The following is a 144,179-nucleotide window of genomic DNA, read 5'->3' as shown; positions in this document are numbered from 1 at the left end:
TGGGTTGTCATATACATTTTAGACCATTGTTGCTTATGTTTTGGACATATTTGATGTGTATGGAATCGTTCCATAACTTAAAAGGCAATGTAGGAACCAAGCCAAGGCCAATATATGGCCTAAGAATCATTTTTAAGGCCAGAGCTCGAGCACAAATGTTTGTGCTCGAGCAAAGGGCCCTAGGCCGAGAACTAGTTTCTGTAGGGTGGCTTGTGCTCAAGCACAAGGGGCCTGTGCTTAAGCACTTGGGTCCTAAGCTCAAGCACAAACTTTTGTGTTTCAGCATTGGGGTAGTTTTAGGTGGGCAGCTCTCGGAACTTTTCATTGTAGGTCCTAGAGCTTGAGCTTAGTGTTGAGCTCGAGCACAAATGGTTGTGCTCAAGCACAAAGTAACCCTACACTTATATTAGTTCAAACATCAAACGTGTGTTACCCCTAGATTCCAGAACACGGGTCGATCAAGTCCGTACACAACACTGAGGGAGTATCAAACAATTAAGTAATAAATGAACACGGAATACAAAAGATAATAAGAATATATGATAAAGCTGAAAAGAAAACTAACTAATAAATCCTATATTTATAATAATCCAATAAAATAATCCTCCATTAAAAATTCGAATACTCTGATACCAGTAACCATCTAGATTACAACTCGAGAATCCATTATTTGGACCCCTAAATAAAATCCCAACTAAATAAATAACTGAAATAGACAAATCCAAAGTCTGAAAGCATAAAGAAGCATCCTACGTAATAGAGTGATGAAGACTGGTCTTTTCTTAGCACGAATAATCTCTACACCTGACGAACACCTGAAAATTAATAGTGGGTCACCCATGAACAAGTTCTACTCTACCACATCTCAAACAGAGACCCGATACACATATATATCCTAGTCAACTTAAACAATAACTACATAGTCTGTATATATATAGATACATACTAAAGGATTCTCACTAGACTATAAGGCGGCCTCAACTTGAATAGTGGGCAACATACAAAATGTGCATGAGTACCATGATCTACCAGGGCACACAACTATCCACTATATCAAATTATGCATTCCAGGCGATATACGCTCCCTAATCACCAATCCTGAGAAATAAACTATCCGCTATAGTCTTTCAATGGCATGTCATTCACATAATTTCGTGACCTGACACGAATAGATGTAACTTAACTTATTAGCTAGTCCATCTAAATAATAAGCCCCCATATCTTAACAATGGTACATTAATCCATATTATAACCAAATAAAGGTTTCCATTTCCATACAAAGATGCAAGCATGTATTCACATTAATTAATACAGAGATAATCATGATATAAATCATATAATATCCATTGCATTTATTTAAGCAATATTAACAATTTAAATGGCACGTAGTTAATTTACAGCACAAGTAGTTAACCTATATCTCCATTAAATTATATAGTCCTCCATGCACATGATTAAAATCATTTAAGCATTAATTCAATTGTTAAAACAAATTAAATTCATGAAATCATTTATTAAACAACATAGAAGATACTTAAAATTTCATACCATCCAATTCCTTAACATATTAAAATATATAATATGCATAGCAGTCCGTATCGGGACTATTACAGCCTTTTAAAAATCATGAAACAGACCCGAACAACTTTCAGTATGAAAAAATCCCCAAAACTCCCTTTATAATACCAAAATGGTCGATCGGCTATCTAATTCGGTCGATCGTTAGGCCAATTCGGTCGAACGATACTCTAAATCGGTCGACCAGTTACTGTAACAGATCTTTTTCTCCATCTCTGGCAACCTGTTCTTCCTCCAAACTCCATTGTTAAAGTTCCTATGCTTCAATACTATGTCCCAGAGTGTCCCAACATTGATTTTTGAGTATATAAACATCATTACATCAATTTAAAACACAAACCATGCATCAAATCATCAAATCATGCAAGAATTATACAAACCCATAAACATATAATCATACACTGTAAATATGATTTTAGCATGCATAGAGGTTTATTAATTCCCATCACTCATCCTAGACTTATCCTAAACATGTATAGAACACTTGATCAAAGGAGAAGAGTTAGAAAAAGAACTTGCCTTAAGGTTTTCAGATTAAAAACCTAAATCTCCTTTTTTGTTTTCTTCTCAGATTCTGATGACTCTTAGGTTGGCTTTGCGACCTTCTATTGCTCCTGGTTTAACCCACGAACAACCTCCTTTGATCTCCCTTGGTTTAGCCTTTACTCTTTGCCAAAACCCTATCTATGTTTCTTTCTTTCTCTGGCTCCTCTAGTAAGCACAAAGCCTACTGAAAACTCTTCCAAAATCCTGAAACAAAGCTCTAATCCCTATCCGATATAATGGATAATGGTATGCCTTGTAACTTCACAATCTCTGTAATGTAAAGTCTCACCAACTGTTACGAAGTGAAATCAGTCCGAATAGGCAAGAAATGAGCTAATTTAGTCAACCTATCAACGATGACCCAAATGGAATTGTGATCCTTAATTGAATTAGGCAATCCCTTCACAAAATTGATAGAAATGCTCTCCCATTTACACTCTGGTATAGGTAGTGGCTGTAAAGAACCTGACGGTTTCTGATTATTAATCTTGACCATCTGGCAAATACTACACTTAGAGACAAAAATAGCAATGTCTTTCTTCATTTTTGCCCACCAAAATTTTCACTTTATATCTTAATACATCTTATCTCCACCTAGATGGATAGAAAACTCAGATTTATAAGTCTCGGTCATCACATCCTTCCTGAAATCATTAGCAGAAGGTATTACTAAATGCCCTTTGTACCTCAAGCATCCATCTATCCCAATATTGTACAATGGAACATCTCCAGAAGCTAACTCTACAACTTTATCAATGCACTGCTGATCTGTGAGTTGTGCCTCAAGTACCTTGTGAATAATAGAGGGTGTAACTACCATGCAAGCCATAAAATCATCGGACAACTCATCAACTTTCTTTAAAGCTATCCCACTCAGTGGCGAATAGTGCAGAAAGACTAGCATAGGGTCGGTGACTGAGTGCATCTGCCACCATATTCGCTTTCCTTATATGGTACCATATAGAGAAATGATAGTCTTTCATAAACTCTAACCATTTGTGCTGTCTCATATTTAACTCCTTCTGAGTGAACAAATACTACAAGCTCTTGTGATCACTAAATAGTCTGAAAGACTCTCCTAACAGATAATGCCTCCATATGCGTAAGGCAAAGACCACAGCTGCTAACTCCAAATCGTGTGTCGGATAGTTACTCTCATAAGGCTTAAGCTTATGAGATCCGTACAAAATTGGTTGTTCTTTCTGCATCAAAACACACCCAATACCTTGCAAAGAAGCATCGTTATAAATAATATACTTTATCCCGCTCTGTAGAGTAGATAAAACAGGTGCATAAATCAACTTGCTCTTTAGCTCATCAAAAGCTTTCTAATAGTGTTCATCCCATACGAATGGTACACCCTTCTTAGTCAAATGAGTGAGTGGTACGGCTATCTTCGATAACCCTTTAATGAACCTACAATAACATCCTGCCAATCCCAAAAACTCCAAATCTTTGAAGGTGAAGTAGGTTGTCCACAGTCTAAGACCGCTAAGACTTTGGCTAAATCTACAGCTACCCCTTCTCTGACACCACGTGACCCAGAAACTTCACTTCTCGCTGCCAAAAGTCACACTTCTCGAATTTGGCATACAACTAGTGTTCACGAAGCGTATGCAACATTGTACGAAGATGTCTAGCATGATCAACCTTTGACTTAGAATAGACCAAAATATCAATAATGAATACGATGACAAACTAATCTAAGTAAGCCCTGAAAACCCTGTTCATCAAATCCATAAAGACTGTTGGTGCGTTAGTCAATCCGAAAAGGATGACACAAAACTCATATTAACCTTGAAATTTACTCTTCTCTTAGGGAATTTAGACATTATGATTGGTGGAAACCTCTTCTTTAGCAATCACTCTCTAATTCTAATGGCAGACAATGATGACACGTATCATCCTCCTCATGAACCACATATTTAATTTTCCTACTCCTCCACCTAGGGCTCTCAAGCTTCATTATACTCTTAAAGCCATGGTAAGGAAGAAGGTAGTCGAGTTATTGGTCCGGGCTAAAAAGTAGCATCCCATCTTGCTAGATACGTTAAACTTAGCACCCGTAAGACACATTGTGCCTCTTTTGTGACTTAGATTTTGTAGGTTTTCATTCACATTCTTTTTATTTTGTAGCTTTTAGTTTATTTTCATTTTATTTTTGATGAGTGCTCAAATGTGACGCATTTTAGCACCTAAGTTAAGGTATTTTAGTCCATTCATCTATCTTACTTTCATGTCTTAGATACTTATTTGTGTTATTGCCAATTTCAGGTTAATAAAGTTAAAACAGGCTAACAAGAGCCATTTAGCCCAATTTTAGAGCTAAGGAGCAAGTTGGAAAGAAGCCAAGAAAATGCACCAGAGGAGCTTCGATCGATCGAAGAATTCTGCAATCGATCAAAATAAGGCAGTGCCAGCTCATCAAAGTGGATAAGGCCTAGAAGATATTTTTGATGGCACGTCAGCTTCGATCGATCGAAGCTAAGTGTTTGATCGATCGAAGATAAATGCCTGCTGGCAGTAAGTTGTCTAATTCCCGAGCGTGCCGATTTCTACCTAACTCAAGTAGCTGCGAATTTCCTCCAATCATAGGTTGTATTTCTGACTTGGTGCCTACTCAAAGGGCAATGTAATGAATTAATTGAACATCTTTCAATTTTATCTTATAATATTGATAGAGTAGATAGTTTTTCTCTTTAAAACTAGGGTTTTGAGAAGAAAGCAAGGATGAAGATGATGATGCCAACCTCCAAGCTAGCCCGTGACGGTTCCATGACCACTACAATGAGTGGCAAAATCCTTCACTTGGGGCTAGAGATAACCCCCAGGCTTGCTTCCTAAACCTAACTTTTGTAAATTTTTGGGGATTTTAGTTGTAATGGATGTTTTGATCATAAATAAATATAGATCTTGTGATTTTTACTTGATTTGTATGGATTAATGCTTTCAATTGATCATTTATTTCTATCCATATGTCTATGTATGCTAGAATGGATGTTCATGTGCTTTTCTCTAGATTTAATGAAATTAATGCATGTATGTGTATTGATGTTGTTAATCTAGTAATGGTTAAAACATGGTGCTTAATTGAATACTCTTGTGATTTATTTGATGGTTTACGCTTGTTTCTTGGTGGATTATACCACACCTTTAGTTTAATTAGTTTAATTTGCATGTCTCTAGCCGAGATGTAGTGTAATTGCTTTAATTTCTTAGATAGGTGGACAATCCATTCTTGTTTCTTGATGTTCCATACTTATGAATGCAAATAGTACATTTCTGTATACTATTGTGTCTGTTCTAATTGTGGTTTAATTGAATGGGTTATGGTTTCATTAGATAGGTTGTGCTATTCACTAGATTGACTAGACAATCTATGCTTATTTACCTTCCATGCTTAGTTTTCAATTAGTGACACACACACACATATTTTACAACTTAAATGTCCCCATTAATTTACAATTGCTAGTGTTTGGTGAAGTGAAGTTTAGTGGTGAACTCTAAGCCCCAAGTCCTCTCTCTTATTTATTTTCTCTTTAATTTCTAGATTGATAATTGTATTGTTTTTAATTGGACTTAGTTTAATTAAATCCAACCCCTCTTTTAATCATTCGACCTACTAATCCAACAATTGATTCTAAAGCACGATTCCATTCCCTTGGGACGATCCTTACTCACTCTTACTATATTTTAGTTAGTAGTGGTAGTGGCATTCTATAAATTCAAACTTGGCCACACTACACACTTTTTTGCTTTGGTTTACGGGAAGACACACCAAGTTTTGGCGCCATTGCTAGGGATACGCAACGCCGTATTTTGGAAACAATTAGGAATTAGTACTCTTTTGATCGTGTCTTTATTTTATTTTATTTTGGTTACTTATTGTGTTTGTTCTTGATTGGCTAGGTGCATTGAGCCAAAAGAAGTGAAGCAAAAGGATTCTAGAGCAAAGAAGCAAATAAGCCGAGCAAAGCTAAGCAAAAATTGAAAAAGCTAAAAATTTAAAAATTACAAAACAAAGCAAGGCAAAGCAAAAATTAAAAAATCATTTGAAGTTGCTTAAGGACCCTTTGTAAGCTTTTCTAAGTCTCTTTCTCTAGTTAAATCGTGAGCCCGCGTGGAGGCAAGTTTTTAATTTCCTAGATAGATCGTGAGCCCGCGTAAAGGCAATTTATTTTTCTTGCATATTGTTGAAAGCATGGGAGTATAGGAACAATATATATGGAAGTTTGTTAATTGATTTGTTATGGAGGAGAAGTGATTGCTACTTGCTTGTTGCTAGTTTTGTTTTGTTTGTGCATGCATGGTCGTAGGTCATTAAATCTTACTCTTGTCCCACTTAATTTTCATCTTGAATCCATTGTTCACAATCCTTATGGAAGGGGTAGCTCTCATCACTCTATTTCATCAATGGAAGACATTAATGAGGACCATGTGGAGGACCTTGGTCACATTGACCAACAAGGTATCCTCCACCCTAATGTGCATCATGACAATATTCAAGTACTGTTGGGCATGCCAAGACCTTTCATTCCACAACAACAAGGCCAAGTTCCATTGGGAATGCCTCGGCCAATTTTTGTTCCACCCCCACCTCCCGTTGCTCACGTTAATCGTAGGGCTTATGTTGAGCCTCCAATTGTGAATCCTCCTCTTGCTTTAAGAGATCATTATGTGCCAAATGAGTATAATGCACCAACATGCATTCAACATCCTCCTTTTAGAGCACATCATTATGAGATTAAACCGTAAATAATCCAAATGCTTCCTAATTATCATGGACTTCTAAGTGAAGAATCTTACAAGCATTTGGATAAGTTTTTTGAAGTATGTTCCACCGTGAAATACACGGACATGCCGGAAGAGGTTTTGCAATTAAAACTCTTCCCTTTCACCCTTAAAGATAAGGCAAAATATTGGTTCAACAATCTTAGACCTTTTTCGATAACTTCTTGGGCGGAAATACAACAAGAGGTCTTAAAAAAATACTATCCAGTGTCAAAGACCAATGCTATGAGAACTTCTATTCGTGAATTTTCTCAAGGGGATGGGGAGATGTTTCATGAGGCATGAGAAATATTTAATGACTTGCTTAGGAAGTGTCCACACCATAACATTCCTGAGTGGCAATTAGTTCAACACTTCTTTGAAAGTTTAACAGATAATCAAAAGGGTATGGTTGATGCAACCATGGGTGGTTCATATCTTAATAAGCATGAAAATGATGTTTTGCAACTATATGAGAGCATGAGTGAGAATTCAATGCATCGATCTTTGTCATCTAAAAATGGTAAAAATTTAGGCGGAAGGAAGAGTGTCTGCTTGTACCAAGTTGACAATTCTAATGCTATAGCCACTGAAGTGAAGTCTTTATCTCAAAGGTTTGATCAATTTTTTATCAACCAAAATTCGGTGAATCAAGTGTCTTCCTCCCCTAATCATGTTCATCATCCATCTAATGAATCATGCATGACTTGTTTTAGTGTTTTACATTTTTCTTCCAATTGTCCTCATGGACATGTGCAAAAGTGAACACCATGAACAAGTAAATGCCACTTTTGTTAACCAAGGGAATAATCCCTATGTCACTCATTATAATGCTGGGTGGAGGAACTATCCAAACTTCTCTTGGAAAAGCCAAGGTGAAGGCTTGAACCCTCCCCAAAGTGGTTTTCAAGGCAAGTATGTTCCGCCCCCAATGCAAGGCCAAGGTTCCCAAGGTTACCGTTTATCGTATCAAGCATCACATGGTAACCAATTCTCAAACACTCACTTTCCAAATTAATCTTCCTATTCTCAAGGGAATTCAAGGAGTCCCACATTTGAGGAAAAAGTTTTAACCGCTTTGGGTACCTTGGAGGCAAATACCCAATTGCTTCATTCTCATTCTTAATCGATTGCAAAGCAAGAAACCCAAGTCAAGCAAATAGCTAGCACCTTGAATGCTAGAGAGAAAGAATGCCTTTAAATCCACCGCCAAAGCAACAATTTATAATGGAGACCAACTCCTCTTCAGAAGGTCCCACCCTTGAATATGTAAATGGGGTGACCACTTTGAGAAATGGAAAAGTGGTTAACAATCAAATTGGTGTTCACAATGAAGAGAATGAACCGGTACAACCAAAAGTTGACACCTATCCCGTCTCATATCGTATTCCTCCTTCATTGCATGTGCATGACCCCTTTGTTCAGAAAGATTTGAGAAATGATTTGAAAAATTCTTGTGTTGACAATGTTTTGAAAAATGATTTTGAAAAAGTTTTTGAGCCAAAAGCTCCATTTTCGGATGCCTTAAAAGGATCCAATTCTCTTGAAAAGCAAAAAATCAAAGCAAATGAAATAATTGATGTGTTTAAGCAAGTGAAAATCAATCTTCCTCTTTTGGATGCAATTAGACAAACTCCGGCTTATGCCAAATTTTTAAAGGATCTTTGTACCCTAAAAAGGAAGAACAAAATCTAAGCGCCAAAGAAAGTTATATTGACCGAGCAAGTGAGCTCAATATTGCAACATAACACCCTCCCAAAATTCAAAGACCCCGGTTTACCCACTACTTCTTTCATCATTGGTGATCATGTGATTAACCGGGCTCTTCTTGATTTAGGAGCAAGTGTGAACCTTCTTCCATATTCGGTTTATGTTAAATTGGGCTTAGGTGATTTAAAATCGACGTCGGTGTTTTTGTAACTAGCCGACAGATCCATCAAAAAGCCCTGGGGTATCATAGAGGATGTTTTGATTAAAATGGACAAGTTCTTCTTCCCGGTTGATTTCGTTGTTATTGACACTGAACCAATTCCAAATCCCAAGAGTCAAATTCCTATTATCCTTGGCCGTCGTTTCTTGGCTACTGCTAATGCCAACATTAATTGTAGGACGGGGATAATGAAAGTGAAGTTGAACATTTTTAATCCAACCTCGAGTTCAATGGATAAGCATAAAGATGTTTGTGTTGTTGATAAATGCATTGAAAATGAATTTGAGAAAAATGAGACTTTGCTTGGCAATGGAATTTCAAATAATTTGTTTTCAAAAGAGATTTTAAAGAGAAGTGTTTCAAAATCAAGTGTTGAAAGGGTATAGAAGCCTAAGAGTTGCATTAACAAAGGACCATCAATCTCCTTTGAATCAAATCCAACAAGTTCCTTAGGGAATAATTTGTTGGGTGGGATTCAAAGTTTCATTCACCCCACCAAGGAGGGGATGCACAACAAGATTTTTAATCCGAGCTAAAAGAGCCCAACGTCTTGCTAGAGATGTTAAAGACTAGTACATTTTGTAGGGTTTGACAACCCTATTCCTCCCTCATTTTTGGTTTTTATGTTTTCTGCGTCATCTAGATATGAATTGAATTGAAAAATCCGGCTTATGGGCCATTTCCTGCATTTTGTGCACTACCAGGGAGGTTTCCATCGATCGAAAGTTCGATCAATCGAAATCCCACTTCAATCAATCAAACCACCTGGGTTGAGAACCTTTTAAATTCCATTTTGATCGATTGAAGTCCATCTTGATCGATCGAAATCCCTCGATCGATCGAAAATGCGTCATTTGAATTTTTCAGAAACTCCTTTGGCCGTTCAGTTCCTAAATTTTTTATTTTTATTTTTTCTTTATTTTTCTTTTTCTCTTCCCTTCTTTTATTTTTCTTTTTCTTTTTCTTTTCTTTTTCTCTTCCTCCCTCTCATCTTCTCTCTCACTCTAAACCCTAACCTCTCTCTCTCTCCCGATTCCATCTCTCTCTCATCCTATCTCTCAATATCTCAATATCTCTCCCTTACATCACAAAACACCACTCACCCACCTTCTTCTCAAGCACAGGCGACCCAAACCTCAAGCAGCCAAGTCGCCGCCGACCTCCATTGAAGTCGGCGAAGCTTTTGGCCATTCGGCCGAGCTTTATTCCCTCTTTCTCTCTCTAATCTCTCTATTCTCCCTCGGTTTCCATCCTTTGCATCGTCTCCGGCTAATTTAGGCCAAGAAGACCTCGAAACAAGCTCCGACGAGCTTCTGCACTTTTTGACGAGTTTCCGGTCGTCTTCTCCGACTCCGGTAAGATCGAAAAACCTCCATTTTTGCTCGAATACCTCTGTTTCAATCTCCTCTACTCTCTTGTAGGTCGGGTATGTTCCGAATTTTTATATTTTCATTTTATTTTATTTTATTTTTTTATTATTTTGTTTTTGTTTATTTTTATTTTTATTTTTATTTTTGTTTTCATTTTATCTTGCATTTTATTTATGCATTTTAATTGTCCTTTTGTACATATCCTTGTGTATAAAAAAAAAACAAATAAAACAAATAATAAAATAATAATAAAAATGCAAAAAGTATTTAAAAATATTGGGAACAATTGATTTAGATTGGCTTTTGTTGTTAGTTGAATATTGATGGGAATAAAACAAAATGGATGATGGATTATGGTGATTGTAGCTATTAAAAGGAGAATGGGCAAATTGAATTGAATTTGTGAATTATTTGTGGGTGGTGTTCCTTGTTGTTGATTGAATGAGATTGTTTTGAATGCCGTATGCTATTTAATTGATGATTGCGAATGAAGTACATAATGCTTGTTGTGTTTTGAAAATTTTTGCGTAATCCGTTTTTAAGGGGAAACCATGCCGAATTTTCAAAAAATTAAATTTAAACTTTGATTTCAAAAAGGCATGTGGTTTGATTTTGGAACATGAATTGGAATTTGAAAAGGATTTTAAATTGTTTTAAGTTGAGTTGTTGATGTTGATTTGAACTTGAATGGCATTGAAAAATTTAAATTGTTGTAAGCATAGTCCCGACTTGTCTCATTTGTTTGTCTTGAATATGAAATGCATAGATGTGTTCTAAATTATCTGACTTGAGTACAAGCATGACTTGACTTGAATTTGTGCTTTTGAAATTGAAAATGCTAAGTCTTGTCTTCAATGCATTAAAAAGTTTCAAATGGACCTCTTTGAAAAGTTTTGATTGATTTGAGTGCATTGTTTTGTTAAAATAATCTTTTGAATCTTAAAATGCTTTGTGATCACACTTATTGGGTTTCAATTGATTAAAAAGGAAATTTTTGAACTTTGTTTGAAAAATGTGAAGTCGAGTTGCATGATTCCTTCTTTTGTTATTCATTCATTGCATGATTTTTATCATGATGTTTTTCTACAATGCAATTGAATGTCTTGACCCCAAAGTTTTCAAAAATTCCAAATTTGCCCCAAAAGTGTTGAGAAATTCCAAAGAAGACCAAAATGCCCTTGTCTAAGTTGAAGCTTGTTCCATTTTATTCATTTCCATCCATTTGCACATTCTAAGTGCCTTTGAACTTGTTGTGATACTATTCTTGATTTTTGCCATGCTAGGGCACAAGGTTGATGTCTTTTGACATTCTTTATCATGATTTTGATCTTCTCTTACAAAAATGATGATTTTTATGCATGATTTGGATGTTATATCTATTCTTTGGCCTTAATCTCTCTTGTTGATTTTCAATTAAATTCTGAAATGCAATTTGAAACAAGTTTGGGAATCTGTTTGCTTGCTAATCATATTTGTCTGTTGAATGTCATTTGCTTGATATCTTATACACTTGTGATCCATTCTTGATGACCGAGGTTCTTTCCGGTCCAGATTTTGTCTTCTAAATGGTAAGCTTCTTATACTCTTAGTATTTGACCATTATCTGCTTCATTTAAGCTATAAAGGAGGTCACGAGTCATCAGTGATAATAGGACTTTGATTTTGTTGCATTGTAGTTCTGGATATTTCTTTGTCTGAAGTTTGTTGATATATGTGCATCATTCTGATATATGTCATCTAGTTGCATACCATGTCCAAGATTCTTTCTTGAACTTGCCTGTCATAACATATGTAGTGTTTTGCAACCGTGCATTCCACTTAGTCTTTATTACATGACATGCATGCTTCTTAAGTCCTAGGTTGACATTTTCCATGACTATATGCTCCATGTTATCTTGTTTGCTTTATTTGATCTTCACTGTTGCACTTGTAGACATTCTTGCTTAGGAATTGATACAATGTCATCCAAGGGTTTACTTGTCATGTCTTTGCAGCATCTACCTGAGTTTTAGTTTGTGAATGCACGTTACATCATTCATGCACATCACAGACTATACTTGTCCTGTTGATCATATTTTTGCTCCGAATGTTCCATATGTGACTTTTCTGCTCTCTATGCCATCTGATTTGTTCTGTCTAGTTGAACCATGTGGAATGATGATCTTGAAGCTTTCTTAATCACTTCTTGCACAAGCATTATCCTATTTGTCTATTCCATCAATTGTTTACCTTATCCTATACCTGTGCACTGATTTATACTTATATTTTTGCAAATGCTGCGTAGGCCAAAAACTCTTACTAGAAAGCGAGTATAGAGAGCTCCATAGCCTCCATCTCCAGTGGCAGAGTCTTCTTCTTCTTCATCTTCTGCATCAGTCCAGTTTGCGCCATCTTCCACGGACGCTGAGCATGTTATTATTCGAGAGGTTCCCGCTGAGTCTTACACCATTAAGATGCGGGAGACCGAGTACAGATTTAATAGATATCTATTCTCCACCTTGGACCAAACTAAATGGTCCTATGATGAGCTTGTGCGGCGGCGCAATGATGCCATTATGTCTCCAGCAGATACAGTTATCTATCCCCGATTGGTTGCTCTGTTCTACCAGCACCTCCGGATGGATGAGGATGATAGACTACTTCTCCATACCACAATTGACTGCCAAGAGATTGATATTTCTATTCTGGCCATAGCTGCTGCCAATCACTGCCTCTACACTTCTCCATTGGCTGATGATTCTCAAGAGCCTCTGTACCCTACACATCCATATTTTCCCACTGAGTTGACCATGAGAGTTACATTATCTCCACATATTGCATTTGAGGGGCACACCTTTGCAGATCGGGTCGAGATTGATCCCGATATTGGTTTTTTGATTCTGTACTGCACCTCAATGCATTCCCGACATGCCATGGCACTTAGCGGCGAGAGCGGATATTTCAGGGCCTGTATTGTCTAGATCATGGGTACTAGATTTCTATTCCTGCACTTATATGGGAGCTCATACATAAGTTCTAGAAGAACCTGCATCACACACATAGTACTAGAGCAGAGACTTAGCCCTTACCTTTTGGCCATTTGATTACTCAGCTGCTTCTAGACCAGGGGTATCAGTTTGACCCCGAGGAGATTCCAAAGCCTAATGCAGAGAGAGCGAGGAGAGCATATGATCAGGCGAGGTGGACAATGACTTTCAATTCATGCAGTAAGAATAAGGAAAACAGGGATATGAAGAGACTACAGGCGCAACAGCAAAGAACAGCAGCACAGACAGCCACAGCAGACAGATCTCCTCCCAGGTGAAGGCATCGCATTACCACTGCAGCCTCTAACACTCAGCCAGATGTACCTTCTTCATCTCAGCAGACCGATCCATCTCATGTCCCTCCTACAAAGCCGATAGAGCAGACCGCCACTTGTTCCCGATATGCCAGCACGGATTCTAGCTACAAATCAGAGGTCACTCAGCTACACACAGACTTCGTTTCTTTTAAAGCTGATATGACCAGGCGGCATGAGGATGTCACGAGGCGGCACGACGATCTAGTGAGGCGCCATGATGAGTTACTGAGGAGGCATGATGAGTTGCGAGCAGATTTAGTTACAGTAAGAAGTGAGCTTGGCGCACTACAGACTAACCTTACAGATTCTCTCACTCGTCACAGCACAGAGATGTCTGCCATGCTGCAGCACATTACTGACATGATGACCCCTGATCCTACCACCTGATTCCACCACTCTCTCTCTCTTACTCATTATCTGATATCTGCACTCTTATAATTGAGATGTTTTCACACTATCTTGACACTTGCACTGGTTTTGGATATTATTGCTTACATTGCACTGATATATTGATTTATCAATATCTGATCTTGCATTATTATCTATATATGGATTTTTGAATCTTTGATATCAGTTTTGGATATTCTGAGCTTTACATTGTTAGATGCCATGCTTTTTGCCCAGTTCTCAGTTTCACATCTCATTTATATCATTGATGCATATGCTTTGATAGTTGTTAGTGTGACCATTTTCAGACAGGTTTTCAGAATCTAAGTTTGGGGGTACGCCTTCCATAGCTAAGCTTCCGTTACCGGGTCTTTTTTGCTTCACCCATTTGGTATACTCTTTCCATTATCTACTACTTCTTTGCACATTAAGGACAATACACAGATTAAGTTTGGGGGTACATGTCGCACTTACTTTCTATGCATGTAATATGATTTGAGAGTCCTGGGCTATGATTTTGATCTTTTGAGGACCATGGTACTTAGAATTTAAAAATTGATTGAGTTGAGAGTCTAATACTCCTTGTATGCTTTACGGATGCCATTTAAGAGTAAATTTTTTGAAAGATTGATATCTTGCTTGCATTTGTGGTCCACATCATCTTGATCTTGTGATTGTTTTGAGATTCACTCTAGGATTCTACACTAGCACATGTTGTAATGACCAGGTCATTTACCTTCCCTTCATTTTTCTTGAAATTTTACGAATGAATTTTTTTCGTTTAATTTTCCTTTCTGAGCTCTGTTTCGTGTCGCTTAATGTCATCTCAAGTGCTCAAAATTGGTTTTTGAGACTCTTTCATGTGAATTGACAACTTCCTTTGAGGACCGAGTCATTTTCACATTTTTCGTTTTTTGATACTATGCGCTATTTCGTCCTTTTCCCTATTTCGTCTTATCTCCGTTTGTCAGTTTTTGGCACAACCTCACTTTTCAAGCTCGGAGTTGGTTTTTGACTTCACGTATCCTTATCGTGAGTGGTTTCCATGAAATATGTATCTTTACTTTTGCAAGAAAGTACTCTGGTCCCGGTGCCCATAACGGCATGGATGCATAAATCTTTGGAATTAATTTCATTTCTTGGGGTGTTTTTCATAAATATCTTTTAAAGTTATTTTATTTCAAGGGCATCTAAGAAAATATCTTTTGGAAGATATTTTCATTCTGGGGCAGTTTCGCAGTTCACCCTTTTTGTAGGGGCCAGTGTGCAATTAACGAAAGTTATTGCAAAATGTCTTGTTTGAAGCCTGGATCCTCGTACGGGATTCATTTTCACTTTTTGTTGAATTGTAAATTCATAGAATTCTGTTCTGGTCGTTTTTCTCCAGTTTCAGAGTTTTTGGACCCGGTTGCCACTGAACTTGTTCGGGGCATAACTTTCAGCTCGGGACTCATTTTTTGACGTTGTTTCTTCCGTTGTTCATATTTTATAATTTTGAATCTTTTTCGTTCACAAAGTTTTGCCATTTGAGCGCGTTTGCTCAAATTTTACTTTTTCGGACCCTGCGGGGCCCGTTCGGGGCACTTTTTAAGATTTCTATAAAAGGGGGGTGAGATATTTCATTTTTCATCTTCTCCCCTCTTCATGCATGACCTGGAGCTCCCATGGTAGCCCAAGGGGTGTTGCCATCTTCTCTCTCCTCTTTTGGTTCACTTTTCCTTGATGGAAAGTCTTCGGCCTTAACGTTTGTTGTTCCCCTCGCCGTGCTCTACCTTTCCCCCTTATTAGAATTCAGTTTTGACCATTTCTTGAGTTTGGTTTTGAGGTCAAGTTATGATTTTGATGGGGCTTTCATGTGGGTTATGTTCACGGCGTTGTCCCCGACAAAACCTAATAGTTTCGTCAGATTCGGAGCGTTCCATTTTGATGGCATTTGAGATTTTCATCTCAAATTGAGGTAGGGGATGTTTTAGGTTTAAATTCTTATTATATAGCATGCTTCTGATGCTTATACTACTTGTTTGCATGATTAAATATAAAAATCTAGAGATTTTATTATTTATTTTTCTTGTACGGGATCTAATTTTCCCGGTTGCTCATGACTTGGTTTAAACATGTAGCATGATTTTATATTGCCCCTTGATATGCTCATTGTCGTGTATTAAAATTGGAACATTTGAATAAGTATTAAAGATTTTATTTAATATTTATCTTAGGTGAAAGATTAATTCACATGGCCTTAACTAGCTTAAAATCAATATGTGTTAGCATATTAAAGTAGGCCTTAGCATGCTCTCCAACATAATTGAATTTGAAAGTGATTTGAGGTGTTTTGAAAATTAGTAATTATTAATTAATTAAATTAATTAATTTTCCCCGAGTGCATTATTCATTCTATTTAAATTCCGACTTGATATTCTTGATTTACATGCCATATAGCTTCACATATATTTGATTTAGAAAATTCGGTTAGGTTTTGAAACCTTTTATTTAATTAAATTCCATGTTTAAGATTTAATCCTCATGGTGATATACAACTTGGAATTGTATTGTGGCATGCTAGACAATTAAGTTTTGGTATGGTTGTTCACATGTATTAAATTGGGATTTATTGCATGAGAATTGCAACTTTTGTTTTATATTTAACTTTAGTGAAAGTTTAATTCACATGGTCTTAAATTGAATGAAAGCTTGTAATGTGATATTACATTAGTCCTTGGCATATTCTCTAAGATATGTTAAATTAAGTGCATTTGGTTAAGTTTGAAAATCTAGAGATTTTAATTAAAAGAATTAATTAAAATCTATTTTGTGGTCCCATTAGCTTAATTAAGATTTTAACTTGATATTTGTATTGGCCATGACTTGTTTACTAGTATATATTAATTGTGGGCCATTTGAAGTTGCTTTAGAACCTTGGTAATTAAATTAGCATGATTTAATTAAAGTTCTATCTTGTTGTTCCAACAACCTAATTGAGTTTTAGAATGGATATAGGTGATGACCATGCCATGTCCTTTAACATGTATTAAATTGAGGTTATTTGAAATTGGATCGGAATCTAGAGAATTTAATTGTGTTTATCTATTTAAATTCTATCAATTTGCTCCATGATCTAGTTGTGTTTTAGAAGTTGTTTCTATATTCAAATCATGGACTTGGACTTGTTATATATTCATTTGGTTATGTTTTGAACATTGGATAACATAGTTGCTATGTTTGTATTCATGAGAATATGTTTTTCTTATTGAATGTATTGTTGCCTTGTGTAATGATTTGCACACTTCGTGTTTAACATCTTTCATGCATAGCGTGTAACGAATCGCACACTGAAGATTCGACATTCATCATATCATATTAGTTGTGGATTTAGAGCATATATTGTATAGGTTTCCAAATTTGGTTGTGCTTAGTAGATAGTTGATTATCTTGCATATACCTGTTAATATATGCGTTGTTGCACAACTTGTTGATTTTGGAAACTTGGGGATGTTGTTGTTTGACTATGGCTAGGATGTGGTTCTAGTACGGGGGATAGTCCCTCTATATAGTCTAGTGCGCACATAGGGAGGTTACCCATGGGCTAATAACCCTAAAGTAACTATGTTGTCGGTCTGATCCGGCGTGACGTCCGAGTATCCACTTTGTTTGATTTCGCATTTCAATTTCAAGTTGATAACTAGATGATGTTGTAACTTGCTATTTCTTATTTGTCGTTCCATTTTAAGTTACAGGATGTTAACTTTGCGAAATTGTGCTTTATGCGTTGTATTGGAAGTTCCAATGTTGGTTAAATTGCATCGATATTGAAAATCGTGTTTTGACGTTCTAATAAAGCTTAGGATTGATCCTATTGATTCATTTATAACATAGACGTTAGGTGGCATGAACCACTACTGTTATTTTGTGCTTTAGATTCTAAGTTGATGGCTTTGAGAACTTAAACCTTGTTGCATTGTATAGCATGTTCTTTTGTTGTTGAATTGCATGGATAATGTGATTTTTGTTAACTTGTATTCAAATATGTTTTTGTTATGTTGTATGAATTACTCTAGACCTAGTTCAATTGTATTGAAAATGCAATTCATGTTAATATATGCTCACGCATTCTTCTTGTCGTGTTCTTTAGATTATCCCAACCATGATTCGTTTCATACACGTATGTATATCATAATTCTTGTTGCTTAGACTCTAAGGTAGCTTAGGATGCTCCCTGAGTCTCACTTGGACATAGACGTTAGGTGGCATAAGCCCCTTTAACATGTTTCACCTTAAGGTGATAAATTTGTAAAATGCTAGGTTGATGCATGCTCATCTCCTACGAGTAGCTTTATGTTACTCACCCCTACGATACTGGGGCATATTTCAGGTATATTTCAGGTACGAAGACTTGGTTCGTGAAGCCTAGCATTCCTTGGATGTCGAGTAGCTTTCAAGTTTCCATTTCATACAAATGTTAGCATGAAATGTCATTTTGTGGACTTATATGTCAAAATATGTATGTTTGATTCCATGTATGTAATGTGTACTTAAGTACACTCCTTTCAATGTATTTGATATGTATGAGATGAGGCTGGAGGCCAATGACATGTATATTGTATTCTATGCAACTTTTTAACTCCATGAAATGTTACGAAAAACTTGAAAAATCGCAAGCCATTGCTTCACCACGGTTGCATCAGGTGTGGGAATTCCATTTTCATTCTTTCATAGGGTCTTATTAATCTTGTATGAAGTGTGACCAAGGGCCAAATGGTCATTTGACTCCATTTTACATTTTTGGATTCCATGTTTTCCATTCCAAGTCCATTTTTGCCTTTTTGCCCGTTGGGGGGTCGGATTTTGTATCGGCTATATTTTTAAGTCATGGACCATTGTAGTGCGTCTAAATAGGTAAGTTACGTTTGCGTGCATGGTCGTTTCCGGTCAAAACCTTATCGTTTGTGTTTTGAGCCTCTTGTGAATTCATTTCGCATTTTTTTTTGCATATTCTGATCTAGGGGCATTATGGACCTTTCACATCAGTTTTATTTTCTTCTTTTGACATGGTTGAATAGAAAACATGATTTTAGGGGGGGGTTTCTTCTTCGTGTTTTTTCAGAAAATGTCGTCTTGGTACCGGAAATCTCTCGTGAAGTTTTAGCTTCCAGTTTTCATTTAGCAGCTTTATGACCCTCTTGTTCAGTTCTGATCTAGGGGCATTTTGGGGATTTCACAGTGAGTTTTTTTCGATTCCGTCTGCGATGTCGGGTAGAAAACTCGATTTTAGGGGGGTTTCTTCTTCGTATTTTTTCAGAAAAACTCGTCTTGACCTCCGTTTCAAGCCTCAGTTCTGGGCAAATCAAAAAAAATGTAGCAGCAGCCAAGGGCTGCCACCAGCCATGTCTTTGGGCGCCGGCATGCACACCGGTGGGCTCGCGCATGGGCGCTGTGTGCGCCATGGCCCCTCGTCGGGCCGCCGCGATGTCAATTGTTCTTTTGGGTTTTCTCCTTCGTCCGGACTCCAATTCAAGTAAAAAAATTTTTTGAACTTGACTAATTTTTCGCTGTCTTTCCAACGGTGTGCTCGGTTGCACCCGGTTCTTCCTGGATAATTACCAGTTTACCCTTTTTGCTTTAAGTGCTCATTTTTCTTCGTCATGCCGTTTCTCCTTCGTTCGGACTCCGAATCACGCGATTCTTGAGTCCATCTTGATTAGTTTTTCGTTGTCCTTCCAGCGGTGTGCTCGGTGGCACCTGAATCTATAGTTTTCAGAAATGACTATTTTACCCCTGGGAGCTTATTTGTCATATTTTCAATCTTTTGCTTCCGCATCAGTTCTTGTTGAGTTCCACGACCTCATGGAAGGTCACTTTGACTTCTTAGAGTCTTGTTTTCTGTTTTCGCTTCTGCATTTGGATCCATTATCAGATCATCCTTACGGTTCATCACAAGACACGCTGGCCTAAAAACCAGGGTCGTCACACATGCGCACACTAGCATTCATTTGTGGGATACATGCTTTGTTGACTATTGATTTTGTTATATCCCAATTGAGCTAATAGTGCATTGAAGGTTTTCATCTTGACAAAAGTGGATAACAATCCCTTTTTATTGAGTAGCCGGGATTCTAGCCTCATCAAACATTGAATTTCTCGCGCCGAAAGGTGGAGGGCCCAAACTATAAGTTAAAATAATAATAATAATAATAAATAAATAAAGACGTTGTAAAGCAAATAAAAAAGTGAGGACTTCTCCCCAAAGGTGAAAAGTGGGAAATGATTAGATAGAGGTAGTTTTGATTTGTAGCCTAGTTGATTTGAGCTTGTAAGTCCTTAGGGGTGTTTAAATATCTAATGCCCTAAAGCCGTCCGGTTTAGGAGTCATTGACCTAACGTTCGACCTCATGGATCGCTATAAATTTTAATAGATCACTACATTGCACCATGCTTCCATCGTTGATCCTCTAGGTTAGTACAAAAAAAAAAAAAAAAAAAAAAAAAAAAAAAAAAAAAAAAAAAATTCGAGTGAAAAGAATAAACACACCTAGATGAATAAAGCTTTAATAAAAGATCCACTCTTTATCTTGATGATCGGTACTAGATTTGTGTGCTAGTTTGAGGGTAAAGATGTGATTATTTCTTTAGTTGGCTTAGATAGCAACATATTTGATGCTGGTTCACTTAAAAAGAATTCTAGAGTTGTTTTGATTTGCATGATCATTGTCTTGATGTGTGGAGGACCATATTTGCTTACTTGATGTTGAGATTTTGGGAGATTGCTTGGAAATGGTTGAAAAATTGTATAATTGAGGTAGTTATCTCCCAATGCTTGTTTTATATATTAGTTTCTCTTTAGTGAGAAAGAGTTCAATGTTTGTAGGTATCATTTATGGAAACCCTCACAAGACTTCACTCGTCCACTAGGGGTAACTTAGGGGTTTAAAAGGCTTGTTGAATATGCTAAATGCAATCGTGTTCCCTACGAAAGTGGTGTTTTCCTTTTATTGTTTTCTAGTTCATAGTTACTTAGTTGTTTATTTCTTTCCTTTCCTTATAATTCATTGCTAGGGACTAGCAATATCTAAGTTTGGGGGTGTGGTGAGTGCTCAAATGTGACGCATTTTAGCACCAAAGCTAGGGTATTTTAGTCCATTTATCTCTCTTACTTTCATGTCTTAGATACTTATTTTGTGTTATTGCCTATTTCAGGTTAATAAAGTTCAAATAGGCTAACAAGAGCCATTTAGCCCAATTTTGGAGCTAAGGAGCAAAGTTGGAAAAAAGCCAAGAAAATGCACCAGAGGAGATTCGATCTATCGAAAGGAATCCCGATTAATAAAAGAATTCTACAATCGATCGAAATAAGGCGGTGCCAGCTCAACAAAGTGGATAAGGCTCAGAAGATATTTTGATGCCACTTTAGCTTCGATCAATCAAAGCTAAGTGTTTGATCGATCGAATATCTTCAATCGATCGAAGTGCCTGCGGGCAGTGAGCTATCTAATTCCTGAGTGTGCCGATTTATACCTAACTCGAGTAGTTGCGAATTTCCTCCAATCATAGGCTGTATTTCTGACTTGGTGCCTACTCAAAGGGCAATGTAATGAATTAATCGAACAACTTTCAATTTTATCCTGTAATATTGATAGAGTAGATATTTTTCCTCTCTAGAACTAGGGTTTTGAGAAGAAAGCAAGGATGCAGATGATGATGCCAACCTCCAAGCTAACCTTTGAGAGTTCCATGACCACTACAATGAGTGGCTAAATCCTTCACTTAGGGCTAGAGATAGCCCCTAGGCTTGCTTCCTAAACTTAGCTTTTGTATATTTTTTGGGATTTTAGTTGTAATGGATGTTTTGATCATGAATAAATATAGATTTTGTGATTTCTACTTGATTGGTATGGATTAATGCTTTCAATTGATCATTTATTTCTATCCATATGTCTATGTATGCTAGAATGGATGTTCATGTGTTTTTCTCTAGATTTAATGAAATTAATGCATGTCTATGTGTATTGATGTTGTTCATCTGGTCAAAACATGGTGCTTAATTGAATACTCTTGTGATTTATTTAATGGTTCACACTTCTTTCTTGATGGATTGTACCACACCTTCAGTTTAATTAGTTTAATTTGCATGTCTCTAGCCTAGATATAATGTAATTGCTTTAATTTCTTCGATAGGTGGATAATCCATTCTTGTTTCTTGATGTTCCATACTTATGAATGCAAAGAGTACATTTCTCTAGACTATTATGTGTTTTCTAATTCTGGTGTAATTGAATGGGTTATGATTTCATTTGATAGGTTGTGCTATTCACTAGATTGACTAGACAATCTATGTTTATTTACCTTCCATACTTGTTTTCAATTAGTGACACACACACACACATATTTTACAACTTAAATGTCCCCATTAATTTACAATTGCTAGTGTTTGGTGAAGTGAAGCTTAGTGGTGAACTCTAAGCCCCAAGTCCTCTCTCTCATTTATTTTCTCTCTAATTTCTAGATTGATAATAGCATTGTTTTTAATTGGACTTAGTTTAATTAAATCAAATCCCTCTTTTGATCATTCGACCTACTAATCCAACAATTGATTCCAAAGCACGATTACTTTCCCTTAGGACGATTCCTATTCACTCTTGCTATATTTTAGTTAGTAGTGGTAATGGCATTCTATAAATTCAAACTTGGCCACACTACACACTTTTGTGCTTTGGTTTACAGGAAGACACACCAATTTTCATTCGTTCTTTATTCTTTTCATGCATTTACTTAGGTTTTCTTTTTATTTTCTTTCTCTTCTTTTCTTCAAAAATTTTCAAAAATCACCAAAATAATGTATTTGCATGTTAAGAGTAGCATTTTGAGCATTAAGGGTAATTTTGTGGATACTCGATCAATCGAGTTTTCCACTCGATCGATCGAGGATCCCAACACTTAGAAAAATTTTGGGACCCCAATTTTCAAGCTCTTGGCCCTACCGTTCGAGCACCTGCTCAATCGATCTCTGAATTTCTCGATCGATCTTAGGTTTCCACACTTTAAAAAAAAATTGGGGGACTTCAAATCATGCTCTCGGATGCATCGTTCAAGTTACACTCAATCAATCGAGTTTTAAAAAAAAAAAATTTAAAAAAAAAAAATTAAATAGGTTTAAATTGTTTTGCCCTTCTGTATAGTCATGTATTATCTTTTGTACTTTCATTCTTTATCTAGGGCTTGTTCCCATCTCTCTCTTTCATCTTATTCTATATTGCCTTAGAGTGTATTGTTTGCTTATCCTTATTCCATATTGATATTGATGAGAGTTGTGCCAGTGTGGTTCTTTTAGGCAGGTTTTTGAATCCAAGTTTGAGGGTGTCTTCTTTCAAATTGGATCATTCTGTTGCGGGACTTCATAGGCTTTTGCCACTTTGGTATATTCTTTCCATCTTTTCTCTGTCCTCATTGCATATTGAGAACAATGTGCGACTTAAGTTTGGGGGTATAAGGTAGCTTTGTGCATTTTATTTAAGTTTTGAGCTTTAATTGCATGATTGAGAATTGAGAACCATTTTGGCCATGATTTTGATCTTTTGAAGCATAGATGTTGCCTTAAAATGGCAAGTTTTGAGAGTCTAATACTTCTTGTATGCTTAATGATGCCATTTAGGGGTAAATTTTAAATTTTTGATATCATGGTTGCTTTTGTGGTCCACATCATCTTGCTTGTTAAAAATGCTTGGAGGATTGATTCTAGAGTACTACATTTGCACAGGTGCACACTAGCATTCAAATTGTGGGGTATATGCTTAGATGATCATTGTTTCGGTTATATCTCATTTGAGCTAGTAGGCTTTGAGGAGTCACCATTCTTGATATAATGACCTTGCATGATAAATAACAACCCCTTTTTCACCGAGTAACCAGGATTCTTGCCTTATCAAGCATTGAATTCTCACGTCAAAAAGTGAAAAATTAGGAAATGAGAAGTGGGAGTTATTTTGATTTGTAGCCTAATTTGCTTAAGCTTTTAAGTCTGAACATCTAATGTCCTAAAGCTGTTCGGTTTGGGAGCCATTGACCCAACGCTCGTTACACAAGTTTTCTAAAGAGCTTTAGAGATCCTTACATTACATCATACTTTTATCTTCGATACCATGATCCTCTAAAAAAATTAAAAATTAAAATTAAAATATATATATATATATATATATATATATTCCTTTTTTAATAAAAGGTTCATTCATAGTCTTGATGATTGTTGTTTGAGATGTGTGCTAGTTTGAGGACGGATTGTGATCTTTACATTGATTATGCTAAGATAGCAACATATTTAGATGTCGGTTCACTAAAAAAGGATGCTAGAATTAATTTGATGGTCACGATTGACTTGTTTGATATGTGGGGACCATATTTGCTTGCATGATATTGAAATAGTGAGAATAACTTAGAAATGGATGAAATTTACATACTTGAGGTAGTTTTCTCTTGATGATTGTGGAAATATGCTTTAATGCTTCTTCAGTGAAGATGAGCCTTTGATGTTTGTGGGTATCATTTCTGAAAACCCTCACGAGACTTCACTCGTCCTCTAGAGGTAACCTAGGGGTTTAAAAGGCTTGTTGCATATGCTAAATGCAATCGTGATCCCTGCGAAATAGCATTATCTTTTTATTGTTTTTAGTTATTTAGTTGTTGTTTTTGTTTTGTTTTCTTTGCCCATTGCTAAGGGACTAGAAATATTTAAGTTTGAGGGTGTGATAAGTGCTGAAATATGCACATTTCAGCCTTTAACCTTAGATATATTAGAACTTTGATCTATCTTTATTTTCTCATTTTAGTCTTAATTTGTTTTATTTTCGATTTTAGGTTCAAAAGGCTTAAACGAGCTAAATCCAATGCCTTACAGCCCTTAGGAAGGTCAAACGGAGTCTTAGCGAGGAATGGGAGCAATACAAGGATGAAGTGCAGAATTCACTATTTAGCCTGATCGATCAAGCATTATCCTTGAACGATCGACCCTTCTTAACAATCAAGCCTTAAGCCTGAACGATCGAGCCTTAAGCCTGAACGATCGAGTTCACCGTAAAAGCTATACAAAGTAGATCTAAAGCTCTTTTCAAACCAACTCTGGTTGTGTATAAAATATAAGATCCTTGAGCCGAGTTCTGAGCATCCTATAGCCAAACATCCAAGCATATGTAGAGGATGAAGCCTTCTTTGGAAGAGGATGCGGATTGGAGTTGATTAGAGGCCAATCTTTGAAGACTTTCTCTCTATAGAAACCTTCTTTTCCAACATTGAAGATAGAGCTTCAATGTTCATCTTCGTGGCTAGTTATTTCTTCTCTTATGGCTTGGATGAAGCCCTAAGCCGCCTTAAGCCAAGTATTGTATTATTTGTGTAGATTGTTTAACCTTGTGAATTATACTTGGTTGTACCAACATTAGTTATGTGTTTAATTCTTCCATTAGTCTTCTTATAATCTTTACATTGTCTTATGCATTGATTATGATTGATTGATCTCAACATCTTCACTTCTTGTAGTTGTGTGGGTGATGGTTAAATAATAATGCTTAATTGATGTATTTGCACTTGATTCTATAGTTCATGCTTAAATTTAATGGGTTGTGCTACAACATTAGTGTAAAAGTAGGTAGGTAGACAATCCATGCTTAACTTTGCTGAGTTATGCTTATTGATGCAATTTACATATTCTCTTGACTATGCTTATAGCCACAACTCTTAATTGCACAAGTATTTTCCCTAATTTGATTGCAATGGTACAATTACAAGGCCAAAGGTGGATTATATGACCTAAGTTCCTCAATATCTCCTTCCGTTATTCATTTATCTTTTCTTTTATTTGCACTTGTTATATTGTTTAGTTTAATTAGGATTTTAAACAAACTGTCTTTTCTATTGAATCAATTGTTCACTAATTATAAACTGAATCAAGCTACTGGTCCTTGTGGACGATCCCTACTAATTATACTATATAGTAGTAGTGGTTTTATAATTGTAAAATTGACTTTCAAAGCTTCCATAACCACATTCATATTGATCTTGTGAAGCAACCTCTCGCAAAGACCAATCAATGTTTCACCAAGAATGCTAAATTGAATGCTTCTAGAATGCAAAAACCCAAACCCCCTTTCTGCTTACTATGACACAAAAAATCCCACCGAGCCCAATGAATTTTGTTCTGCCTATCTTTGTTACTCCACCAGAAGATACACACCTACTTCATCAACATAAGACATAAATTCCAAGGTAACTTAAATGAGGACATAACATATGTTGGGGAATGCATTCAACACTGCCTTAATCAAAATTTCCTTTCCACCGACGGAAAGTGTGGTTTGCCTCCAAGACACCAAATGTTCTTTCATCCACTGAAGAAGAAACTGAAAAACATCATACTTTGATTGACTAATTATAGCCTGCGCTCCAAGATATTTAGCGTGAATCCCTTCCTCTGATAGACCCAACATTATACTTAGTTTTCTTCTTAAATTCCTTGAAGCATTTTTGGAAAAGAAAATTGAAGATTTAGCAAAATTAATTTGCTGTCCCGATGCCTTTTCATAGAGATGAAGAAGTTGGTTCAAATAATCTACTTCATTTTCCGAGGCTTGGTAAAAGACAATGGAATCATCCATAAAGAAAATAAGGGATATGACTGGAGCATCCCTACAAATCTTCACTCCCATTAACACTCTTGCCCATTAAGCCCACTGGAAAGCTATAGAAAATGCCTCAGCACACATGATAAATAAATACGGCGAAAGAAGTATTGGGATTTATATGCCCTGGTATAGCAAATTCCTATTTGGATTGTAGTGACATATGTTCCTGAGATATCTTTAAAATATTTATTATTTATATAATTTGTGAATTCAATGTATTATTTTTCGATTCATAGTGTCCACTTGATTACAATAGATATTTATATATGTATGTGATGGCGATCAATACATGAATATAAATAGTAACTATAAATTGTTCATAGTCGGTAATTATGGATGGACTCATTATTAACTAAGACTTGAACTGGATCCGCGTTAGGTTGAGATATATTGCGAGAGTCGTCGTATGCAATTGCTCCCTATCACTGTCATGGCATTTGACTTTCAAGCATGAGAGAAGTATAGACTATTTTATTAATTAATAATTACTTTGATTTGTTCGGCAGATACTTCGGGATCTATAGATTGGCACTTTGGATAGTTATGTAATTAATAGTTAGACGGTTATATTCTCAATATTTGCATCAATGCTACTTGTATTTATTTTATATTGATTATGGTTGATCACAAATTAAATTCGAAAGTCTTCGTATGTTTTAGATAAAATGTTTTCTATATATTTATTAGTAAATTATTATTTTTGTCAAACAAACTTTTATTGTGATCAAGCCGGAAATAATCAAAAGTAACAAAATAATTATATCAATTATGTTGTCGGATTGATGGCTTTATAATCCAATAAATAATTATGCATAGAGGGGTCAAAGTGAAACATTGACTTAGAAGTTATTTACTATTTAATTATAGTGCAATTAATTTATTTTAGTGAAGTAGAAATTAATTTATGAATTAATTGAATTGGGTCCATGGTTTAATAGACCAGACCAATTATTAATTTATAGTAACCAAGAAAATAGTAAGCCCAAAGGATTCTCACCCATAGTCCAAGTTGATATTGGAATCCTATTAGAATTGAGATATGTGAATTACAGATTGAGAAAGATATATTATTTTCTTTCCTTATCTTTATTTTGCTTATATACACAAGGGTCCATGTATATTTTTGGTGAGACTTTTGAAAGGAAAAGGAATATATATATTTACTCTCTCTATTTTTAGGGCTTATTTTCTCTTCTAAAGGAGGCTTCCACAAGCCTTGCCTCCAATGTCATTCATCAAGGTATATGGGTGATTTCTAAAGGAAAGATCACTATCAAGAAGAAGGAGAAAGGATCTTGCTTAGGGATCTACAAAAAGTGAGAACATTCACTTTAGAGGAAAGATTTAAAGGTTTACTCAAACCTTTTATGTAAGTAATCAATCTATTAACTGAATGATACATCATCTTTTATTTGATTTTTGCATAAAACTTGTCTCTATGTGATGAATTAAGATCTATGTATGAAAATCCTTCAAAAAGTTTTTAAAACTTATACGTTTCCCAACAAGAAGATCATCCTGTCGCAACCCACGTGAGGAATGAAAAAATCCGACAGAAGTGCCACTGATAATCAGGGAATAAGTGACAATAGAAATGCAAGCTAGGATGAGCTTTATCCAGTAAGCATTCAACCCCAACTTTGCTAACATTTTTAAGAGAAAGTCACATTCAATACGATCATAAGCTTTGCTTATGTCAATTTTTAGTGCCTAGAAGATCTTTCGTCCCTTCCGCTTGTTTTTTAAATAATAGAGGATCTCATAAGTACTAAGGACGTTGTATTCAAGAGATAACGAGAAAACTTTTTGGTTTGTAACACTAAGAATAGTTTTTTATTTTCAAAAAACTAAAAATAGAAAATTGTACATAATAACTCTGCTTGGTTCAGTTTTCTAAAAACTCAGTTATAAAAAGGCATATTTTCAAATAACTGACTTTTATTGTTCTCTGAAAACTGTTTTATGTTCTCTGAATTCTTGATAATTGTTTTCAGAGTTACAAACCAAGCAAGCCCTTAGCTACTGGGAATATTATGATTATTATTATTATTATTATTATTTTCTGATTTTCTTCCTTTTCTAAGGAATTTATTTCCAATATATAAGAAGGGCAAATTCGAAGCCAAGATAGGAAAAAGTCCAAGCCGGGGGTTTTTTTTAAGGGGGTGCAGAAGGCTAAACAACATAAATAACTTTTTCTTGTTCTCAAAATATATATATTTTTAACCAAGACCATTCTTCATCTTTTTTTTTTTTTTTTCCTCATGTCAAAAGAGATATTTTATTCAATTGAGTTGTTATTTTTGAGTCCAAACAAAATAAATAATTTATTCAAGAGATTTTTATTTTATTTTTTACCAAAGGCCTTGTGACCTAATGGTGTCTCTTATACATCTCAAAGTGAATGGTGAGGGTTCGAGTCCCCAAAGGGACAAAATAAATGTGCAACAGCTTATTTATCAGCCAAATTTTAGCATTGGGTTAGTTTTTTCTACTACATAATAAAAGTGGCATAACTAGCCCTGTCCTGCCCCGCAATTAAACGGAGTATGTGGGACAAAGTCGGTACCTTGTCTACCGAAGTAGGGGCGGGAATGGTATACCAATTACAAACCCGTCTCGGAATAGGGGCAAAATTGGTAGAACATATTTTGTAACAAGGTGGAGTAGGGTTTAATCAAAACCACCCCAACTCCACCACATTGTCATCCCTAAAAGAAAGGATTTCACATTGCTTAAAGAGAGAGAGAGAGAGAGTTTCTAAAATGAAGTGAAAAAAAAAAAAAAAAAAAGGTGCGGAATTATAGATACATTAAAAAATGATTTAATTTTAATGTTACGCCACACAACCAGAGGTTATGCCACGCAAACGCTGCACGTGAGCTTGAAAAAGGTCCAAGTCTGTGACAATAAGCTCCCTTCATATTTATTTATATTAATCTATTTGTTCTTTTAATTTGAAACTCATACACCCACTTTACTTGGGAAAAAAATCCTCTCCAATTACTCTCTCAATGAACGTCCAATGAGCATCTAACAATGGTGACTAAAGCCACCTCCCCAACATAATTTTGTCATCGCCAAGTCAACGCCAAGTCAGCAAGTCAAGAAAAAAATTTATTTTTGTTTTACCAAATGTACAAATACTACTCTATACGTTATACTTTACACAATATATTATATAGAGTATATTATTATACAATCTAACTTTACCTTTTGACTGTAATTAAAATAAAATTAAAATGCAAAATAACTTCACTTTAAATTTTAAAACAATTCAATAAAAATTAAAATATATATATAGAACATGCTACTCAAACAAAATTATAAGGAAGAACAAATCATATGATTTATTAAGGTTAGTATACACCTACCTCAAAAATAGATCCCATTCAACTTTAATTTTTGCACCACAAACTAAATCTTACCCCCTTAACCTTAAATTTTAAAGAAAATGATTGAACCCAAAAAAAAAAAAAAAAAAAAAAAAAGAAAGCATTTTTTTTTTTTTTTTTCCCACCTCCCTCCTTATATATACACAGATATATGCCAAGGAAATCAAGCAAAATTAGCAAATATAATATATATATATACATCGTTTTTTTCTGTAATTCTTCTTCTAAATTGGGTCGTTTTCTGGATTCTTATTCTTTTTTAGAATTTTCGTACTTTCTTTTGCGAATGTTCAAATTTCAACCAAATAGGACCCATGAAGTGAAAGTCAATTCATTAAATAATAGATATGTTATATACGGAAGATGTATGTATATATTAGAAGTTTGGTAAATATAAATTTAACCCAACCGCCAAGTCAGTTTTTTTACCCCTTACTGGACCAATCGAGTAGAGAGTAGAAAGTAACTAGTGAGGATTTTTTTTCCCTTTTACTTTTCCAGAAATTGTGATGCTCCACCTTTTAGCAAAGGTGAGGAAATCCCACAAGATTACACAGCAAATAACAAATCTAAGTTCCAAACTCATCTGCATGGTCCTTCCTGTTAGATATTTGGATTCAGCACCACAAAAGCTCAATAAAGTTAACCTTCTTTATCAACAAAGGTAAAGAACACAGGAACAGTTCAATTTAGTTGCCTTAATCAATGATCAAGTTCAGTTATAGGAATTTAACAATTCTAGATACCACCATGTTCAAAATACCTTCAAAACAACTAAAATGCAAAACGAAAAGGGAGCAAGGTCGAAAGTAACATCCGCGATTATAAATCTGGGAAAAAAATAATAATAATAATAAAAAACATTCATGATTCATGATCACTAATTTGTCAATGCTTCACTTCATTTTCATTTTCATTGTCACCTTCTAAAGGTTTTGTTTCATCAGATGCTTTTTGAGGAGGGCAGACAAAATTCTTGACAATGGAAAAGTGAAGGTCGAAATCCGCTTTCAATTTATTGCAGCTGGCTTTTATCCATTTCTCCGCTACACTGGTAGGCACACTGTCTTGGCTATCTCTCTCATGTTCTTCAATAGCAGGACGTATTTCGTCGTATAAGGAATCAAGTTTGAAAGTGGCACCATTTTTCACTTCCTGCATAATGAATAAAATTTCATCAGTAGGAAAAAGGAAAGAAAAAAAATATATGAATCAATTAAAAGATGATCATAAAGCCAGAAACCAAAACCGAAGGGCTTCTTGCCCAATGGTCTAACCCCTCCTCCCTAAATGGGGAGGTTGAAGGTTCAAGTTCCACTAGGGACATGAATATTTGTGTGTGTTAGATTTAACTTTCAAAAAACAAAAAAATTAAATAAATGATAGCCAGAAATTTGGAATTCTTAGTGATGTTGGATGACTTGTGTATTATTGTTGTGAGAATGTTGATATTAATGAGATGAAAGTCATTTGCTTAGAATTGTTCTAAATTATTAAAGGATCTGGTTACAACAATGTATTTGCTGACTTAAAAATTAGGTTCTATATTCCTGCATCTGCTCATATGGTACCAAATACTCCTACAATACTCATATAGAAAGCACAAAGCGACAATGATAAACCAGTATTTTATGACAGGTATTCTTTTTCATGGAATACACAATAAGAAAATAAAAATTATAGACCAGAATTATTCCAACACTTGATTACTGACCCAAAGAAAAATTCCAATAACGTTCAGAATGGGAAAATAAAAATTAATTACACAGCAAAATGCATCATCAACAGCTTGAAAACTCGGGAAAAGGGAAGGGAGTAAGAAAAAGACAAAAAAAAAAAAAGAAAGAGAGTACAGTGTGTACAACATCGAAATTACAAGGAATGAATCTTGTACCTCATATTTCAGGACTTCCTCTTGTGTTTCCTTTGATTTAAATAGTTTAGCAACATGTTTTGCATCAAATTGCTTTCGGCCAACATGTTTTGACTTTTGTTTAGGCATATGCTGTGCTCTTTTCTTTGGGATGGAGCCTGTTCCAGGGTGATAATTCTGACCTGCACTATTGCTTTGCGGAAAGGACTTTTGAGAATCTTGTGAATACAATTTAGTCTCCTCATTTACTTCAGTTTTCACTGTATTTGCTGTCGCGTTTTCCACTGGGAATGAATAAAGTGGCTCAACGAGAGCAATGGACTCCAACTGATTTATAGATCCCACACTAACATCCACTATCAAGGAGTGATCATTTTTCCCAAAGGCTAAGAATTCAGGCTTTAAGGGGCTTGTAGTTTTGGGAAGCTTTGATGAAGTCTCATCTTCTTCTGCAGAATCATAGAGTGGGATTTTCTCTACTGTATATCTGCATTCAAATCAGCAGGTTGATATCCATAAAGGTAACAGAAATACACAGCTTGGAATTTAAATATAAATAATAATAATAATATAATTATCATAGGTAGGAAATATGTCAACAAATAGTTGATTAAGGCATTAAGTGGACGTAATAAACATAGTTCGCCTGACATAATCTAGAAACATGAAAATAAAAGATGAACATATTATGTTAACAGAAGTACCTTCTCGCATTGGTCTTCTGAAAAATTCTAAAGAAAAACAGCTGAAATTATTTTCTACATTTTATGATGACAGCATAAATTTTCATCTCTGTGATTGTCTCCAAGACAAGAAACAACAACGACCATGCATCTCACATCCAAGAATCTAATGTATCTCTTTAATCCAAGACCCATAATGGAATGTACTCATTTTCGTTGGTGTACCACAATCCAAATGCTTATATAATAATTTTTTCTGCCAAGTGATTAATTCTATTAACATGGTAAATCTGAATTTATAATATAACATGGGAGGACCTTCTACCATTTCCAGAATTCTTACAATGTCTCTCCTCGACACGTGCAAACACTTGAGCATTTGCACTATACTCCCTCTATTTTGCTAAGCAAAGAAGGAAAACAAACATACATTGCTGCTATATCCAAAACAACTAGTACTGACATATTTAAGTTGTGCCCTCTCAAATAGCATATGTAATGTTACCGATTTTTCCCTATTTTCTATTTTCGGGAATTTATTTGATTTTTCTAGATTATTTTTATCCTTGCCTCGTCTTGTGTGCCACGTGGGCCCCGAGGGGCGATTTGGTCATTTTTTTTAGTCGAGAGTTTTAGAAGTGTATTTTTAATCATTTTAAGTCAATTAGGAGTGACGGTATTATTTTTATAATTCTTCAGAGGTCGGGACGATTTCCGAACTCGGGAACTTCTCCCGGTTTTGTTATTTTAAGAAAGGGATATAATGGACTTTTCTCACATATATGTATTCATCTATATCTATATATTAGGAAGATATTTTATGGGACAAGGATGGCATTATAGAGGAAGGGCAAGGGCAAGGGCAAGGGCATGATAGTAACTTGACAAAAAGTTAGTAACCATAGGATCATGACAAGTGGCACAAGGCCACACAAGCAATTGCAAGACCAAGCCTACACCCATATTTTTTTCTTCATTTCCGGCCAAGCCTTCTCTCTCTCTAACCTTTCTCATTCTCTCTCTATATTCCTCTCTCCCATATCTCTAGTATTTATTCATGCTAGAAGAAGTTTTGGTTAAGCCGGAGTTAGCAAATTATAGATCGTTGCAAGGGCTACATTTTGGTACCGGTATTGCAAGCTTTTGGTGGGATTTGAGTTTAGAGCTTGGAACTTGGGTTGCTATCTTGAGGTAAGGGAGGTTTAAATTATGAGTCCTATGGTTTTAGTGAGCTTCTATGTATATTCTTACATGAAATCTTCTTGTTGTGTAGCATGATATGTGGTTTGTGGTGTTCAAGTATGATATGTGGTTGATTTATGTGGTTTAAAATGTAGCTAATGTGTTTTATGCTAATTGTGTATAACATGCTATTTTCTATGTTGGAATGTGGAAGTATAGTTTGTATGGTTGTCTTATGTTTTGTATATCATGAGCGAAATTTTTGATTTAAATTCATGAATGGTATTTTGATGAATAATGGCATAAACTTCATGTATATTTTTCATGGGGAAATTGGGTTTGTGAGATTGAACTCATGATGGGGAAATGAAGGATGAGAAGTGAATTGATGTTGTGGTGTAAGTTAGGTTGAGAAGTGAAATGGTGGTTGCGAAAGGTCTGATGAGGTTTGGGTTGGAAGGAAAGAGGAGGGCAATTGCATCTCATGTGTTGAAATGAATTATGAATTCATTGAATTTAATGTTTGATGTTATGGATGACATCCCCATGATCCCTTCTTCTTATTCTCCTCTTTTATGGTTGTGGTTCACGGGATTTTTAAGAATGTAATTTAAGCATTTTTTATTGAGCTGTTGAGCTCATCCTATTATCATTGAACATTTTTTCAGGAATGTGGAGACAAGTCGGTATATGATAGGCATCCATGGATATTGACGTAGCTAGGATTGTAATTCATTTTTATTAAGCTATGTAGCGTTGGCCATGGAGGCCTCATTCCTTAAGAATGTATTTCTTTTGTAAAGCATGGCCATGCACTGTAATTACAACACTTGATAATATTTGATGTAAACTTGAGATTTTGTAAAGGTTTAATGTTGAATAGCAAAAATGCAGTTATATTTTAAGAAATTATAGATGCCATCTAACTGTATGTTTTGCCGTGAGATTCGGGATTTAATTGTGTATCAGGTTTGGTATAGACCGGCTCACAATGAGCCTACCTCATCTGATGTCTTAGCTGCAGATAACAGCATTCCAAGGCCTGTCAGCCGGTTGACAGTGAAAAATTTTGGTATTCCAGTAGGTCGATACATTATGGATGTTGTTTCGGCCGGCTGATAAGCTTTGTCAGCCGACCGAACCCCCCTTGTCAGTCGGCCGACGTTAGATGTTCGGCCGGCCAACAGTCATTTTTCTGAAGTCCTGAGAGCATGAATTATTGAGGATCGTTTCAGCCGACCGACCCTGTAGGTCAGCCGGCTAACGAAGGGCCATCAGCCGGTGACTTCTCCAGCAGCTGGCTGATCTTATCCATGACCGGTACTTTGACTTCTTCTAAACTGTGTCTTAGAAAGACCTTGGGACCCTTGAATGATCTGTGTATTCCCAGCAAGTATAGAAAAGGACGGGGATTGCCCTTAGTTGACCTCGGGTTCGGGTAAGGACCCGGTTAAACGGTTCGGGCCCACGGGTTCGGGTCGTTACAACATAACCTTTTAAAATAGTTGACAATTCACAGGGTAATAGAACTAGCTTGCAATACCAGTTAATGTGGTTATGTGGATCCATCAAAGCTGCTACCAGAAATCATTCTACAATTGATGTGCCAAGACAATTCCAGTGAAAATGTAAAATCAAGTGTCTCCAATTTGCGAGATGATGAAGTTTTGGAATTAATTCTCCTATCTCAATATGTATTTTGAATTTATAAGGATATATATATTGGATATCCTTTTATAGAAATCCCTCAATCACTTCATCATTTTGGGAATGGTGTGTCTTCATCCTTCTCATGATCTCCTTACATCTAAAGAATATCCTTAAAACAAATCCTTTATTCACTAACATTTATCATTTCAGGATACTGGTTTGTCTTCAATTTATGAATTCTTTACAATCAGAATAGTTAAAAGAGTCTCTCTAAAATACGCAATTTTGAAGATTTTGAATACCCTAGGGTTTACGTGAGGTAGAAGATAGGTTTCCATTCATGGATGAGGGTTTGACCTCCTCCATGCAACCACCGGGTCATTTACTTCGATCAACATCTTCCCCACGTTCTTCATGGAGGAACCTGTTCGCAGATTCCCCTAATGGATCCTTTGTTAATCTTTCGTTCACTGAACAAAGCAGAAGAGATGAATTGATCAAGATTGCAGATGATGATGTGTAGAAGATATTGCACATTGGCAGCACTCTCTTGTTTGTTATGTCATGGATAAGAAACCCTACTATCCTTTCTTTCAATCTTTTGTGCGACGTAGATGGGGGAAAGATCTGAAGGTTGTCTCGTCTCACTCAAAGACGGCTTCTTCATAGATCGATTTGATAATGCTTAATAAATGGAGGGGATCCTGCAATGATTTCACACGTTTGAAGGTAGACCAATTGTTCTTGAAAACAAAGGAATAAAACGGCTAATCTAGATCATGATGTGTTAGAATTGATTCCATTGTGATTGAAGATTTATGGTCTGCCCATTCACTACTGCAACAAATGTGTTGTTTCAAAGATTTTTCCAAAATTTGGTAGTCCATTGTATATGGATGAAAAATCAGTTCGTGAACGTAACCAATTTGTACGAGTGATGGTGGAAGTCAATCGGAAACAACCTCTACCTGAGTTTCTCGCTATCAAGATTCATGATGAGGATTGTGAGGTTACATTTTCGTATGATTAGAATCCTCAAATCTGTTCTCTTTTTAACTGGATTGATCATCTTCCTAGCCCCAATGTCCGAAGAAGGTGCTTGATAAGCCCAAAGTAAAACCTATTGGGCAGTGGGTGGTTCAGGTTCCCGTTGTTGTTCAGAACAAATTTGATGCTCTTGGTTCTACAGATACAGAAATTGAGGGGACTGTTGAGATTGATCCATCTGATGAGAGGGCTCCCTCTACGAATGATGTTAATGTTCTGGCCACTATGGGAGACTCTGTTTCTCGGGAGGAGGTGCCTCCTGATTTGGTTCATAAGGAAGTACCAAGTGCTGAATCAAATTGTCGGAGTATGGAGCAATCTGGTAATCTTAGAAGGGGTGATAATGGAGGAGAAGGAACTCCTCCTGCTAGTCCTAATCATGGTGTTGCTGCTGGGAATAAGGTTGGTAAGGCTGTTTCTCCTCCTCCTAAAGATGAGGCTGCAGATAAAGATAAGAAGCAGAAGAAGAAGCTGGTGGTGCAAGGGACTAATAGGATCACTAGAAGTAAAACTGGGGCTGTTTCTCCTGATTCAATTTTCCAATGATTGGCTCTTGGAGTGTAGGTTAATGAGCCCAGGAGACAAAGGGAGGTGAGGAATACTCTCTCTCTTTCTTTGGTGTGTCAGTTGGAAACAAGGGGTAAGCAGTAGAGATTTTCAAAATTTTCTTCTTTTATTAGAATAAATTGGTGTTTCACTAATAAGTACTCATCTACTTAACTTATCAAAAAAATAAGTACTCATCGACTTATTTGGGTAAAATTTGGATTGGTTGGGATACATTTGTTTTTTAGGTGGATAGGATCTCTGAAGGAGAACAATTTTTGCTGCTTAAGGTGATGCATCTCCAGTCTCAGTCTCGTTTTTATTACTCCAGGATATGCAGCTAATCTTATTAATGATAGGTTGAAACTTTTGGAGTCATTTATTGATATTGCTGCTGGTATTGAAAACCCCTCGGTCACCTTGGGTGACTAGAACCATGTGAGATTCCATGATGAGAAGAGCTGGGGGTCTTAGAATCCCTCAGAAGCTGTTAGATCAATTTAATAGTATGGTGTCTAAAACTGATCTTCTTGATCTGCTAGTTATTAATGGTTCATGGACTTGGTGTAATAGGAAAGATTTTAATTCTAGAATCCAGTGTTATTAAAAGCCCAAGGCACTAGAGATCATTTGGAGCCTAGGTGCGAGGCACACAGTGAGGCGCGTGCCTGAGTGAAGTGAGGTGCACAATTGAAAATTTAAACTACCATAAAAACATTCATATCTCATGAGTCCTATTAATATTCTAAAAATTAATATCAAATATAAAAAAGTAAATCCATCAACTAAACAAGCATCCAACAACAATAAAACAAAGCACAAATTTGTTTTCTTGAAAGGCAAAGCAGAATTTGCATTTTTAATGGCAAAATAGAGCACAAAAAGAAATAAATCTGTTAACCAAAAAAAAAAAAAACTGTTAACAAGAAAAGAAAAGAAAAAAACAAAGCAAAAAAAACAAGACGCAGAGATAGAAGAAGCAAATGATGATAGAGAAGTAGAGAGAAGAGAGAGAAAGTGTTAAAGAAAAAAGGGGAAAAAACAGACCCCCCCCCCCCCCCCCCCACAACAACAAAAAAAAAAGACAGAGGGAGAAGAGAACTAAACGAAGAGAGAGATGTAAACAAAGATAAGGAGAGGAGAGAGAAGTAAAGCAGAAGAGAGAGGAGAGAGAAGTAAAGCAGAAGAGAGAGGAGAGAGAAGAAGAAAGAACTGATGTGGCTTCATCGTTCATCTTTGTTACTAGGGCAGCGTCGTTCGTCTCACGGTCTCACTCTTTCTCTGTTCGGTTGACAATTTTACTCTTAGGCATTCTAATATGTTTATTCTTTTGAACAAAAGTTTCTTCTCCCTTACGCTTGGGCTTTCTTATTTGTTTATTAAGTTGCCAAAAGTACCCTTTTGTGGTTTAAGAAATAGAATAATCATAGTTTTTTAAAACAAATTAGTCAAGTGCACCTGACAAAAAGGACGAAGCGCAGCCGAGGCGCGCGCCTAATAAACATTAGTGAGCCTGGGATGACAACAGGCACTAGACCTGCTCCTCAAGCCTAGGCACGCCTTTAACAACATTACTAGAATCCATGCTAAGTTGGACAAGATGATGGTGAATAGGTTGTGGATTAATGTTACAAGTGAGACTTGTCCCACATCAGATCCGAATGACAAATTGAATAGGTATATATAGGTTAGGTGTTAGCCCCACCTAATAGCTTAAGCTTTTGGGTTGAATCGCGAAGCACCCGCCCGTTACAATTGATATTAGAGTCAAAGTCAGTCCTTGATCCGGTGCCACGTCAAGCGCCCAGCCCAGATGCGTCCGGGTGAGCCTTCCCGGGTAGGCAGAGTGGCCCGACCGCAACAAGGGCGTTGCGAGTTCAGGCGGGGGAGAATGTTACAAGTGAGACTTGTCTCACATCGGGTCCAGATGGGAAATTGAATGAGTATAAATGGGTTGGGTGTTAGCCCCACCCAATAGCTTAAGCTTTTGGGTGGTATTGCAAAGCATACAATTAACCACTTTACTGCTTCTAAAGTTTGGCTATTCCCTCCAAATATGTCTGATCAATGTGCCATGATTGTTACTTTGGATTCTCAATTGTCTTCCTCTCCTAATCCTGTCAAGATGTTGAAAGAGTGGTGTCAACAAGAGGAGATTGTTACCCTACTGTGCAAAAATTGGAACCAGCTTCTTGGAACCCTATTCATGTGTTGCAGAAGAAATTAAGAAATGTTAAGCAAGCTACAAGGGCTGGAACAAGAACTATTTTGGTGATATTGGTGCTAAGGTGGTTGATTCTAGAAAGGATCTTTAACACATTCAAACTCAAACTTATGGCAAGACCCTATGAATGCAAATTGGGTAGATAAGGAAAATTAAGCTGAAGCAAATATGAACATGCTCTCTCTAATCAAGAGGTTTCTATGACTCAAAAATCTAGAACTCTTCGGCTCAAGGATAATGATAGGTGTACTAGCTTCTTTCACTGCAGAGTTATGCAGAACAGAAACTTCAATTCTCTCTCTCAACTCCAAGATGATTTTATTTGATAAATTTCAACTCCAAGATGATCAAGGAGTTTGGTCTTCAGATCCTGATTTGATTAGCAAATGGAATGTGGATTTTTATAAAAAGTTGTATTCCCAGAGGCAGTCTAATGTCAATTTTGGTTCCTTGTTGCAGCCTAAAATAACTCTTTCCCCTCCTGATGCTGAATCTCTTCATAGCCATGTACCAACAAGGGCGGTTAAGAAGGTAGTGATGAGTTTTCATCCTGATAAGTGTACTGGCTCAGATGAGGTCCCTGTAAGAATTTTTCAGCGATTTTGGAGTCTTATTGGCTCTGAAGTGACTCTTGCTGCTCAATACTTCTTTAAATTTTCCAAACTTCCTATTGGTATTTCTAGTTCCTTCATCACCATAATTCCAAAGAAGAATGATGCCTCTAGAGTTTCTGAATTTAGACCTATTGATGCAGGAGGGGTAGGGGTGATTCAAAATCGAAATCCAAAGAGAACAAGAAAGATAATGAGATAGAAGAGAAGAAGAATGAGGGGAAAGAAATCACAATAATATCTGAATTTTTCAATAATTCAATCATAAAAGTGTTGACTTTAAGATATAATCAAATCAAGAGTAAGTGATAAAGAAGAAGAAAAAGAGAAGAAAGCGGATGAGAGAAAAAGAGAGAGATGGGGGAAGAGAGAAAGAATGAAAGAATACTTTCATCCTTCCACCACATTCTATTTATAATAAAAAGTTTCAGAAATTAGAAAAGCCCCAATATTATATAAAATAATAGCAAATAAGCCCCTGACAACACTCCCATTCAAGTTGGTGCAAGTATATCTATCATGCCCAACTTGACTAACATATTTTGCAAGCAAGTCTTGCTCACACCCTTAGTCAAAACATCAGCAACCTGATCATGTGTGTTGACGTATGGACTACAAATCAGCCCAAGACGAAGCTTTTCCTTGATGAAGTGTCGATCGACTTCAATGTGCTTTGTCTTGTCATGTTGAAATGGACTGTGGGCAATGCTAATAGCAGTCTTGCTACCACAATACAACTTCATTGACTCACGAACAGGATAACTCAACTCACCCAACATCGTACATAGCCATAACAACTCACAAACTCCATGTGCCATAAATCTGAACTCAGCCTCTGCACTAGATCTAACAGACTGTTTCTTGCTTCGCTATGGAACAAGATTACCTCCAACAAATGTGCAATATCCTGAAGTAGATCGGCGATCTATCACAGCCCTGCCCAATCAGCGTCAGTATAGGCTTCAACACGCAAGTGGTCATGACTACCAAACAATAGCCCCTTACCAGGTGCACCCTTGAGGTAGCGAAGAACATGATGAGCTGCCTCAAGGTGAGGTGCACCTAAATCATGCATAAACTAACTAATCACACTAACAGCGTAGGCAATATCCGAGCATGTGAGAGATAAGTAAGTGAGTCTCCCAACCAATCGCTGAAATCTTCTCACATCATCTAATGGGTCTCCATCTACATCATTAAGCCTATGGTTCTGCTCAATGGGAATATCAATAGGTCTAGCTCCAAGCCTGCCTGTTTCAGCCAACAAATCTAACACATACTTTCGTTGAGAAATGAACACCCCTCTCTTCGATCTACACACCTCAATACCCAAAAAGTATCTCAATGATCCAAGGTCTTTAACCTCGAACTATGTCCCCAAGAATGACTTCATTCGACGAATCTCTTCTGGATCATTTTGCAGTGATAACAATATCATCAACATATACAATAAGGGCAGTGCTGCAACCCTGGTGCTTCTTGATGAAGAGAGTATGACCTGTCTGACTATGTGTGTACCCTACTCTTTTCATAGCAATGATGAACCTCTCAAACCAAGCACATGGCGACTGCTTTAACTTATACAAGGCTTTATGTAGCTTACACACTAAATTCTGACCATTAGCAATCTTAAACTCTGGTGGCATAGTCATATACATCTCTTCCTCCAAGTCACCACGAAGGAAAGCATTCTTTACATCCAGCTGATGTAAGGGCCAATTCAAATTAGCTGCCAAAGAAAGAAGAACACGTATAAAGTTCTTCTTAGCAGTCTCACTCTCTGCAGTATGTGCCATAGATAACCCCCCAAATGGACAAGGCCTTGACCTAGCAGGAGCTAGAGTAGGGTAACCGTGTAGATTCTAACATGTTTCCCTAGTGTTGCATGTACGCCCACAATGATCACACCTCAACTTGCTTTTGTCATCCTGCTTCCCTCTTTTTAGAGGATTGGGCTTATTCCATTGTTGTGTGACAAGAGCATACCTCTCAAACAATGGTACTTCTGGCTCAGGCTTAGTGTATACAGGTGCAGACATAGCCTTCACTCTACTCTCCTCGGTCTGGATATACGAAAACACATCTCTGACAGAAGTAGAGGCTGGATACCTGCCTAACACTTGTACGCTGGCATGCTCGTATCTCGAATGCAGACCACCCAAGAACTAATAGATTCGATTCCTTTCTACCATAGCATGAAATGCTTTAACATCAGTTGCACACACAGGTATGTAGTCTTGGTAGTGATCTAACTCTTCCCATTTACCACGTAAAGTGTGGTAATATGTAACAAGAGTTTGGCCTTCCTGCTTGAATCTTGAAATCTGTTGTTGGAGTTGATATAGTTTTGCAAAATTGCCAACCGAGGAATATGTTTCTTCTACAGCCGTCCATAGCCCTTTAGTTGTTTTCACAAACAGAAACCCTTTGCTAATCTGTGGCTGCATTGACTGCAACAACCACGTCATAACTAGTGCATTATTTGCACTCCACTCTTTGAATTCAAGATCGCTCTTAGAGGGATACATGACAGTCCATTCGATATGGTCAATATCCTATGACCAGTGATATGCATACGAGCAAATTGAGCCCACTCCATATAGTTCGTCTCATCCAACCTAATAGTCGTAATACAAAGGCATGAATGGTGATCACTACTACCTCCCAATACTGGAGTCAGATTAGGAGAAGACCCAGCTTCTTTTGAAGTCACCTTTGAGCCAGACATTTTATCAAACAGTTTCTGGGTATACAATCCTCAGAAACAAAAGCAACAACAAAATACATAAAGAACCACCTCTCTAACACACAAACTTCAACTAGAAATATTACTGTCTTCTGAGATACATAAAAAGCGACCACACAGTCACCACACAAACCCTAAAAAGCAACAAAGTAGACCATACTAGAATCGCGAACGACGAAGAAAAAGCTGTTGTTGCAGAACCTCGTGAGCACAAGAAAAAACACCAATCGAGACTGCAATAGATAAAAAAACAAGTCCAACAACGACATCATAACTAATGCATTATTTGCACTCCACTCTTTGAATTCAGGATCACTCTTGGACGGATACGTGACAATCCCTTCGATATGGTCGATCATCCTACGAGCAGTGATATGCATACGAGCAGAATGAGCCCACTCCATATAGTTCGTCTCATCCAACCTAACAGTCATAATACAAAGGCCTGGATGGTGATCACTACAACTCCTAATATTGGAGTCTGACTAGGAGAAGACCCAACTTCTTTTGAAGTCACCTCTGAGCCAGACATTTTATCAAACAGTTTCTGGGTATACAATCCTCAGAAACAAAAGCAACAACAAAATACGTAGAGAACCACCTCTCTAACACACAAACTTCAACTAGAAAGATTATCGTCTTCTGAGATGCATAAAATAGCAACCACGCAGTCACCACACAAACCCTAGAAAGCAACAAAGTAGACGATACCAAAATCGCAAACGACGAAGAAAAAGCCGATGTTACAGAACCACGCGAACACGTAAAAAAACACCAATCGAGACTGCAATAGATCGAAAACAAGGAAGAAAAAGGATAAAAGAAAAACACCAATCTAGATCCGCGGTACGTGCGGATGTGATTAACACTACTTCCTTGCAAACAAATCCTATCTTAGAATATGTTCAAAACCATTCACACCCACTAGGGTTTACACAAACTTGACCTAGGGTTTCAACTACACACCTAGAGCTTTACAAACCATGCTCTGATACCATGTTGACTTTAACATATAATCAAATCAAGAGTAAGTGATAAAGAAGAAGAAGAAGAGAAGAAAGCGGATGAGAGAAAAAGAGAGATGGGGAAAGAGAGAAAGAATGAAAGAATACTTTCATCCTTCCACCACATTCTATTTATAATAACAAGTTTCAGAAATTACACATAAACTTCAACATTATATAAGTAATAACAAATAAGCCCCCTGACAACAAAAATGTCCCTTAACAATGTGCTCAAACCCACATATAAATAGGCATCAAGAATACACTACTCAAACCTATTACCATAAATAAAACCCTAAAATACAATATTATGAAAATATCCTAAATTAAAATATTACTAAAATAATAATAATAATAACAAATAGAAAAAAATTTCTAATTCTATCTCTCTTTTCCACATCTGCAATAGTAAAAGCGGAACATGTGCACTCCAAGCTTTCAGACCATGCCCCATTCTCCATCACCTATTGCTTTGTGCAACCTCGTTTACACGATTATTGCTAAAATATTGGCAAATAGATAAGAGTACGGTGTTGAGTGATTTGGTGGGTTATGGAAAGAAAAAAAAATGCTTTTGTTAAGGGTAGGAAACTTCATGATGCCGTTATTCTTGCCCACAAACTTATTAGAAACTTAACTATCTGAATCACTCTTCTATGGCAATGAAGATAGACCTTAGTAAGGTCTATGACTCAGTGTCTTGGAATTTTTTGATGGTTGTTATGAAGAACTATGGGTTTGGTGACATTTGAATAGCTTTGGTTAAGGAGTGTGTGTGCTCTGTGAGGTACTCCACTCTAATTAATGGGGCTCCTGCTGATTTCTTTCAGCCTCAGACGGGTTTGAGGCAAGGGTGTCCTCTTTCTCCCTTACTTTTAACCTTGATTACAGAATATTTCTCTACCATGGTGGCTGCAGCAGTGAGGATGGTTCTGTTTTGCCTTATAAGGCTGCAATTAAGGCTAATTCAGATTTGTGCCAGATTTTCTTTGCTGATGACCTTCTAATGGTCTGTCAAGCCTCTCCTGCTGCTATGACTATCAAAAACATTCTTCTGGAGTTTGAAGCTGTTTCTGGTCTTGTAATTAAATTGGAGAAGATTCAACTGTTCTTCTCTAAGTCTGTGATAATAAGAAGATTAATTTTCTCTATTTTTCAGTGTGCAATTCTTCTTTTCCTGTCAAATATTTGGGACATCCCCTTGATTGTCATGGTTTGAAGAGTTCTACTTGTTGAAGTCTTTGGGACAAAATTGAGGCAAAACTTTCCGCTTGGCGCTCTCAATCCTTATCCACTGTAGGGAGAATTGAGTTACTTAAATCTGTCATCTCCCCTTTGTTGATGTTCTGTTGTTCCACTCTCAAGATTCCTGCTGCTATTAGGAATTCAGTTCCAGAGAATGTGTACAGATTTTTTATGGGGCAGTTCAGCACATAAAATGAAGCTTGCTATTCTCAGTTGGAATCAAGTGACCAAAACCAAGTGTGAGGGTGGTTTTGGAATTAGAAGGTTGCTTGATTTGGAGTGCACTGCCAATAGTAAATTGGTTTGGGATTTCTAAAATTCCAAAGATAAGTTGTGGTGGCATGGTTCAAGACCAGATATACTGCCAATGTGTCCTATTGGCTATCTGTTCCCTCTTTGTCCCAATCCATTCATTTGGAGGAATATGTTGGCTGTGAGGGATATCATGCAAGCTAATACTAGTTGTAGAATTGGTAATGGCCAATTAATTAAGTGGTTTGGTGACCCTCTGTTTCAAGGTAAGCTTTTAACTCAAGAGTTTTCTAATTGAAGTCAAATTGCATCTTCGTAGAGATGCTCCTTTGAGCTTCTTATGGTGAATGGTTCTTGGAATCTGAACTTGTTGGAGTCTGCTGCTCTGTTTCCATTGAAGGACTTCTTGCAGGGGTGTCAATATCACTCCTAGGCTTGATAGATGGATTTGGAATAATGGTGAATTTTCTTTCAAAACATGTTGGAATAAATGTAGAACTTCTTATATTTTGATGCCTTGGTGTTCTCTTTCCTGGAGGGGTCGACCTAGGTGTTCAGTTACCTCTTGCTTGGTGATGTTGGATAAAGTTCTTAATTTCTGTAATTTGCAGAGAAGAGGTTTCCAGTTGGCAGGTGTGTGTGAACCATGGCAGCGCTTGTGACGATGGAAACCATCTATTTCCTTCATGCCCTTGTGCTGATGTTGTGTGGTCTTGGTTTTGTAATCTGTTATAGTGGACTTGGCCTTCTTTTTCTAATCTGGATCAATTGGTGCACTGGTTTGTTTCCAATGTGAGGTCGAAAGTTCCTTTGATGGTGTTCTCTGCAGCTGTTTGGGGAATTTGGAAAGAGAGGAATGCTAGGCTGCAAGAGGGCCACTGAAGGTCTCCCTCGGATCTTGCTAGATCAGTTTGGTTTAATATTCTTGATGCAGCTTCGATTCCAGTCCAACCAATCACTCCATCTTGAGGGTTTAGCTAGGCCTTTTCTGTTTTGTTCTATTCCAATTGGAAATGGATGTTTCCTATTTCTTGGATGTTCTTGTAGTTGGAGGGTATGCCCTCCTGTTTTGAGCTGTAATGCTTTATCCTTCTTTTAATACAAAACCCAATTATGAAAGAAAAAAAAAGGTTTGTCTGCAATTTCCTTCTGCTCGCTTGTGTTTTGAATTGTGGAAAGAATGATTGAATTCATCTCCAAACGAAGATGAACTTGTTCTATATGCAGTAGTAGTAGTAGTAGAATGATGAACTTGTTATAGTAGACTAGTACTAATATAAAATGTAGTAGAATGAATAATGAATTAATCTCCAAACTGAGATGAACGTAATATAGGTGAATACAAACATTGTTAAGCAAGAATGACCAAAAGCTGAAGTCGCATAAAATTTTATAGCAAAATAAATGTATAACGTTATAGCAATATAAGAACAAACAATTACCTGTCATCGCCGTCTTCCCATACATGGTTATGCTCCTGTTTAAAGTAGTAGCATAACATTAGGAGAGAGGAGAAAGAATGGGTTCATACTTAATAATAATATATAAAAAATTACCATATCTATAAGTAGGGAGAAGGATGAACCTAAAAAATAATGGAGAACATGAAAGCAATTTGCCTTTTAGACAAGAAAGGCACATCAATCTGATTAAAGCCAAAAAAACAAAAACAAAAAAAGTAGCAAATTTAAAGTTTCTAAAGATCAAATTGATTGCTCAGGGCCCGTGATCTAGAACTGGGAGGGATTCATGCACGCAACAAACACATAAAAGAAATAAATAAATAAAAATGGACATAGATTTTTTATGTGGAAATCCAAATGGAACCCATGGGACCTAGTACATATTGTGAGATAGAAGGATTACAAACTAGGTTACAGTTTCCCAAAACCCAAGAAACCCCTAGTTACGTCTTTGACACAGATCAATCCACTGAACTCTTCTTGACTCTCCAAGCACACAATCCGCTTATCAACAAACTTTGCTCCTAACGAATCTGCTTCTCCACCAGTAATCCCATCTCATCCACTAGTCATCCAGTTCAATCTCTGAGCTATGGATTGAATATTGTGTTGAACTTGTCAGATGTAATAGTCAACACACAATGAAGAACATTCACCAATTCTAAGAACGATAAAAATATGATGCAAATCTAAAACTCACAATTAAGCTCTTTGTATTTTAGATATAGAAGTTGTGTTGTATTTTGCCGTAGCATGGTATACTTATTGGAAAAATAGAAGTGCAGAAAGAATAGGGTTGGTATTTAATTCAAAAAGGAAACTGAATATCCTTAGGGTTAGATTGACCAAAGAGTTAGTCGATAGATCGATGCAACTCTAGTGGCTCTTGATTGATAGCTTGATCGATCGAAATCAACTGCAATGTTAAAACGGGGAAAACTTCAGAAAAGGAAATTTCCAAAGACACTTTTATGCATATTTCAGAAGATTTAGGGAACCACATCAAATCAAAATTCAAATTCCCTCTTCAATCATGAGTAAGAGAAGCAAGACATTGATAAGCTATGTCCAACGTAGGTTTTGGAAAAAACACATCCATAGCATAATTGCATACTAAGAAGCTTGGAAACAGTAGAAATATAAAAAGAAGACAAAGAAGAGAATTGCGTAAATGCTTGAATTATTTTAATTACTCATTCACAGCTCTAATATTTATAGATAAAATGAGCACATGCTCATATTATAAGAAAGGAAACTAAATCAAATCTAAATCAAATCACAACTTATTCTAAAGCATATTCTATGGCATATTCTATAGCATAGTCAAATCTCTCCTATTATGGTAAGTCATTCCATAAATAGTGGCTATCATATATGCTAACATATACATAGTCAAATCTCTGCTATTATGGTAAGTCATGCCATAAATCGTGGTATCATATATGCTAACACTCCCTCTCAAGTTGGTGCGTGGATATCTGAAACGTCCAACTTAGACAATACATTCTCAAACACAATCTTGCTGATGCCCTTTGTAAGAATGTCTGCAAGCTGTTGAAAGCTTGTGACAAATGGAGTGCAAATTTGGCCAGAGATGATCTTCTCTCGAATGAAGTGACAGTCCACCTCTATATGCTTAGTCCTGTCATGTTGAACGGGATTTGCTGCTATCCTAATGGTAGACTTGTTGTCGCAGTAAAGTGAGAATGGAAGCGACACTGGAAGGCACAAGTCTGTCATCAAGGTTTTCAGCCATAGCAACTCACCTACCCCAAGAGCCATAGCCCTATACTCTGCCTCTACACTAGATCGAGAGATAACATCCTACTTCTTACTGCGCCTAGTAACCAAGTTACCACCAATAGTAGTACAATAACCCAAAGTTGACCTCCTATCTGAAATTGATCTTGCATAATCAGCATCTGTCCATGCCTCAACATGTAAGTGACCATGATTGGCAAACAAAATACCACGGCCTGGACACCCTTTTAAGTAGCGAAGGATCCGAATAGCTGCATCATGGTGAGGGGTACGAGGAGAGTGCATGAATTGACTCACGACACTCACGGCATAAGCAATGTAAGGTCGATTCATGGATAAATAGATGAGCTTTCCCACAAGTCGTTGATACTGACCGATGATTCTGCTCAATCAGAGTATCAGCAGGACGAGCGCCAAGCTGACCAGAAGCAAAAATCAAGTCAAGAACATACTTGCATTGAGAGATGAAAATGTCAATCTTGGAGCGAGCCACCTCAATGCCCAAGAAGTACCGTAGGGGACCAAGATCCTTAATCTCAAACTAACGGCCAAGATAGCTCTGAACCTCATCAATTCCGGTAGTATCATCGCCTGTAAGAACAATATCATCGACATACACAATGAGAGTAACTGTCTTACCGCCTGAATGACGTAAAAACAAGATATGATCAGCTGCACTTTTATGGAAACCAAACTTGAGCATAGCAGTGCCAAAGCGATCAAACCAAGCTTGAGGAGACTACTTGAGGCCATACAGAGAACGACGAAGACGACATACCATACCAGAATGAGCAGGAGAACGAAAGCCCAGAGGAGGAACCATATACACCTCCTTCTGCAAATCACCACTGAGAAAGGCATTCTTGGCATCTAACTGAAATATAGGCCAAGATCGAATTGCAGCAACGAAAAATAATACACGGATGGTATTCATCTTGGCAATAGGGGCAAAAGTCTCTTGATAATCTATGCCATAAGTCTGACCATAACCCTTGGCAACCAATCAAGCCTTGTAACGAGCAACTGACCCATCTGGATTATACTTAATTGTAAACACCCAACGACAACCCACAACCTTTCGTCCAATAGGAAGCGGAACCATGTCCCAAGTCTGATTTTTCTCAAGTGCTTGTAGTTCTTCTGTCATAGCATCACGCCATTGAGGTTGTGCTAGTGCATCTACGACACTAGAAAGAAGAAGAACCGAGGCAACATAAACAAGAAAACTCCGATAGGAGGGTGAGATAGCATAATCAGAAACAAAATTAGAAATAGGGTATGCACAAGAATGTTTACCCTTCCGAAGAGCAATGGGGCGATCATCAAGCGAAACAATAACTCGAGAAGGCAGAGCTGCTGCCGAAGGAATAGGGCAGTCGATCATGGGAGTAAAAGCTTGTACCTGTTGTCTCCGACTATCAACCTGTGAAAAAGGAACATTCCCCCTACTGGAGGGGTATCACGAGGAGGAATCATAGAAGAAGAAACATGTAAAGGTAGAGGAGTTGAAGACGGAAGAAGGTGATCATCTATTATATTCAATGGGAACCATTCACTTTGAGAACCAACTGAACCACTATAGTATGGTGTATGCTCAAAGAAAGAAACATCCATGGATATAAATTGCCGACGATTGGGAGGATTGTAACACCTATAACCTTTTTGAGAGTGAGAATAGCCCAAAAACACACACTTCAAGGCCTTGGGGTCAAGCTTTGTACAAGTTTACCCCAATTGCTGAACAAAGCACACACACCCGAAGACTCGCGGAGGAATCAAAAAAGAGATGAATTGGGATGTAAGATTGAGAGTGGGGCTGCAAAGTTAAGAATCCTAGAAGGAGTCCTATTAATGATGTAAACAGATGTAAGAACTGCGTCTCCCCAAAATGACTGGGGAACATTCATGCCAATGCAGATTGCTTTGGCTAAGTCAAGGATGTGGAGATTCTTTCTCTCAGAACGACCATTCTATTGAGGAGTTTAAACATTAGCCATCTGATGCTCAATCCGAAATTATGTACATAACCATTGTACCTCCCCATAAGTGCACTCTGTACCCTAGTTAGATCTAAATTTTTTAATGGTACGACCATATTGAGTCTGAATCATTGCCATAAAATTTTTAAAAATGGTGTATACCTTATTTTTGGTTTTCATAAGATAAACCCAAGGAACACGAGTATGATCATCAATGAACAACACGAAATATCAAAATCCAAGGCTAGAAGTAAATGGGCAAGGACCCCACACATCTGAATGAACGAGATCAAAAGGTGTTAAAGCAGATTTATAACTACTAACAGGATAATTGGAACGAACATGTTTAGCCATATGACATGTCTTACAGGATAAATCTGACACTGCCACGTTACAAAATAAGTAAGGAAATAAATGTTTCAAATAACCGAAAGAAATATGTCCTAAACGCATGTGGCAACGCATAAGCTGGGCTTTATTAGATGAAACAATATTAGAAAATGAAGCTGAATGTGCTTGAGGTGACAAAGGAGCATCCAACAAGTATAAACCGTCCACTTCACGCCCACTGCCAATCGTCCGTTTCGACACCAGATCCTGAAAAATACAATGAGGGAAAGAACGTTACAATACAATTTAATTGTTTGGTAACGCTACTAACAGAAATAAGATTTGTAGTCAACTTTGGAACATGAAGTGTATCTGACAAAGTTAATGAAGAAGTAACTAATATGTGACCCTTCCCAGCAATGGAAGATGGAGAGCAATCCGCAAGGTGGACCTTGCGCTGGCCAGAGCAGATACTATAAGATTGGAAGAGTGAGGACATAACAGTCATATTGTCTGAAGCACAAGAATCAATGATCCATGGTGTTGAAGTTGTAAATACGCTATGTGCAGACGTAATAGTACCTGAGTGGGCATAAGTGGAGGTTGGTTGAGATAATGCCTCCATTTGGTTGAAGAATTGCTTGAACTTGTCCACATCAGGTTGAGTCAAGGTAACTGTGGCAGAAGATGTAGAGGCAGGGTTGTCAGGGGTTGACAACAAGACTAGTTGTGTAACAGAATGTGCAGAGGATCGAGGCTGTTGTTTCTGTTGCGGTGGGCATCCATGTAGAGCATAACAATGAGATTTGATGTGACCAATTTTTCCTCAATGGTCACACCGTCCGCGTTGTCGTCCCAGAGGAGGATCGGTGGTAGTGCTCTGAACTGACTAGGATGGTGAAGTTCCTGAAAGGTTGGGAACCCGAACTGCCATAGTAGAATGATCAACAAAAGCAACACCTAATGGATGAGTCCGGCTGCTCTCATCTGAAAACACATAGGAGTATGCATCCTCAAGAGTAGGGAATGAAGATAAGCCCAATAAATGAACACGAGCATACTCAAACTCATCGTTCAACCCGGCAAGAAACTGAAACACTCGATTCTTCTCCACAATTCCTGCATATAAAACTGAATCATCTGGATCCTTCCAAGAGTGGAAGGAATCATAATATGACATCTCCTCCCAAATAGAACAAAGCTTGGCGATGTAACCTGAAATTGTTACGTCACCTTGAGCAATCCTGGTGATATCTCGCCCCAACTGGAAAATTTGTGCATTATTCTGCCTCTGAGAATAAATGCGTTGAATTGAATCCCAAATCTGCTTAGCAGTCTTCATAAACATATAGCCAACAACTATGTTTGGTTGCATCGAATTGACTAGCCAAGACATAACTATAGCGTTATCTGCAAACCACTATGGATATGCCCTCTCTGACTTAGCTAGCTCTTTCTCAGAACCAGTAATATAGCCAATCTTGCCTTTGCCACCAATGAACATCTTGGCAGACTATACCCAAATCAAATAGTTGGAACCATCTAACTTCACTGTAGTGATTTGAAGTCCCGGATTTTCTGATGAGTTGGTGGGAAAAATGACACCACCACCCACATAACTTGAGCCAAGAGAATTAATAGTCGAAGACCTGAATCTGCCATAATCTGTCACACGACAATAAAAAACTCCAAAAACACTACAAATTCTGTTAATAAATCAAAGGGTCTCCTCAGACCATAAACAATAACAATGTCTCCTCAGACCATTTCCAAAAAATCCAAATACATACATTTTTTAAGGAGCGCTACCAGCTTACATCTAGCCAGACAACCTCTTTCTTAAAATTTGGAACCTCTTAGTAGACTAATTTTTTTTTTTATCCAACCCCTTCTAGGTGTTGGAAACCAACTATCCCAATTTACCCAACCCTAGAAGAGTAAAAAAGAAATTGTAATAGCAACACAAAAAAACATGTGGAGGCAACGTCACACGATGTCACAAACAGCCTAAGGTAGCTGTCGCACAAGTAGCAAGGCTGCTGAAAGGTGTGAATTATTTTAATTACTCATTCACAGCTCTAGTATTTATAGATAAAATGAGCACATGCTCATATTACAAAAAAAGAAACTAAATCAAATCTAAATCAAATCACAACTTATTCTGAAGCATATTCTATGGCATATTCCATAGCATAGTCAAATCTCTCCTACTATGGTAAGTCATTCCATAAATAGTGGCTATCATATATGCTAACATATTCATAGTCAAATCTCTGCTATTATGGTAAGTCATACCATAAATCGTGGTATCATATATGCTAACAGATATGAACACGGGACATGGATACGGTACGACACATATATGCCAACACGTCAAGTTCTAAAAAAGTAGGACACATATACAGTGTGAAGACGCTAATATAAATATTAATTTTCATTTATATAGATATTGAATAAGATAATTGTAGAGCTTTTCAAATATAGAAAAAGAATGTTTCAGAATATAATTCAATATGCTTGATGGTACGTTTGTTGAATGCGATGTATACTAAGGTATCCATGGTGGATAGGAATTCGTATTAGCTTTGGCTTGCAGGCTTGGGTTATTGGCAGGATTGCCGGAGGTTTCTAAATAATAAACTATTCGACTTGAAATCAAAAAGTGTAAGCAGATATGATAGCCACGATTTATAGAATGACTTACAGAGATTTGATTATGCTATAGAATATGCCATAGGATATGCTATATAATATGCCATAGAATATGTTGTGATTTAATTTAGATTTGATTTACTTTCATTTCTTGTAATATGAGCATGTGCTCTCTTTTTATCTATAAATGCTAGAACTGTGAATAAGTGATTTATTTCATTCAAGCCTTTACACAATTATCACATTTTTCTTCTTTTTATATTTCTACTTGGTATCAGAGCCAGGCCAGGGTTGCAGAGCATAAAAACCACCAACTAATGTCAGTTGTTCAATGTCTTTTAAGTGGTATGAATGTGCCAAAGTTATTTTGGCACATGGCGGTTCTTACAGCTACTTTTCTCATTAATCGTACCCCTAGTAGAGTCGTAAATGGTAAGGCCCCCTTACAAGTGCTGCAGCCTGATATTACTCTTTTTTTCCATCATGCCTCGGGTGTTTGGATGTACATGTTTTGTTCAGAATCGTAGCCCTTCTTGTACTAAACTTGATGACAAGGCCATTAAATGTATCTTTTTTAGGATACTCTTCGACGTCAAAAAGGTTACCGGTGTTATGATCCAGCACACAAACACATCTATCACTCTCTTGATGTCACCTTTCATGAGCATTCCCCTTTTTATGGTTCTAATACTATCTTGCAAGAAACTTCTACTCTTGATCAAGCTTCTCATTTTGATCATCCTGTTCGTATTTTCCAAGAAGAGCCTTCTCTTGTTGTTTCCTCACCCCTTTTGCAGGTCTATTCACGCCGCCCTCGTGCTCCGCCTCAACTACGTTCATCCTCCTCAGACTCAGGTTCAGGTACATCTCTCTCCCCTTTACATTGCCCTAACCCTATTCCTGTTCCCGAGTCTCGGTATCGAACTCGGGACCGCAAACCCCCTGCTAGATTTGGATTCCCTTGTAGTACTGATCATCTTTTTTCGCAGTATATCTCTTATGATGGTCTTTCAGGGTCTTGCCGAGCCTTTCTAGGCAAACTTGATTCCATTTCCATTCCCAGAACGTTGTTTGAGGCTCTCCGGAATCCCAATTGGATGTCTACTATGAAGGTAGAAATGGATGCTTTGCAGCATAATGAAACATGGAAGCTTGTATCTCTCCCTCCTGGTGAAAAGACTGTTGGTTGTGTGAAATTGTGTGTATGATAGAGATAGAGATAGAGATAGAGAGAGAGAGAGATTGAGAAAGAATATCATTAGAGGCGCAGCCCTCTATTCATTATATCTTCACCCTAAAAACATAAGAGGGTATTTATACAATACAAGAAAGTCCTATTTACATTATGGCCACAAACCCTATCTCTAATTACAATAGGACCCCAGCATAAATACATATGTACATGTAAGTGTTCTAACACTCCCCCTCAAGCTGGAGAATATATATCATATAATCCCAGCTTTGAATAAATCGTTTTTAACTGATTATGACCAAGAGCCTTAGTAAACATATCAGCTTATTGATCTTCAGACTTCATCACGAATGGAGTAGAAATGTTCCCACTCAATATTTTCTCTCGAGTGAAGTGACAATCAACTTCAATATGCTTGGTTCTTTCATGAAATACCGGATTGGAAGCAATGTGAATAGCTGCTTGGTTATCACAAAATAATGGAATAGGAGTCTTGACTATTAACCCAAGTTCTTCAAGAAAATGTTGTATCCATATTAACTCACTAGAGGTTTGGGCCATCGCCCTGTACTCTGCTTCAGCACTAGACCGTGCTACATCTGTTTGCTTTTTACTTTTCTATGTAACCAAATTTCCACCAAGTGTACAATAGCCTGTAGTAGATCTCCTATCTGAGGGAGAACTAGCCCAGTCAGCATCTATGAAACCTGTCACATTGAGATGACCATTAGATTTATATAGTAATCCAAAACCTGGAGCTTGCTTGAGATATCGAATAATTCGAAGAACAGCATTCCAATGTGGTACTCTAGGAACACTCATGAACTGACTTACAACACTAACTGCATATGAAATATCAAATCGAGTGATAGTGAGATAAATCAATTTCCCAACCAGACGTCGATATCTGCCATGGTCGTCAAATAAATCACCCTCATCAGGTAATAATTTTATATTTGGGTCCATAGGAGAATCAGCAGGGCGACTACCTATCATACCTGTTTCTTTTAACAAGTCCAATGCATATTTCCTTTAAGATAGACTTATACCTTCCTTGGATCTAGCAACCTCAATACCCAAGAAATATTTGAGTTTACCTAGATCCTTCGTATGAAACCGATTTTGCAAGAACAATTTTAACTTTGCAATGCCGTCAGAATTATCACCTGTTATAACAATATCATCTACATATACCACAAGAAATATAAAGCCAGTTTTAGTATGCTGGTGAAATACCGAATGATCTGTCTGGCATCTGTTAAGGCCAAAGGAAAGTGCCGCCTCGGAGAATTTTCCAAACCAAGCCCTTGGAGATTGTTTCAATCCATACAGGGCCTTTTTAAGACGACATACAGCATAGCGAGACTCCCCCTGAGCAACAAATCCAGGTTGTTGCTCCATATAAACCTCTTCATGTAAGTCACCATGTAAGAAGGCATTTTTCACATCTAATTGAAACAACGGCCAATTACAATTGGCGGCAATGGAAATAAGGATTCGGATAGAAGAAATCTTCACAACAGGGGGAAAAGTCTCATCATAATCAATACCATAGGTTTAGGTGTATCCCTTTGCAACAAGGCGAGCCTTCAATCTCTCAACAGACCCATTATGGAGATATTTGACAGTGTAGACCCACTTACAACCAACTGTTTTGGAACCGGGAGGTAAGGGAACAAGATCCCAAATTCCATTATGATGAAAAGCATCCATTTCATCTACATTGGCTTTGCGCCAATCTGTATCAAACAGAGCATCCTGCACAGTCTTCGGAACAGCAGTAGCAGATAACGTGGATAAAAAACAAGAAAATGAGGGCGATACATTGTTATAGGAAACAAAGTTAAATATGGGGTGTGCAGTGACACAAGAGCAAATACCTTTACATAACGTAATAGGAAGATCATCAGTAGTAGGAGAAGCCTCAATGGAAGTAGACAATTGGGGGGGTGCTACTTGTGAACGACGACGATACACTTGAAGTGGCGGTGGCACTTGAGGTGGTTGTGGTGGGTCACAGGGTAATGAATGTGACACAATAGGCAACGGAAGCAGCAGCTCGGTATCTAAAGACGAATCATGTGAAGAAAAATAAGGAGTATCCTCAAAAAAGGTAACGTCCATGCACACAAAAGCACGGCGAGTGCTAGGATCCCAACATTTATAACCTTTTTGAGTCCAAGAGTACCAAATAAAGGCACACTTAATGGCAAGAGGAGACAATTTATCAGCGCCAGGACGTAATATGTGAGCAAAAACACACACCCAAAAACAAGAGGTGGCAATGCAAATAACGGCCGAGTAGGAAAAACAAAGGAATAAGGACATTTCCAATTAAGAACAGAAGATGGCATACGATTAATTAAATAACAAGCAATTAAAACAGTATCGCCCCAAAATGCTTTTGGAAGATGCATATGTATATTCAATGTCCGAGCTATTTCAATTAAATGCATATTTTTCCATTCGGCTACGCCATTTTGTTAAGGAGTATAAGAACAAGAAGTTTGGTGCAAAATACCACGAGAGTCTCAAAAACTAGAAATAACACCTTTGACATATTCCATAGCATTATCAGATTGTAAAGTGTGTATAACACAACCAAATTGGACCTCAATTTCTTTTAAAAATATTTGAAATATGGAAAAAAGTTCAAAACGGTCTTTCATTAAAAACAACCAAGTCATCCTTGAAAAATCGTCAACAAAGGTAACAAAATAAGAAAAACCTGAGTGACTAGTGTGACAAGTAGGACCCTAAATGTCCGTATGCACTAATTCAAATAAAGAAGATCCACGATTAACAATACGAGGAGGGAAAGGCACTCTATGGTGCTTACCCAGCTGACAAGACTCAAAATTTAAAGTAGACACCGACTCAAGGAAAGGTAAAGCAGACTTCAAATACCGCAACGAGGGATGATGACCTAACCGATAATGCCACTGGTATACAGACATCTGGGAATGTAAAGCAATAGCGGAAGGTTTGCAATCCAAATAGTATAGGCCATTTCTGTTAGTGCCCCCACCAATCGTCTTCTTCGTGTTGAGGTCCTGAAATACACAAAACGAAGGGTAAAATGTGACAAAACAATTGAGTGCTCACATCAATTAACTTACAAATAATAAATTAAAGGGAAAATTTGGTACTAATTGCACAGAGGATAAAGAAATGGATGGGGTTAGTTTAATTGTTCCCTGGCCAATAATGGAACATGTTCTACCATCAGCAAGAGTAACAAAAGATGAGGAACTAGACTTCTAAAAATTAGAAAATAGAGAGGCATCACCTGTGAGATGGGTAGAAGCCCCAGAGTCAATAACCCAAGGGGATGTTGAAGTCTGTAAATCGAACAAGCATGCAATATTACCTGATTGCGCAAAATTTACTACATCATTAGAGTTGGGATGTGTCCAGTTGACCAAGGCATTGAACTCAGCTCGTGATAGTGATAATGTCACGTTGTCACTAGTAGATGCAGGTGATGGTAATACAGAAGTCTGACCAAGAGAGGGATGAGACCCAGCAAGGTCAGAGGAAGACACTGCTTGATTTGCCCATGCTGGTTTCCCATGAAGAGCCCAACAGTGCTCAACCAAATGGTTAGTACACTGACAGTGGTTGCAGAAGCGAGTATCAGTACGTCCACGACCACGACCACGACCACGTCGACTGTGACCTCTATCACGGCCACTACCGCCACGAGAACTACTCGAATTTCCACCATACCCTCTGTTGCCACTAGGAGTATCACAACCTCTAGAGGATTGTGGAAAGATAGAAGGAATCATCATAGCTGAATTTTCTTTCACAGTGGGCCTCACATGTGATTGTTCTGAAACCCAAAGTAAGCGGGCATAAATGTTACCCAACGATGGGAGTCCTCCATCACCAGCAAGGATTTGATCCCGAATATTCTGAAGGCTGGGGTGCAGACCAGCAAGAAAAATGGAAACAGAAAATTCCTCACGTTGTCGCTTGAGAACCTCAGGATCAGTAGTCAAGGGATGGTACTAATTCAACTCATCTAACAAGCTTTTAAAGGTACTGTAATACTCACCGATGCCTTGACCAGAGGGATCAGATTGACGAGAATGGAATATCTTCTCATACAATGAATATATGCGAGAAACATTCATGTCCATAGACTAGGTTTCTTTAACAGCATCCCATATTCCCTTTGCAGTGTTGACAAACATAAAGGTGAATGCAATGGAAGTTTCCATACTATTCCACAACCAGGACATAACCATATAGTTATCAGTTTCCCAATCATCGTATGTTGCTGATGTTTTAGATGGAGGATCGTCTGTAACAAACTTCAGCTTTCGTCGGGCACCCAAAGAGATCTTCACTGCTTGGGCCCATAGTAAGTAATTGGAGTTACTTAATTTCATCGATGTAAGTTGCAGCCCGACATTATCAACATGTGTTGTAGAAGATGTAATTCCAGTAGACCCAGAGCCAACAGTTGAATCTTCCGACATGGACTTAATGCCAAAAAGAAACTACGGGAACAAAGTAATTGACTATGTAAACTGGACAAAAAAAAAAAAACCTTATCCGTCTCAAGTTGTCATACTGATGCCAAATCTGTAGCGAGAAGAACAAAAGAGAATTGAATCGAGAACAGAAGAAGAAGATCTGGAGCCAAATCAGGTCGGAGCCAAACCGGTATCAGGATAGCATATCTTGGTTTGGGATAGCTTTACTGTTAGCATATATGAGACCACGATTTATGGTATGACTTACCATAATAGCAGAGATTTGACTATACTATAGAATATGCCATAGAATATGCTTTAGAATAAGTTATGATTTGATTTTGATTTGATTTAGTTTCCTTGTAATTCGATTTTGATTTGATTTAGTTTCCTTTCTTATAATATGAGCATGTGCTCATTTTATCTATAAATACTAAAGCTGTGAATGAGTAATTCATATCATTCAAGCTTTTACGCAATTCTCTCTTTTCTCTTCTTTTTTATATATTTCTACTTGGTATCAGAGCCAACACCTTTCCACACCTTTCAGCAGCCTTGCTACTTGTGCGACAGCTACCTTAGGCTGTTTGTGAGATCGTGTGACGTTGCCTACACATGTTTTTCTATGTTACTGTTTTGTGATCGAAAACAGGTATTTTTAAGTTTTACAATTCCTTTTTCACTCTTCTAGGGTTGGGTAAATTGGGATAGTTGGTTTCCAACACCTAGAAGGGCTTAGGTAAAAAAAATTAGTCTACAAAGAGGTTCCGAATATTAAGAAGGAGGCTGTCTAGCTATATGTAAGCAGGCAGCGCTCCTTAAAAAAGGTATGTATTAGGATTTTTTGAGAATGGTCTAAGGAGACATTGTTTATGGTCTGAGGAGACCCTTTGATTTATTAACAGAATTTGTGGTGTTTTTGGAGTTTTTTTTATTGTCGCGTGACAGATTATGGCAGATTCAGGGTCCTCGAATGTTAATTCTCTTGGCTCACTTTTTGTGGGTGGTGGTGCCATTTTTCCCACCAACTCATCAGAAAATCCAGGACTTCAAATCACCACAGTGAAGTTATGGATGGTTCCAACTATTTGATTTAGGCACAGTCTGCCAAGATGTTCATTGGTGGCAAAGGCAAGATTGGCTATAATACTGGTTCTGAGAAAGAGCCAGCTGAGTCAGAGAAGGCATATCCATAATGGTTTGCAGATAACGCTATGGTTATGTCTTGGCTAGTCAATTCGATGCAACCAAACATAGCTGTTGGCTATATGCTTATGAAGACTGCTAAGCAGATTTGGGATTCAGTTCAACGCACTCATTCTCAGAGGTAGAATAATGCACGAATTTTCCAGCTGGGGCGAGATATCACCAGGATTTCTCAGGGTGACTTGACAATTTCAGGTTACATCGCCAAGATTCGTGCTATTTGGGAGGAGATGTTATATTATGATTCCTTCCACTCTTGGAAGGATCCAGATGATGCAGTTTTATATACAGGAATTGTGGAGAAGAATCGAGTGTTTCAATTTCTTGCCGGGTTGAACGACGAGTTTGAGTATGCTCGTGTTCATTTATTGGGCTTATCTTCATTCCCTACTCTTGAGGATGCATACTCCTATGCGTTGTCAGATGAGAGCCGCCGGACTCATCCATTAGGTGTTGCTTCTATTGATCATTCTGCTATGGCAGTTCGGGTTCCCAACCTTTTAGGAACTTCACCATCCCAGTCAGTTCAGAGCACTACCACCGGTCCTCCTCTGGGACGACAACGTGGATGGTGTGACCATTGCGGAAAAGTTGGTTACATCAAATCTCGTTGTTATGCTCTACATGGACGTCCACCGCAACAGAAACAACAGCCTCGATCCTCTGCACATTTTGTTACACAGCCAGTCTCGTTGTCAACGCCTGACAACCCTGCCTCTACATCTTCTGCAACAGTTACCTTGACTCAAGCTGATTTGGACAAGTTCAAGCAATTCTTCAACCAAATGGAGGCATCATCTCATCCAACCTCCACTTATGCCCACTCAGGTACTATTGCGTCTGCACATAGCGTATCTACATCTTCAACACCATGGATCATTGATTCTGGTGCTTCAAACAATATGACTGGTATGTCCTCACTCTTCCAATCTTATAGTATCTGCTCTAGCCAAAGCAAGGTCCGCCTTGCGGATGGCTCTCAATCTTCCATTGCTGGGAAGGGTCACATATCAATTACACTTCATTAACTTTGTCAAATACACTTCATGCTCCAAAGTTGACTACAAATCTTATTTTTGTTAGTAGCGTTACCAAACAATTAAATTGTAGTGTAACATTCTTTCCCTCTCATTGTATTTTTCAGGATCTGGTGTCGAAACGAACGATTGGCAGTGGGCGTGAAGTGGACGGTTTATACCTGTTGGATGCTCCTTTATCACCTCAAGCACATTCAGCTTCACTTTCTAATATTGTTTCATCTAATAAAGCCCAGCTTATGCGTTGGCACATGCGTTTAGGACATATTTCTTTTGGTTATTTGAAACATTTATTTCTTTATTTTGTAACGTGGCAGTGTCATATTTATCCTGTGAAATATATCATATGGCTAAATATGTTCGCTCCAATTATCCTGCTAGTAGTAATAAATTTGCTTTAACACCTTTTGATCTTGTTCATTCAAATGTGTGGGGTCTTTGCCCATTTACTTCTAGTCTTGGATTTCAATATTTCGTGTTGTTCATTGATGATCATAGTCATATTATTTGGGTTTATCTTATGAAAACCAAAAATGAGGTACACACCATTTTTAAAAATTTTATGACAATGGTTCAGACTCAATATGGTCGTACCATTAAAAATTTCCGATTTGACCAGGGTACTGAGTACACTTATGGGGAGGTACAACGGTTATGTACAGAATTTGGGATTGAGCATCAGATGGCTAATGTTAGAACTCCTCAACAGAATGGTCGTTCTGAGAGAAGAATCGCCACATCCTTGACTTAGCCAGAGTAATCAGCATTGGCATTAATGTTCCCCAGTCATTTTGGGGAGATGCAGTTCGTACCGCTGTTTACATCATTAATAGGACTCCTTCTAGGATTCTTAACTTTGCAGCCCCACTCTCAATCTTACATCCCAATTCATCTCTTTTTTTATTCCTCCGCGAGTCTTCGGGTGTGTGTGCTTTGTTCAGCAGTTGGGGCAAACTCGTACAAAGCTCGACCCCAAGGCCTTGAAGTGTGTGTTTTTGGGCTATTCTCACTCTCAAAAAGGTTATAGGTGTTACCATCCTCCCAATCGTCGGCGATTTTTATCCATGGATGTTTCTTTCTTTGAGCATACAGCCATACACCATACTATAGTGGTTCAGTTGGTTCTCAAAGTGGATGGTTCCCATTGAATATAATGGATGATCACCTTCTTCCGTCTTCAACTCCTCTACCATTACATGTTTCTTCTTCTATGATTCCTCCTCGTGATACCCCTCCAGCAGGGGGAATTGTTCCTTTTTCACAGGTTTATAGTCGAAGACAACAGGTACAAGCTTATACTCCCACGATCGACTGCCCTATTCCTTAGGCACCAACTCCGCCTTCTCAAGCTATTGTTTCGCTTGATGATCCCCCCATCGCTCTTCGAAAGGGTAAACGTTCTTGTACTTACCGTATTTCTAATTTTGTTTCTGATTATGCCCTCTCACCCTCCTATTGGAGTTTTCTTGTTTCTGTTGCCTCGGTTCCTGTTCCTTCTAGTGTTGCAGATGCACTAGCACAACCTCAATGGCGTGATGCTATGACACAAGAACTACAAGCACTTAAGAAAAATCAGACTTGGGACATGGTTCCGCTTCCTATTGGACGAAAGGTTGTGGGTTGTCGTTGGGTGTTTACAATTAAGCATAATCCAGATGGGTCAGTTGGTCGTTACAAGGCCCAATTGGTTGCCAAGGGTTATGCTCAGACTTATGGCATAGATTATTAGGAGACTTTTGCCCCTGTTGCTAAGATGAATACCATTCGTGTATTATTTTCCGTTACTGCAATTCGATCTTGGCCTCTATTTCAGTTAGATGTCAAGAATGCCTTTCTTAATGGTGATTTGCAGGAGGAGGTGTATATGGTTCCTCCTCCGGGCTTTCGTTCTCCTTCTCATTCTGGTATGGTATGTCGTCTTCGTCGTTCTCTATATGGCCTCAAGCAGTCTCCTAGAGCTTGGTCTGATCGCTTTGGCACTGCTATGCTCAAGTTTGGTTTCCATCAAAGTGCAGCTGATCATACCATGTTTTTACGTCATTCAGGCGGTAAGACAGTTGGTCTCATTGTGTATGTCGATGATATTATTCTTACCGGCGATGATACTACCGGAATTAATGAGGTTAAGAGCTATCTTGGCCGTCAATTTGAGATTAAGGATCTTGGTCCCCTACGGTACTTCTTGGGCATTGAGGTGGCTCGCTCCAAGACTGGCATTTTCATCTCTCAACGCAAGTATGTTCTTGACTTGCTTTCTACTTCTGGTCAGCTTAGCGCTCGTCCTGCTGATACTCCAATTGAGCAGAATCATCGGTTGGTTAATTCGGAGGGGGAGTTATTGTCAGATATTAGTCAGTATCAACGACTTGTGGGGAAGCTCATCTATTTATCCATGACTCGACCTGACATTGCTTATGCCGTGAGTGTCGCGAGTCAATTCATGCACTCTCCTCGTGCCCCACACCTTGATGCACTATTCGTATCCTTCTCTACTTAAAAGGGTGTCCAGGCCGTGGTATTTTTGTTTGCCAATCATGGTTACTTACATGTTGAGGCTTAGACAGATGCTGATTATGCAAGATCAATTTCAGATAGGAGGTCTACTTCAGGTTATTGTACCACTATTGGTGGTAAATTGGTTACTTAGCGCAGTAAGAAGCAGGATGTTGTCTCTCGATCTAGTGCAAAGGCAGATTATAGGGCTATGGCTCTTGGGGTAGGTGAGTTACTTCGGTTGAAAACTTTGATGACAGATTTGTGCCTTCCAGTGTCGCTTCCATTCTCACTCTGCTGCGACAACAAGTCTGTCATTAGCATAGCAGCAAATCCTGTTTAGCATGATAGGACTAAGCATATAGAGGTGGACCGTCACTTCATTCGAGAGAAGATCATCTCTGGTCAAATTTGCACTCCATTTGTCACAAGCTCTCAGCACCTTGCAGACATTCTTACAAAGGGCGTCAGCAAGATTGTGTTTAAGAATGCATTGTCCAAGTTGGGCGTTTCAAATATCCACGCACCAACTTAAGGGGGAGTGTTAGCACATATGATACCACGATTTATGGTATGACTTACCATAATAGCAGAGATTTGATTATGCATATAATAGCATATATGATACCACGATTTATGGTATGACTTACCATAATAGCAGAGATTTGACTATACCATAGAATATGCTTTAGAATAAGTTGTGATTTGATTTTGATTTGATTTAGTTTCCTTTCTTGTAATTTGATTTAATTTCCTTTCTTGTAATATGAGCATATGCTCATTTTATCTATAAATACAAGCCTTTACGCAATTCTCTCCTTTCTCTTCTTTTTATATATTTCTACTTTTACACCTACTACCAAACACATCTCTTCTTCTCCACGATCACCACCGACGAGAACCAAAAATCTGCTACCGGCGATAAACTCCAGCAACCAAGGTTCGCAATGGAGGATCGAGGCTAGTACACACCCTAGCCCTTGCAACGGCGACGGCGACGGCGACGGCGATCCAACACAAGAAGCGTCCTAACTACCGAGCATAGATGATTCGCAATGATGGAACCTCTGTTTTGACAGCCAAGATGGTTTCGGCCAACAAAACGAGCTTCAGATCTGAGACCAGAGCTTTTGCGAAGAACAAATTCAAAACGAGCTTCAGATCTGAGACCACAGCTTCGGCGAAGAACAAATTCAACCTCGATCTCGATTTTGATTTATACAAGGACTCAAAGATGCAATCACAACCACAATCTTAATTTCTCATTGTTTCGTATGGCTCTGATACCATGTGAAATTGTGTGTATGATAGAGATAGAGATAAAGATAGAGAGAGAGAGAGATTGAGAGAGAATATCATTAGAGTCGCAGCCCTCTATTCATTATATCTCTACCCTAAAAACATAAGAGGGCATTTATACAATACAAGAAAGGCCTATTTACATAATGGCCACAAACCATCTCTAATTACATTAGGACCCCAGCATAAATACACATATACATGTAAGTGTTCTAACAGGTTACAAATGGGTATTCAGTGTTAAATATCTGGTTGATGGTTCTATTGATCGGTATAAAGCCAGCTTGGTGGCCAAATGATTTACTCAGATTCCTAGTAAAGATTTTAATGATACCTTCGCTCCTGTGGCTAAATTAACCTCAGTTTGTTTGCTTGTCTCCCTTGCTGCCTCTCACAATTGGCCTCTTCATCAGCTTGATGTGAAGAATGCTTTCCGTAACGGTGATCTTCTTGAGACTATTTACGGGCTGAGGGGGAGTATGCTAGAAAGGTCTGTCGATTGCGGAAGTCTTTGTATGGATTAAAACAATCTCCCAGAGCTCGGTTCAGCTGCTTTAGTGATGTAAATCTATCCATGGAGTTTGTTAAATGTCATTCTGACCATACATGTTTTATCCGCCATTCCTCCAATGGTCGATGTATCATTTTGCTTGTCTATGTTGATGATATCATCATTACTGGCAATGACATCCCTGGAATTGCTCAAGTAAAGCTTCAATTGGCTAAAGCTTTTGATGTGAAAAGACCTTGGGCAGCTCAGATATTTCTTGGGAATTGAGGTTGCTAGATCTAAGCAGGGTATCTCCTTATTGCAAAGGAAGTATGTCTTGGATCTTCTTCGAGACACGGGTATGCTTGGGTGTAAACCTGCTTCCACTCCTATGGATCCTAATCTAAATATCTCGACTGAGTCCGGAGATCTCCTTTCTGATCCCTCGCAGTATCAGCGCTTAGTAGGAAGATTGATTTATCTTACCAACACACGTCCTGATTTGGCTTTTGCGGTTAGTGTTGTGAGCCAGTTTATGCATGCTCCTCGTACAGCTCATATGGATGCAGTATATCATATTCTTCGATATCGTAAGTCCTGTCCTGGACTTGGATTATTTTATTCTTCTAGCAAGCAAGTTAGGCTATTCTGTTTCAGTGATGCAGGCTATGCTGGATCCAAGACTGACAGACGTTCCACATCTGGCTTCTGTACTTTCTATGGAGACCATCTTATATCCTGGAAAAGTAATAAACAACCTGTAATTTCGAGATCTTCAGCAAAGGCTGAGTATCGTGCCATGGCTCACTACTTGTGAGATTCTCTGGCTTCGATCTTTCTTGGAGGAGCTAGGGCTAGGTGAAAAATAGTCCTCAGACTTGTTTTGTGATAATAAGTCAGCCATCATGCTTGCTTCAGATTCTGTTCTTCACGAGAGGACTAAACATATAGAGGTGGACATTCATTTTATCAGAGAGAAGGTTTGTTTGGGAATTATCAAGCCGTGCTTTGTTTGTTCCTCTAATCAGTCGGCCGATGTGTTCACCAAATCTGTTGGTCCATCTTTGCTTCATTCCTCGATTACCAAGCTAGGCTTGATTGATATCTTCACTCCAGCTTAAGGGGGAGTGTTGAAATATCTTTATTATTTTTATTTTTATTTTTATTAGCTATTTTTAGTCTTTTATTAGATGTATTATGTAAGATCCCTATAATCATGGGATCACGTAGATAAGATCCCTGTAATTATGGGATCCCGTAGATAAGATCCCCATAATCATGGGATCCCGTAGATTTTGGCATATTTTATGTCTTTCTTCAATTTGGTTTCCTTTCTTTGTACCCTATTCTTGTATATAAATATAGATCTTGGCTCTGAGTTTGAGTAAGCCAAAACCCAAAACTTCTTCTTTTAACCTAAAATTCATATTCTAATAATCTAAGAAGGGGGTGCCTTATTTCGCTTTTTCTGCCTTCCCTGTCCTCATATCTATGGCAGATAGCAACACAACCACATCACATTCTACTCACTACAGGGTTGTGCGTTAGACAGATTACACAACCATATATCCAGTTACACATTGACAACCAAATATAGGTCCTTACCATACGGTAAAACATTGATTCAAATACGGAATATTTGCAACATATATATTTATCAAGGGTAAATTGCACTTACCTCCCCTCTAGTTAGGGTTTATTACACTTATCTCCCCTATGTTTTGAAAATTTAAAATTACCTCCGTTCTAAGTGATGGGCATTAATGACTGTTAACAGGACATGTGAAATTACTACCTCCGAAAAAAAAAAAAAAAATGAACATGTGAAATTACTCTTATGCCCTTATTATTATATAAATAATTTTAATTGAAAAATATTATCGGCATGGTAACCACGAACAAATCTAAGTCCCTAATGAGGATACACTCTGGCCACCCAGGGCAATTTGGGGCTGTTGATTGCAGCATCGCTAGATCTTCCATGTTGTAGGCACAAAAAATTAGGGTTTTGAAATTGAAGAAATCAAATTAGGGTTTTGAAATCGAAGAAATCAAATTCGGGTTTTAAAATTGCAGACCTCGAATTAGGGCTTCAAATGAGGGTCGGCAAGTTGATCAACAAACTACGAAAAAACAAAAACTGAAGTGACCAAAATTTAAGAGAGAGGAGAGAGTGAGGAGATTAAATTGGGGAATCAAAAAGCCCTGATTAGTCAATAATGCAACAGTGAGTTCCGAATATTCGCTGAACAGATCACATAGGATCCAATCGCAACTAAGAGCACAAAGCTGAGAAACAAATAGTGACTGCTCTCCTCTATTTCTATTTTTCTCTCTCTAGTATTCTTTCCTTCTTTTCTTTGCTTTGTTTGCTCTAGGAATCTCCAGTTAGCGACTGTTGCTGGTGTGAAAGACTTAATGGTAGTGAAACTGGGTTTGGCTTGGCAATTAGGGTTTTATGAGAAGGGACGAAGAGGTTGCATCTGAGGGTTGTAGAAAGAGAGAGAACGTTTGAATGTTCACATAAACAAGCCCATATATACATACATAATATATATATACACACACACACCTGTATGCAATGGAGATTAGAGAGAGACAGAGTGTAGGTTACAATTGTCTTTTCGCACAAGCAACATGGGACCCAAGTGTCTTCACAGCAATTTGAAAGGCATATTTGTCAAAGGATGCTAAGAAACTTGTCACATATTACCATCTCTGACCGATGTAACTGATGGCAGGGGTTGTTTTAGTACACACGTGTACCTAAAAGGGAGGAAATCATAATTTTCCAAAACATAGGGGAAGTAAGTGTAATAAACCCAAACTAGAAGGGAGGCAAGTGTAATTTACCCATCTATCAAATAGAAAATAAATAATAGTTGCAAGTTCTTTATTTCATACAGAAGTCAGCATCTCATGTTAATGTCCTCGGCCTAGCATATTGCAGTTAAGTAAATTTAAATAATGATGATAAAATAGCCTGCAACTGCAAGACGGAAGCAATGAGAGGCTCAGAGACTCCACTCAAACCATTCTAAAATTACAATGAAAAATAAAGGCAAGCTGGTAAATAAGAACCTGTTTGTTTCGCACTTTGTCTCACTATATAGAAGATTCCAAAATTCTTAATAAGAGGAAGCATACTCACCCAAATTGACTGAATTCAAGGTAAATTAATTGTGCAAAACTTCAGCAGTCAATAGTGTCTCTCCAGTTAAATTTTATATGGTTTTATAAACAACAAAAGGTGCCTTGGGCTGGATCACTGATTCATGGGTTAATAAGCCAGATCAGTCCTCGCGCAATAACATTCTGGTATAGCAATAAACCATGAACCAAGAGGTTCAGGTGTCAACCAAGCATGAACCCCCTTCACTGTCTGACACTAGCAACTATCCACTTGTCAATCCAAAATTTATTTAAAAATTGGGGGGAAATGAATAAATGAATGCCCAAAAGATAATCTGTGTGACCCAGACTTCAAAATCATGGATTAAACAAAGATGGGCTGTTCCAAAAATCCCATCACTATTGGAGGTGATTGAATAGTCCAAAATGACATGACCAGGGATGTTGGCTTGTTGATCATTCAAGAAACACTGTTAACTAATATGGCAGTTCAAGTGGAGCTCTACTAGGAATTTTGAAGTGTATGAAACTAAGTAACCAATATAGCCATGAATAAAAAGGAACACCATTGTTTACACACTTACTAACCAGGAAAACAATTAATTAGATGAATCAAAAATTAGTAAAGGCTCTGAAGGAGAGTGGACCATGATACGTATTGTATCTAAGCTCTTAACCTTTTGTTTTCCTAGACATCCCGAAGACAAGTATCATTAATTTCAAGAAAGATTGTTTTAAATCTTCTGATATGGACTTCATAACAGTTAAGGTATGCTATAAAGCCTCTAAGCATTTCGAGTATCAAAAGGACACAGTATCTTTCAGTATGCCACTCACGAGATGTGCCACAGTTCTACTTTAATAAATGGGTTGGGTTGCCCCAATTTGTACTTTGATGAAAGGATGACATTCAATGACTCTTAAGATGAAAGAACAAAGGGAGGGAAGATATTCCTGAATCAAAGCAATAAAACTAAAACTAATATTAATAAATAAAACATGGAACCACAAGACAAACACAAAAAATAAAAATAAAAAACCCCCTCCCTTCCTCTTGAGGATGACATTTAATGAACTTTAGATAAAAGAACAAAGAGAACCAGAGCGCCTGAGTTGAGCCATGGCCCCTCTGATTGCTCACCTTCCTCGACTTTTCCCCCCATACGTTGCATTCACAACCAATTGTCCTCCTTGATTAAGGTGTTCACGTCTTTGCCATGGAGGCACTCCGTCATTGGAACAACTCCGGTATTTTTTCCTCAGAAAAGAAAACCCCAAAGCACAACCTCTCGTCACTAATGAGAATCGCCGCTGGAATTCTCTCCCCTACCCCCCCACCAACACCCCCCCCCCCCCCCCCCCCCTGGGGCGGCAGGGTCTTTCACTATGATTACAATTTTGCTTGCATCAACCATGCAATAAACAAATCGCTGCACCACAAGTGCAAGGGCAAAGCATGCACCACCACCGTCCAGCTTTTGAAATCTAAATTTTTGCATTTATATAATAAGCAAAGCAGTGAGGAACAAAGCATGAAGTGGATAATTAACGATTCCAACACGTGGATAATTAACGTCTATTACACATGGTCAAAAAATTGTTCAGAATTTTCCAAATAAATAAATAAGAAGAAGAAATGAACTAGCAAATTACACAAGAATTCGCTCACAGCAACATGATCCATGAATCTAATGCAATTTCTGACTCAATATATCGCATTAAGATACACAACAGACCCGTAACAATTTGCATACAATAAAGAGAATGCATGTCAAATGTAATTTTGTTATCTTCTTAAAAACATACAATTAGATACTTCTAACATAGTAAACTCACCAGGAAACCAGAAGACTTAGCACCAAGAAATTTAGAACAGTTAACCGCCCCACACAGACAGCGAACATTAGAACCACCATACCATTCAAAATTGTAATCATATGCCAATTCAGTTCCGACACAAATATCTTGCTTCGCAAATATTCCAACCCTTATTTCCCCCAAAACCGTCCATTTCCTTGTCTCACAATTTGGTTGGCTGCAGACTCCAAAAAAATAAATTAATCCCAGCTGAAGATAATCAGGATTACTCGATAAACTAGTGTCATTCATAGTTCAGTGATATCTCATTCTTCATCATTTTCATACTCTGATGTAAGTGGCTTACCACGAATGGTTTATAAATCTAGCAAGGCTTCCCTTTTTAGTGGCATCAATAAAATAATTAGAACTAAGAGAGATGATATATGCATCCTTGAGACCTGCATCAGCCACACAGAGAAGGTAGAGAATTGGTTGTCAGGAACAGTGATGTCAACGTGTATCTGATAGATCTATGTTTTACCTTGAGCTTCATAAGTTTGGGACCTTTGCTGCGCTTCTTCTGATGTAATTACTTCTCCACAATATTCAATAATGAACCGTCCAGCCTGTTCATTCAAAAATAGAAAAGAATATATGGTGATTAATAAATCGACTAGAGACCATATGACAATGCGAAGAACACTTCAAAATATTTATTTTAAATAGTTTTTTTCTGGTAAGGGAATATTTATCTATTTTGACATAGAGATTTTATCAACATTTGACACTCTCAAGAGGTTCTAATACAAGGTTTGTTCTTGCTTATCAGGAAAACAAAAATTTAGTAACAAGGGTATGGTGTTCCTCAGAAACAAATCTCTGCATTCTTAAAAGATAAAAATAACAGAGAAAGACATCAGCACACATACCATATATACAATTCTATGCTCTCAAATATATGGTTACAGAGAGAAACACCATATCTACTCTTTAATCTGGGAATGATCAACGCTGATTGAGTATATGTTAAAAATGGTATGGACTTGAAGTAATTACCTTAATATTCTCATCAGCCAGAAGACCCCACCCACGGCCCTCGGTTTTAAACAACTTTGTTTTAGCATATTCACATTTCTGGAATCGCTGTAAACAGTGCACAACATATCAAAATAAAATTCCTTTGATATTAAATATAAAGAGAATCTCAAAACTTCCACAAACAGTGTAGCTGATTATCCGAAGCATTTTGTCATATATTTTGTACAAGAAACAGTAACATTATGACTTTTTTTAAAACACAATTTATCATGAGGGCACCAAATTTGGTGGGGGGGGGGGGGGGGGGGGGGTGGGTTTGTGTGGAACCAGAGGGCAATGTACATTAGAACTTTCCTAAAGAAGAATCTATCATTTAACCGTTAAGATGGTTTGGACATATGCACAGAAGACCTTTAACGGCACTGATTAGGAAGAGTAACATAGTCAATATTGAAGGTAATACTAGGAATACCAGAGTTGAACGTGAATAGAGTTATTAAGGAAGGATATGTTAACAGGTGGTTTGACCGAGGCCATGGCCTTAGATAGAGCAAAATGGACAAATAAGATTTATGTAGCCGACTCCAAGTAGTTGGGAAAAAGAATTTGTTTGTGTTACAGCAAACGCGGTGAATTAAGCAACAATTACGAAACGCGACAGAAAAATAAACACACCACACAAAGAACACAGAGATTTATTATACGTGGTTCGGCAAAGCCTACATCCACCGCGGAGATCCAGCAAAAGTGTTCACTATGCGTTAAATTGGAGGGTTTTTTTTTTTTTTTTTTTTTTTTTTTTTTTTTTTTAAGATGTGTAAAATTGGAGATTACAAGTTTCAGCCCCACTCTCTGTACGATTTTCAATGTCTCTTAATGATCACACTCCAAACCCTAAGCGCCCTTATATATCGGGCTACAAGAGAATACTAATTAGGGTCCACGGCTGAATGTGCAAGAAATTGCTCTCTCTATTAGGAAAGTTTATTTTTTACACTTCAATCGAATCTTTTAAATTACTTTCCTTCTTCTATTTATAGAAGTTTATTCTTACCCTAAAATTCCTTTGGTTATTTCTAACCCTTGGGATAATATGGGCTTCATACTCCTTGGGCCAATCTCTTGATCAAAACGGGCCTTGCTCTTGATCAGAACAGGCCTTGAATGAGAGTCAGCGGGCTGGAGGGTCATTAGGCCTTCCTCTGGACTGATGGGCCGGACTGGACTTGGCCCAATGGGATTTTATGCCCCCTCATCTGCCCCCTTAACCTCTCTCTTAGTTATGAGAGTGAGGTTAACGAGGGGACGGCATGACTGATGTGACGGATCGAAGCAATGATGCGGGGAGTAGGGCAGCTTGCACGGAGATCCAAACTTCGAATTTTGAAAACTGAAGCTTTATTAATGCGTTGTGACGCTTCGGTTTATGTGATGGCCCTCTATAAAACCACTGGTCCGCACCTTCGAGCCTTTCTTCTGTCTTTCTGTCTTTATCCATCATCGAGGAAATTCTTTTCCGGTGAGTCTTCTGAAGAAATTTCTCCTTCACAAATCTTTGCAGTGACCTCTTTGAATCCATTCCTTAAGGTGAGTTCCGATCTCATCTTGTCTCTTAGGAAGCTCTTTCTTTTGTTTTTATTTGAGTGTTCCCTTTGTCACTGCCATGGTGAACACATTAGAGTCCATTCGTGAAAAAAAACGAAATCCCCAATGATGTTCTCATTAGACGTTGTCCTAGGAATCTGAATGTGAGGACTGGTGAGGATCTCCTTGAAGGGGAGATCCTATTTTCTCTTTTTCACCTAAATTTAATTAGGTCCCCCCTTCACCCCTTCTTTTCCCTTGTGTTCAATAAATTGAATCTTTGCCCTTTATAGGTAAATCCCAATTTCTTTAGTAACTTATCGGTTCTTCTGTTCATGAATCATGACAGAGACATAGACCTTGATCTTATTGACCTTCTCCTATGCTATAGGATGTGTAAAATCAAGCAGGAGGACATGTATTATCATCTCTTCCCTCTTGCCAAACGGTCAATCTGTACGGACAAACCTGACTCTGAGAAGGGTTGGAAGAAAGGCCTTATAGGGGTAAGAGGGGCCTGGCAAGGGACTTTCCCATCCCGACCGCCTTTGGCGAGTGTTCTGTCCCCCTATATGTTAAATATAAAAAACATAAAAGCGAGTGCCCTTGTGAAATTTGTCTTCCACGCTTTTGCTCTTTCCTTTGCCATTCCCTAGGCATCCCTTATGATGACTTAAGTTACGACATTTGCAAGGCTAGGCTCCGTTTTTTGAAAGAGAAGGTTTAGTGTAGCATCCCTTCGTCCTTTGCAGTACTGACCTTAGATGCTCTCGACAACATCTCCCTTCGAGGATTCAATATAGACAATATGCAACTTCCAACCTTCGGGAGGAAAAAGGACAACCCCAATGTTCCGAATATTCCTCTTGTACCTGCCCCAACTTCTAGATCTCCAATCCCTCCACCTACTCAAGAGTCTGATCGGGGGAAGGGGAGGGTCAATTAAAACTCGCTTTACCAAACAACCCGCGACCATGTGGCTGATGACGAGGGGATCTTCATGTGGAGTCTGTACTCTTTGCAGGTCTGATCCATCAAACTTGATCTAGGTGTCCAGATCTACTCGCCTTGTGGTGCTGACATTGTTCACTCTCCTCAGCTTCTGTGCTTGCCTCAGGCGTGTTCGGAGCAGTTCTTCAATTTCCTAGTCCCCTTTAGGACGTCCATGAATGGTATTAATGTTAGCATATATGATAGCCACAATTTATGGAATGACTTACCATAATAGCAAAGATTTGATTATGTATATGTTAGCATATATAATAGCCACAATTTATGGAATGACTTACCATATTAGCAGAGATTTGATTATGCTATAGAATATGCTGTGATTTGATTTAAATTTGATTTAGTTTCCTTTCTTGTAATATGAGTATGTGCTCTTTTTATCAATAAATATTAGAGCTGCGAATGAGTGATTCATCTCATTCAAGCCTTTACACAATTCTCTCCTTCTTTTTATATTTCTTCTTGGTATAGGGTGGTCCGACTGCAAGAAGGGCATTGTGAGTTCGGCACCACCCATTCGAGAATGGTCTAATGGCCATCCGGGAGGTGTCGAGTAGGCGGGGCGGTCCGACCTCAATGAGGGCATTGCGAGTTTGGCATTTAGAAATGGTCTGAGGAGACATAGTTGTTTCTTTTTTATGGTCTGAGGAGACATTATTGATTCTTTCATCTACATTGTTTAAACATATGTATGAAGGGGAATGGTCTGAGGAAACATTGTTGATTCTTCCATCTACATGTTTTAAATATGTGAAGGGAAATGCTCTGAGGAGACATTGTTGGTTGTTTATGGTCTGAGGAGACATTGTTGGTTGTTTATGGTCTGAGGAGACATTGTTAATTGTTTATGGTCTAAAGAAACATTTTTGATTTGTTGATCGGCACTTCATTTGAGATAAAATCATTGCTAGTCAAATTTTCACTCTGCAACTTGTAGATTTTTACAAAGGGCTTCAGCAAGATTATGTTTGAGAATGCATTGTCCAAGTTGGGTGTTTCAGATATCCACACACCAACTTAAAGGGGAGTGTTAGCATATATGATAGCCACGATTTACGGAATGACTTACCATAATAGCAAAGATTTGATTATGCATATGCTAGCATATATGATAGCCACGATTTATAGAATGACTTACCATGTTAGCAGAAATTTTATTATGCTATAGAATATGTTGTGATTTGATTTAGTTTACTTTCTTGTAATATGAGCATGTGCTCTTTTTATCTATTAATATTAGAGCCGTGAATGAGTGATTCATCTCATTCAAGCCTTTACACAATTCTCTCCTTTTTATATTTCTTCTGCTAATGACTCTCACTAGTTGGACTTCCTGAAGGTTCCCCTTATTGTACACTCTGCCTTGTGCGTTTGGTCTTAGAGCTTGGCTGGGATTGAATTGTCCCTTGGTCAACACATAGTTGGAGAATTCTCCCTTAGCTATCATCATCTCGACCTGCCTTCTGAGATTCCTGCATTTATTGGTCTGATGGCCAAAGTCACAATGAAAGGCACAATGCTTAGATTAGTCCCTCTACTCGATCAGCTACCTTATTGGCTGTGGTGGTGTGAACTTGGTCTTGTTGTCCTGATAAAGCTTGGCCAAGGAGGATTTGAGTGGTGTGATGGTCTCGTCTTCCCTTTGGCATTTTGGTGGTCTCCATGGAGCCTGTGATAGTGCTTGGATCGGTACCTTGCCCTTTGATCTTATCACGTGAACGGCTCTCCACAGTGACCATAGTGGCCTGATGCATTCACATGGACTCCTCTTCCTCCATCTGGATGTAGCCTTGTGCTTTCTGTCCCATGTCTCCCATACTCTCTGGCGTCTTGCACACCAACACACCGTGGAATTGAGGCCAGCTTGAAAGCCTCAACTGCTGTTCGTTGATCACATCCTTCGACCAAGCTCAACTCGAGGTTAAACCTGGTGAGAAAAGCCTGTAACCTCTCTCCCTTATGCTGCCTCATTGTGAAGAGGCTGGACACACTCTTCTGGATTTGCTAATTGCCAAAAAACTGTGTCATGAACACCTCACATAACCCGCAAAAGCCTCCAATGGATCCCCTCGGTAAATGCTTGAACCACTTAAGAGCTGGTCCGGTCAAACTCGTCGGAAACACCCTACACATCAGGGCATCATCATCATTGTGCAAGGCCATCTTCAACTGAAAATGATAAACATGATCCATTGGGTCTGTTGAACCATCAAACAATGCAAAGGGTGGGATAACGAATTTCCTTGACTTTGGTGCCTTCAATACCTCATCAGTGAAGGGCGAGTCAACCATTTCGGCGGAGGCCTTGGCGGCCATGTCCAACGGTGTGGGTGCCTTCAGATCCTTAAGTCATTCATCGACTTCTCGATCCATCGTCAAGCTCCCTTAGGCGTGGATCGTGGTGGACGGATCCAACACGGTCATGGTGGACGGATCCAGCTCGATCATGGTGGATGGATCCAGCACGATCACGGTGGACGGATCCAGCTCGATCATGGTGAATGGGAGCAACCCGATCGTTCTAAGGGCCGATCTGGTTCGCTGTTGCTCGATTCGGCAGCAGTGGAAGGTGGGGCTCTAATCTATGCTCCAGTCGTGATCGGAGCTCTGCGTTCTCTTGGCGCAACATCTCCACGACTTCCGCATTCTCATTACGCAGGGTCTGGATCAGCTGCCAAAGATCCTCCTATCGGTTATTCCGATCAAGCTCTTGGTGATGCGTGCTCACTTCACCGATCATCGTCCCAGAACGTAGTTGTGTCATCAATTAGATCGGAAAATCACTCGTCAATTTCCCACAGACGGCGCCAGATGAATGTGCAAGAAATTGCTCTCCCTATTAGGAAAGTTTTTTTTTTACACTTTATCGAATCCTTTACATTTCTTTCCTTCTTCTATTTATAGAAGTCTATTCTTACCCTAAAAATCCTTTAGTTATTTCTAACCCTTGGGATAATATGGGCTTCATACTCCTTGGGCCAATCTTTTGGTCAAACAGGCCTTGCTTTTAATCAGAACAGGCCTTGAATGAGAGTCAGCAGGCTGGAGGATCGTTGGGCCTTCCTCTAGACTGATGGGCCGGACTGGACTCGGCCCAATGGGATTTTATGCCCCCTCAACGACCCATAAGCAAAACGGGTCGTCGGTTTTAAGCGGGTTGCAACGCGACCCGGCTCCAAATTCGGGCCGTAATATCACAGGTTTTTTACAATCTATCATGAAAAATGGAATATTTCATAATCTCAAGGAGATTTTACATAATTGTTCCAACAAAATTATTGAACACCTTCACATAACATAATTAAAAATATATATATATCACTTTTTCTAGTATCATTCAAATCAGCGATAGAAAGATGACAAACTACGGAAACACAGATGAGTTCTAACTTTGAGCCGATACAGTAGGAAACTTGGCCCTTGAGGTTTTCTATCAATATTGGCTGCAAGAATTTCATTTTGAAAATCCAAACATCAAAGCCATCATTTCAGTATCCAAGACTATCATTTCAATATAGCCATTAAGTTTCCAATAAAAACCATATAAAGAAGGAAAATGCAAGGAGTGAATAATTGAGAAGGCCATCCATCATTTGCCCAAAAGTTGTAAATACCAAAGAAATTATTCATGCAGATCATCTCGCACGCTATGCGATATAGATCAAACAATTCAATTTTCTACAACACTGTCAACACGTCATGGTAATAAAGAATAAATTATTTGAAAGTGATACACTTACGGGGAGAAAAAGAGAAATTATTTGAAAGTGATATAATTACGGAAGAAATTAATGGTCAATCCGATCCATTTCTAATCCAACCAAATATAATATATAATATGCTATACATATATTATCTATTAAAAGATTTCAATATTAAAGTTACATCTTCTGTAACAACTTAAACTTTTAGAGTAGATGGTGGCTACCATGGTATCAGAGTAGACAAAGGTCCTGACTTCAAACCTCATTGTCACCTGATAATTACAATGGAATGTGTGTTGGACCAAAAGAAGCACACGTGACTACGTGAGGGGTGAGGGAACGTGTTGAATATTTTCAATATTAAAGTTACACCCTCTCTAACAACTTAAGTTTTAGACTAGATGGTGGTTAACATCATCTATTATTCAATTGGTATGCAGGTGATGAAAAAATTAATCAAAAATGTTGTTTACATAGTACAGTATTGGAACTCTTAATTATATCAGTTTTTCTTCATTTTTTTAATTATTTTCTTCCTCTAATTGATTTTTTTAAAATAAATCTTTATTGTTTTTTTTCTTTAACTAAGAATCAAATATCTAATTTCTTCTCTCTTTTTGTTCATATATATTTTTGGCCCTTCTCTCGCTTTCCCACATTTTTAATTTTTTTTTTTAAAAATAAGCCTCTTAACAGATCTGGTTACCAAATCGGATATCTGATAAACTACAAAATCGGATATGAATTCAAAAATAGGTAATTCGGCAGTTATCCTATTATATCAGATCAAATATATTCCTTATCCACTTCAGGTCAGATCAAGCCACATTTAGTGAATAATATGAAGAATTTTTCAATAGATCAAATTAGTTAGGACTTAACAAAGCTAGAAAGTCCTCGATTGCAATAATAAAAAATTAATGAATGAAGCTTCTCTTCACATTAGGTTCTCCCAATCAAAAACTAATTGATAAGTAGATTAAACCAAACAAATAAGGGAATTGTGTGTTTTACAATATGGGTCTCACATTTTTCTAACTGGTATAAATTCATCATTTTCATGTATCCTATAAAATTTTTTTGATAAATATGTATCCTATAAAATACAAGATAAGTAGAAAAAAATAGTTTATTTAGGTTCATTTTTAACCTTCTTAGAAATTGTGATCCTTTATTACAGAAAAAATAGTTGAAAGAAATCTGTGTAGCATAGGAAAAGAGAGGATTAGACATGAAGATATGGAGTGTCTAGTGATCAAGAAGAGATTAAACTACGGGCTAAAAGCATGGAGGTGGTTTAAATTTTTTTAAAATTCTAGAATTTATTTAACTCACACCCCTAAGGTTTGCCTTATTTGACAGCCAGATGAAAGTTGGCCTCTTCTTGAACAATGACACCCCCTATCAGAAATTTGATCTAAACAAACCCTTAAAAGTTGAGAAAAGAAGAGATTACCCTTCAATAAAATATTAATTTTAATCTAATATATCAAAAAATTTAAATGACAGAATTACTCCCAACACAACACAACCAAGCCATACCCAGCACCACCACCACCACCACCACTTCTTCACACCATCACCGCAATTGACGATGGGTTTGGTGCGGTGTGTGTTTATATATATATATGTATGTATGTATGTATGTATGTTTGATTGAACCCAGTTCAATTCATTTATGGAAAGTAAAAAAATAAATGTGGTTTATATTGCAGTGGCAATGGTGGGTGGTGGTGGTGATGGTGGATGTTGCGGTGGTAATGGTGGGTCTCTCATAAAGGTGAGAAGGTAGAGATAGAGGGGCAGAAAATTATGGGTTTTCGAGGGAGAAGAGGGTAGAGAGAGAACATAAATGATGCAAGAATCCATGAATTCTCCACTTTCCAAGGAAACAAAATACATGAATCTCTCATCCATATCCATATCCATATCAACCAGAAATTCAATCTCTCATCCAATTTTTTCCCCTCAAACTCTCATCCAATTAAAATAAATAAAATAAAGTAAAGGACAATCTTCAGAATCGCTATCAACCCTCTTCATTCATACTTGAATTCAGAGCATCCGAACCCAGATTCAACTCAAAAAACTTATAAATGGGACCACTATCAGAAAAATCAACAGATTTAAAGCTCTGAAATTACTGAGAAGTGAATCGTCAATTGCGAATCGAGCTTGGAATAAAATATACAAAACCAGTTTGAAAAGATGGAGTTTACATAAAAACCTAGAATCCAATTTTACCATAGTTCGAAAGAATCAAATTCACAGCAAATCTGGCAGAGTGCATATGTTGGAAACCTACCTTGAATTAGAGAGATTTGATTAACGAATTAGAATGAAAGGAAAAGGAAAAAAATTTGATTGAACAATATGGAAGGAAATTTTTTAAAAAGGATAGGAAAAAGGGGAAGAGTTGACTGAAATATGCATAGCACATTTGACACATCTATACACAGTTGCTTAAAACTTCAAATAAAAAATAAAAAATAAAACAAACATTGATGTTGTGTTTGGTAGGAAGGAAGGAAGAGGTGTGGAGAGAAAATAGGAAGAATGGTACAAAATTCATTTGTTCGGTAAAGATGATATAAAGAAAGAAAGGGAAATAGGAAGGATGACTCATTCTTCATCCTTTACGATTTTCATCCACCCAAAAATGGGCAGAAAAAAAGGAGGGAAGACGAGTGGACTATTATAGAATTTTTAAATTAAATGCTATCCTAAATTATACAAGTTTTAAATTATAGTACTATCCTCTATAAATTACAATATTATAAATATTACTGGATATAATGGTAAAAACAATTAAAATTTTCTATTTCCTTCTCTCTTGACGAACATAGTAAATTATGAGCTTATTCTCTTCTTTTCTATCCAACCGAACAAAAAGAAGAAAATACATAATCTCTTCACTAGAGATGTCTCATCCATCCCTTCTTCTCTCCCTTCCAACCAATTTTTTTCTTTCCTACCGAACGGAGAATAAAATTTACCCCTAGCTATGGTGGGGTGGCAACCACCCTCTTCTTCTTCCCCTCCTCTCTCCCACTCTCTCTATATGTATGTATGTATATGTATAAGAGGAGGATATGATATATACTGTATATATGTATTCTGGTGTAGTGATGAAGGTTACTTTGGTTAATTAGAATTAGTTAGAAGGTTAAATCGGTAATTTCAAAATTTTAATGGTTCAGTTGACAAGTCAAAGGGCTTTTTAGTCATTTTATTACGCGTCAGAGTGCTCAGGGGTGCCTTTGTGAAATGGAGCAAAGTTGAGGGGGTTTCTTTGTTTAAAAATGGGCTAACTTTCATCTGACTTTCAATATGACAAACCTCAAGCGGTGTGAGTGTAATTAACCCAAAATTTTATATGTACAAAAATGAAAATAGAAAAAATTTGAGAGGAGCAATTAGAATTCTAAAATTCTATATATAAAAATCTAGACCTAGAGGGGGAGATAAAAAGGTCTTGTAAAGCGAACTATGGATTTTTGCTACTTTTTTAATTTAAACCATGGTTCGCCGTAACGCGACGCATCAGCTGTAACGCGACGCATCAGCTGATACGCGACCCTTTTTTAAGTCCAATACGCGATCCGTATCGACCAGTTTACATAACTTTGTCCAAGTCCGTTACACCGCAACCGCCACCGATTCTGCGAACCATGATTTAAAGTTAGATTAAAAGAATTTTAATTCAGTTCGTAGCAGTAAAAAGTAGATAAAGCAATGAACACCGAGATTTTTACACGGAAACCCAAGGGAAAAAACAAAAATCCTAGTCTAGGAAAAACCAAAATCCACCATTTGAAAGAAGATAACAACTAGATTAATTAAGGTGTTTGAACTCGAGATCAACAAGGGTCATTTGGGGTGGCTATAGTGCATGTATCTTTTTTCAAGTTGAGATAGATTTAGCCCATAAATTACTACTGAAACTTCCCATGTGGACCTTATGTACAATTATACTACTTTTGGAATATTGTGTACAGTGTACACTGTACAATTATACTAGGTTTTATTATTGCCGAAGAATATCATTATAGGAGTGATTTAAGCCCTTAAATCACTCCTTGACAAAATATTAATATGAGTGAATCAGGGGAGTAATTTTAAGAATCTTTCGTATATCATATTTATCACATGTTTGTATTCTTTCACCTATAAATAGAGGTTCTCATTGTATACAAAAACTAAGACAGAATATAATGAAAGTGATGTAGCCCTTTGGACTATGTGTGCCGTGGATAGGCAATAGTGACGCCGAACCACGTTTTATCCTTGTGGTGTTCATGTTTAAGTTCTCTCTTTAATTTTTTATATCTTTCAACATGGTGTCAAAGCAAGTTTATCAGACGCTACTCTATATTCTACTTGTCTCGGATTGTTCAGATCAACTAGTCTTGGATTTTCGGATCTACACGTCTCAGATTTCCGAATCAAATCATTTCGGATCTCCGGATCTACTCATCTCGGACTCTCGACAACTTCATATTTAGTTTCAAGTTGGACACTTGTTAAAATCGCTGTGTACCAACTTGAGGGAGAGTGTTGGAGAATATCATTATAGGAGTTATTAAAGCCCTTAAATCACTCCTTGACAGAATATTAATATGAGTGAATCAAGGAAGTAATTTTAAGAATCTTTCGTATATCATATTTATCACATGTTTGTATTCTTTCACCTACAAGTAGAGGTGATCATTGTACACAAAAACTAAGAGAGAATATAATGAAAGTGATGTAGCCCTTTGGGCTTTGTGTGCTGTGGATGTAGGCTATTGCCGAACCACGTTTTATCCTTGTGTTGTTAATGTTTAAGTTCTCCCTTCAATTTTTTATATCTTTCAACAATTATTAATAATAAGAATCAGCAGGAATACACATAACCACATTTAATTTTTCTTTTTTTTTTTTTTTTTTTTTTGGAATTTTGATAAATCATGCCAGCCACCAATTTAATCAGCAAACTGCAACGTCAAAACCAACACTTGCCATCAAGACTTCCTCCTCTTCAGAATTTTTTATTCTAAAACCATCATATGTGTAAACCAACTGCCCATTATCAAGGAAAATTTGTTCACATAGTAGGAAGACAACCAAAACTCCCCAAGCTATGAAAATCACCTCATTACATATAACATTTTAATTCGCTGGCCATCCTCGGGACTAAATTTCACCAAGGAGAATTAACTTCAGCTTCAAAATACACATAGTAATAAAGCTAAAACTATATGCCAAGAACGAGAACGCATAAAACGGAAAAGGAAAACAGTTGACCATGGGCATTCTCTATGTTTTTGTTCACTTCAAAACACAAACATGGATAAAAGAAGTGATTCCTATCACAGCATTTTGTTAGAACACCAATAATTGGTTACCTGCCCAAATTCAAGCATTTTTTTTTTTTTTAATTGTTCTGAAGGAAGAGTTTTTAGTTTTTATTGGAAAGTAGTGTAGATGTAGTATGATTAATCATATTCCATATTATAATTTCTTTCATCAGTGATCCTATTTAGTTTTCAAGAAACCGACACACAACAAACAAAAACAATACGTTCCACCTTAAAATACACTAAAATTGTGTCAACAACTTGAGTAGAAAATGTACACGTAAGAAACAGTATGTTAATTAATTGATCCCCTACATAAAATGAGAATTCATAAATTCACAGACTTGAGAAAGAAACAGAAAAGGAGACTAAACTGTCTTCTAAAAAGAAGCAATTATGTCGAGAAGACAATTATATTACTTGCAAACATAAATGGGCAGTATTACATATATGACATGGTTAACACTATGGTAATCATCGTCAATCAGCATGAAGAATACAGGGGCTCTTCGAGTATGTAGTATGTACCAATTTTAGGAATCCTGTCAGCTGCTTTAATTAATACAAATTGCAACCTAGATCTTGCAAATATTTCAATTTCAGGGAACAATGATACCATTATATAGCTTCAATCTGATTAGTTGTTAACAGATTAATATTCAAATTACTAAGAAACATTCCAGAAATTTAACAAACCTCGATTAATAATAAAATACATTAGTTCAGATATTCCATAGAAATATGGAGTTGGTTACATTTTTCTGAATCTCAAAAAGAAATAAAAATGGCTGGCAGTATCGTATGATTAATGGCTATGCACAATAAATACTCCCAACTTCCAAGTAGACAAGTTGAGCAAGAGGTGATCAAAACAATCTGGTTTGGGGTTCTATTATGTCAAAGAAAAAAAATATATATCATAATATCAATGATGAAATTTATGAGGATTGAACCGCAACTTGAAATGCTGCCTAATTCACTATTTTATTGGAGGATGCTGAACTTCTGTATTTGAAAAATGTTTCAAGATCTTTCATGTAGATCGCAGTTGATAAGTAATCCTCGAGATATTTACTTATGAGGTTTTGCTGTAGCATCTATAACTTCTATACAGCATAGCAGACAGACACACATGAAATTTACTTTTCCACCCCCAAAAAGTACTATAACAGTAGTATTTAAAGATACTACGCACACATTGACCTCATATTTTTACCTGATTCTTGCAATAGTCACCGCAAGGGCAGTAGCTAGGCGTGCATTCTGTGCTGGTCAGTACATTCAAGCACCTCTCCCCACATGCACTATCAGGATCATTGGCATCATATTTGCATTCGCAGACAGCAATGTCCTCTTCTTTCTGCTTTTTGTATCTAGCAACATCATGGTAGAATTTACAAATGCATGTCCATAATAATCATGAACGCTGCTAGCAGGGTGCAAGGAGACAAGGACAATTACAGTATTGACATGCAAATAAGAATAATTAATTTTTCATTTTATTTTAGATTCCAAGTTGAAAGGGGAAAACATGAGTAGATTTAGAATTTAGAATTAAAACTAGAATTAGAAATTCCAAGAATTGAAACCTAGGAATTGGAATCAGAAGTCTAAATTTCAATTCCCTTGATTTTCAATTAGATTCAAAATCAAATTAGGTGTCATTGCTTGGTGCACTCTCAAGCATGAGAAAGTGGTTCCGAATTCTGAGAGTAGCCACTTTGGGCAAAAAAATGCCAAACATAGGATATGTATCCAATCTATCCCATCCAGTCGCCTTGATTAACAGGGACCACACTACAGAATGACCGATTATTTAGAATTCAATCAGAATTCTGCATTGCCCAATTTCCAAAAGTTAGTTCCAAGACAGGAGTTCGCCTTTTAATTTAAAATCTGTGTCGAGTAGATTGAAAACCTAACTATAGACCATTCCATATAATTGAGTGTCATTGCCTCTACCGTCGCTACTAACCACCATTAAGACCCAAACCAACTGATTAGCAGAATTGGCGACGTGGATGACTCAATCTCCATCGCTGCTAACCACCATTAAGACCCAAACCAACTGATTAGCAGAATTGGCGACGTGGATGGCTCAATCTCCGCAACCTCCACTGATGCCCCGTCAACACTCATCTTCGGTAGTCGGTACGATGATGGTGTTGTAGTGGGGTTGTGAATGATGTTGATGAAGCAGAAATTGTTGGATGCTCACAGGTTGTTTGGTAAGTGTGGTGACATGTTCCTCGACGATCGAAATCCAACAGAGGTTGCTCCAAGATATGTACATGAGGAGGATGTGGTAGCAGCTAACATCAGTAAGGTTGGAAGGGTAATAATGGGTCAGATTGGAGGAGTGAAGGGTAGTGTTTGGGACAAGGAGGCAAGGGAGGAGCTGTGATGTTTCCAAATTTTCGCCATTTTTCATTTTTCCGAAAATTTTATCGCAGCAAGGGCATTTTCTTCTTTTACCGTTTTGCGCACCGGGCACTGCGGAGTGTGCCGGTTATGTCTGAGAGTTGTTTGGGGCATTCCATTGAGTTCAGAACTCTTTGAAATACAAGGGTGACCATTTTCGCATTTTTCGTTTTTCGGGCCGGACGGTCTTGTGTGGGACCCGCTGCAGGAATTGTTGCATCCGAGGATTTTAGTTAGATCCATTTGCATCACATGCATTTTTATTTAAAGTATTTCATGTGAATTAATAAGAAAAAAAACAAAAGAAAAGGAAAAATAAAAAGGAAAAGTTGTGGGACCCACTATCATTCTTAAGTGGTCATGAGACCACAATTCTTGGTCTCATTCTCTCTTTCTCTCCCGCTGCTCTCTCTCTCTTCCTCTCAAACTTCCATTTTCTTTTTCTTTTTGCTTCAAGACTTTGAAGCTTGATTTCCCTTTCAATACCTAGTATTTTTGAAGTGTTGTTTGTGGCAAATTGAAGCTCACGGCGAGATCTACAAGTTGATTAGAGCAATTCCTAGTTTGGTGCACTTGGGAATTTCGAGATCTAGGGCATTAACTTGGGAATTTTGGGGTTTTGCTTCAAGTAGGAGGCAAGGGTTTCTAATCCATAACCTCTTGGATTTTTGTGAGTCAATTCCTCATAATTTGTGTTATTACATGATTAATTTTGTATATATTTCATGTAAACTTTGCTATGTGTTGTATAGGAGATGTATTTGCATGCTAAATTGATATGTGATGAAGAACTATGTTTAAATGATGAAGTTTTCATGCCCATTGTGTTATAAGTGATGAATTTTGTGATTAGAAAGCTTGAGATATATTTCTAGAATTCTTCTTTTGAATTAAAGCATGTAATTATGTGAATTAACTGATGTTGTATGAGAAAGCATGTTTAAGTGGTGAATTTCTATGTCTATTGTGTTTGATTTGCTAAATTTTCATTATAGAGACATGTTGGTTATTATTAGAAATTTCCTACAAAGCTTGCTATATTGTGAACACATGACTTGTCCGGTATGTGATTCCCTTTTATGATATTGTTGAAAAGCATGATGCATTCATGCATAGCATTGGGCAAGGAAAAAGGGAAAGAATTGTTTTGAAATGAAAAAAGGGGATTTTTGGGAAAAAGATTTGATGAAATGGTTTTGTGAAAAACCCGGTCGCCGCGGAGCTACCAAAGGGCCGTGGTGTTAATATAACCTAAAGGGAACTAGGGAGATTGCCCTAGCGTGGTTGAGCTATCTGGCCCCAAATGACGCCGCAGAGGTACCAACGGTCAGGGATAGTAGCCAATCCTTCTCTCGTGTCGCCGCGGAGTCACCAACAGACGCGTTATATTAACAGTTTGAAAAGTGATGGATTTGGATTTTAAAAATGGGGAGCAACATTCATGGTATCACATATCATGGCACGGCATTGTTATTTTGGAATTGGAATTAATGTTGTGTTCCTTCCCGGCATAGTATGACCCCGCTTCCTATTTCTATTCATTGTTTGGATTCACGGGGTCACAAGAGGTGTGTCTTAGGCACCACCTACTAAGCTTTATGCTCACCCTATTAATTTAACATTTTTCAGGACATGGGAAAGAAGTGGCGGATGACATCCCACCACATGCCTAATTTGGATTAGAAGATCATTTTGCTATTTTCGTATCCAAGCCTCACTGTTTTTGTAAAACTTAGTATATTGTATTTTGTACGGAGACTTATGGACTCTTGTTATTGTAATTATATTCATGGACTGTAAGTAAATGTAATTGGAGTAAAATTCTAGTATATGAGCATGGAACTATGTATAAGACCAGTACGCCTTTATTCTGGATGAATGGGTTGATGGTGATGGGATATTTTGAGGAGGTTGTTGATGTTGTTATTTTGGGAATGTTTTATATTATTTGCATTGTGTGCTGGGACAGATTAGATAAATTTTGAAGGTCCAAGAGAGGCCATTGCATTTTTATATAGTTAAGCAAGTTAGCGTAGGACCCTTTTTAGCAGAGGTCATGCCGAAATTTTTTTATAATTGGTTTCATTTTAGGGTCGTTGCAGGAGCGGTTGGCTAGATTGGTGGCAACGGAGAAGGTGGTGAGATAGATGAAGTGGGAGAGATCAGGGTACTTGCCTGATATGTGCGGGATTTGTTCCCTTATTTGAAGAATTGTTTTCCTAAAGGCTACAGACTTGTAGGGCAAGTTGTTTCTTTGTAATTAAGGAAGTTGACTCTCACTTGGATTCTATTTTGGAATTGTGATCAATTTGGTAACTTTTTGTTAGACAAGGTATGGGAATCCTTGTTCAAGAAGGAATGTGTTGAAGACTCTATAAATAGAGGTCGAGTTGGGTGGAGAAGGTAAAGAGAAGAAATATGGGTTGAAAGAATGAGTGTTGTGAGGAGGAGAGTGTAATTCCCGAGTGTAAAGATGTAGCCTCAAAAGATAGAGAGTAAGTGAGTAGGGTTGGCATCTAATTGTATATTCTCTTCCTTGATTCATAATAGTGAAAGTTCTCTCTCCATGGATGTAGCCCAAGAGGTTGAGGTGAACCACATTAAATATTGTGTTGTGCTTGATTGATGTATAATTTTATCTCCATGTTGTGTGTGATTGATGATGTGATGATGATATGCTTCAGCTGTGATTGAATGAAAGGGGGATTTAATTCCCAATAACTGGTAGCAAAGCTAATTGGAGGGAGTTAATATCTCTAACAGTCAAGAATGCCTTTTTTAATGGTGACTTAAAGGAGGAGGTGTATGGTTCCCCCTCCGGACTTTTGCTTTTGATGTAGAACAACTCGCTAACGATTATCTGAGCATACAGGGATCATCGCAAATCAGGGACGCAGAAAAGGTAAGGAGAATAGAAGGAAATAAATAAATAAGGAGAAGTCAAAAAGAGATTTGGTGTAGTTGCCAGCAATAGAAGATATTATTCTCCATTGCAAGAATTAAGAAAGATTCAGAAAATAAATAAAAAGAACTGAAATTATATTGATAATGATGATGTCTATAGACTTACATCTCTTGCCTTTATATAGACAAGTCAAAAAAAAAAAAAAAAAGCATGCGTGAAATAATATTAAAGGGAAAATTTGAGATTTGATGGAGTAGAATCCGCCTTAAATCTTGCAATGGAGAATAATATCTTCTATTATTGGCAACTACACCAAATTTTATTATTTATTTTCTGTATCCTCCTTAATAGAGAATAGTATCTTCTATTAATGGCAACCACACCAAATCTCCTTTTGACTTTTCCTTATTTATTTATTTATTTATTTCCTTTTATTCTCCTTACCTTTTCTGCCTCCCTGATTTGCGATGATCCTGTATGCTCAGATAATCGTGAGTGAGCTGTTCTACATCAGTCTCCCCTGCGTAAAAAGAACTCAGCCCTGAGTTACCCAAATCTGGCGGTTAATATTCATATATGTCAGCCACGTTGAAGGTAGAAGAAATTACCATGTCAGCAGGTAAACCAATCACATAGGCGTTGTCGTTGATTTTCTTTAGAATCTGGTACGGACCATATTTCTTGGCCTGCAACTTGTTGTATGTTCCCACTGGAAAACTCTCTTTTCTTAGATACACCATAACCAGGTCCCCTTCTTCAAATAATCTTTTCCTTTGTCTCTTGTCAACTGCGGCCTTGTATTTGGCGTAAGTTTCCTCTAGATGTTTCTTAACACTCTCCTGAATGGTCTTAATGCGCTCAGCCATTTTCTCTGCAGCAACACTCTTCCTCAGCAACTTCAGTAAGGATACCAAATCCAAAGCAACTTTTGGAGGACAACAATACACAACCGCAAACGGGGATTTGCCAATGCACCTGTTAACCATGCAATAGTAAGCAAATTCTGCCTGGGCAAGAGCAAGATCCCACTGTTTTGGTTTCTCTTCTAAAATACAGCGAATTAGATTTCCAAGGGTCCTATTCACCACCTCTATTTGGCCATCAGTCTGGGGTTGACTGGTGCTACTGAAATTAAGAGAGGTATCGAATCTATTCCATAAAGTACGCCAAAAGTGAGACAAGAACTTGGTGTCACGATCTGAGGTAATGGACTGTGGCACCCCATGTAAACGAACCACCTCCTTAAAGAACAAATTGGCCATTTGGATTGCATCGTTCGTCTTCTTGCATGCAATAAAATGGGACATCTTGGAAAATCGATCAACCACCACAAAAATAGAGTATGCTCCTCAATGCGTCCTCGGCAAGCCTAGAACAAAATACATGGATAAATCCTCCCATGGAACATCTGGAGCAGGCAGCGGTGTGGAAAGACCAGTATTCCAAGATTGGCCTTTATTAGTTTGGCAGATTGAGCACCGCCGCACATGGTTCTTCACATCACGCTTAAGTTGTGGCCAATAAGACCGTTCTTCTACCAGCTCTCGCATCTTAGCATGCCCCAAATATCCTCCTATTCCTCCTCCATGCAATTCACGAACCACTTTCTCCCGCAAAGAGCTCTGTGGAATACACAACTGATTGCCATTAAAGAGAAAACCTTCCTGCATGTGCAACCTTTTAAAGGATTGGCTTGTTTGACACACTGCCCAAGCTTGGCCAAAATCTTCGTCGGCCTCATATAACTCCTTCAGGCACTCGAACCCTGTGATTTCAGCCCTCATAGTCGCTAAGAAAGCTGCTCTCCGACTTAGTGCATCTGCAACTTTGTTCTGTTGTCGTGACTTGTGTTCTAGCGAGAAGGTGAATCGCTGCATATAAGCCGCCCATCGCGCGTGCATCCGATTAACACTGTTTTGATTGTTAATGGATTTCAGTACCTGATGATCTATAAACAGCACGAACTCTCGCTGGATAAGATAATGCTCCCATGTATGCAAAGCTTGCACCACCGCATAGAATTCCAACTCATAGGTAGTCCACTTCTTGCGTGCTTCACTCAGTTTCTCACTGTAAAATGCTACTAGCCTTCCTTCTTGTGATAGAACTGCTCCGATTCCCACTATTGAGGCATCACAATCTACCTGAAATGGCTTCTCAAAATCTAGAGGACTAAGATTGGGGTTGTTGACAATTTTTCTTTGATTAAGGCAAAACTTATCTCAGCTTCCTCTCCCCATTGAAATTTTCCTTTCTTCATGCATTTTGTGATGGGGGCCACAATACTACTAAAGTTCTTGATGAACCTTCGGTAGAACGTGGCAAAGCCATGAAAACTGCGTACTTCTCCCACATTCTGCGGCGTAGGCCACTCCCGAATGGCTCTCACCTTCTCCTCATCTACCCGAATGCCATCACTACAAACCACATAACCGAAGAATACTAGGCTTGGGGTCACAAAGCTACACTTCTTCAGATTAATGAACAGTTTATTATTTTGCCAAGTTGTTAATACCTCTCTCAAGTGAAAAAGGCTCTGCCTCTGTTTGATTATAAACCAAAATATCGTTGAAATAAACAACTACAAATCGACCAATAAATGGTTTGAGTGCCTGATTCATCAACCGCATGAAAGTACTTGGCGCGTTGGATAATCCGAAAGGCATGACTAACCACTCGTACATTCCTTCTTTTATCTTGAATGCCATTTTCCACTCATCCCCAGGGCGAATTCTGATCTAATGGTATCCACTCTTGAGGTCCACTTTGGTGAAGACTTTCGATCCCGCCAACATATCCAGCATATCATCCAACCATGGAATTGACAGTGATTTTGTCAATTGCGCGACTATCAACACCCATTCTCCAACCGCCATTTTTCTTCGGTACTAGCAAAGCCGAAACAGCACAGGGGCTCATACTCTCCTGAATCAACCCTTTCTATAGTAACTCTTCCACTTGCTCTTGTAAGATCTGACTCTCGTTAGGACTCATTCGGTAATGTGGTAGATTTGGCAGGCTCGCCCAGGGCACCAAGTCAATGTGGTGCTGAATGTCCCTTATGGGAGGGAGACTATCAGGCAAGTCTTCTAACACCAACTGACTAACATCCTGCAGTAATGGCTGCACTATTGCTGGTACTGTAAAAGGAGGTTGTTCAACTACTTCCCCCCTGCACATAACAGCAAAGATTTCAGGGGCAGTTGTTACCTCGGCCAGAAATTCCTCACTGTTGATCAACATAACTGAATTTCCTTTGAGAAATTCGGCTTCTTTCAGCGGACCCAAAACAATCTTCTAACCATTCTTGTATAGAATATACACATTGTCTCTACCACAGTGAGTGGCATCGACATCAAATTGCCATGGTCTGCCTAATATCATATGGCATGCATCCATGTCGACAAATCACAACGCACCTCCTCTGCATATGCTTTCCCAATTGAGAATGGAATGGTGCAGGTTTCAGTTACTCGCATTTTTGAACCTTCTTGATCCATCAAATTTTGTATGGATGGAGATGTTTCTCTGTTTTAAGCCGCAATTTTCGAACCATTGTTAAGGAAACAATGTTATAACTACTACCGCTATCAATAATAACGTCACATACCTTATGGTTGACAGTGCAACGTGTACGGAACACATTATGATGCTGCGGGTGCTCTTCCTTCTTTGGCGTGAACATCAACCTCCTCACGACTAAAGAGTGGGACAACAACTCGCCATTGTCTCCTTCAGTCACCTCTTCTTCTTCAAAGGTAAGGAACTCACCTTCCTTACCCTCGCCTTCCTCATGCTCGACCAAATTTACTATCGGTCGCTAGGGCAGTTGTTGGATTTATGGCCAGGTTCTCCACATCGAAAACACTTGCCCATACTTGGGTGAGCATAAGGATTTTCCTTCATAGCTGGGGCACCCATTCCAGCAGGGCATATGGGTGCTGCGGGTTTGGCCTTTGTTAGACTATCTCCAATGCCTCACATTGTCATTGGAACAAGGGCTACCGCGGTCTGTTTACCCATGTCATGTGTAGGATATGGGGTATTATATGAACCACGAGACCGATTCTTCAACTTCTCCAATAACGATTATGCTCTCTCCGCCGCCGTGACAATCTCAAACAGTATGAATAACGGTTGCAGCGCCACTTTCTCTTCAATATCCCATCATAACCCACCTTTAAAACGGGCCACCATACTAAATTTGGGTTCCACCAGGTTGTTACGGGATGACAACCGATAAAATTCTTCACCATATTTAGCAATCGTTCTACTTCCCTATGTTCAGGACTGATATTTCTAATGAAGAACCTGTTCGTAATCAGGGGGTAAAAATCGAGCTTTCATCAACTTCTTCATTTTAACCCATGTACGCACCGGATCCTTACCCTCACGTGCACGGGTAGTTTGCACTTGATCCCACCATGTTGATGCACCCGCCTTTTAACTTATAGGCCATGAGTTTGACTTGCTTCTCCTCCTGGATTTTCATATAGCCAAAGAAACGTTCAACTTCACTAATCCAATCCAAGAATTCTTCAGTACGAGATGACCTTAAAAGGTGGGTAGGTCAATCTTCATACGAAAATCCCTGGAATCATCAATTTCCCATCAACCTCGATTATCTCCAACCACCTCTAAAGCTCGGTTGTTACCAAAATTGACATTTTCCTCATACGCTGGTTGCCTATTCGGTGGGTTTGGGTTGTGATTACCAGCAGGACGGCCATGATCACCATCGTTGGGTAGCCTGTTGTTCTCGTGGTTAAGTTCTACCGTTGTCAATCTCGCCAATACTGGACGCATAGTTTCATGCATATCAAGCAAGGTTCGATTAACATTGGTCTGGAACTCAATAAACTCAGCCCTTAAAAGAGCTACTCCATCACGATCACCGTCGCTGGAGGCATTGCTTCCATCTCGTTAACCGGCCATCGAAAACGAAGGCAAATCTTGGATTCGAAACCTTGCTCTGATACCAGCTAACGTAGCACATACAATAAAGAACAGGGTTAAACCCTTGGATTCACAAAGAAAACACTCACAAGAGAGAAAATAAAATTTATATTCATATTGATGATGTCTGTAGACTTACATATCTTGCCTTTATATAGGCAAGTCAAAAATAAAATTAGAAAAAAAAAAAGCATGCGTGAAATAATATTAAAGGGAAAATCTGAGATTTGATGGAGTAGAATCCTCCCTAAATATTGCAATGGAGAATAATATCTTCTATTATTGGCAACTACACCAAATCTTCTTATTTATTTTCTGAATCCTCCTTAATTCTTGCAATGGAGAATAATATCTTCTATTGCTGGCAACTACACCAAATCTCCTTTTGACTTTTCCTTATTTATTTATTTATTTATTTCCTTCTATTCTCCTTACCTTTTCTGCCTCACTGTGCGATGATCCTGTATGTGCAGATAATCGTGAGCGAGTTGTTCTACATTGCTTTCCTATCCATTCTGCGATGGTCTGTCGTCCTCACCGCTCCCTGTACGACCTCACGCAGCCCCCTTAAGCTTGGTCTGATCGCTTTGGAACTGCCATGCTCCAGTATGGTTTCTTACAAAGTGCAATTGTTCATACCTTGTTCTTATGTCATTCAAGTGGTAAGACAGTTGCTCTCATTGTGTATGTGTATAAATATTATTTTTATCGGAGATGGCATTGCCGGGATTGCTATTGTTAAATGCTATCTTGGTCGCCAAGTTAAGATTAAGGACCTTGGTTCCCTTTCATACTTCTTGGGCATTAACGTGGCTCACACCATGGTTAGCTTTTTCATCTCGCACTGTAAGTATGTTCTTGACATGTTTTCTTCTTCTGGCCAGCTTGGCACTCATTTGGTTGATATTCTAATTGAGCTTCTGAGGGGGAGCTATTCTCGAATGTTGGTTAGTATCAGCAACTTGTTGGGAAGAACTGACATTGCTTACGTCGTGAATCAATTCATGCACTCTCCTCGCACCCCTCACCTTGATGCAGCTATTCGGATCCTGCACTACAGCGGTATTTTGTTTGCCAATCATGGTTGCTTACGAGTTAAGGCCAAGATAGATATTGATTATGGTTACTTGGAGCAGTAAGAAGCAGATGTTGTCACTCAATTGAATGCAGAGGCAGAGTATAAGGCTATGGCTCTTGGAATGTGAGTTGCTATAGTTGAAAGGGTTGATGACAAACTTGCGTCTTCCTATGTCACTTCAATTCTCACTTTACTGTGCCAATAAGTTTGCCATTAGCTTGTAGCAAATCCCGTTCAACATGACAGGACTAAGCATGTATAGGTTGACCAGCGCTTCATTTAAGATGTGATCATCTCCGGTCAGATTTACACTCCGTTTGTCACTACCTCTCAACAGCTTAGAGACATTCTTATGAAGGGCATCAGCATGAATGCGTTTAAGGATGCATTGTCCAAGTGGAGCATCTCAGATATCCACACACCAACTTGAGGGGGAGTGTTAGCCAAGATATAATAGCCTAGAATCATGGGATCTGACTTATCATAGTTGCAGAGATATGATAACCTAGAATCATGGAATTTGACTTTATTTATGCATATATTTAGGAATAGAATCTGCAGTGATTTTATTTAGTTTTTTTTCTTGTAATATTAACATGTGCTCTTTTATTATATAAATACTAGAGCTGTGATGAGTGATTACTCTAATTCAAGCCTTTAAATATTTGTCTTGTATTTCTTCTATCTTGTATTTCCTCAGATGGATAAGGAGCGGCACTACTATTACTGACATGGGAATTGAAGAGACGTATTGTCAGCAAAATGACACATTCACACCAATGTTATAAACAGCAGCAACAATAAAAAAAATGCATGTGCGTACTGGAATGAAAGTGACGCATATGCAGGGACAAAAAATGTAGGCATCATGTTTCTTTATGCCATGTAGCACTAAGTTACGCAAACACGTGGCATTCATTAATCCATAATAACGTACTATGTATTATGTTAGAATGTATAATGTATATAGGTATATTTGGGAATATCTCCTATAAGGGGTATGCTGGTCATTTTGTTGTAATGTGAAATAGTTTTATATGTATATATAGCAGTGAGAGAGGTTGATTGTTCTCTCACAAAAAATACCCCAAAACCTCTCTATTACAAAGTGAACATGGTATCAGAGCAGGATGATCCTCATCTTCAGCCGATTGCTGTTTCATCCTAGTTGGTAGTCATACAGAGAGCATAATACATCGTATACAAGTTGTTGATCCTACATCGTTCTAATCGTCATCGCTTTTGTTGATCTTTGTTATCATTGAGTTGTTTATTATTTCTGGGTAGCAGTTGTGTGGTGATAGCCATCGAGGTGTGATTGCGAAGTTGCTTATCAGTTGTTGCAGAAACCTTCTATGGCAAAGGTATGTGATTGTCAAGTTGCATAAGCCTTCTGATGGCTAGGGCTATCAACCAGCAAGTGAAAGAAAGAAGACAAGGCCCGGCCCGATAGTTACCTGTTGCAGAAACCTTCTGATAGCTAGGGTTATCAACCAGCGAGTGAAAGAAGGCAGATAAGGCCCGGCCTGATAGTTACCTGTTTGGTTCAATTTGGCTTGACCCATCTGTTGTGGGCCGATTCGACTAGTTTGACCCGATTTAGTCCATTTGGATTATGGTCCGACCCGGTTCAGATATTTTGTTTCGATTAATTGCTTTCAGGTCAGAAAATCTTTGTTTCTTTCTTCTCTTCCAAAACTACATCAGTTCTATACAATACAAATTTTGTCTGTTTAGCAAAGTTCTTCAGTATCAGTTTTGTTTTGTTCTGCTTGGTGGGTTCAACATGTCATCCAATTCAGATTTGCTTTCTCCCACAGCAGTTTTTAATTCTCCTATGACTTATGTTAAACTCAATGGGAAGAATTACATATTGTGGGCTAAATATGTTGCAATTTTTCTCAAAGGTAAAGGTCTTGGTAGTCATCTGACTAAAGTTAAACCAAAGGAAACTGATGCTTCTTTTGATGCATGGGAAAATGAAGATGTTCAGATCATCTCTGTGATGTTAACCAGTATTGAACCCCAAATCAGTTGAACATTACTTTATTTGGATACTGCCATGGAGATATGGGAGAGGTTGAAGCAATTGTATTATGGGACAGGTAATATCACCCATGTATATGAGCTCTGTAAGCAGTACTTCAATCTTGAATAGGGTAATCAAAGTATAGAAGAGTATTATTCAAAAGTTATGGGAATCTGTGAGGAGTTGAATATGTATCAACCCATTACTTCTGATGTTCGAAGTATGCAACAACAACACGAGGACTTTAATGTTGTTCATTTTCTTACTAATTTGTCGTCAGCATATGAGCCTATTCGTGCATAGATTTTGGGCAGTCTAACACTTCCATCTCTTGCTGACGTGTTTTCTCAACTTCAGCGAGCTACACTTGCAAGTGGCACCTCAAATTTGAATAATGGGCAGAGTGGTGAGCGTTCAGCATTGGTAGTTTCAAAGGGTGAACATGATGCTTCCCATGGAGGTCGTAGGGCACGCTCCACACGTGGTGGTCGTGATTCACGGGGAGGACGTGGCCATGGCAGGGAATCACGAAAGTGTACTCAATCATTCTGTGAATTTTTGTTGGGACCTTCATGGCAAACCATCTAGTTATGCAAATCAAGTTTCCTCTAAGAATGATGTTTCTTCTTCACAAACACCACCCTCTGGATCTCACCACGTAGCTGAATCAGATACAGTCACTATTCCACGTGACGAGTATGCTTAGTTTTTGTCTTATCAGCGAGCATCTAATTCATCTTCCACTGCTACTTTTGCCCAGTCGGGTACTGCACCTACATGTCTATTGTCTTCCACTCGCAGTCCTTGGATCATAGACACTGGAGCATCCGATCATATGACTGGATGTTATTCTCTTCTATCTTACTTTAATTATGTACCTCCTTCTCAAAATGTTACTGTTGCTAATGGTTCATCCACTAAGGTTTCAGGTTTGGGGACAACTCAACTTAGTGATTCCTTGTCTCTCTCGTCTGTTTTATATGTTCCTCAGTTTCCCTTTAATTTAATGTCTATCAGTAAGCTTACTAAATCTCTCTGGTGCTCTGTTACATTTTATCCTACTTCTTGTGTGTTTCAGGATCTCAAGATGAAGAAGAAGATTGGTACGGGGCATGAAGCCGGTGGCTTATACTACTTTGATTTTGCACCTTATCCTATGGCTCTTCAGTCTTCTCTGTCTCCATTCCAGTGGCACTGTCGTCTTGGTCACCTGTCACTTCAAGTTTTGCATCGTAAAGTTCTTAGTCTTAGTCATTTGAAGTCCTTGTTATGTGAAGTTTGACAACTTAGCAAACACCATCGCGTGTCTTTCAAGTCTAGGGTTAATAATCGTGTCTCTAGTCCTTTTCATTTGGTTCATTTAGATGTATGGGGTCCAATAAAGCATTCTTCAATCAATAAATTTCATTATTTTGTTACATTTGTGGATGATTATTCTCGCCTGACTTGGTTGCTTCTAATGAAAGATCGTTCTGAGCTATTTTTAATTTATCAAAAATTTCAAAAAGAAATCAAAATTTAGTTTGGATGCCCAATTCGTGTTCTACGTTCTGATAATGCTAAGGAACATTCCTCAACCCCCTTTGATACATATCTTAGTGATAAAGGAATTATTCATCAAAATTCATGTGTTTATACTCCTCAACAAAATGAAGTTGCAAAACGTAAGAATCGACACATATTAGAAGTAACTTATACTTTTTTGTTTCACATACGTGTACCTAAACGTTTCCGGGGTGATGTTGTTCTTACTGCCTGTCATCTTATTAACCGTATGCCGTCCTCTGTATTAGATGGCAAATCTCCTCATTCTATTTTATTTCCTTATTCTCCCATGTTTTCTCTTACTCCTAGAGTTTTTGGATGTGTCTGTTATGTCCACAATCTTGGTCCTGGTTTTGATAAACTAGACCCACGTGCCACAAAGTGTGTATTTCTTGGATACTCTCATTCTCATAAAGGTTACCACTGCTATAGTCCTGTTTCTCAGCGGTACTTTATTAGCGCTGATGTAACTTTTTGTGAGTTCACCCCATATTTTTCAAATACCGATTCACTTCTTGATATCACTCCTGAGTCGCCTCTTCTTGAGGTTCCTTTTCCCTCACTTTCTCTTCAACCTAGCTCTCCTCCGATGACTGCCCCGTTACAGGTCTACACTCGAAGACCAAATCCGCCTGCTGTCATGCCTCCCCAGTCGTCTTCAGAGTCTTTGGATCCAACACCATCTGTTGTGTCTGATTCCTTGCCTATTGCACTTCGTAAAGGCACTCGATCTTGTGTCACTAATCATCCCATTGCCCATTATGTCTCTTATAATTCCTTATCGCCATTGAAAATGATAATTAAGTGTTGCCTCTTATGTGATGTTTGACTTTTCTCTCAACTTTTCTTTTCTTTTTTGACTCCGGCATCTATCGTTCTCTTTTTTCTTTTCTGGTTTTAGATCTTTGGTTTCGACAGATCATGCTACGTTCGTATCTCAAAGTAGCGACCCTACCATGTCTCAATCTCCACGGGAAGATCAAAAGCTGTTCAATTGATAGAGATGTGGTCCTTAGGGTTAATCATCAAAGCATTGCAGAACGTGAATCCATCTTGAAATCTTGTCTGGTTAGTCGTTTTTTATTGTGATGTGGGCCTGTGGGGTGCATTAAAAGGATCGAGGAGTGGGAAACGAAATCTGCAGATTTCGTGTGGAGTAAAAGTTTCAACCTTACCTAACGGCCTTTTCCTGTTCCGTCTACCATCAGAGGCCGAAGCTTGCAGGGTTTTGAATGTGGGGAGGAAGAGATGGGGTGAAGCTTCCTTACACATTGACAAGTGGGATTTTGCGATGGGTTGCTCAGCCGTGGTTGATCGCGACAGGTTACGAAGGGTGGTGCTGTTCGGTTTGCACCTCCATCTCTGGTGCCACAAACTGTTTGAAGCCATCGAAGACCTCTGCGGTGGGTTTAGAGGAGTGGAAGCGGATAATCAAGCAAGAGGCGAACGAGTTCTCCTTCTTGTTTCCGCCAGAGCTGTGGTGCCGAAGTTTGTTTTTGTTAAAGACCAACGAGTAGCCTTCAAGATCAGTTTGATTGAGGAAACCTCACCTTGCATCCTTCCAAAATCCTATTATGGGTTTGGTGGGGCTTCTCCCCTTCCATCTGATGGAGAATTCAACGGTAGGCGTCATCAGCATTTGCAGACTCGACTGAGTTTTCAAGGAAAGAGAAGAGCGTTTGCCAACGCGCCGGCAGCGAGTGAGGAAGACAGATTTCCAAGGCGTACGCATAACGCCCGTCATCAACGCTTTTCAAATCCTCGTTTTGATCGCCTTGATGGTAATCAACCACGTGGACAACCACGTGGCTTCACGAGGGCCTTTCATGCAGCGGACTCAGATGGGCGTAAGTATGGACCTCTTTTCTGGGCTGAACAATGGGCCGTTAGGTTCTCATGGACCACAAGCCTACACTTAAAAGGAATGTTATGTGAAGGCCCAACAATAAGCTATCCATTTCTTTCCTCAATGATAAGCCCAGCCCACAGTTGCCCAAGTCCAGCCGAAACATGAAGACTTAAAAAGAATGGTTCACTGGGGCCAAAAATCAGAAGTCAGTTTCTTTTCTTAATACAAAACCCAGTCCAGCCACCGAACCAATTATTGACCATACACAAGGTCGTCTTCCTCATGCTCCCTCTGTGAATTTCTGGAACTCACCGGAGAAGAGGAGATGGATGAAATTTAGTGACGATGAGGTTGGTGTGGGAACAGACAAGAAGGGCTTTCGTCATCTACAGTGTTGCGCTGATTCTTCACTCAAGCCCCCTCCAGCTACAACTCGGATAATGGGAAGTAGCTCTAGACTTTCATATCGGGATTCTCACATAAACAACCATGTTTATAGATGGTCGAGGAAAGATAAACAAAAATGGACCTCCACTGACCCAGGTATGTTCTCTGTGTCTCATTCTCAAAGCTCCCTTAAAGCACCTTCTTCTTCTTCCTCCCTTTCTGGAGAGGTGAGGGGGCGATGTTGAGATGTCAATGGAGAAGAATTGTGTTATGTCTGTTGTGCCCTCGGCACCTGCAGAAGAGTATGGGCTGGTTACAGAGAAGATTGCCAATGGAATTGTCACTTCAGGCCAAGCTGATTCACTTAATTGTGAAGTTCAGGATTCATCAGATGGGGTCTTGGTCCGAGTTGGGAGAGACCTTCACACTTAGTTGTTTAATGAGTCAACCATGGCTTTGCTCAAAGAACTTCGCCTTTATGTTCCTTTGAAAGGTTTTAATTGCATGTCATCTGATGGGGAAGAGGAGAATAAATTGGTTAGTTTCTTGAGCAGTGGACTGGGAGACTACAATACAAATTCTGACTCGTTTTCAAAGCCTTTTGATTTTGGAAGGGATCGCGATAAGGAGGTGGCTACTGATTTGGTTTCTATCCAAGAAGTCTGTTCCAACGAGTTTGTACCTTGGATGGAGAATGATTTCTCTGAAGTGATAGAGGAGGAACCTTTGGCAATTGAGAGATCTAGTTGTTCAGTAACAAATGTTGATTTGGGTAAGGACTGGATGATTGAAAACATAAGAGCTGCTAGTGAATTGTTAGGTGTTTCTTCATAGGGGAACAGTAACCATATACTTTCCATTCTTCAAGCAATAGTGGAAGGCAGAGAGGTAGCTGTGACTGAAGAGGTAGTGAGCCCGAGGCCTTTATCGTCCTGGAAAGGGGCACAGGAGATCAAGAATCTTATCTCTAAAGTCAATTATGAAGGAAAGAAAGGGGTGGTGAAGGAGAGGGGAAAGACTAGGAGCCAGAGCGCGAAGAAAGGAAGAGCGGAGATCATCTTATCTGGTTTTTAATGAAGCTACGAATTATTTCTTAGAATGTTCGTGGTCTCAACGACCCGAATAAAAGTAGGGTGGTAAAGGTTGCTTTGAGGAAGTGGGGGCCCAAGTTGTTTGTTTGGAAGAAACAAAGTTGGCATCCATTTCGGATGGGGTGGTTAGGAGTTTGTGGGGAGGAAGGTTTGTTGAATGGGAGGTCTTGAATGCTATAGGTACTTCGGGCGGTATCTTAGCTATGTGGGATTGTAGATGGGTGTCTCGATTGGATGTGTGGGTGGGGAGATTCTCAGTGTCTTGTAAGTTCAAATTGGAAGAGGACAATTTCAGTTGGGTTTTCACTAGGGTCTATGGACCAGTTGTTGATATTGATCGGCCTTTTTTTCTGGGAGGAGCTTAATCATGCTCAAGAAATGTGGCCTCTTCCTTGGTGTTTGGGTGGGGATTTTAATTCAGTTAGATTCCCATTAGAGAGGTCCACAGGAGGTAGGAGGTCTTCTGAAATGGATCAGTTTTCTAATTTCATTGACGAGCATCTTCTCATTGATTTACCAATGGAAGGCGCAACCTATACATGGTCAAATGGCAGGACCTAGTCACTTTTTCAAGGCTGGATCGTTTCTTGATTTCCGGGGAGTGGGAAGAGAAATTCCCGGATGACGTTCAAGCAGTTTTAGTACGGGTCATATCTGATCAGGTTCCTTTGGTTTTAGATTGTGGAGGTTTGAGTTCTCAAAGGTCTCCGTTTCGATTTGAGAATATGTGGCTAAGAGCAGAGGACTTCTAAGGGAAAGTTAAGTCTTGGTGGGAGGGAGTTGTTGTCGTACGCTCATCTAGCTTCATGTTAACTACAAAGTTGAAGGCTCTCAAATTCGATCTTAAGAAGTGGAATAAAGACGTTTTTAGGAATCTTGAATGGAGGAATAGTAGAGTCCTTGCTGATTTTTATGAGATTGATCGCCTAGAAGAGGCGGGTGCGGATGTGGAGTTTTTGCGTTCTAGAAGAGCTTCTTGTCAGGCAGCTTTTGCTAAGATTGCTAGCATGGAGGAGATATCTTGGCGACAAAAATTCCGGGCTCTTTGGCTAAAAGAGGGAGATCGCAATACAAAATTTTTTCACAGACTCGCTAACGCTCATCGAAGAAGTAATCATATAGGACGTATTCGGGTGGAAGGTGTAGAGATGTGGAGGGAGGAAGATGTGCGTAGTGGGATTGCTTCTTTTTATCATAAGCTTTATACCGAACCGCTTGCTTGGAGACCTAAACTTGATGGTCTTCATTTCGAGGCCATTTCCGAGATCGATAGGGAAGGGCTTGAGATTCTTTTTACTGAAGAAGTAGTTCTAAAGGCCTTATCTAGTTGTAATGGGGACAAAGCTCCAGGACCAGATGGGTTCACTATGCGGTTTCTTTTGGAAAGTTGGGTAGTTGTGAAAAATGATGTGATGGGCACTTTTCAGGAGTTTTATTCTACTGATGCCTTTAAGAAGTCGCTTAATGCAACTTTCATTGCCCTTATCCCTAAGAAGGGAGGTGCTTCTAACATTAAAAACTTCCGTCGTATCAGCTTAGTGGGATGTATCTACAAGTTTATGGCTAAGGTCCTTGCTCTTAGGTTGAGGGGAGTGATGAATGGGATTATTTCGGACTCCCATAATGCTTTTGTTGGAGGACGACAAATTCTTGATTCAGTTCTTATTGCAGGTGAATGTGTGGACTCCAGATTAAGTGGTGTTCCCGGAGTCTTATGCAAACTTGATATAGAGAAAGCTTATGATCATGTGAATTGGAATTTCCTGCTTTATTTGCTTCAGAGAATGGGGTTTGGAAGTAAATGGAGGAAATGGATTGAGACATGCCTTTCGTCTGTCAAATTCTCTATTCTTGTGAACGGGTCTTCTGCTGGCTTCTTTGTTCTCGGGGTTTAAGACAAGGAGATCCCCTGTCACCTTTCCTCTTTCTTATTGTTATGGAGGGATTAAGCAGACTTATGCGAAGAGTAGAGGATCTTGATCTTATCAAGGGCTTTATGGTGGGAAGAGATCCTGTCCATCAGAGGGAGGTCTCTCATTTACTTTTTGCGGATGACACCCTGGTTTTCTGTGATGCTAATATGTCTCAGCTTAGATATCTGAGGTGCATTTTGGCCTGTTTTCAGGCTGTCTCTGGTCTGAAAGTTAATGTGGCTAAAAGTGTGCTTGTTCCGGTTGGAGACGTTCAGGATATTTCATCTTTAGCGCAAGTCCTTAGGTGTAGGGTGAGTTCTTTTCCAATTCCGTATTTGGGCTTGCCTTTAGGGGTTTCCTCTAGAACGGTGGGGAGTTAGGACCCTGTGATTGATAGGTATGCGAAGAGATTAACAGGATGGAAAAAACAATACTTGTCTAACAGTCTAAGAGAGGAAAAGTTACGCTTATAAAGAGCACTTTATCGAGGCTTCCCACATATTTTTTATCTATGTTCCAAATTCCATGCTCAGTTGCTGATAGGATTGAAAAAATTCAAAGGGATTTCCTTTTGGGTGGAAGAGGTGATGAATTTAAGTATCACCTTGTCAATTGGGAACAAGTTTGCAAGCCAATGAAGTTTGGTGGTCTTGGTATCAGAAGACTGGTCCCCTTTAACCAAGCTCTTCTGGGAAAATGGTTGTCGAGGTACGGAAGGGAAAGACATCGCCCTTGGCGAAGGCTTGTTTCTTGCCGATATGGGGACGAGAGTGGTGGTTGGTCTACTCGTCCGGTTTCTCTCGTGGGAGGAGTTGGGGTGTGGAAATTCATAAGGAAGGGATGGGACGCTTTTTCTACTCATATCAAAGTTCGTGATGGCAGATGTGTACGCTTTTGGGAGGATCTTTGGTGTGGAGACCTGCCTTTATCTTGTTTATTTCCCAGGTTATACAGTATTGCAGTTGATAGAAATGCCTTCGTAGCCAACTGTTATCAACTTGATAGCAGAGGGATTACGTTGGACGTGCACTTTCGACGCTCTTTTCAGGATTGGGAGGTGGACGAAGTATGTGTTTTCTTGGATTTGTTGTATCGACAGGAGGTAGTTGGCAGAGGTAGTGATGATATGACATAGATTCCCTCTTCCCATGGTCGCTTTGAAGTTCGTTCCTTATTCTTATATCTTTCTGATTTCAATATTGTTGATTTTCCATGGAAGACTAGTTGGCTTTCTATGGCTCCAACTAGAGTGGCATTCTTTATTTGGACCGCTGTCTGGGGTAAGATCCTTACGATTGATAATCTAAGGAAAAGGGGCAATTGTCTTGTTAACTAGTGTTGCCTGTGCAAACAAGATGGTGAGTCAGTTGCTCACATTCTCATGCATCGTTATCGTAAGGATTTGATTCGTATATGGAGAGGATGCCGTGTGAGTTGCGCTGTTCGCAATTATTGGAGAGTTGTACCACATTGTGTTTGGTGGTGCATTTGGAAGGAGAGGAATAGTAGAATGTTCGAAGGGAAAGAATCGTACACGGCGATTCTGAAACTTCACATCATTCTCTCTTTTCAGTTATGTGAAGAGGAAGTCATGTTTTTCTTCCGAAGATTTAATTATTTTTTTGGCTTCTTTGGGATCTTAATCCCTAGCTCCACTTTTGTATAAGGGATGCGTTCCCCTCTTGAATGCCTTTTTATTTGAATTATTACTTATCAAAAAAAAAAAAATTCCTTATCGCCATACTTCTCATGTTTTTCATCTCGATTGTCTACCACATTTGTTCCTAAAACTGTGCAGACTGCTTTGTCTGATCTGGGCTGGAGAAAAGCAATGCAAGATGAAATGGATGCCTTGCATCAAAATGGCACGTGGGATCTTGTTCCATTACCTCCAGGTGCCAAACCTGTTGGTTGTCGATGGGTATATGCTGTGTAGTATCTTCCAGATGGTTCCGTTGAGCATTTAAAAGCACGTCTTGTTGCCAAATGTTATACCCAGACTTTTGGTGTTGACTATGATGAGACGTTTGCCCCCGTTGCTAAGATTTCTTCTGTTCGTGTTTTGATTTCTCTTGCTGCTAATCGTAATTGGCCTCTGTTTCAGTTAGACGTTAAAAATGCTTTTTTGCATAGTGACTTAGCAGAAGAGGTTTATATAGAGCAACCACCTGGGTTTGTTGCTCAGGAGGAGTATCGTCACAGTGTTTGTTGCTTAAAGAAGGCCTTGTATGGGTTGAAACAATCACCAAGGGCATGGTTTGGAAAATTCTATGACTATGAGGCAGCATTAAAATATGGGCGTCAAACAGATCATTAAGTATTTCATCAACATACTGAGGCATGTTCTATATTTTTGGTTGTACATGTGGATGGCATCGTCATCACTGGTGATAACTTAGAGGGTATTGCTAAACTAAAACAGTTCTTGCAGCAATGTTTTCATACTAAGGATTTGGGCACACTCGGATATTTTTTGGGAATTGAAGTTGCATGATCTAACGAGGAATAAGCTTGTCTCAGAGGAAATACGTGTTAGACTTACTCGAGGAAACTAGTTTGTTAGGAGGTCGTCCCGTTGATGTTCCTATAGATCTAAATCATAAACTTGTGTCTGATGAGGGAGATCCATTCGATGATCCGAGTAGGTACCGTCGACTAGTTGGTAAGTTAATTTACCTCACCATCACTCGACCTGATATCTCCTATGCAGTGAGTGTTGTGAGTCAGTTCATGGCAGCCCCTAGGGTATCACATTGGCATGGTGTTCTTCGGATTATTCGATACCTCAAGCAAGCTCCGGGACTTGGATTGTTGTATAAATCAAATGGGCATCTCAGGGTGGAAGGTTTTACAGATGTTGATTGGGCTGGCTCCCCTTCGGATAGAAGATCCACTACAGGGTATTGCACCTTCTTTGGAGGTAATCTAGTTACATGGAGGAGTACAAAGCAGACAGTGGTAGCTCGATCCAGTGCAGAAGCTGAGTAGAGGGGGATCGCTCACACTTCTAGTGAGTTAACATGGCTACAACATTTTCTTGAAGAACTTGGCTTGACAGTCAAGACTCCTCTTTCGTTGTTTTGTGATAACCAAGCAGCTCTCCACATTGCATCCAATCCAGTATTTCATGAGAGAACCAAGCATATTGAAGTTGATTGTCATTTTATTCGAGATAAGATATTAAGTGGAGACATCTCTACACCATTCGTTAAAGCTGAAAATCACCTTGCTGATATGTTTACAAAAGCTCTAAGTCATAGTCGGTTGAAGTTCATTTGTTCCAAGCTGGGATTATATGATATATATTCACCAGCTTGAGGGGGAGTGTTAGAATGTATAATGTATATAGGTATATTTGGGAATATCTCTTATAAGGGGTATGCTGGTCATTTTGTTGTAATGTGAAATAGTTATATATATATATATAGCAGTGAGAGAGGTTGATTGTTCTGTCACAGAAAATACCCCAAAACCTCTCTATTACAAAGTGAACAAATTTTAATGCATGTTTTGTCACTATTGAATCTCCATTGAAGAGGCTCTATTATTTTGCAGGAGCTCGTGTGCTTTTCATCTAGAAGTTTCGAATTCAAAGAGGCGTGTCATCCGCCATGCAAAGTGACTCCAATTAAACTTTATTTCTTCAATATGGCCCCAGTAACTTCTGTTACATTATTCCTAAATCGACATCCATAATTGCAAGGTCCCTTCTTGTACCATTGGATCTCACCATCAATTTTATAAAAGAAAAGATCAAAAGAAAGGCACCATGATCTACTTGGTACACTGCCCAAGTTGGGAACAAGAATCAAGGGAGCATATACCGCTAGATGCACAAGTGACTTGTGAAAAAGCATCTCGAGGTATGCGGTGATGGCAAAGCTTAGTAGAAAAAGGGCCAACTCATTAACCCACCTCGAGGTTTGCAGATATAGCACGGCCCTTCGGACTTCTAAAGGCTATGTGGATTGGCAGCTAAGGATACAATGCTGTCATTGTAATTTTTAAAGATCAAGCACGTGTCAACCTGAACTAGGGAAGAGAGACATCAACCGGACTATTGGATGAGATATGCCTCATAGCGTGGCAACCTTGTGGATTGACCACATCTCCCATGCACAGTTACTGCCATAGTGATAAATACTTTCACGATGTTGATGTTTTCTATTGCACCATGATAAATAAGTGTACAGTAGAAAGTATAAATCAGCCACCCTTACCCCATAGCAGTTGACATATACTGCAATTATATGCAGAACCCACTGCACGTGGCAGCACTCCATTAGCTTGAAGTAGAGGTGGCCATTGCAAACAAACTTGACTACCTTATTGGCATTAACATCGCCTTGTTTACTCAAAAGTATAAACATGTAAGTCTGTCTGCAGTGTGGATCGAAGGTATTAACCCGAATTAGTTAACGTTAACATCTATTGCTATCTTACTCTCTCACTCCTCCATAAATCAATTTTATTCTTCACTCCAATCATGACGATTTAGTCTTTCCATTTCAATAATGTAATATTGCATCCCTACTTTCTGAAGGTAACCATATACAACTACTATAGTGAACAAGTGTCTATTAGGAAGAGGCGGATGGAGTATATCGTCAATGAGAGTGTATTTGGTAGTATTTTCCTATTTCTATTTTTCTTTATTTATCTATTGTTGGAGACAAATTCTTACTAGAGTATTGTGTGTGAAAGGATCATGATCTTAACCATTTCAATTTTACTTCTAAACAAACAGTATATCCAAGGAAGAAAACTGGAAGTTTTTTTTTTTTTTTTGGTGGGGGAGATAAGGTCCCATTAAAAGGCCCAAGAGGGGAGCGCTAAGAAGAAAATTGTAGTTTAGACTCAATTCCACATGAAATCCAAGCTTGATCCAAATAGTAAAAATCCATTCACGTGGAATTGTGATTCATGAAATTTCAAATATAATTAGAGCTCCAAACCAATTCCAATTTTATGCAACCTAATGCACCCTAAAGGTATCTGTCATAAACCGAACAGCACTACTCCCCATGAATGAGCAAACAACAAGACGGTCTGCTTGGAAAGAGATATTGTGGATTAACATGGTAAGCCAATTGAAACAACTAATAAGTAAAATATGGATTTTTCAGCTTCTAATCAAAGAAAACCTTTAGACAGTCAAAGAACAAGATATTTCTAGTTGAATGGCTCATCTTTTGTGATTCTCCACACAAAAACTAATAAAAAATAGGGAGAAGAAGTTTACATGTCAACTCCAAATAAAAAGTAGCTTTAGATAGATGCTACAAATCAAATTTCATTCAGAACTGTGGTAGAAAATTACTAGATTATTTAAAAAGAATTTCAAAAAACCCTGTATTCAACTCTTTTAGGATGACATGGAGGTAAGAACATGTCGCATTTTGATACTTCAATCAAGAAGATATATTCACCCAAAAAAGTTCCTAAGAAAAACAAAGATAGGAGAAAGCTTACTTTCGGCCTGAAAAGTCATTCTGATTAATATATATGAACGGTGTTACTCCTTCTGGTAGTTGAACCTTCAAAATAAATTTTCTTCATCACTTAATTTGTGCAGATAATATCTCACAGTATATTTAAATAATAAATGCATATATGTCATAGAATAACTTTCCAAGACATGGAGCTTAAAAATAGTATAGCATAGCATTGGTTAAACTTGGACTGCTAGGCATGAGAAAGAAAGTCTCAGAAAGAGGGCAACCTATTTGGGCCAAAAACAAAATGATGAATGTTGGGTCTCTATCCCATCTACCCTCAGCAAACACAGGGTAATGGCCTTTAGCATTGACTCATGCATGTTCTCACTTCTCAGAAGTCATCAAATACGACTCAAAACCATAAGTAAAAACATGCTAAAACACATCAAAGAAAACTAAACACATGAAAACCCTTAAAGAAATGTGCGTCTGCAATTAAAAGCCAAACATGAAATTGAAAGGAAAATTCTTTAAAACACGTAAAAGACAGACTAGATAGTTATGGTCCATGAGACAGAATGTTGGACTGCTAAGAAATAACATGTTCATACAATGAGTGTGTTAGAATAATGGGTTTTGAGATGGAATTGAGGCAAGAAAAGTGTTAACAACCATCTACTCCAAAAACTTAAACTGTTAGAGAGAGTGTAACTTAAATATATAAATCCTTCAACACGCCCCCTCGCGTGTGGCCTTCTTTCGGTCCAAAACGTGTTTCAATTTTTAATTATCAGGGTTTGAACACGAGACCTTAAGCTCTAATACCATGTTAACAACCATCTACTCCAAAAGCTTAAGTTATTAGAGATGGTGTAACTTAAATATATAAATCCTTCAACAAGAAGAAATAATAAGATTGGAAATAAATTCATTCTTAAGATTGTAGAAGAAACACGAATAGGAGATAAAAATAGGGTTAAAATCATAAAACCCTCCTCTTGTTTACAAAAATGACATATAACCCCCTCAATTATTAAAAAACCCCTTGAACTAACAAAAACTATCATGGTGCCCCTATTCTATGACTAAGCCGTTAAGTGAGGGTTAAATGACCAAATTGACCTCCATATTATAATATTATTTTAAGACTCAAATGTATATTTTAAAAATGACGATTATGGCCTTATTTTAATTTTAATTTGGGAAGTTAGTTCAAATTTTAATTTATTTAAAAATGTGAATTAAACAAAGCAGCGAGTGATAGACAATAACGACATTAATTCCTTCCTTGTATAGAATTGACAATGTCCAAAACCAGCGTGTGCATATATAACAGGTTAGTGATTATCTATACATGTATATATATGTGTATATATATAATTATAGTATCTTTCGGTGTCTTTCAAAGGCAAACAAAGCCCTAATTTTCTACCTTATATATTTTTTTTTAATAAGTAATAATTAATTAAAAGGCGTTCAAAAGGGGAACGAGTCCCTTGTACAAAAGTAGAACCGGGATCTAAGGACCCAAATAATCCAAAAAAAATGATTAAGTCATCGGATGAGGAGCAAGAACTCCTCTTCACATAACTAAAAATAGAGCGAATAATATGAAGTTTCAGCGTCGCCATGGGCGACTCCTTCCCTTCGAACATTCTGCTATTCCTCTCCTTCCAAATGCACCACCAAACGCAATGTGAAACTGTCCTCCAATAGTCGCGTACACTGCTTCTCACACGACATCCTCTCCATGCATTTATCAAACCCTTAGAAGATCAGGGCATTACCCAAAGCATACCAAATAAGCTGAATATAAGGTTCCAACAGTCATACGCCACGGGGCAATGCAAGAGTATATGATCCACTGACTCACCATCTCGTTTGCAAAGGCAACACCAATTAACAATACAGTTGCCTCTCTTCCTCAAATTGTCAATCATCAAGATCTTACCCCATACAGCAGTCCATACAAAGAATGCCACTCTAAGTGGAGCCTTAGAACGCCATATGGTCTTCCATGGAAAATCAAGGCCATCGAAGTTGGAGAGGCAAAGAAACATGGACCGTACTTCGAATCAACCTTGGGAAGAGGGGACCCACGTAAAATCATCACTACCTCTGCCAACTACCTCCTGCTGATACAACAAATCCAAGAGAACACATACCCCGTCCATATCCCAATCCTGAAAAGAACGCCAAAAGTGTATGTCCCACGTAATCCCACTGCTATCAAGCCGATAACAGTCAGCTACGCAGGTATGTCTATCAGTTACGATACTGTACAATCTAGGAAAGGTACAAGATAATGGCTGGTCACCGCACAATAAATCCTCCCAAAATCGAACACATCTATCATCACGAACTTTGAATCTGATGTAAGAAGAGAAAACATCCCAGCCCTTCCGAATGAATTTCCACACACCAACTCCTCCCGTAATAGAGACTGGACAAGTAGACCAGCCGCCACTCTCCTCCCCAAAACGACATGAAACAAGCCTTCTCCAAAGGCAATGCCTTTCCCTACCGAATCTCCAAAACCATTTGCCCAAGAGAGCTTGATTAAAGGGAACCAACCTCCGGATACCCAGACCACCCGACTTCATGGGCTTGCAAACTTGCTCCCATCTGACGAGATGATACTTAAACTCTTCGCCCCGGAAATCCTTCTAGATCTTTTCGATCCTTTCGGCAACAGAGCATGGAATTTGGAACACATATAGAAAATAAGTAGGAAGGCTCGATAGAGTGCTCTTTATGGGTCTCTTATTCACAAACTCATTAGTCACTGCAACCTCTCTTCCTTCCACAATTGCATGAAGAATGGATAATTCCTGATCACTATTACCCTCAAATGAGACACCCAGCAGCTCACTCGTAACTCCTATATTTGCAACTACCCATTCCTTGCCCAAATCAGCAGCCGTTTCAGAGCAACCGGGTCACACGACAACCAATGCTTCCACCATTTCCAAATTATAGTGGTTAGTCTCCAACCATGGGACTAGCTCGTTAGAACAGACCTGTTGAATGGAGACCAAGTCATCGATCACCTCCGCTGCACTATCCCTTCCACTTACAGACAACTCTGTCTGCGAATCCGTATCTGTAGCAGAGTCACCCATACCATGATTCAAAAAGCTAAGAGAATCATTCGCCTCTAACCCTCCGGGTGGCACACAATTAAATCCTTTCAGAGCAACACAGAGACGAAGCTCTTTAAGCAAAGCCATAGTTGAATCTTTGGTCAGCAGAAAATAGAAGTCGCGTCCCACACAAACCGTAACCCCCTCGGACGATTCCTTTACAGCACAAGCAACTGTGTCAACATGCCCAGGAAGAACAGGCCCGTAGCCAATCGTCCCTTCCGTATTCAACCCGGGCTCAACTACAGGCACCAATGGCAAAACCGGTAACACAACCCTTCTCCGTCTCAACACCACTCCTCAACACCCCCCAAGAAGGAGTAGAAGAAGAAAAAGGAGCAGAAGGACAGCTCTGAGGGTGAGAAACTGAGGACATACCTGGTCATTGGTAGAAGAGGTGCGAGCAATCCACTTTTGTTTATCATTTCAAGACCATCTATTACCAAGTCAAATCATATGAGAGCCCCGATTTGAGAATCTAGAGCTTCTATCATTCGGCAATGCAAGGACAAAGGGAAGAGACGCTACAGATAAAGCAGTATGACAACACTGATTATGTCGAAATGTCTTCTCGTCCGCAGTCAAACCAGCCTCACGTGCACTAATCTGCAGCCATCTCCTCTTCTCCGACAAGGTCCACAATCTGTTTGCAAAAGAGTCATGAGAAATACACTGTGGGGGTAAGAGAACATGATCTGATTCGTTGGGCTTTAACAAGACCTTTGGGCTAGGCTTAGCATTTGGCAAAGAAATGGATATATGTTTGTTGGGCCCCCACTTGACCTTCCTCTTTAATTCATTAGAATCTTGAGGCCCATGACACGGCAGCGTCCCAATAGCTATGTAAATACATCTTCTTCAACTAATTCACAGCGAAAAAATTTGGGCAACTTTTTGTAGTCCGATCCAAACAATAATGAAGATAATTTATCGGATCACAAAATCTCCGAAGCAAGACTACCCTCCTCCTCCGCCAGAAAACGCAAACAATTCACTTTATACTCCTTCATGGAACCAGTCCATTTTCCAAGTCCCCATGGTCCTCCAACCCCTTCACCAGCATCGACAACGATTCTTATGCTTACACCGGCCTCATGGACTTGCTCGTCCGCAAAGATCACCGCCTTCGGTGAATACACTGAGTTAGACAAAATAATGTCCGAGTATGGAAGAATCAAAAGGAATTTTCTGGGTTCAAATCGAACAATGGATTGGTTAAGGCGATTTAGGGCTTGCAATATTTTTTATTTAGGCCTTCAAACGATTGAGCCCTTGCATGATAGAAATCGAATGATTTTTGTGAAGAAACAAAAAGCTTTAATAGAGGATGAGAATGATTTGGGGCTTCCGTGTTTGCTATGTGTTTCCTTTGCTTTGATGATAAAAGTATATGAAAAATTGGGTTTGCAAGTGAGGCACGTGATAACTGAATGGGGCTTAAGAGGGTAGTATGGTCAATACTTGATTATAAGGGCAAATTGGTCAATAAGTGATTAAATGGTTGCGCGTGAAAGTCAGATGCTTTTCTCCCGTCTGAAACTAATGGGATGGGGTGATGTGAGACAATTTTGAAAAGTTTCTTTAGATGAGGGGGTTAGATGATAGTTTTGGCAAAGTAAAGGGGGGTTTTATGATTTTAACCCATAAAAATAAGACAGATTAACTGAGATCGGTTTTTTATGTACGAAAAACAAAAAACAAAAAAACAAAACAAAACAAAAAACAAAAAAATTATACCAGAAGAATCACACAGTTCACATTGACGGTAATGTCATGGGAATCGGAAAACAAAATTAACGTGGACAAAGATAATTCAAAAAGACATGGCAGCGCATAATTTGGCTGAAATTATGGCCTAAACACAGCAGAATGGGAAAAATGGGATTCACATAGCAAATCCTATATAGTTGGAAGTTGGAACATGCTTCAATCGAGTTGAATTGAGTTGTATGTCATCATGCATGCTTATACCAAATACAAAAGATTGGAGCCACAAAACTTTACTTAAGAGAGTCCAATCTTGGTGCACAAGTAGTAAGTCAGAATAACATCTTCCAATACAATGAAACAAAACAAAAACAAAAGAAATGGAACTCTTCAACCCAAACTAATCCGTTATCAATTCTACTTTTTTATGGCACCATTAACTATTCTTATGCATGATAGCAAAACAAAATTTACCTAGCAATATAACAATTATTAATAAGAAGAAAAAAACTGATATTATGTAATTCTTTTCCTAAGAGACTTGTTTTGGTTCCCTTGGCCAATTTTCATGCCTTCAAAGTATTTGCATAGTTGACATCAACTACATTAGGGTATTTTATTTGAACCAAAAACTAATTACCATATTTAAGCTTTTAAAGCCAAATACTTCCCTTCTTGTTCATTTTTGGTGGCTCAGTTGGGTGCTAATCCGTCATGGGCTTATCATTTGGTCTAAACCATAAATTACGAATAAAGCTTAGTAATGGAGATCCTTACTTTCATACTTTGCCTTTAAATTAAAATAACAATTTCAAAACAGCAAGCAGAAATAATAGATACTCGTGCATATAAATTGATCTTTTTCCTTTATTAATCCAAATTTAAGTTTGTCAATAAATAAACAAGTTGAACATCAAGGGTAAACATAATAATCAATAATCATAGAATTCCTAAAATAAACTTCTAATTTAATGGAAATTGTGTTGTCATAATAATCATAAACAAAGGTTATCAAAGAAAAAAAATTGTTAATGCTCTACGCAATCCCAAAGTATAGCAAGTAATACTAAACTAACTAAAAAGAATCATAATTTTTCATGCATCTACAATAAAAACCCTAAAAAAAATCAATTTCAAATTCTTGATGAAATTACATGTATCGGAAACTTTATGAAAACACACCGGAATAGGCCTTAGACGAGCTCTTGTGCGACGCTTTTGATTTTGATTATATCTGTTGCGAGATGATGATTTCTGCATTTTCATCTCTTCCTTTTTTGAGCTTTCGCTCTTCATTTTCTTTGCTTTTTTATCAATTCAATAAAAAAAATATGAATTTGGAATTCTGGAAGATCTAATCTATAAATTGAAAACCGTTCAACAAGGAGATTTACTATTATAATATTTATTACATTCTTTTTTTTCCCTGGGTAATATTTATTACATTCATTTAAAGCCTTACTTTCTATTGGCAAATAAGTCAAGATATGGAGAATCGTTTTGAAGTCGAAGAAACAATAACCCTGTGTGGGATCAAAATTTCAATTGGCCCATATTAAGCCAAAGCCATTATAACATAATGGTCAAGAGTGAAGAGTTGCATGGCATTTTACAGGGATCAATGGGGTAGAGGTTCAATGGGAAACATAATAAATAACACCTACTTTAAGTACACTCTTAAGGGTTTTTTGGCTTAAAAATCAGTAACACTCACTGCAAACAAACATAAGCAAGTAATCTTTAACTAAAGCCTAATTAAAAATGCCAATGTGAAAATGGATTAAAGACCAAATATGGGGCAAATACAAAAAACAATATAAATCTTAAATTCCATGGAGAAAATTGATTGAGACTATCACAAAATTCATGAAAATACTTTGGATTATGGCTACAATGAGCCTTTTAGCCACAAGTCTGGTTTCGATCTAATCTTTTGTAAGAATAATTTATAAATTCCGGTCTCTTCCTTGTTCAAATCTTTTTGTGCTTTTTTGTCACTAGATAAACGAAAGAGCTTTTACATCACTTTATTTTTCTTTGGATTTTTTATTCTTCTTCAACATATATTATAACCGTAGGCACAGAAGCGAGCACACATCTAGAATATTTTTGAACTGGAAACTATCTAACAAAGATTTTAATTTCATGTGATTATAACCATTTTAGTCTTACTCTCATAAGTTAACTTGTAAGAAATTATTTGCAGAATCTTTTCTAAGTCAGAGAAACAATAATCCCATGTATGATTAAAATCGCAAATCACCCTACCCTTTCTTTGCTTAGAAGCATGGCATGTTACACTTTTATGTGTTTTCTCTTTTTACTTACGCTTTCAAAAGGGGATTTGGTCCATACTTGCAGTACATTATAAGGAGTTTTCAAATCCTAACTCCTAAGAACTGGTGGCAACTGAATACTGTTCACACCTACCCAGGCTTTTGCCAACAACCTTTCTTTCAAAATCCACTTGGTGAACATAGCCGAAGTCCAGGAACAGCTACAAAGGCTTCAAGAGACAGTGGCTCAAAGCATTAAGAGGAAATAGAAAGATTTGTATGAAGAGGTCCTCAACCCTATGGTCCTTAGATTTGGAAGGAGTGAGAGGGCCCACATCAAAGGGTAGTTGAACCTACTCGTCTTGCTTTTACTGCTATATCGGGACTTACTCCACATACTGCTTGACGTAAAACAGATAGTGGATTTGTTTGTCTTTTGTTGAATCTTTTTCATGGCTCGATAGAGAATTTGTTAAGACAATGATTTTTTTCCGTGTTTTTTAATTCGGTTAACCAAGCAATAAATAGGATCAGATTTTGCAGTTTTCTTGTGCAGTACCTCGACATGACATGAGTGTGAAAGGGGTTCAAGAATAAGTTTTCTTTTTATAAGGGCTATAATCACTCATCATATGTTAACTGTGGGCTTAGGCATTGATAACCGTGCCTACTTCACCACAGCTACCATGATCAAAGCTGTCCAGGTCCTCCAGGAATCAAAATCTTTAGTTGGATTTATCAAGAAGAATTCTTATGAGAGCCATACAGTGTAAATATAAGACAAGGAATTCATTTGCGTGTACCTCAAATGTTGCGATCAACACATAGAAGCGAATAAACATTTGAATATTCACCAATAATCAAAAAGTTAATAACAAACGACAATAAATATTCAATTGAATTAGTTCTATTGAAAACAAATTATTAAAAATAACCTGTATCAATCTAAATTTCAACAATTGAAGAGAAAAAGCATACCATTGAGACTATCTCACTGCCTCGGAAAATGGAGTTCATTGCCCACTTGAGAAAAAAAAACCTAAAATATCATTCCAAGAATCATAATTATATTGCCTTGCACAAAATCTATACAACTGAAACAAGAAAGCAGCGTCACCAAGGGGGAAAATAAATAGATTATACTGTTATATTGATCCAAAGTGTTTGATTTTCAATTCTTGAGCTCTGTTAAATAACGAAATACAACTTACGATTGGAACTGACAATGTTTAATAACAGAATTGGAGGTTTGAAATACAACATCAAATTGTTAAGAAAACACAGCACACATACACATAACAAGCAAATAAGGAAAAATATGTACTTACAGAGATTATATCGCACCCTGAAACCCTCAGCCTGAAGAAATACAATGTAAAAGGTCAATCATTCGTACTCTAAGGGCAAACAGGATGATGGCCTAGAGTTTATGGTTACTCTTATTAGTGAAACAACTTTAGAGGGGTTTGCCAAGCGGTTTTACACTGTTCAGGCAGTTGTCAGGAATTGGGACAAAGGCTCTCTCTCTCTTCATTTATATATACATATATGTGCGTGTGTGTGTATATATATATATATATATATGGCTTTTTTGGTAGTCTTTGGCGCTCCAACACCTTCTGTTGATAAAGGAAACAAAACTACCCATATTCTCTTGTTTCTTCACCCACAAATGGTCACACTTATATTTTTGTTCCTTCCTTTCATATTTCTCTCACGCCATTCACAGATACGCATATCAGCCATTTTAGTCAGTGTACAAGAACCAAATGTAATGAATTAAAGGGCTAATACTAATATCAGTTGGTGACCGATACAACAGGCTGGTTAGAAATTTATTTATAATCAAAATTTTAATTTATCAGGATTTGTCTCTGTAAAAAAAGTTTGATTAATCGATGAAAATAAAGAACCAAACGAAACATTTAAACAGAAATAAAATCAGAGAGAGAACAAGAAAGGAAAGAGGAGAGGGGAAGAGAAAGGAAAGAGAAATCTGGGGAATACCGTTGTTACCTCTGTTCAAACAGCCTCTTTTGATCATCTCTCTCTACATTCAAGGTATCTGAAACCCTAGGCTACGGACGGCGTCTTCAACCAGCTTGCAACGTACTCTCAATACCTGTAAGACATGGCCGGTAAGCTTTCGACCTAACAAACATTGATGAAAGCAAGTATCAATATTTGAATTTTACCTTCCTAAAATATTTGAATTTTCCGGTACCTGAGAATCTTGAATTATGGCCGGGAAGGGAGGTTTGGTGAAGCGCGCAGAGCATTTACTAAACCAAAGAGTTGGCGGCAGAGTATTTTTATGGAGCGACAATACCAGCTCCTTACCTTTTTGGGCTTTAATGTTACACGGAAGGGAATTGTCAGGAGTAATGAATGAGCTGAGTGTCAGTCGCACTAAATAATTTAATTCGTTATAATTGGTACGAGAGTTAGACGTCAATTTTAATTCGGTGTCTCGTCAATCGTTCGGTCCAAAAAAATTTGAGTGTGCCTCCTCGCGTAGACAGAGTAACTTAACCGCAATAAGGGCGTTGCGAGTTCGAATGAGAAAGAATATTATGAGTGGAACTTGTGACATATTAGATCCGGATGAAAAATGTAACGGGTATAAATGAGTTGAGTGTTAATCCCGCCTAATACTCTCTTGGATCGAATCGCGACACACTTGACCCGTTACACTTACTATCATGGGCTATTTAAACTCTTGTTTTTGAAAAAAATTACAATTAGTGTAATTAAAAGTGAAGGTATTTCACAATGACACCGGTTATAAATTTTTTTTGAGAATAAGGGTATAAAGAATAGGATCATTACTCTTATAAAATATCACAAGTGTCATATAAAAGTAAATACTCCTACGTATCACCCTCACTTTTACAATGCACTAATTGTATTTTTTTTTAAATGAAAGTATAAATAACTAAGCCAAAAAAAAAAAATGGAGAAAATAAAAAATAAAAAAATAAGTGAGAGAGATATGGCTTATCGTAACATTCGATAACATCACAATATTTGACATAAGACATATATGGCTTATCATAACATTTGACTGGCGATTTTTTTTTTTTTTGATGTGTGTGCATGACTACCATGTCTAGAATTTAAAATTTTATTACAGGAATTATTAAATTAAGCCCAAGGGGATAGCCTCACATCTTGGAGGTCGAAAGTTCGAATTCTCTTCGGACCACTTTTAAAGAATTTTTCAAATAACTGCCAAGTGCATGTGAGACGGGAAACTACATGTGCCTGGTGATAAATTATTGGGTGTTTTAAGAGGGCCGATACCACTATCGTCAACAATATAAAATGAAATTTCACAATTGTACTTACCTAAAGTTGAGTTCAGCTTCTGGTGATAAAGCTGAACATTTGTTTTGCACAATGTCTTTATCAAGCACATTTATTAACTACCACCCTTTCCCTTGTATATTACAATGCAGGTTATCATATAACTCCATTTTATGTTATTATTTGATGGGCAAAAATCACCTCCATTCACACTGAGCACAATTTCCTCCATTTTGGAATGAGTGGGGGAGAAATGGCCACGTCACTTAAAAAAGTGGGTAAAAATAAAAAGTAACTGAAGTTGTATTAAATGTTTGTAATAAAATAGTATATTTGTGTAATAATATGGTATAGGTTATATTTATACGGCATATTGTCCATTTAGCCCTTACTTATTGTATGGAATTGTCCATTTAACCCTAACCCTTACTTTACAGAATTTGTAAGGAATGCAAAGAAAAGGAAGAAGGAAGAAGGTCTCTGTGGGTTTGAGAAGAATAAAGAAGGAAGAAGGTTGTCTGAAGGTCTACGTAGGAAGAAGCTGCTTTGTTGCGTGAAGAATGTTTGCGTGAGTCTGCGAAGAAGAAAGAAGGAAGAAGGTCCTGTGTTGCCCTTTTTGTAGTTGAAGAAAATCGTAAACTCTGTTGTGCGTTTGAGGCTTGGGTCTGCGAAGAGAACCATCGCTACATTGAAGAAAACCCTAACCTCTCTTTCCAAATAGAAGCCGTAAGTAGCGATTGTTCTGTGAATGAACCCAAATTTTGGTTGTTAAACCTAAGCAGGTACAAATAATAATTTTCAGATTTGATTTTGAAGGGAATCGTCTTATTTCCATAAGAACTAAATGGCAGAAATAAATATAATTAGTAAGAATATATAGACACATTTTTAGTAAGAAACCCTAACCTCTCTTTCCAAATAGAAGCCAGAAGCAGCGATTGTTCTGTAAATGAACCCAAAATTTGGTTGCTAAACCTAAGCAGGTACGAATCATAATTCTTAGATTTGATTTTGAAGGGAATCGTCTTATTTCCATAAGAAGTAAATGGCAGAAACAAATATAATTAGTAAGAATATATAAACACATTTTTTGTAAGAAACCCAGAAATAGAAAATTATTGGTGAATTTGAATTGATGGCTTTTTTATTGTGCAGTTATTAGGGGTATGAGTGTTTATTTTTTAGGATAAAAAATGAGAGGATTTGTAGAGTACATGAGTGGCGCAAAAGGAGTGTTTCAGAGTGTTACAATGTTAAGAAAATTGTGACGGCCCAAGTTTTGTAAACTCGGTGCGTCAGTGATGACCAAAAGATAACTCGATAACGGATTCGAAATGTGGAAGCGAAAGGTGAAACAACGGTCTCTAGAGATGCAATGCGTCTCTAAGACACCAATGTGACCCTCAATGAGGTCATGGAACCCAAAGGAAAACAAATGCGGAACTGTCGTTTCAAAAACGGACAAAAAGGAACCTAGGGGCAAAATGGTCATTTTGTAAAAAAGTGGATTCAAGTGCTATCGAGTACACCACTGGGAAGATAATGAAAAACTAATCATGATGGACTCAAGAATTTTATTATTCGGATTCCGGACAAAGGAGAAACGACAAACACAAAGAAAAACGAGCAATAAAGCTAAAAGGGGTAAAATGGTAATTATTCAAAAACATTTGGATGCAACCGAGCACACCGTTGGATAGACAATGAAAAATTAATCAATTTAAAAAAAAAAATTCACTTGATTTGGAGTCCGGATGAGGGAGAAAGGTCAAAAACAAAATCAACGTCGCGACGGCCCGACGAAGGCCGTAACAGCTACAGTGCCGTCAACCCACTACTGCTGCAACTGAGAGTAAAAACAGGCATCTGAATGGACTTTTCTGGAAAAACTCAAAGAAGAAACCCCCCCTAAAATCAAGTTTCCTACCCCGCTTATGAACGGACACAAAAAAAATGCATTGTAAAATGCCCAGAATGCCCCCAAGAAAATTTGGTCAAGGGGGTAAAAATTTCTCCGAACTGCTGCCTAAAGAAAGGAAATAAGGCTTCGGGAGGTTTTTAAATTGCCTAAATTGAAATGAAATCTTAAAATACACCCACAAGAGCCCCAAAAGTTTTGGATCGATCGTCACACTTTTCAAAAAAAAGTCGATGAATAGTACCAAGTACATTTGCACTAAAAATCTGCAAAACCTGGCAGCAAGGATTTTTCGGACAAATATGGATTTTTGAGGGCCAAGATGGAATTTTTTGGAAAAACACAAAGAAGAAACCCCTCTCAAAATTGAGTTTTCTACGTGACTCGTAAGGAAAAATGAAAAAAACGCATTATAAAATATCCAAAATACCCCTGGAACAGAATAGGGTAAAACTCCCTAAAAATGCTACTTAGAGTTTTTGTTTCATCAAGGATGGTGTTGTTTGCCAAAGTGAGTATGCAAGTGCATGCAATATAATAAAATATATGTACCAACATGGCTTAAAGCCTCTTTACATTCCATTAACAAGTTTTAGCATACAAAGCCTCCATAGTTGATAAAAATACATTTTCAAGCAAAATATGGCACCAATTGAATACAAGTGCAAATATAAACTTGCTTGGCTCTTGGCCTCATGTACTATATGTCAAATGCATTAAAAGGAGTGTACTTATGTACAATTTACATATATAGAATCAAAGAATACAAGTTTGATACATAAAGCTACCAAACGATCCAAGGCAATGAAATCTTCAAGTCTTGAAACATGTACCTGAAATATACCCCAGTAACGTAGGGATGAGTAACATAAAGCTACTCGTAGGAGATGAGCATGCATCGATCTAGCGTTTTACAGTTTTATCACTTTAGGGTGAAACATGTTAAAGGGGCTCGTGCCACCTAACGTCTATGTCAAGTGAGACTCAGGGATCATCCTAAGCTACCTAGATCATTTCTAGCATAGTCACTGTAATGACCCAGTCATTTTTCTTCCTTTTCTTTTTCTCATATTTTAACGAATATTTTTTTTTTCCGTTGTCTTTTCCTTTTTGGGTTCTGCTTTTCATCACTTGATGTCGTCTCGAGTGCTCTGGAATGATTTCCGAGACTCTTTTCTTTGGATTGACAACTTCCTTTGGGGATTGTGTCATTTCCATATTTTATTTTTCCGAACACTATTCACATTTTGTCTTTTTCTCGTTTATCATTTTTCCTTGCACAACCTCACTTTTTGTGCTCGGATTTGATTCCGGTTTTGCATGCATTCATGATATTTGATTTCCATGATAGTGGTATTTTTACTTTTCTAGAAAAGCATGTTGATTGCTTACTTCTTTCATAAAGGGGCATTAATGCATACTTTAGTGTAATTATTCTTAACTTATGGGGTTTTAGTGTAATTAAATAAATTAATTATTTTTCATCTTGGGGACCATTTTGTAATTAAATTTGGAAGATATTTTCAAAAAGGACCTTTTTGTAATTTTTGAAAAGTTTGACAAGTGTCACACTCTCATTGGTCCACTTGTTGACATTTGTGTGGAAACACTTTAATACATTGGATGATGACATTTGGAGGGTGAGGATTCACCCACTTGTTGGCCTAGGATTAGTGCACTTGTTGGCTTAGATGGTTGAGAAGTGTAGGTGTGGGATTAAGCCTAGGAAGGAGCCATGGGTTGGTGACAAGTGTAGGCTCACAATTTAGTCTTGCAAATATCTTTGGGCCACTTTGAGATTATGGTTTTAAAGGAGGGTTTTTGTGCAATTGACCATAAATGTGTGTGTTGACCATGTTGTAAGAGCACATAGTGAGTGGAGGATTTCTATTTCCTCCACTCACACTTAACCACATTATTTCATTCTCTTCCTTACAAGAAAAACCTAGCCTCCATGGATGGAGCTTGAAGCCTTAGGCATTGACCTTAATCTTTGAGGCCCTTCCACTTACTTTAGACCATAAAACTTGGAATACTTTTTGTTCCCCTCATCCTCCTCTTCAAAACACTTGAAGGATCTAGCCTAACTCCTAGTTTTGCTTTGGTATCTAGAGATTCAATTATCTAGTGAGTTATTGATCTATTATTTTGAATTATTTTTATGTCATTATTGAGTGTTTTACATGCATGGAAGAGAAAGACTTGTATTTTGCCCTTAAACTGTTTTAACTTGAAATTAATCTTATCAAATTAAATATAGAATATAAAAATATACTCAATTAGCTTTCATTTAGTTTTGGTTTCATGTAATTTGGATTTAAAATGAATTAGTTATGAATTTTTGAAGTTGCAAGCTAGTTGCTAGAAATTTGAAACTTTTCTTTTTTTATCCGAAAATGAATTTTTATATGGAGCTGTGGTACTTCAATTGCCTTGAAATTTTTACTAGAACTTCCTCCATGGGTTTTACACTACTCAGAATTTTTTCACGATTTTAGAGCATTTCTAAATTTGTTTAAAAATCCAAAACTATCTGCTGTGCATGTTTTTATTGCAGCTGGAAAACATATTTTTAGATGATTTATTTCACTAAATTTTTGACATTGGATTATGGCTTAAATTTCCAGTTTTACACTCTCATATGTTTACTTCCAAAATAAATTAGGTTTGCCCAATTTGGATGTCAAATGATTTTTTCATGAATTTTCAAAGTTGGAAGCTACAGGCTAAAAATGTGTTTTCTGGGCAGAATTTGTTTCAAAGTTGTGGATCAAAACTGTTTTAATTGGGAAAATATTTTGTTAAACTAAATTGATATTATCAAATTACAGTGTTTAAGATTTTATTGGGCTTTGGATTCATTCAATTTGGGTTAGAATTGAATTTTTTATGAATTTTACAAGTTGAAGGTAGCATGCTGAAAAATCTGTTTTGTGGACCGAAAATTTGGGGCGATTTCATTTCGGTGGTAATTGGGATTTTCATTCCAATTGAGGTAAGGAATGTTTTAGGATTATTTGTGTGTTGTATTGTGTGTTTGCCATGATTATATAACATATATGTATGCTTTGTATCAAATCTAGAAAGTTAGTAATTTTTATTTCTTTGTATAAGATTTAAAATTTATGATGATGTATAATTTTGATTTGAATTGTAACATAATAGGAAATTATGCTTAGATATGTTGGTTAACATATATTAAATTTGGATCATTTGATTAAGAATTACAACTTTTATTTAATATTTATCTTTAGTGAAAGTTTAATTCACATGGTTGTATCAAGCATTAAATCAAGTTGTAATGTGGTATTTAAATAGGCCTTAGCTTGTTCTCTAACATAGATTAAATTGAGGGCATTTGGAATTGTTTAAAAATCTAGAGAAAATTAATTAATTAGCTTCATTAATTTTGTTTTAAGTGTTTTAATCACTTAACTTGTCATTTGATATTATATATATGATGACGATGACATGTCTTTCAATATATATTAAATTGAGGTTATTTGGATTAACTTGGAATTTAGAGAATTTAACTATTTATGTTTAATTAAATTCTACTTTATTACTCCATGGATTTGATTGCATTTTGGAAGTTGTTTCTATATTTAAATCATGGATTTAGATTTGATTTATGTTCATTTAATTACTTTTGAGCATTGGATAATATAGTTGTTACTTTTATATTCATGAGAATATGTTTTTCCTTATTGAATATATTGTTGCTATATGTAAGGAATTGCACACTTTGTATTTGATATCTTACATGCCATAGTAGTTGTGAATTTTGAGCATGTATTGTATAAGTTTCCAAAATTTGGATTGTGCTTAGTAAATAGTTGATATCTTGTATATACATGTTGATATATATATGTTGTTGTACAATTTGTTGATTTTGGAAACTTGGGGATGTCGTTGTTTGGCTACGATTAGGACTTGGTTCTAGTATGAGGGATTGTCCCTCTATATAGTCTAATGCGCACATAGGGAGGTTACCCATGGGCTAGTAACCCTAAAATAACTATGTTGTCAGTCTGATCCGGCGTGACGTCCGAGTATCCACTTTGTTTGATTTCGTATTTCATTTCAAGTTGATAACTAGATGATATCGTAACTTGTTGTTCCTTATTTGATTTCCTATTTTGAGCTTAAGATGTAGCTTTGTGAAAGCATGCTTTATGCGTTGTATTGGAAGTTCCATTGTTGGTTAAATTACATCGATATCATAATTTGTGTTTTAATGTTCAAATGTAGTTTAGGAATGACCTTATAGATTCATTTTGAACATAGACGTTAGGTGGCATGACCCACACTTGTTGTTTTCGTATTTTGGATTTCAAGTTGAAGACTTTGAGAATCTATATCTTGTTGCCTTGTATAACATGTTTCCATATTGTTTGAATTGCATGAACAATGTGATTATGATATAAATGATCTAGGTAGCTTAGGATACTCCCTGGGTCTCATCTTGACATAGATGTTAGGTGGCATGAGCCACTTTAACATGTTTCACCATAAGGTAATAAAATTGTAAAATGCTAGGTCGATGCATGCTCATCTCCTACGAGTAGCTTTATGTTACTCACCCCTACGATACTTGGACATATTTCAGGTACAGGACTCAGGATTTGAAGATTCCATTGCTCCTTGGATGGCTTACAGTTTCTAAGTTTCTATTTTATGCAAGTGTTAGCATAAGATGCTTCTTTGTAGCCCTATTTGTTTAAACTTGTATTCGTTGATTCGTATATGTAAAGTGTACGTAAGTGCACTATTTTCAATGTATTTAACATGTATGAGATGAGGCGGGAGGCCAATGACATGTATCTCGTTTTCTATGCACTTTTGTTTTCAAAGTTTATTATGAAAATATTGGAAAATGTTAAGTCATTGCTTCAAAACTTTCGCATCGGGTGTTGGAATTTCATATCTTTTCTAGCCCGGACTCAGAATTAGACGATTCTTGAGTCTAATTTTGTTCATTTTTCGTTGTCCTTCCAATGGTGTGCACGGTGGCACCCTTTTCAGTGAAAAATGACCATTTTGCCCTTCGTTCATCTCTTTTCGGGTTAGGCATTCTTGCTTCATTTGCTTGGCTCATTTGAATTCCGTGGTTTCATGGAGAGTCATTTTGGGGCCTTAGGGATGACGTACATCTCTTGAGGTCATTTGGTTTCTTTCGCTTCCGCATTTCGGGTTCGTTATCGGGTCAACTTCCGGTTCATCACTAACGCACCGGGTTGAGAAATCCGGATTGTTATAGTCACATTGTTCATGCAATTCAAACAACATGGAAACATGTTATACAAAGCAACTAGATATAGATTCTCAAAGTCTTCAACTTGAAATCCAAAATACGAAAACAAAAAGAGTGGGTCATACCACCTAACGTCTATGTTCAAAATGAATCTATAGGATCATTCCTAAACTACATTTGAACATTAAAATACAATTTATGATATCAATGCAATTTAATCGACAATGGAACTTCCAATACAATGTACAAAGCATGCTTTCACAAAGTTACATCTTAAGCTCAAAATAAGAAATCAAATAAGGAACCACAAGTTACGATATCATCTAGTTATCAACTTGAAATGAAATACGAAATCAAACAAAGTGGATACTCGGACGTCACGCCGGTTTAGACTGACAACATAGTTACTTTAAGGTTACTAGCCCATGGGTAACCTCCCTATGTGCACACTAGACTATATAGAGGGACAATCCCCCGTACTAGAACCAAGTCCTAGCCGTAGCCAACAACGACATCCCCAAGTTTCCAAAATCAACAAAATATGCAACAACGTATATATATATCAACATGTATATACAAGATATCAACCATTTACAAAGCACAACCCAAATTTTGGAAACATATACAATACATGCTCAAAGTCTACAACTACTATGGCATGAAAGATGTTAAATATAAAGTGTGCAATTCCTTACACATAACAACAATATATTCAATAAGAAAAAACATATTCGCATGAATATAAAAGTAACAACTACGTTATCCAATACTCAAAAGTAATCAAGTGAACATACACCAAATCCAAATCCATAATTTAAATATAAAAACAACTTCCATAATGCAATTAAATCCATGGAGTAATAAAATAGAATTTAATTAGACATAAATAGTTAAATTCTCTAAATTCCAAGTTAATCCCAAATAACCTCAATTTAATATATATATTGAAGGACATGTCATGGTCATCACATATATAACATCAATGACAATTTAAGTGATTAAAGCACTTAAAACAAAATTAATCAAGCTAATTAATTAATTTCCTCTAGATTTTTAAACAATTCCATATGAACTCAATTTAATCTATGTTAGAGAACATGCCAAGGCCTATTTAAATACCACATTACAACTTGATTTCATGCTTGATACAATCATGTGAATTAAACTTTCACGAAAGATAAATATTAAATAAAAATTGTAATTCTTAATCAAATTAGCCAAATTTAATATATGTTAACCAACATATCTAAGCATAATTTCCTAGCGTGTTACAATTCAATTCCAAGTCATACATATCCTTGAGCATTAAATCCTTTACAAAGAAATTAATTAAAATTAAATTCCAAGATTTATACAAAACATGCATACAAGTTGTATAAGTATATATAATCATCAATACAATACAAATATAATCCTAAGACACCCCCTACCTCAATTTGAGATGAAAATCTCAAAAGCCATCAAAACGAAACGGCTCCGAATCAGACGAAACTCCTAGGTTTTGTCGGGGACAACACGATCTATATGAATCTCCAAGAAGCCCCATGAAAATCCAAACTTGGCCTAAATCCCAAACTTAAAATTTGGTCAGAAATGGTTTCTAATAAGGGGTAATGGTAGAGCACGACGAGGCGAGCAACAAATGCAAAGGCCGAAGGATTTTCACTTAGGAAAAATAGGTTAAAGGAGGAGAGAGAAGATGGCAGCTCCATGGGCATCCATGGCTGCCTTTAGTCGTGCAAGGAGAGGAGGAGGAAGAAGAAAATCTGATTTTTCTTCTTTAAGGCACCTATTTATAGTAAATCACAAAAAGTGCCCTGAAAGGGACCCGCCGGGTCTGAAAAAGTGAATTTTGAGCAAACGCACTCAAACCGAAAAACTCCGTGAACAAAAAAGATTCAAAATGAGAAAATATGAACAACAAAAACTGAGTCCCGAGCAGAAAGTTATGCCCTGAACAAGTTCGGATGTAATCGGGTCCAGAAACTCTGAAACTGGAGAAAAACGACCAGAACGGAATTCTATGAATTTACAAGTCAACAAAAAGTGAAAATGAATCCCGTACGAGGATCTAGGCTCCAGACGAGACATTTTACAATAATTTCGTTAATTGCACAATGGCCTTACAAAAAGGGTTAACTGCGAAACTGCCCCAGAATGAAAATATTTTCCAAAAGATATTTTCTTAGATGCCCCTGAAATAAAATGTCTTCAAAAGATATTTATGAAAAACACCCCAAGAAATGAAATTAATTTCAAAGATTTATGCATCCATGCCCCTATGGGCACCGGGAGCAATCAGAGTACTTTCTTGCAAAAGTAAAGATACGTATTTCGTGGAAACCACTCACGATAAGGATACGTGAAGTCAAAAACCAACTCCGAGCACAAGAAGTGAGGTTGTGCCAAAAACTGACAAACGGAGATAAGACGAAATAGGGAAAATGACATAATAGGGAAAAGACGAAATAACGCATAGTGTCCAAAAACGACAAAATGCAAAAATGACTCGGTCCTTAAAGGAAGTTGTCAATTCACATAAAAGAGTCTCAGAAACCAATTCTGAGCACTCGAGATGACACTAAGTGACGAAAAACCATCCATAGAAAAGAAAAGACAATGGAAAAAATTTATCTGCAAAATTTGAGGAAAAAGGGAAAAGGAAGAAAATGACCGGGTCATTACAAAAATGTTTGGTCGTTGGGCTTATATCACAACATTTTCCTAAGTTTCATCCCAAATTCTTCCTTATCTGCATTCCAATATTTTTGTAAAGTGAGTCACAACATTTTCCTAATGTACATCCTAACATTTTCGTAATATAAATCCCAAAGTATTTGTAAATTGTAACCTAACATTTTCCTTTAAAGAAAACCCTAACCTCTCTTCTGCGTCTGAGGCTTGGGTCTGTGAAGAGAACCATCGCTACATTGAAGAAAACCCTAACCTCTCTTGCCCTTTCTTTGATTCAAGAAAATCAAAACCTCTGTCTTGCCTTTTCTCCTTCATTCCTTTTCGGTAATTAAAGAGAACCCCATAACCGATGGCCCTAAAAACCCACAAAGTGCAGAAGGTATTTATTCTTCCTTATTTGGAGTCCTGCTTTCATTAATAGTAAGCGGCTGTTCCAAAAGTCTGAAGTTTTGTAGTTGGGTGAGTGTGAATTAGCCATTTTTAGTTTAATAATGTTGCCTAATGTTTTGAGGATAGTAGATGAGTTGACTGATGTTTGCATTCACATGTGTGCATTAACATACATACGACATTGTAAATCATAAATGTATTTGATTTCGTAATTTTTTAGTGATTAAATTGCTTATCTTCACTGCAGTTGAGTTGTGAGCATAATTTGCTTTGCTCTTCCTTAGTGATGATCATGTATATATTTAAAATTTGTCACATGTATATGATTATAAAGTTAGTGTGTATAAATTTGGTTTATGGTTATATAATTTCTGTCCACTTAACTTATGTTACATACACATTTTCGTTTTTGCGTATTTTCTGGTTAACAAATTGCGCAGAAGAGCCAGTATGCCTTGATTTGTTGATATTACCTATGTAACATGCCTTCCTAGAGAAAAAGATTATGTTTATATCATATACTCCGTATATTTTGCTGTGTAGTAGGAGTATTAGTTTTGAAGTGGTTTAGGAAGTAAGAAAATACAACTTTGTCAAATAATCCACTATTTATTTTTGGTTTATATCTTTCACAATAATTCTCTTCATATTAATGAATCAGCCTCCAAATACACAACACTTGTCTAAAAATTTGTTATTTGTACACATGTAACTTGATGAAACTTCATGGTTTGACAGATTGTGTAATAGTGATATTAGTATTTTTTATTTTTGGATTGAAAGCAAATGCTTATATTGGACATGTTTCAGCAGTTTAATTGCAAAATACTAATGCATTGTGTTATATATTTGGTAGTTAACATGTTATGGCTATTTAGCATGTAATGTACATTAATAGTCTCTGTCTGTCATATCTAATTGTGGCTTGAATCGAATTTAGGTTTTCAAATGGGTAGGTTGAAGACTGTAGCACGTAACAAAGGGAAAGGAAAAAGGAAAATGATACCAATTCCAAAGAAGGTAAGTATCCCTAAGAGTGGTGAGGTTGGTGAGAGTTCGAGAATGTCGTCTAAGAGCGATTTTGATTATGTGCCAAGTGAAGAGGAGGTACATGAAGATGAATATGAACATGAAGAAGAATTTGAGCCGGAGGCAAACACTACTACATCCTCCAAGACCAAAGAAAGTATGTCGCGTCGTCCTGCTAGAGTGTTTGTTATATTCAAGTATGTATGTATTAGTGTTAATTTTGCAATTGAAACTTGGTTTGAAATCTAAAGTCATGGAAAAATAGGAACAAATTAGGAATTTACATGAAATTTTTGGTTTTCCATAAATAGAAGATATATGAATTTGAGAGTGGAGAATATAAAAAAGTAACTTGTGATGTATATGTATTTAAATCATTATGCTTGGTTTATTAATGGTTGATCAGACCGTCATATATGAGGAAATACCGAGAAGATCATGGATTAATGGAAAAAATAAAGATGTCTCTAAAAGGATAAATAAAGACTGAAGCTACGCATGCATGAAAAATAATGAGTAGTGAAGAAAAGGCGTCATATTATGAGGAAAACAGTAAACTTGAAATGGAGTTCTGAAGGTCAGGATGTAAAGCTGCAAATAAAAGAAGGAAAAAGGTAATGTGTTAAATCGAATTATTTGTATTTATTTCATATAACATAGACTTGAAAATTGTTTTCAATGGTATAGAAGAAGGCAGAATACAATATTAAGGACGGTTTCCACAGAAGCTCCATTTCGAAATTCATAGAAATAGTTGCGAAACTGAACTCTAAGAAGAGGAAGGATGTTGAGGATATCGGTTTTGGATTTCTGTTGGACCTCAACTGTTCCCATTTGTCGACTCCACTCTTTAACTACTAGATAGAACAATTTGACGCTGACAAATGTGGCATAAAACTGAAGGGCAATCAGTTGTTGCCCATAAATGCGTTTGAGGTACATAACATGTTAGGCTTACCTGTTGGTATAGTGCCAGGGCCTATATCCCGTCAGTTTTCTACGGACTGGATAGACTAGGGTGGATATCGAGAGTCGTTGTCTGTAGGCAAATTGATGAAAATGGTTATAAAATGTGAAGCCGGAGATGACTTCAAAAGGGCCTTTATATTATTCGCATGTGCGACTGTACTAACCCCAAACGGTCGTTATCATGCGCATGTACAAGAATTATTGGCCGTTAACAATGTCAAAGCAATAAGTTCTTATAACTGGTGCCTGTATGTGGTGGACCATGTGGTTGGTAGTTTGGGTGATGGCAAGTTGAAAAGAGAGTATGTTGGTTGCTTGATCGGTTGGTCAATTAAACATCAACCTTCGCAATAGCACGAATCATTGTAAAATAGGGCTATTGGTCGGGTAAGTCGAACCACTGGGACTGCGCTAGTCTATGGCAACCTAAGTGTCTAGAATTGTTCTTAGAATGATAAGGGGTTTATAGAGGTTTTGTTGGATGTCACTTAAGCTAGGAAAGTAAAAGTGCATAAAACAATAAATTGCAAGAATTCAAGGGAGTGAAGTACAAGTAAAGAAGGCTAGGGAAATGAATCCACCTCCATCCCTATACACATACTAGGTTAAGATTAATTTAAGGGAAAAACAACATATATGATAGTCATGATACATAACAATACTAGGTTGCTATAATATCCTCAAGAAGTTCATTTAAATAGGAAGGCAAGAATAAACCATCAAAGGTTCACATGATCAACTACCTAAACTAAAATGTAGCTTAGAACATGCTTACTAAGTCAAGGATTATCAAGCCCTAATTTAAATGGTGAATGCACATAAAACAAAGAATCAAGTATAGACCATCAAAGGGAAACCCTAAGCCATGAACTATCTAGGTTCTCCAACTCCATGCCATTAAAACCATTCCATGATCTAACTTCCATTGTCACCATGGAAGTGCAGGCAATATGATTAAGAAAAGTAACCATCCAAGACAAGATGAATAACTCACAATAATCATTTATAAACATTCAATATTCATTACAACAAAAATGAGGCTCTTGATCATGGAAAGACTATCAAAAATACATTGTAATCCCCAAAAATAAACTATACTAACACATGCTTACAAGGGAGGGGTTTCATCACCTCCCTAGATGAGGTTTAGTTGCCCATTGGTGAGCTAGAAGAAGGAAGAAGCATCATCCTCATCTTCATTTTCGTGCACCCTCTTTGGAGCTTGAAGAACCCCTCTTTCTTGCTCTCTTCTCTCTCCTCTATCTTGTAAAAATGAAGCTTCTGAAATGTGTGGCTCTTATCCCTCTTATCTACCACCAAACTAGGCTCTCTCTCTCCTCCAAAAACATCCCCAACCACCTCATTAATAGGGAAATCCAAAGTTGGAAATTTCAGAGCACAAGTGGGCTGTCTCGTGGAGCAAACTGCCCAAATTTCGAGTGCTCGAAATAGGGCCTCGAGCACTGGAATTTAGTGTAAAAAGCTCCATGTTTCACTTGCTCCGCCTAGACCTACTTTGATGAAATGGCCATAACTTTGCGCTCCGAACTCCGAATGACGAACCGTTTAAAGATTTGGAGAGCTGATTCAGAGCTTTAAAAACTTTATGTTTTGATGAAGACCCAAATCTCAAGTCTGGTTGGTCGAAAATGGGGAGAAAGGCAGTACTTCAGTGCTGCCAAGCAGTTCTGCGCACCTCTGGTAACAAGGCCATAACTCTCTGCTCCGAGCTCCGAATGATGAACCGTTTGAAGATTTAGAAAGCTAATTCAGAGCTCTAAATCTTTTATGTTATGATGGAAGTCCAGTTCTCGAGCTTTCTGGGTCAAAATGGCGAGCAAAGTCCTAACTCCACTGCTGATCTTGTGAAGCAATCTGCCCTAATTTCGAGCACTCGAAATAAGGCCTCGAGCACTCGAAAATTGGCCAGAATGCCTTATGCTTGGTTTGCTCCGCCCGGACCTACTTTGGTAAAAAGGCCATAACTTTGCGCTCTGAACTCCAAATGATGAACCGTTTGAAGATTTGGAAAGCTGATTCAGAGCTCTAAAAATTTCATGTTTTGGTGGAGATCCAATTCTCAAGGATGGTTGGTCGAAATTGAAGAGCAAGGCAGAAATTCATTGCTGCCAGGCAGTTCTGAGCACCTATGATAAGAAGATCATAACTCTCTGCTCTGAACTCCGAATGACAAACCGCTTGAAGATTTGGAAAGTTGATTCAGAGTTCTAAATATGTCATGTTATGAGGGAAGTCCAGTTCTCGAGTTTTCAAGGTCAAAATGGCGAGCAAAGTCCAGGTTCCACTGCTGCCAGAAATTCAGCATTGTGACCTTTGATGTTCAAAACTCCACAAAGCATCCTTCTTGCTTCTTTTTGGCCAATGAACCTGAAAATATGCAAAAACGTGCATATAAAGGTAATCTACATAATTAAACAAACAATGGACTTAAATAATGCAATTAAGGGCGCTTGAATATGCAATATTCGGCGCTTATCATTGCTTGCTTTTCTTACAGGTATACAACTTTTAATTTAACTCCATTTACATATTGAAAGTTATGAATTTAAATTGTTTCGTGTGTAATATGTATCATGTCTAATTTGCTGCATTTTGTTTCATACAAAATAGCTGTTTTATTTGATGAAATGTCAAGTGAAGTATCCACGCTATCCTACTGGAGATAAAAACAGCCTAGGTTATTGGGATGATGGCCTCGTATGTGATCGATTGAAATGGGAGGAACAGATGGGAGGGTTTGGAAATGGTCAGGTAATGTAGTATTTGTTAGCTACGTTGTAAATTTAAGTGCTTGTGTATCTTCATTTTATCATTCCAGCATCAGGTAGAACAATAGTTACACATTGTGCGTAATCTGAATTTGGAACAGTTGATCACAGCTTGGGGCATAGTAGATCTGAGCAATGTCAATGTTGGCCTACTGCACGTGGTCCATCCCAATCTCGGCCAGGCTCGTCCAATGCTGCATTGGAGGTAAATAAATATTTTAATGCTGGAGATGATGGTGTATGTATGAATAGACTGCCTCATAATTGTATTTCAATTAGTGTTCACCAATTACTACATTTGTATATAGTGTTGCATTAAAGATATGGAAAAGGAAATAAGAAAAGATGAAGAAAATACAAAGACGTTGAAGAGAAAAGTTAAAGAAATAGAGATTTTAATGAAGGAAGAAGTCAAGAAAGGATTGTAGAGGTGAGGAGCAACAGTCTGCTGATGAGCCAAGAGATGAAGAGGATAGGGAGGATAGGGAAATAGGTGGTAAGGGGAAATTAGTTGATGGGGATGTATTCGAGAGAGATGCAGGCCACCTTACTCCTACCACCAACCCTAAAATGAATGACTAACAAAAGGAAGAGGGCGAGATGGTTGTTGCCATGGCTATAGAGCAGGACTTAAGTGCAGCAGCAGTTGTAGCTTCTAGTAGTCAGGCAGACATAAATGTTGCAGGGTCTCAAAATGCCATTAATGTTACTGACATAGGAGAGGATGAAATCCTGGCAAATCTGAGACGAAGTAAGAGGACAAAAAAGCTAACAAAATATTACTTCTCCCCGTTTATGTATAAAGGAGGTAAGAAGATTAAATTGGGTATGAAGCAGAAGAAATTGTTAAGTTACGCGGCATCGCGTGAGCATGATGAAGAGTAATTGCAACACACATTTGCTAAAATCCTTTGCAATTGTATATGTGTCGTGATATTTCCATCTTCATTTATTTTGAATGAATATAATATTGCATTGGAATGAATATATTATTTTTAATTAATCTGTGCAGGGAGATATTGGTAGAAATGTATGGTGGGGCCTTTCAAGGAAGGAGATAGCTTAACTGTTTGACCCGAATTGGGTGTCTAACTTCGTGAGTGATTGTAATCACATATTATTTGTAATTAATCTTTATTGTTATGAATATACTTAGTGAATATAAGTGTTTACTTATTTCAAGTCATACTATTTTAGGCAAATGTTTTAAACAAACAACAAGGAGACCGTATAACGAAGTACTACTTCCCAACTACAGCCGTGCAGTTCCTTGTGGCAAAACAGTTGGTGAATTTTAAAACTGTTGAGGAGCAGTGGGCAGCCTTACAAGAAGTGTGATCTGATTTGTTTCATTTTTTGTCATTAATTTTATTTCAGTCGATTGTATGTGCTGTCTTTTATGTCCTTATTTGATATTGATTCACTGTGACACAGTATTTTTTTCCTGCACTTGTCGAGAATCACTGGCTTTTGTTCATTGTCAACCAGCTGAATAAGTCAGTTGATTACCTATATTCCTTGGGCCGACCATATAGATACACTATATATGCCGACTACGTGGTACAACTCTATGCTTACGCATTATATTTTTTTAATCTATGTCTTCTACTTGCATTATTAATGAATACATGCTTTTTGAAACATCATATTGAATAGAATCGTAAATGGTATTATGCTATGTATGACAGAAACAGTTCGTTGAGATTGCAGTAGGGGAAAAGTGGCCATCGTACAAAACAAAGCCTTCAAAGAAAATACCAGTTCAGAATGATGGATATGTATAGTTTAAATTTAAATATAATTATTTAATGAAAAATGTGATAAAAAGTTTCATATTTTAGTATTCTATGAGTCACTAAATATATATGTAATTATTCATTGGATGTTAAAAATGCTTGTGGATTGTTCGTGATGAGGTACATGGAGTTGTGGAATGGCAATGAATTATTAACTACTTTTTATGTAAGTTGGGTTATTTATTCAAACCTTATTTCATGCGTCGTAATGTGTAAAGTACATAACATATTGTTGTATACTTTTGTTATGATATAGGAAGAGCCTAAGCCCCTGCGTTCACAGTTTGGATCTACTCGACGATCCCAGGAATGCAAAACGAGATGAATTGTACAAGCTCACAAACATTGAACAAATTTAAAAATGCATCTTAATGAGAGTTAGTTGGACAAGATGACTTGTACTAAGGCTTTGTATACTACTGCTTCATGTTCTGATGACTATGGAATTGTTATTCACATGTCCAAAGATTTTGCAGCAGGTCCCAAACCTTTAAAAATGTTAAAGTTGTGGTGTATGCAGCATTGTATGCCTCCTATGATGCAGAAAGCTCTGGGTATTGAGGTTTTAGGGAATCCAATCCATGTTCTGCTGAAGAAGCTCTGGAATGTGAAGTTGATCATAAAATATTGGAATAAGAATTGTTTTGGTAATGTTGGTGAGAAAGTGATTAAAACTAAGGACCATTTGGATGAAGTCCAGCTCCAATTATTGAATGATACCAATGATGCAACCTTCCAAATTGAAGAAGAAGCTAGATTGGCTTATCACTTTGCTATCAGTCATGAAGAAAATCTTGTAGCCCAGAAATCTCGTGTATGTTGGTTGAAAGATAATGATAGAAGTACTGGGTATTTTTATAGTAAGCTGAAACAATATAGAAATTTTAATGCAATTACTGTTGTGGAGAATGATAATGGACAGACGACTATGGATTTGGGGATGATTACAACATGGTTTGTGGAGTATTACATGATTGATGCATAATTATAATGATGTCCATGTTTGGAATATATTGATCCAAATTTCGGCCCGCAATTGTTGTCTTAGGTTTTGTAATAGGGGATTCAAACTTGTTCAGTTCCATATGTTATGTATTATTATAATGACGTGCCTGTGGAATGGCGGTGAAGTATGAAGTATCTTACCCCTTTCTTGCTTTTCCCAATCCAAAATTGGTTGGTGTATCTATGATAGTACTTCCTGATTTGTATAAGTTAAGGTTAACAGTAAAATGGAGAAAACGTTTTTGCAGGTAGTGTTGATGGAGGATCAACGACTGTGGTGACGGTTTTAGACATTCGGGATACAATGATGTATTAGTAAAAGCAACAGTTGTTAATAAATTCAGTAAGTAATGTTGATGTATTTGACTTAATCCATGTCTAATTTCTCTAATTTTGTGGTACTGTTTCAAAAAGATAATTTCCAAAACAAGGATACGATTTTGGGTTGTATGCATGAACTCTATATATGGTTCTTAGCTTGGTAGGTTAGCCTAGGTAATGAATGGATTGGATTATTTGAAATTTATGTCATTTGGCAATTGTTGTAAAGTATTATATTATGTATTTGTGAAAATATGCATTTACCAATTATGATAAATGATTGGATTATTTGGTTTCACTTTTCAAGGTGGACAACTAATTAGGAAAAGGTAAACATAAGATAGTGGACTATTAATATGGGACAATTGCACGATATGTTTGTACAGTTATATTGACATATGTGAGTTATTTGATGTTTCGGAAATAAGTCACTTATTTACTGGAATGGTGGAATTTGTTAGTTTAACAGTGACCTACAGTTTTGGTCCATCACATTTATATGTTAGGAATTTTTTGGAATATATAAAGTAATAATGTCGTATAATAACTGTAATAGTAACATTCAAAAAACAAAGTTCAGATAGTGTGAAAATTTTAAACAAACTTCATGTTAAGACTTTATATCATTCTTACTTCACCTTTAATAGACACGTGAATGTATGCCGCTAAACATGCATTTAATATCCGTCTAACAGAGTGCTGGAGATAAAAATAAATTACAAAACATATGTGCCGATGTATATATGGTGGTGTATATTTTAGTGTTGGAGATGCTCTAAATCTCAACATTTTCCTACTTTAAATCCCAACATTTTCCTTGTTAAAATCCCAACTTTTTCCTACTTTAAATCCCAAAATTTTCCTAAATGAATCCTAAATTTTCTTAAAATTATTCCCAATATTTTTCCAATTAACATCTTAACATTTTCGTACTGAAAATCGTAACATTTTCCTAGAATAAATCGCAATATTTTTCTAATATAAATCCCAATATGTTCCTAATTTATACCTCAATAATTTCGTTACATGAGTCCAAACATTTGCTACAATCAATCCCAACTTTTGCATCACTATAAAAACACCTTATTATTGCAATGCGGATATGAAATTTGTAGTGTTTAAAGAAACATAAGACAAAAGTTGGTCCATAACCACAAAGAGGGATCAGACCTTACAACTGAAACTTACGTACGAAGTAAAACAGATATAGTTAATATAAAGCATAAGATAGTCATAAGTAGAGTTGACATTGCCAGCAGCTTAACCAATGTATTACTTGCTTGGATGAGTCTCACAGTTGAAGTAAGGTCTCCGGTTTCATATTTAAGTTCCTCAACCTCATGGACCAAATTAATGCGATCTCCCATGGAATGGTCAGTTGGTAAGTCTTGTGGTTGACTTGCAAATAAAGTTGAAGATTAAACAAATATGGTAGAAGAAATAGGATGGCACCATTTCTAGAATTTGCAACGTTCATGTTGTGGTTTTGAACATACATAATATAACTTTCCTTTGTTGGCATTTTGTTTTTCTGTAATTTTTACATCTGCCGTCTCTTGATACCAACAAAGTATATTCATATACCTTATGTCAGGTAAGTCGATTGGCCCCGTGCCTGATGCAGATGTAGCCTGAATAAAGGGAAATAAACACATTAAATACGGCTTCACCAAACCTTTTTCCAAAAAAAATGGGGATAATCCAATTTCATCATGGAGGAAGTAAAAATTATTTGAATACAATGATATATTTCATCAATGAAGAGAGGGAATCCCTTACTGTGTTCTGAACATTAGATGGCCAGAGCGATCTGCGATTCCCATGACTATTGGTGTAGGTGGCCATTGATGATCTTCAGTTACGGGATTTTAAAGAACACCTGCTGGTTTACAAAACATAGGAGTCCATCTCCAAATAGGAGAAGAATCTAACAGTAATTCATATGAAGTCAATTTGGGAAGTCATGATTTATAGGACTCTATAAATACTAATTTCAATCAAAGTACAGAAATGGTCAGTTTTTCAAATTTTGAATTTCAAAAATTTTGCTCTAATATTGTCCAATAAAATATGTAGGAAACAAATGCCAAGGATATATTGTGAACATAATTCGTACATAACATTTCAACATTTATCTACATTAAATCCCATATTATTCGTACATTAAACCTCAATTCTTAAGTATATAAAATTACAATCTTTACGTAAAAAAAATCCCAAGCATTACGCACATAACATCACATTTAAAATAAGCCTTCAATGTAATTTGTTGAAAGTTTTCCTTACAACAACATGACATTTAAATCACACCAACAACGATGGAAAGTTATGACATCCTCGTTCAAAATCCAACATCGCCAGTTAATGTGTTCCCTTGCGGACAACATTGAGGAACATATTCGAAGAATCTAGCATTCCCCCAGTCTTGTTTCTGAATTAACGTAAGAATTTTTTTTCGGGCACTCTTTAATGCTGTCTGCAGATGCTCATTTTGCCATAATAAAGTTAATAACTGAATTCTGGGCTCCTTGTCATCATCATCACAAAAGAGTAATGCAATGCACATGGCATATAGCGACTCAAACCCATTTTGAGGCAGGAATGCCAAGCCTCTACATTTGTTGAAGACAATCCAATCCACCTGTGATATAATCTTAATTAAAGTTGGCACGATATTCTTGTACAGAACTTTGTTTGATAAATATATAAATAATAGAATCTTGTGATACGTATCACTCCTCTTATAAACCTTGCATCATAATTCCTGCACTAAAAGCTATGTTGTATGTACGTACACCTATCTCCGATTACATATTCTGGCCCATCACTTCGAAGTACATGCTTTGCTACACCGTAACCTTCCCATGTCAGCGTCCACAGTGCATTTCCAAGTTGTTCCATTTCCCTTCAACATCATATGTAAATTTCAGTACAAACCTTTATTGAAATATATATTCTGTCATGCAAGGATACTGAAAAATAAGAACAAACCACTCATGCTTGTCCTTCAAATGGTTGAAGCATAAAGCATCAACTCTGTGAATGACATCGTCAATCCAATATTGCGTTTCTTTATCCATTGGATCACTGCTCTGTAAACGCAAAAGTTTGGGATTTTTTTTTTAATTGTGGGTGGGTTGTTATTAATATGACACCTACTTAAATACATCTGTAAACCACATTTCATACCTTCATGAATCGGCATATACAAAATTAACTGCTACCGCATGGCTTCTGAAGAAGTCAAACTACTCGGTGATTCCTTATGACGAGCCCCTTCCTATGTGTTTAGAAAATGGACTTTTTAATTCGAGAGGTCGCTTCGCAAGGTTAAAATATGAATGTGGTTTTAGAAGCCTTTCTAGTCAAATTTATATTTATAAAAATCACTACCACCAATACTACTAACGTAGCAAGAGTGAGTGGGGATCGTCCCAAGGGATTATACGTGTTGGAATTGAACTTCAACTCTAGCGTATCACAAGATTGCAAGGAGAGATTGGTTGGTTGATTACTCTAGAAAATAATTAAATTAAAATGCAATTAAAGTAAACTAGTGAGAGATAGGGATTTAAGAGATATGAAGAGAGGTCTTAGGGTGTTGGAATCACCACTAAGCTCATGTAATTAACCACTTACTTTCCATTAATGGGGAATACATTGTTGTGAACAAAATACGACTACCAATTGCAATATTAAGTATGGACCATCAAATTCATGTATGAATTGTTTACCTAATCGACAAATAAACTAAGTGTAGAACAACCCATCAAATCTAAGCATGACCCATCAAACTAGTCACAATTGTAGCACACAATAATCTAGAGAATCATGGAATTTGCAATAATAAGTCATGGAATATCAAACCAAGTATAGATTATCTACCTACCTACAAGCATGAATTAAATTATAAAACAATCCATCAAGTATAAGAACAATCCATCAAATTAATTGATAAACCCATCTAATAAAAACCATGTCTAGTCATCACTAAATTCTTAATTAATCACACATGGACATGCAACCAACATAGAAAATCTAGTGTAGAGATTAATTCCCAAATAATCACACATAAGACAACATGTAATCACAAAGAGAATCAATAGAAAGAATTAATCCACATGAATCATGTGAGACATAATTCCCAATTTAATAGCACATAGACATGTAAATAAACTAGAGAATTAATAGGAATAATTAAACCATAGAAATTATAGAAATGTACCAAGATTCATTAAATTCACAAGGTTAGAACACTAATCATAACAATATATATAAATCCCCAGAAATAGAAATACAATGGTTTAGATTACATAAGACTTAGGGCTCATCCAAGTCCTAAGTGGAGATCTGGCCAATCATGGAGGGTGTGGATGTAGAGATGGGTTCTTGTGATGAGCCTCCACTTCCCTCTTTTCTTTTAACCTTGATCTCTAACTTTTCTAGAGAGAGAAAATAAAATTACAATGTAAAAATAAAATAATAAAAAGCTCCTTTACAAAATGGGTCACTTCCCTTTATATAGAAGGTCTTTTTCTTAGCCATTAAGTTGAAATATAGCCCCAAAAATATCTAATCCCGCAACTATGTGGTAGGTAGAAATTGGCGCGCTCGAGAATTAGATAGCTCACTGCCAGCACATTTTTGATCGATCAGACTTTTCTTCGATCGATCAGAGTTAGTTCGATCAATCTAACTTTTGATCGATCTGGGTTCGATCGATCCAACTCTGATCGATCTCACTTTTCTCAGATCTATCAGACTTTTCTCAGATCTATCCAACTTGGCAGTTTTTTAGCATCAGCCTCCTTCTACTCCAAATCAGCCTCCTTTTGCTCCAAATTCTTACAAAGACTTAGTTTGACTCCAAAAAGGCCTTAAGAAGCCATTTTTAGCTCATTTTAACTTTATTGACCTAAAAAGGAAAATAACACGAAATTAGTCTAAAACGGGAAAATAAGATAAATAAAGGTCCAAGAACACTCAAGCTTAAGGGGTTTAAATGCACACTTTTCAGAGCTCATCAATTGTCAATTAATTTTTCTTTAGCATGATGATGCATTTACAATTCAAATAATGAATGTCTAGGATTACATTAATGCTCAACAAAACCTAGCTTTTGAGCTTTAAAGGGTCAGTTTGTAATTTAGCCTCTGGGACAACCCAAACTTCACTCCCCTAGTGTTTAATAGATAATATACACTTGCTCAAATGATCAGAACAAATTAAAATGCAAGGTATAGCATTATATATGCTCACAATAGCAATATTAGGGTTAAAACCCTACTTCTCAGTTTTTACCAACCACAGCCTTAAGATACTTCAACTTCTCAGCAACCTAAGCATGCTCAGATGATAGACATTCATAGTATAGCATAATTATAACATATTAAGTTTAGTTTCAGAAGTATAAACCAAAAAATCAATGCATACTAGAGGTTTGAGATATGAAAATCAATACCAGCTTCAATATGTGGTTTCAGACATTTTCTGCAGATGTAAACCACCAAGATATTGTTGCTCAAACCTTGTTCTAGCTCCAGAAGTAACCACAGCAGCTTTGGACCTCCTCAATCTCCCTTTGCACCAGAAAATCAACACCAAGGAACCTTTTTGATCTTCACTGTAGCTGTGCACTCTTCTAGTAGTATTATGAGATCTATTGAAGCTCAAATCATCTAGCAAACTCTTAGAAATACTTTCTTCATTTTAGCCCTCAAAGAAACTTCTCACAGTAGTATGCTTTTGTAGTTGTTCCCAATTGTAATGCTCTTTTGCTTTGAGAGATAAGAGTTTAGAACATTTGTTTCATCACATGTTGAACAACCATTATCAAGAAGCCATTCTCCATGAATGATGAGAATTTCTTTAAGTAACCCTACAAGGCAAACTTAGAAAATCTTTGTTTGGTACCCAAATTTTCTTGGGTCCATAAGGGTTAGGCAATGGTACAAAAATTTCTTTTGGAACCCAAATCTTCTTGATCATTTTCTTCTTTCTAAATGGACAATTGTAAATTTTGTGTTTTAACCTTTTACAATAACTGCATTTAGGATATTGAAAAGAACTTTTGTCAAATGAATCATTTAAGAGCTTTCTCTTTTTCAATAAGCATGCATTTTATTACAAGGATCATATCTTATCCCATTTATGAAAGAGACCTTTCTTTGATTTCCAAGCATAATATTTAAGTTCTCTTTTTCTTTGGTTAACTTTGCTAAGATGTCGTTTTGATCATCAATGACTTCCTTTGAAGAATTATATTTGAAAGCATAATCAATTGGTGGTGACTCTTTAGATAGTACATTATCATTTTCCTTTTTCAAAGACTCATTTTCAATTTGAATCTTTTCTAATTCTTGCTCAAGATAATGATTTTTCATTTTTAAAGAATTATTTTCCATTTGAACTTTTTCATGTCTTTGAGAGAGATCATGATTTTCCTTTTTAAGATAATCACATTTCATAAGCATTTTTTCTAGTACATCATGCAACTCTTTAAAGGCATCATGCAACTCATTATGCTCATCAACTAACTCATTATAGAAAACATTTAAATCAAAAGAATCATGGTTGGAGTTTACCTCATCTTTGTCGGCCATAAGACAAAGAGTAATATCTTTATGATAATCAACCATCTTTAATGTCATTTGCTTCTTTGCTAGAAGCTTGGAGAGTTTCACTCTTCCTTTGAATTGCTTTATTTTCTTCACTATAAGAAGATGAGTAAGTTCTAGCAAGATCATTCACATAATTAGTAATGTTAGTAGAACTAAAATTAATCTCATTATTTGAACCACTGTCATTCATGCTATAAGATTTATTTTCATTGATAAGCATGCATAAATTTGATTCCTCAACATTACATGAACTACCATGGAATATCTCAAGTGAGTCCCAAATTTCTTTTGCCGTTTTACAATTTGTAATTCTAT

The 144,179-nt window shown here is 37.5% G+C and overlaps 1 protein-coding gene across 5 annotated transcripts; it reads right to left on the bottom strand.

Annotated features, from left to right (window-relative positions):
• Window positions 1-30,614: 30,614 nt before the first annotated feature.
• LOC132300811 (histone-lysine N-methyltransferase ASHH1) lies at window positions 30,615-118,153 on the bottom strand. 5 transcript variants are annotated; one of them, XM_059798054.1, is made up of 13 exons: window positions 117,998-118,153; window positions 117,790-117,895; window positions 117,102-117,132; window positions 116,752-116,812; window positions 108,682-108,746; window positions 84,252-84,408; window positions 71,419-71,505; window positions 70,904-70,988; window positions 70,727-70,820; window positions 70,399-70,597; window positions 46,487-46,521; window positions 31,876-32,341; window positions 30,615-31,136 (listed from the first exon to the last, which is right to left on the bottom strand). In XM_059798054.1, exons 4-13 carry the CDS (start codon window positions 116,788-116,790, stop codon window positions 30,870-30,872), a joined length of 1,494 nt encoding a protein of 497 aa, XP_059654037.1. In that variant the 5' UTR covers window positions 116,791-116,812; window positions 117,102-117,132; window positions 117,790-117,895; window positions 117,998-118,153; the 3' UTR covers window positions 30,615-30,869. The 5 variants fall into 5 exon arrangements, with proteins under 5 accessions (XP_059654037.1, XP_059654036.1, XP_059654038.1 ...); XM_059798053.1 differs by lacking the exon at window positions 117,102-117,132 and having other exon boundaries at window positions 117,969-118,153; XM_059798055.1 differs by lacking the exon at window positions 117,102-117,132 and having other exon boundaries at window positions 117,790-117,924.
• Between the last annotated feature and the right edge of the window lie 26,026 nt (window positions 118,154-144,179).

This window comes from Cornus florida, unplaced genomic scaffold (assembly GCF_030987335.1).
Source record: "Cornus florida cultivar Cherokee Brave unplaced genomic scaffold, ASM3098733v1 CherokeeBrave_3.0.0_Hap2_Chr03, whole genome shotgun sequence".
Lineage (NCBI taxonomy): Eukaryota > Viridiplantae > Streptophyta > Magnoliopsida > Cornales > Cornaceae > Cornus > Cornus florida.
The sequence above is the reverse complement of the archived record's forward strand: the minus strand, read 5'-3'. Positions and strand labels throughout refer to the sequence as shown.

Coding starts and splice junctions, on each gene's coding strand:
- LOC132300811 (XM_059798053.1), bottom strand. CDS start 116,790: ATGAACTCCATTTTCCGAGGCAGTGAGATAGTCTCAATG. Junction 71,506..84,251: donor GTGACTATTGCAAGAATCAG/GTAAAAATATGA, acceptor CACTGTTTACAG/CGATTCCAGAAATGTGAATA. Junction 32,342..46,486: donor TGGGAAGACGGCGATGACAG/GTAATTGTTTGT, acceptor ATTTGAATGCAG/ATATACAGTAGAGAAAATCC.